Source organism: Spermophilus citellus, assembly GCF_964194105.1.
Source record: "Spermophilus citellus genome assembly, chromosome: 16".
Classification (NCBI taxonomy): Eukaryota; Metazoa; Chordata; class Mammalia; order Rodentia; family Sciuridae; genus Spermophilus; species Spermophilus citellus.
The window spans coordinates 53,161,930-53,306,108 of record NC_138196.1 but is presented as its reverse complement, the minus strand read 5'-3'; the positions used below and the strand labels follow the sequence as shown (position 1 = coordinate 53,306,108).

The following is a 144,179-nucleotide window of genomic DNA, read 5'->3' as shown; positions in this document are numbered from 1 at the left end:
CTTGAGTAGCTATGGTTACAGGTGTGCACCACCAGGCCCGGCTCCAATTCTTCCCATCCCTGGGGACTCCAGAAATCTGGAGAATTGAGTGGGATTTTGTTTTCTTTTTGCATACATCACTGAGAACAGCCCCTTTTTTCTTTCAAGCAGATAAACAAGTCAGTTTTTCCATAGACCTGAGTCTTATATCAGGCTGGAGAGCAAAGCCTTGTTTTCTGTATCAAGAGTTATTTTTCTGTTGTGCTAAATTCATTGATGGTGCTAAATTCACAGCATGCATTATAAATTATGTACTAATTATATGGCAGGCTTCATTATCCCCCTTCTGAAAATATGCAGTCTTTCCCAAACAATGAGCGCTTCATTATGTTTCCTAATTGTTCCATGTGTTGGTTTTTACTCTCTATCCAGACTATATATGCCTTTGGAAGGCAGAGACTGGACTTAAAATTTCTTTGAACTCCCAATGCAGTAACAGTTACTTGTCCTAATTAACACTGTTACTGGCAGTGTTTAAGAAAGAGATGATAGCACAAGTGTCAATTAACTCTCATTCTTTGGGCAAAGCTGAAATAAGTTTAAGAAGAATGGTGAAAGATATTTAGTAAATTCATTCACTATTGAAATCCCCAGAGGGCAGAGATTCTATCTCTCTTTCACTGTGATACTCCAGCACCTAGCTCACGATTTGCTAGCAGCAAACACTAAATGACTCCTTACTTGACAAGTTAACAAATGATTTCTTGAACATTGGCTATGATTACGTCTTCTGCTAAGAAATGAAGATATAAAGACAGTCTTCTCCCTTCAGAAGCTTATAATCTGGGGAAGAAGAGAAATGGCCAAATTGGAACCAAATACTTTCTCCCCACCTTCCCCCAGTACTGGGGTTAGAACCCAAGTTCTTGCATATGCTAGGGCAAATGCTCTACCATTGATCCACACCACCCCCAGCCCAAAAGAAGACATTAGAATTCCTTTCTGTGTGATTTGGGATCAAAGAAGGAAGCTTCTAACTATCCAGGGGAGGTAGGGAAACTTTACATTTAAAAGCACACAAAAGCACTTGATGGTTTTTGAAGGAACACAGAATTTGTGAGAAAGAAGCATGCAGGCATTCTGGGCAGAGGAACAATTGGGACACATTCTGAGAGCTGTGAAAGTCTGTTTTCTGGGGACCTATGCTGTTCTGGACAGTGGGTTCCAGGGATTTTTCTTTTCTTTTCCTTTCTTTTTAAAAAACTTTATTTTAATTAGTTGTACATGACAGCAAAATGGGTTTTGATTCATTGTACACAATTGTAGCACAGACTCATTTCTCTGGCTGTACACAATGTAGCGCCGCGCCTCACCCTGTGTGCAGTCTTACATGTATCTAGAGTAATAATGTTCATCTTATTCCACCATCTTTCCTGCCCCCATGCACCCTCCTCACCGTACCTCCCCTTTGCCCAAAGTTCTTTTATTTTTCCCATGCCTCCCCCTCCTCGTTTTGGATCAGCATCCACTTATCAGAGAGAACATTCAGCCTTTGGGTTTGGGGCATTGGCTCACTTCACTTAGCATGATATTCTCAACTCCATCCATTTACCTGCAAATGCCATGTTTTTATTCTCTTTTAATGTTGAGTAATATTCCATTGTGTGTATATACCAAGATTTCTTTGTTCATTCATCTATTGAAAGGCATCTAGGTTGCTTCCACAGTTTAGCTATTGTGAATTGAGCACCTATAAACATTGATGTGGCTGCATTACTATAGTATGCTGATTTTAAGTCCTTTGGGTATAGACTGAGGAGTAGGATAGCTGGGTCAAATGGTGGTAACATTCCAAGTTTCCTAAGGAATCTCCATACTGCTTTCCAGATTGGTGCACAATTTTGCAGTCCTACCAGCAGTGTATGAGTGTGCCTTTACCCCTACCCCCATCCTCTCCAACATTTATTGCTGTATGTATTCTTGATAACTGTCTTTCTGACTGGCATGAGATGAAATCTTAGTTTTGATTTGCATTTCTCTAATTACTAGAGATATTGAACATTTTTTATATATTTGTTGATCAAATATATATCTTCTTCTGAGAAGTGTCTGTTCAGCTCCTTAGCCCATTTATTGATTGGGTTGTTTGTTTTTCTGGTGTTTAGATTTTTGAGTTCTTTATATATCCTGGAGATTAGTGCTCCATCTGACGTGTTTGGCAAAAATTTGCTCTCAAAATGTAGGTTCTCTGTTCATCTCATTGATTGTTTCTTTTGCTGAGAGGAGCTTTTTACTTTGAGACCATCCCATTTATTAATTCTTGATTTTATTTCTTGCTACTAAGAGTCTTGTTAAGGAAGTTAGGACCTAATCTGATATGATGAAGATTTGGGTCTACTCTTTCCTATGTTAGGCTTAGGGTCTCTGGACTAGTTCCTAGGTCCTTGATCCACTTTGAGTTGAGTTTTATGCATGGTGAGAAATAGGGTTTATTTTCATTTTGCTGCAAATGGATTTCCAGTTCTCCCAGCACCATTTATTGAAGAGGCTATCTTTTCTCCAATGTATGTTTTTGGTACCTTTGTCTAGTATGAGATAAACTGTATTTATGTGGGTCTGTCTCTGTGTCTTCATTCTGTACCATTGGTCTACATGTCTATTTTGGTACCAATATTATGCTGTTTTTGTTATTATAGCTTTGTAGTGTAGTTTAAGGTCTGGAATTGTGATGCCTCCTGTCTACTCTTCTTGTTAAAGATTGCTTTGGCTATTTTTGGTCTCTTATTTTTCCAAATAAATTTCATGATTACTTTTTCTATTTCTGTAAGGAATGACATTGGGATTTTAATTGGAATCACATTGAATCTGTATAGCACTTTGGTTAGTATGGCCATTTTGACAATATTAATTTTGCCTATCCAAGAGCATCGGAGATTTTTCCATCTTTAGAAGATCTTCTTCAATTTCTTTCTTTAGTGTTCTGTAGTTTTCATTGTAGAGGTTTTTTTCCTTTTTTTTGTTAAGTTGATTCCCAGGTATTTTTTTTTTAAAGACCATTGTGAATGGATAGTTTTCCTAATTTCTCTTTCAGAGGATTCATCACTGATGTATTGAAATGCATTTGATTTATGGGTATTTATTTTATATCCTGTTACTTTTCTGAATTCATTAATTAATTCTAGAAGTTTTCTAGTGGAGTTTTTTTTTTATTTTCTAAGTATAGAATCAGTCGTTAGCAAGTAATGATAGTTTGAGTTATTTTTTCCTAGTTATATCCCTTTCTTTCATCTGTTTAATTGCTCTGGCTAGAGTTTCAAGGACTATGTTGAATAGAAGTAGTACAAGAGGGCATCCCTGTCTTGTTCCAGTTTTTAGAGGGAATGCTTCCAATCTTTTGCCATTTAGAATAATGTTGGACTTGGGTTTAGCATAGATAGCATTTACAATGTTGAGGCAAGTTCCTACTGTTCCTAGTTTTTCTAGTGTTTTGAACATGAAATGGTGTTGTATTTTGTCAAATGCTTTTTCCGCATCAATTGATATAATCATGATTCTTCTCTTTAAGTCTATTGATGTGATTAATTATATTTATTGTTTTTTGTATGTTGAACCAACCTTGCATCCCTGGAAAGAACCCCACTTGATCATGGTGCACTATTTTTTTAATATGTTTTTGTATACAATTTGCCAGAATTTTATTGAGAATTTTTGCATCAACGTTCATCATTTTTTTGGTACCAATATTGAACCCAGGGGCTGTTAACCACAGAGCTACAACCTCAGCTCTTTTTATTTTTATTTTTTATTTATTTTATTTTATTTTTTGAGACAAGGTCTCACTAAGTTGCTTTCTGCTGAGGCTGGCCTTGAATTTTCGATCTTCCTGCATCAGCCTCCTTAGCTGCTGGGATTACAAGCATGCACCACCATGTCCTGCTCCAGGAAACATTTTTGACTGGGGGATTGATGTGAATAGATTTGAATTTGGGGATCTCACTGTGGATGGCATTGCTGGTGGACTGGAAGGAGATACTGGAGACTGAAAGACTACCTTGACAGCTGCTGTTATACTTTGGCTTAGAGGTTATAAAGGAAGGAAATGAGGTAGTGGAATTGTGGAGGGAGAGAAATGGACTAACTTGAGAACTATTCAGAAAGTTGAGTCACAGAAGAACTAGTGACTATTGGGATGTGGGGAGATGGAGAGACAGGAATCCAGAGTGTTTTTTAGTTTCTAACTTAAGCAAATGGAGAACTCAGGAAAAGCAGCAGGGAGAGGTCTTCATTTTGAATTGGAACAAAATGACCTCTTTTCAGGTTCCTTGTGTTGACCTGGGATTTGCTTCTCCTGCTCTGGGTGACAGAGGATTCTGTCCTTTGTGGGGAGGATGTAACCACCGAATTTGACTAATCTGTCTACTTCACATAAGTAGAATAGCATAGTATCTGTCCTTTTGTGATTTTATTTCACTTAGCATAACATTCTGAAGGTTCTTCCACATTGTAGCCTGTGCCAGAATCTCTTTTCAAGGCAGAATCATATTCTGGTGTGTGTATAAATCACATTTTGCTTATCTACTAATTTGGTAATGGACACTTGTGTCGCTTCAACCTTTTTTTCTATTATGAATAATGCTATGAGCAGAGTGTGTATCTATATATTTTTTCATGTTTACTTTTTTCCATAGAGTATTTCCATAGAGAATTTCCTTCCCATCTAGAAAGAAAACTTTCTGGGGTCAGAAAACATTATGTTGTTCCTGACAGTATCCTCAAAATTCCTGAGCAGAGTTGGCCTGTGGTAGACACTCAATACACACTTTGCTGAATGGAGGGATAAATGGAGTTCGGCTCTCTTTTATTCTGCTGCAAGATCCAAGAAGGCATTTGAACAATGTTTTTCAGTTAGATTGTACTTTCTTTTTATTTTTTTTTAAATTTTGAATAATTTATTTACAGCACTTTAAAAATTTTTATTCATTGTAGACATTCCAGTTTTCAGAAATAGATAAGCATTTCTTTCTAGCGCATACAGACTTCAGCTGCATAAATGCCTCTTTCAAACCCATGTGAGTTGAGTGGTTAATATGTGGGTTGCACAAAGACTTTGCATCTTCTATTTTCCCCTGTGGGTGAATTTGGTTTATTATAAAATTTGGTAAAATCTCAACAGGAACAATAAAGAGATCTAATCCAGGGGGCTGGGGTAGTGACTCAGGGGTGGAGCGCTTACCTAGCACGTGCGAGGCCCTAGGTTCAATTCTCAGCATCACATAAAAATAAATAAATAAAGGTGTTGTGTCCAGCTACAACTAAAAATAAGTAAATATTTTTTTTAAAAAAAGAGAGATCTAAATCCAATAAAATTTGCAGCCTTTCTTCACAAAATGGCTTAGTAGGTTTGGAAAGTTGAAAGAATTGACCAATTACAGATTTTTTCAACCTATCTGACTTACTAATGCAATCTCTACTTGCTAAAATAAAATAGAATATATCAAGTCTTGCTTGCTCATAACAAAGGAAGAAAGACCAAGGATACTAGAATAAATAGCTCCATTGTATAATATGCACTCCATGGTTGGCAGGAAAATCGACACATCACAATTCCAATCTAAGTTAATCATTTGGATTGTTAATTAGCAATATAAATTTGGGAAATATCCTTGACCTTCCTGAGCCTTCCACTATAGATTATTAAATGGAATGCTGGAAGCATTAGAGGGTAATAAAGGGCTCATAATTAGAGATGCAACAAATAGTATTTATTGTTAACATTTCTGTATAAAAGTTGAAACAATCATAATGATCTCTGGTCAAGAAAGCTTTCAAAAAGAATATGGCTCTTGGGGGCTAAACAATTTCCAACAGAGTTTGTTAATTCCAAGGGAAGGAGATATTTTATTGTTTTTCAAGGCTTATGCATTCCTTTTTTTTCATTACCCCCAATTTTAAGAGCTCTTTAAATCCAGACATGGAAGAACACAATGATTTGCCAAGAACTCTCTCTCACCTATTAGTTAGCTTTTCTTTCACATACAGATATGAGCAGAACACGAAGTCTATGTCCTAGATGATAGAGGATAAACCTGGCAAGTGACTGGGACACCTCACTTTTCTTATCTGTAAAATGAGTATCAGTCTTTTGTTCTCTTTTAAAAAATTAATTCATTCTTAACTGACAAATGAAAAGTAAATACATTTAAAGTACACAATGAGATGTTTTGATGTAGGTAAGCATTGTGAAATGGATAAAATCAAGCTAACTAACACGTATGTCACCTCATGTACTTATTGTTTTGTGGGTAACCTACTCTTTTGACAATTTTCAGGTATGCAATACATTATTATTGACTATAACTGCCCTGTTGTACAACAGATCTCTAAAACTTATTCATCTTAACTAATTTTATACTTTTCAATCAGCTTCTCTCCATATTCTCACCTCATTCCAGGTAACCATCATTCTATACTTTGGTCAGCTCAATATTTATTTATTTGGTACTGGGGGATTGAACCCAGGGCCTCATGCATGCTAGGCAAGTGTCTTACTGCTGAGACATATCCACAGCCCTTTTTATTATTTTTTAGAAAATTTTTGAACAGGGTCACAGTAAGTTGTCCAAGCTGGCCTTGAACTTGTGATCCTCCTGCCGCAGACTCCTGAATTGCTGGAATTAACACCATATGCCACCACTCCTGGCTAGTTCAACTTTTTAAATCTCCATATAGTAGTGAGATCATACAGAATTTGTTTTTCTGTGCCTGACTTATTTCACTGAACACAATGACCTTCATTTTCACCCACGTTGTCACAAATCATAGACTTTCTTTTCACATATGTACCACATTTTCTTCACCAATTCATCCATCCACAGACACTTAGGTTGATTCCATACCTTGGTCATTGTGAATAATGCTGTGATGAACATGGATGTGTAGATATTTCTTCAACAAAGTGATTTCCTTTCCTTTGGGTATACAGTCATGTGTCACTTAGTAACAGGCATATGTTCTGGGAGAGGCATCATTAGGTGATTATGCACACATCACAGAGTGCACTCACACAGAGTGCAAGTGTTTGATTTGCACTTGCTTGATGATCAGTGAATATACCCACTGGTCATTTATAGATTTTCTTCAGAGAAATATCTGTTCAGCTCCTTTGCCCTGCTATAATTGGTATTTATTTTCTTGCTACTGAGTTGAGTTTCTCGTGTATATTCTATATTTACTCCTTATCAGATGGATGTTTGCCACTCCTTGAGTGTAGCCTTTAAGGATTTTTATAAGTATACTTGTGCTAAAGAGGGACAAATTTGTTTCTTGGGTTACACTACACTACTTTTAAATCAGAAAATTTAAGCTATCAATCAACAATAAAGACATTTTCTCAATTTATTATCTTAAATCATAATTAAATAACACTATAATTACACCAAACTTGAGTTTATCAGTTACCACATTTAAGCATTATTTATGTGTAAACATCCAATGAAACAGTGTGTTTCTCCAGTCAGAATGGCAGCTATTATGAAGACAAACAACAATAAGTGTTGGCAAATATGTGGGGGAAAAGGTACACTCATACACTGCTGGTGGGACTGCAAATTGGTGCAGCCAATATGGAAAGCAGTACGGAGATTCCTTAGAAATCTGGGAATGGAACCACCATTTGACCCAGCTATCCTTCTCCTTGGTCTATACCCAAAGGACTTAAAAACCACATACAACAGGGACACAGCCACATCAATGTTTATAGCAACACAATTCACAATAGCTAAACTGTGGAACCAACCTAGATGCCCTTCAACAGATGAATGGATAAAAAAAATGTGGCATATATACACAATGGAATATTACTCAGCATTAAAAGAGAATGAAATCATGGCATTTGCTGGTAAATGGATGGAATTAGAGAAGATAATGCTGAGTGAAGTTAGCCAATCCCAAAAAAACAAACACCAAATGTTTTATCTTATATACGGAGGCTGATTCATAGTGGGATAGGGAGAGGGAGCATGGGAGGAATAGACAACTCTAGATATGGCAGAGGAGGGGAAGGGAGGAGGCATCGGGTAGTAAATGATGGTGGAATATGATGATCATTATTATCCAAAGTACATGTATGAAGACATGAATTGGTGTGAACATACTTTGTATACTACCAGAGATATGAAAAATTTTGCTCTATATGTGTAATAAGAATTGTAATGCATTCCATTCTCATATATAAATTTTAAAAACCCAGTGTGTTAGTCATTTTTTTGTCAGTGTGGCCAAAATACCATACAAGAACAACTTAGAGGAGGAAAAGTTTATCTTGGCTCATGGGTTTCAGAGATTGTTCTATGGTTGGTCTACTCCATTGCTCTAGGCCCTAGGTGAGGCAGACATTATGGCAGAAGTACTTGGTAGAGGGAAGCTGCTCTGTTCATGGTGGCCAGGAAGCAGGGAGAGCGAAGGGGTAGCAGAAAAAATGAACTCTTCAAGACATGCCCTTAGGGACCCCCTTTTTCAGCCACATCCTACCTAATTATGGTTACCACCCAGGCAGCCCATTCAAGTTAGGTTACAGCTCTCCTAAGCTAATCATTTCACTTTGGGGAACACCTCATATCCAAACCATAACAATAGTCATATAAGTTTTACTCAAAACCATGAATCACTTTATTCAATTTGAATGTTATTTTTGTGAATTTTATGAGATTATTATGATGGGTCATTTTCAGAAAGCTTGAAAATGGACACAAATGGATTATGGCTTATTTAATTTGCTTTGTTGTTAGTAATATCATATTTGTCTCATGGAATAAACAGGCTTATCAGAACTAGTCTCCAGAGCTAGATCTTCTCATCAAAATTCATAAGCAAAGAGAAGTGAAGAGAGGGGATTCCCTAGTAGGAAATTTTGCCTTTGTTAACTGTCTTGATTAGAGGGCTCAGAGCTGAAATGTCTTCCTGTTTTCTGATGGAAAGGCTTCCAATTACCTTATATTTGTGTTCTGGGTGAATATATCATAAAGGTGAAGTCTTCATCACATATTTCTTTTCATAAGGTCATAAGTTGGTAATTTCTGAAAATTATAAAAAGCAATTTATACTTTATTATATATTGAAGTAATGGTGTTAGTGATTTGGTGATGGGTGGACTGGAAAAGAAAGGTGTTGTGCACCATCCCACCCTGATCTCTTCATCCTTTAGTCCCAAGTCAAAGGCCTCCTCAAGGTGACACTCTTCATATAGCCCACTCCTTTCGGTTCTGGAAAATGCTCTTCTCCTTGACTAATAAGTCCCAAAATTATGCTGCAGTGTCCCTTTTCTTACATCTTAGCCATACTTTGTAAACATCTTCTTCATGTAACCCTCAATTTACCCTAACTTGAGTGCATCTTCTTTTCTCCTACTGGGTCCCTGCTTGACCCATAATGTTGAAGACCTCATAAATAAGAAAAGATTCAATTAAAAAGTGCAAAATATCAGGCAACACAGTAACAGGAGAAAGAGAGGAGGGAGAGAGTTGGAGGAGGAGATTAAAAATGAAAACCAGAAGTGCTGGCTACTTCAGAGTTGGAGGCACTCAAGAGGAATGGATGGAGGTGAAACCTGAAATATAAAGAAGAAATAACATTGAAATTACCAAATGCTTACTGTATACTAGATACCTGTTTTAGCTTAGGTATTAATGTATTAGTATATCAGGAGCACAAGCCAGTATTAGTGTATCAGGAGCACAATCCTAGGGAGCAGAGAGATTAGAGAGTGGTTCAGAGAAGTGGGGGGTGGGGGGACAATCATTATTAAGGTGAGTTACCACCTGGTTACTGTGTAGTGACCACAGAAAGGACCAACTTCTGAGATGCCAAGCAAAGAATAGCTTCTTGGGACACCATTAAAGGAGGGGGCTATTTACCTACTGAGTTTATGCTGGTGGGAAGTTGGCAGGAACCCATGCAGAGCTCATGCCACCATAAGCCAAACCTGAGACCCTGAAGACAAGGGAGCCAAGAGACCTGAAGGCAGTAAGAGGTATCTGACATAGTACCTTAGTCAGTGCTTTGTATAAATTAACTGTAACCCTTATAATAATCCTCCAGTATGCACACTTATCCCCCTTTAAGAGATGAGAGAACTGAACTGAATATATTAGTTAGGACTCTGGTGCCAAGTACCGTAGGCCCCCCGCCCCCCACACTTCTCTGTAGTTTCATTTTCCTCAGTTTCAGTTACCTGTGGTCAACCACAATCCAAAAGAAGAAGGACGAGTATAGTACAGTATGGTATTTCAATAGAGACGAAGACCACATTCACATATCTTTTATTACAGTTTATTTTTATAATTGTTCTATTTTATTATTAGTTATTGTTGTTGAATTCTTAAATTTTTTTTTTTTTTTTAGTTTTAGGTGGATACAATATCTTTATTTTATTTTTTATGTACTGTTGAGGATTGAACCCAGTGCCCTGCGCGTGGCAGGCGAGCACACTACCGCTTGAGCCACATCTCCAGCCCCTATTGTTGAATTCTTACTGGGCCTAATTTATAAATTAAAATTTATCATAAGTATGTAGGCACAGGAAAAAAACAGAATACACGAGGCTTAGTACTATCTGAGGTTTCAGGCATCCGCTGGGGGTCTTGTATCCTTCATGGGTAAGGGGAAACACTGTGATACAAACTTGCTTGGGAGGAAAAAGGTCATTTCTTGACTCAAAAGCCAGTCTTTAGCAAGGATAAGAGTGAAACAGGCCTTGAGGCCTACTGGAATCAGAGACTTGAACAACACAAAGACTCTGTGGCTTTCTTCCTTCTCTGAATGTTTTACCCTTGACTTAGGAACCATTATCCTGGCAGCTCTGATCCCACCCCTTTTCAGCTCTGGCACCAGCAACCAGAAAGGAAAGGGATCCTGTTTCCAGTTTGAAAACATCACAGGGAAGAGCTCAGCTTGCTTTTGGTCATGTGACTACTCCTTGGACCAATCACATAGCTGGGCAGAGAAGCCCGCACTCCGATTGGCTGCTCTTGAGTCAGGAGCCCAGCCTGCTCCAGCGCTGAGGATCAGGGCTTGTTATAGAAGAAAGAATTCTTAGTCCATTAGACCAAGTTGCCCAGCTGGCGTCTGAGTTGTTCAACTTCACCTAAGTAGGTAGAGTTAGAGGTGGGTCTTTCAGTGAATCCTCACTTCTGTAAGTAAGAGACACTGCACACAGAGATGGAGAGCTTCAGATCTCTTATTTGCATATGTATTAAATGTCAGCTCTTTCTACCTTGCCCAGAGGATATTCCAGGGAATGATTTCACCTTCATTCCTCACATATAAATAATTGCCAAGTTTTAAAAATTTCTGTTTTCAAGTAGCCTTCTTCTTCCTGCTCTTACTGCCACATCCTGGACCAGGCCCCTACCCTGTTACTTGGATGCTTACAACTATTAGCTGATTTTCTAACCCTCCCATCTTGTCCATTCTGCTGTCACCAAAGTTATCATTGTAAAAACAAATGGAACTAAATTATTCTTATTTAGAGAGACCTTTGATGACCCACTATTTTCTTCTGTATTTAATATATGACTTTTCCTCCTGAAAATGACTTGCTAGAGTTTTGTAGTATACAGCCTTCTATTTTTATAAACATTCTTATAATATACTCACATTTGATTGTGTATGAGTGTGTGTGTGCTCATATTAGTTTCTTCCACCACATAGATGCTTATTCATAGATGCTTATAATAACTTATTCTCTTAGTTATTATATCCACAGTGCTTTCCATGCACTGATAATAGCCATTCAATAACTGCTAAATAAATAATGTTTAGCTTTTTGTCTTTTCCCCTAGTCACTGGAAAGTTGACAAGAAAGAAAAAGGAGAAGAACAAGAGAAAGAAAAATGACAAGGGAGAGAGGGAAATTTAAAAATTACATAGAGTGCACAGTTCTTGTATCAAATCAATTTTGCAAAAAACATGAGAAGAAAAACAAATAACTCAACAAAATAACCACATTTCATATTAAGAATGTATGTTCTTCAGAAGATAATCCAACCTGGTATTTGTTGTTTGTCTCTTGGTCCTAGGACATAATATTATTGAAATTGAGGCTGTGCATGATACTCAGGTTGGAAATAGTTTGAAAATCTATGTAATACATAGACAGAAGTAGTGTATTAAGTCATGCCAGCAGTCTTTCAAATTGCTGACAAAATTCAGTAGAAAACCACTGAAAATTTTTATGGTAGAGTCTTATTGTTTGCAATTGTTTACCAGTCCTTTCACTAAAAGAGAATTAGGGGCTGGGGTTGTAGCTCAGTGGCAGAGTGCTTGCCTTGCACATGTGACACCATTAAAGGAGGGCGCTATTTACTTACTGAGTTTATGCTGGTGGGAAGTTGGCAGGAACCCATGCAGAGCTCATGCCACCATAAGCCAAACAAAATAAAGATATTATGTCCATCTGTAATTCAAAAATATTTTAAAAAAAAAGCAAAGAGAATAAGGCATCCTCATTCATCGCAGAGGACTTCATGGCAACTCCCCATAAGCAGGGGCAAAGTGTACTTCCATACCTGTGATCCGGTTGGGCCAGTGGAATGTGGGCAGGTGTGACTTATCTCCTGATCAAGCAGAAGCTCTGAATGTGATTGCCTGTTGTAATGGTTAATTTTTTGTGTCAAATTTTAATTTTAGGTGTTAATTTGAGGTGACTGGATTAAGGAATGCCTAGATAGCTGGTAAACTATCTTTCTAGGTGTTTTTGTAAGGGTGTTTCCAGACGAGATAAGCAATTGAAGTAAAGAAGTAAAGATGTGCTCTCAGCTAATACAGTACAGGTAAGCATCATCTAATCTGTTGAGCGTGCTCACAGAACAAAAGGGAGGAAGACGTAGGAATTCATTCTGTCTGACTGAGCTGGGACATCCACCTTCTGCCCTTGTCCATTGAACAGGGAAGTCTAGATCTCAGACTTTCAGACTCAGCGACTTACACTATTGAACTCCTTCTCCTGCTCCCAATTCCCAGACCCTTCGAATCAGATGAAATTACATCACTGGATTTCTTGATTCTCCAGGTTGCAGATAGATGGCAGATCATGAACTTCTCAGCTTCTGTAACTGTTAGCCAATTCCTATAGTTAACCTTGCATATATCTTAATATATCCTATTAGTTCTGTTTCTCTGAAGAACCCTGATTAGTTCACCTGCTTCAGCATGGACTCTTGCTCTGCTCTTTTCCCTAGAATATCATGGATCAGGGTTGTTCCTTTAGCCAAGGTCCCAGATTGTGAAGATACCAGCTCATACTTGCCTCGAACCCACAGCCTGAAAACAGATCCATAACCTGAGAGCAGACTCTTAGTTTGATGCCTTCTGTAGACCTGCATATAACATGAGCAGGCATGAAAAATATTTCCAGCTGTGAACAACTGAGATATTTTGGAGGTTTGTGGGTTGTTTATTGTTGCAGTTATTGTTACTATAGCAAGGCAAACTACATACAGAAGTTAATCAAAGTTTTTACTTTGAAAAAAATATTCTTCAATATGAGACATTAAGCCAAATTCTGGTAAAAGTAACAGGGAATTTATTTAAGAGAGAAAAATATTCTCTTTGACTTTGGAAGAAATAGAATATTCAATTAAATAAGTAAGCAAATATACATCATGTAGAGATTGTACTCCCAATTATTTGCTGCCCCTCTATAAAAGAATTCTTGTACATCATTTATATCAAATATTGCATGTGACTTGCTTTGACAAGTAAAATGTAAATGGAATAGATAGATACATGCCACTTCTAGGCAGAATATATTATATATTTTGTTGTTGTTGTTGTAGGAGGACACAATACCTTTATTTTATTTTTATGTGGTGCTGAGGATCGAACCCAGTGCTTCACACATGCTAGGCGAGCGCTCTATCACTGAGCCACAGCCACAGCTCTTAGGCAGAATTTTAATAAGGATAATTTGAGCAAAAAGTGAACCTGGGGACACAGTGAGGGATCCTAAACTACTAAGTAATATGGACTTTGTTGAACTTTTTAAATAGTAGTGCCACCAGAAAGAGATTATCTGGCTAGCCGTCTCATGGGTTCATGGAAGTACTTTCTTTATGATAGTCTTGCTTTATTGTGCACATCCAGAAACTTTCTCTCCATAATGTGACAGATTGATTAGACATTTACATGGGGTAAATGTCTTACGTAAATACCATTCAAAAGGGGTCTGGTATAAATAATATCATCAGTATTTTAACTAATGAGGTACAATCTCCTTTCCAGTTCTTGTCTAGTATTGCAAGTATGTACTCCACTCTAACAAGGTCTCTGGGAAGCTGATGATCAACTCTCTGGGTAAATGAGGTAAGATAAGGAAACAGCATCTCAGTCTTGTAAAGCTGGGGCACCAAGTGTGATTAACGGAAGCTGCTTGACTGTGTGTCAGTCAGAGCCATTGATCTTTCTGCTGCCTGGATTAAATCCATGCCCATTTCTGCTTCCTAGAACTCCCTTTTTCTGTGATCCACTGTGGAACAGTCCTACTCCTCACTGACCTTTTCTTGGGGTATGTTTATAGCATTCATCAGTTTTCAATCATACATCTGCTCTTCAAGTTCCTGGCAGATCTCTTAACTCTCAATTTAGAGACAGAGTAGAAAAACAATGGACCTGTAGCCAGACAGCCAGGTCTGCCACTTATGAGCTGTGTTTCTTAGGCATTCTGGGCTTTATTTTTTGAAATATGAAAAATATGCATATTCGTATCTATAACTTGGGACTGTTGTGAAGAGAATAAATGTGATTTTAACCTAACTGGCACATAAAAAATGTAAGATTCCCTTATTTTCTATTTCTATTAAACTGTAATACCAAATAATTTTACAATAATGACAACAATAGCATTAACAACAATTCCTGTTAAGATCCACTATGTCACTAGTACTATGCTACAAATGTGTATTGTTATTCTCTATTGAACTCAAAATCATCATTTCTTGCTCATTTCATCTCTTCTCTGCTGTTATAAATAAACCTTGGTTTTGTATAGAAGCTAGAGATTTTCGGCAGCTCAGATAGCTCTCCACATTGATGAAAACCTTCATATCCTGCCCCCGTCTTATAATTATAAAGCCTCTTATCTGCACAACTGGATTCTTTCTGAAGCACCCTTTCCATTTTCCCACTGCTCTGATTATGGGTTTACCATGGCTCTTCAGAGAACATCAGATGGAGAGATTAACTCCCAATTCCCCAGGCCCTTGGTCAATCCTCCAGTCACTGTTTCATTAGAAGAATCCAGTTCTTTCTAACCATCCACCCAAGATCTCCATTCAGCATCTCTGCCCATGAACACACCCATACCTGCACCTGCAACTCACTACTGATTTTTTCCTAGAACAAGAATTCTTCCCTTGTTTGACTTCCTCTAGATCCTACACTACTTTTTTTTTTCTTTTTTCATTTTTTGAGGCAGGTATCAGGGATTGAATTCAGGGGCACTCAATCACTGAGCCACATCCCCAGCCCTATTTTGTATTTTATTTAGAGACAGAGTCTCACTGAATTGCTTAGCGCCTCATTTTTGCTGAGGCTGGCTTTGAACTCATGATCCTCCTGCCTCAGACTTCCAAGCAGCTAGGATTACAGGTGTGCACCACTGCACACAACTAGATTCTACACTACTTTTAAGGTCAAATTTAAAGTCTACATTCTGAAACTGACAAATCCTCAAACCCATATAATTAATATTTACTTTCCTTTGAAATCTGCCCCTACAGGTAAATGGGTCACATGTTCTCAGCCACTACAGATTAAACTCCCTCAAGTGTAAGAAAATTATATTCTATTACTTTTCGGTTTCTATCCCTCTGTATGCCTAAGTCTGCCTAGATGAAACAGTAGGTACTTAATAAGTGCTGAAATTAATTATTGTTATGAGCAGGCCATGCAACTGGCCACCACAAAAACTTCCTGGGCACCAAAAGATTTCAACTCAGTTTATGGAAAAAAACCTTTGCTTGATTGATACTATATGTAGGGTTAATTTTTGTTTAAAATTCACACACTTTTTAAAAACCCAGCCAACTCAAGGCTGGGGTTGTGGCTCAGTGAAAGAGCCTTGCAAGTTCGAGACCCTGGGTTTGATCCTCAGCACTACATAAAATATATGAATAAAATAAAGGTGTTGTGTCCAACTACAACTAAAAAATAAAATAAAATAAAGCCCAGCCAACTCAAGAAAAGTCCAGGAATTTTTGCAATTGAAACTACATAAAGAATGGTTGAAATGGAAACATAGGTAGTTTAACAAGTACCATGTAACAAAGGAAGAAGATGACTGTACAGTACAGTCTCCAGATGAGTTGATGGCTTACCTCCCTGAGTGTGAATTTTTCTGCCTTTAGTACTTTCATAATTGTGTGGGTGAGAACAACCTTGCACAAGTTGAGAGAATGGCATGCAACTAAGGTGTTTTTCAGTAACCACTACTATTCTTCTTCATATTTAAAAAAAGCATGTATTACTCTAAGTATAAATAAATTATGTGGTTTATTTTTTAATAGAAATATGAAGCACAGTATCACACAACAAACCTTCTCCTGTGTGCTGACTTAGAACGTGGACAGACAATTGTTAATGAACTTATATTAAAAAACTGATGAGGGGCTGGGGCTGTAGCTCAGTGGTAGAGCTCTTGCCTCAGAAATGTGAGGGACTGGGTTCAATCCTCAGCACCACATAAAAATACATAAATAAAGATATTGTGTCCATCTACAACTAAAAAAAAATATTTAAAAAAAAGAAAGCAACTGAGGAAACAAAGCAGTGGTGAATTGGACAAAACCACATTGCAAGAATAAAACCTTCACTATTCACATATTTCCATGATTTTGCATCACAGAAGCGACAGACATACAAGTATGTGTGACCTGAATACTTAACTGAGGTATTTGTATGACAGGCTCCAGAGTTGAAACCAACATTTAGCTCTGGCCTCCTGGCAGCTGAGAAGGGATGATGATTTTTGTGTCTCTTGTTATTGGACATTTTAAAAATCATCAGTTCTTTGGGAGATGGACTTCTTTCCATTGTCAAACTGAGAGGCACTGATTCTGGGATAATGAAGAGCTAAGACAGAGTGAGCCTGCAGCAGAGGAAATATCAAAAACATATGGCTTTTCTTGTCAAGTGCAAGAACATAATGTCCAAGATAATTCCATAAGCTATTTTAACAGGGAGCTAAAGTGATTTAATTTTTATAAACTTCTGATAACAGGGATATTAAGAGATCATGAAGGGCTGGGGATGTGGCTCAAGCGGTAGCACGCTCGCCTGGCATGCGTGCGGCCCGGGTTCGATCCTCAGCACCACATACCAGCAAAGATGTTGTGTCTGCTGAGAACTAAAAAAAAATAAATATTAAAAAATTCTCTCTCTCTCTCTCCCCTCTCTCACTCTCTCTTTAAAAAAAAAAAAAAGTTGGCGAGTGCTAAAGAAAGAAATGCTGTTTCTTGGTGTTGAGTTGTATATAAGAATAGGGTGTAGATGTTCAAAATTACATCGTATATATAATAATGAAAATGTTGTTTGCTGAACATGATTAAAAATATTAAAAAAAAAAGAGAGATCATGAAGAGGGATTAAGTGAGTTGTTATTTTTTTTTAAGCTGAACACAGGGCAAAATAACAATTTTAAACCAAGTTTCAAAGAGTCAAGTTAGCAAAGTCAATACCTACCTTATAACTTATCTAATCTTCTGTGTTTTGATTTTATTTTGGTTTAGTTGTGGATTAAAAAAGTAAATTATTTATGTTAACATTTTGTCACCATAAATAAGTTACCATTTTTCAAATACCAAATGCTCCCGTGGTGTTTGCTGCCTCGAGCAGATTGCTTGTCTCTTCCTACATAGCAGTTCCAGTGGCATTTGTAAGGGAGCCACGTCTCATGTTAACACAAAATCCAGGTTCTTCCAGGTTTCAGCAGAAGCCTGTTTCTGAACCCCCTGATTGCATCATCTCTTATCATCTCCAGTCAGGGCCACAGGAATGAAGTCTCAGGGCCATCTGAACTCTCACCCAAGTGTGGCCAGAACAATATTTCTTTGCTCTCCTCCCTGCCCAGCACTCATTGCCTTTACACATCTAAAGATAGCTGACTCAGCATCTTTGCATGCTGAATCCTCTTCTCAATCCTGAGTGGCAGGACTGAAGGAGGCCCACAAGATTCTTTCCCTCAAGAAGTTGTCATTTGCCAGGCACAGTGGTGCATGCCTATAATCCCAGCATCTTGGGAAGCTGAGGCTGGAGGATGGTGAGTTCAAAGCTAGGCCTCAGCAACAGTGAGACGCTAAGCAACTCAGTGAGACTCTGTCTCTAAATAAAATACAAAATAGGACTGGGGATGTGGCTCAGTGGTTGAGTGCCCCTAAATTCAATCCCGGCTACCCCACCCCCACAAAAATTGTCATTTTAGTGGGAGGGAACACAAGAAGCACATATATTGTTTCTGTTCCATACCATTAAGAGGCTGTTCAGTGTTTAAAAGAAGAATTTGCACACATTAAGGGAGAGTAAGAAGAAAATAGTTATCAAAGAAACAAATAATAAAGTATTGACACATGATGTTTTACAAAGTCCAGGTTTTTCATTTTGAAATGACTGTGCTCTAGTTCATAGACTTGGCACTTGTCCCCAGCCTCCCTTTCAGATTCAGCCACCTTGCAGGCTAGTGCTCAAAAGCTGTTCTAGCGCTTAACTTGTATCCGCCAGTCAACATTTCCTCTTTTCAAACATCACTGCCAGAAGCCTTCAATTTCTAACAAGTCAGTGACTCAGTATATTACCTACTGTGGTTGATAGCTCCACCAATCTCTGCTTTGGTGTCAGAATGAGTAAGGGGAAAATGTCACTTGGGGAGGTGACCCCCAGAGACTTGAAAATGAGGGAAATACGGTTACTCAAAGTTCCACCATAAAATCAAAATTCATAAGGGATCAGAATAGAGAGCCATTCTCCCAATGGCTCTCAGGCTGGATAAAGCCCCTAATAATCCAACAGAAGAGGTTTGCTTATCTATACAATGTGTCTCTGTAACAGGGGTCTTATTTGCAGAAAGGGCTAGAAGTAGCAGCCTGAAAGGCTGGAGTTGGCAGTAGCTTCTAGACAGGATGCAGGGGCTTCCCCTAGCAGATCTACCCACCCAGTATAAAAATGAATGAATCAGGCAATTAAAACCATATGTTATTAAACATTTGAATCATAATATCATTTTCTCTGAATTTATGCCCATCAAGGAACATTCTGCAATTTGGCTTCCCAAATTCACAGAGAAAATGAGGCCTACATGAATTCTGGGCCCAGAATAAATTGGAATTTGATTAGTATAATTCAACACCTTGTCAGCATTTTCCCCAAGTCTGAGCAAATCTCGACCACATCTAGTTTCTAAGTTCTAAAAAGCTGTGGGCTGCATTGGGAATTCATTTGGTCATTCCTCCATTCAATTCAATGTCTTGGGAAGCCTCTTATAGCCCAACCACTGCGCTTAGAAATATAGTATTGAGTAAAATAGATTGATCCTGTCAGCGAGCTTTCAAGCAAATAGTTATAATAAAATGTGAGGAGGCACTGATGTTTGAAGAAAGAAAAATTTTGAGTCTAAAAGAAATGTCTGTGTTTAGGACTGCTTTCTGGAATAAACACATCTGAACAGAGACCTGAATCAGGAGTTTGTCCAGTGACTGGGAAGAAGGAGGGACAGAACTAGAGAAGAGTAACTGAGGAACTCAGTTCTGTTGGCCATTTAAATGTTGGGGGAAAACAAGCAGGAGGGCAGATGGAGGGTCTGGTGGCCCAGGTTTAAGGAGTTACTAATTTATACTTAAGGCCACGGGAGGCACTACATAACTTAGCAGGGATCCTGTATTGTAGTGGCACCCCTCCTCCACAGAAAATCTTAATTAAGCTTCTCCAGAAACCCTCACTATAATTAATCTTAGGACTATCCGCAGAAGAGTCTCTACAAAAGAATTCAATGTTAAACTTCCTATTTCCTGTTGTTCGGTCTTACTGGGCCACTGGCCTGGAAGAGATCAGCACTTCAGGTGAACACCCCTTTACTATCTTTTCACAAACATTTATAGTATAAGTAATAACATATATAATAGTTTGTAGAAGTGTGTTTGCAAATGCAAAGTGTGATAAGAAAGACAGATCCTTTAACAAGGTCTCTAGCCTTGAGCCAGAGCTTCACAGAGATGTTTACATCTCAAAGAGAAGAGCGGAGGACAGGTAACAGCTGGTAGGGGAAGGGAAAAAGGGAAGAAGCTCTCCCCTTCTCAGGTTCTGTCCTTGAAGGGTTAATTTTGCCCAGAACAGTGAAAGAAAAAGCTGCTTTTGTGTGAACTTCTGCAGACTGTGAGCTTCTGAGTCCCTCCCCTTACACACTGGGTATGAAGTTCTGAAACTGCCTCAACTGGGGGTTCAGGGGAATTAATTGATTACAGCGAAAGCTTTGCCCTCTAAACCTGGCTGCAGCCAAATAAAACTGCTTCCTGCTGCCTCCTACAACACTATAATCAGATTTGCATCTTGAAAAATCTCTGGCTGTGGAACAATTGGATAAGGGAAGAGTGAGAGGAGGGACTGAGCTTAACTGGGATGGGGAGGCCAATGTAAAAGCCATTCTGATTCGTGTGAGATATGATGGTGGCCCAAGGGAGAAACAAGCGTTGAGAGAGGTGTGTTGGCTTGAAAGACATTTCAGAGGAAGAACTGAGAAGGCTTGTGAATGGATGAATGGTACAATTTTTACTTGGTTTAAGTGTACCTCCCCCCTGTAATTTTCATGTCTTGGAAGCATGGTCACAAGTGTGGCAATGTAAAGAGGTGGTGGGACCTTTAAGAGGTGGAGTCTAGTGGCCTCATGGCAGGAGCACGTGCAAGACAGGAAATGAGAGAGAAAGAGAGAAATCAGGGGTCGGGCTTGCTCCTTTCTGACAACTTCTCAAGAGAACTGTTATCCCACAAGAGCTCCTTCGTTTCTTCTGAGGACCATGGTCTCCAATGATCTTCTAGATTCCACCCCTTAAAGGTCCAACCACCTCTTCACATTGCCACGTTGGGGACCATGCTTCCAACCCATGAACCTTCGGGGGTACAGATTTAAACCAAATCAAACCCATAGCATACCCTCATAGACATATCCACAAAAAGATTTTTGTAATTTTTTTTAACCAGCTCCCTGGGATCCCCTAGGCCAGTCAGTTGATGGGATTGAAGCCAGGGCCTTCTGCATGTTAGGCCAGTGCTCTGACACTGCACTATAACCCCAGCCTTAATGTAGACCTTTTCCATGTGACATAGCTACTCTGCTTTTGGATGCTCAAGTTCTCAGTTTTATTTAATTTTCTGAGTTTGGTTTTGAATACTGTTCTTTAATTGCATCTTCATGGCGCCTTTATTCCTCATGAATTATTGAGTCCTGCACACTTTTCGCTAACCCTTCCCCCATTTCACCTTGCAAAGGCCACTGTTTTCATGCTGTGGTTTTATCTGTGAACTTTCATCAGAATTCCAAATACCAATACTGAAGTTGATATTTTTGGATGTCTTGAGGATTATTTAGCTTTTCAAAACTCTGGTGCATTTCTTTAAATTGCAAAAGAAAAAAATCCCTCAATTCCATTATCTTAACTTTTTCTCATCGATTTGAATTTTGTATTCCGTGGCAATGAAAGAAAAATATACACAATAAAACACACGTAGAAAAAAAAATGCTATGATGCCTGTTAGTCGGCCTTTTGTTGATGTGAAAAACATCTGAGAAAAACAACACAGAGGAGGAGAGATTTATTTTGGCTCTTGCTTTCAGAGGTTTTAGTCCACGGTTGCCTGACTCCATTAATTTGGGCCTGAGGTGAGGCAGAACATCATAGCAGAAGGGCATTATGGAGAAAAATCTCTTCTTACACAACAGCCATGAAGCAAAGAGAGAGAGAAAGAGGGAGAGAAGAGGGGACTGGGACACGAAATACCCTTCCAGGAATGCCCCCAGTGAACTGCTTTCTCCAACCAGTCCCCATGTACGGTTTCCACCACCTCCCAGTAGTCCATTCAGCTATCCATGGATTGATCCAGTAATGAGGTCAGAGCCCTCATGATCCAATCACTTCCCCCAAACCCCACTTCTGAACATGGCTGCCCTGGGGACCAAGCCTTCAACACTGAAGACTTTGGGGGACATTCCAGATCTAAACCATAACAACGTCTGGTTGTATTGAAAATAATTATCAAAAAAGATATAACATTATTTAGCAAACTTTTGGCAATTTTCTCATTAGGGCCACAGAAAAGGGGCCTTCTTAAATCAATTTCATCATCAACGAACCCTCAGCTCTGCCTGGAAATCCTGACTTATTTCTTTGGTTTGTGTGCTTTCTCTCTTTATTGGATGACCTCTTTTCCGCCAACCTCAAATTCTTTCCTATCTCTTCTCAAGTAAGCTTCTTAGAGTAAAATTGACTAGCCAAGAACTCTCTCAGTATCCTACAAATCCATCACCTGGCCCCTGCATCCAGCATCTCTGTGCTTTCTGTTATGTCAGGTGTCCTTTCCCCCTGACCTGCTGATATCCACTCCTGCCACTTGTGCAATGATCTCTTCAGTCATCTGTAGCTTCACTCTTATCATTTCATCCCAGATCTTCACATGTCCTGCTGTCTCTTTTACCTGAAAACAAAGAAAAGCTCAAGAAAAAAAACTATGCCCTGGTTTGCATTCCCTCCAACAACCACCATATTTTTTTCCTTACCTTTATAACCAAATCTACTGAATGATGTATTTTGACTTTTGATTTCTATTTCCTCACTTCTCATTGCTCAATTCATTCCCATCACTTTATGTCACTATCACCCACACCTTCAATATCATTCCACGTTCATTTTACCTGATTTCTAAACAGCACTTAGCAAAGTCGTTATTTACTTTCCTTCTGAAAACTCTCATCCTTGTGGCCATTAAATATCAGGATTCCTTGATTCCATGTCCTAAGCTCTATTCTTATTCTATAAGCTACAAACCTCAGCTCTGCCAATAGGTTCAATCACTATCTATTGACTTCTAAATTGATGTTGCCAGGGCTGGGGATGTGGCTCAAGCAGTAGCGCGCTCGCCTGGCATGCATGCGGCCCGGGTTCGATCCTCAGCACCACATACCAACAAAGATGTTGTGTCCACCGAGAACTAAAAAATAAATATTAAAAATTCTCTCTCTCTCTCTCCTCTCTCACTCTCTCTTTAAAAAATAAATAAATAAATAAATTGATGTTGCCAGCCCAAGCTTCTATTCTTGCCTACTTGGGTATCTTAAAAGTTTCTCAAGCGTAACATATCAAAGGCTGAATTTGTTCCTTTCCTGCGTAGAGCTGGTCCTTTCTCAGAGAATGGAACCACCACACAAACCCAGGTGTTGTTCCCAACTATTGCTTGCATTCCCCTTCCAAATTCAGTAGAGCACAATTCTGCTGCTTTAACCTTCTAAGTGGGTCTTGAATTTTCCTCCACAGTCACACAACTTCTAAGGATCTTCAGTGAAACCAGGTAGCACTCAGATTTTTTTAGATCCCTTCCTTTCTACTTTCATATTTAACTAGTACCACTGATCATGGATTTCCACAGAATCTCAAAATGAACCATGGGATAATAACAAAGTGATTGCCTAATGAATTTACAGTATGAGCAAAATGAACATTTATAAAACTGCAGTACTTAAATCCTCAGATTATCTATTGATTACTTTTTTCTTAAATTATATTCTAAATAAAGACTGATTTTTTTTTTAATTTTTAATATTTATTTTTTAGTTCTCGGCGGACACAACATCTTTGTTGGTATGTGGTGCTGAGGATCGAACCCGGGCCGCACGCATGCCAGGCGAGCGCGCTACCGCTTGAGCCACATCCCCAGCCCTAAAGACTGATTCTTAAAAATTTCAGTGCACAATTAACACAATTATTTAATGGTAAGTAAGCCGGGTGAAAGATTAAAATGATCTGAAAAGAGTATACAGAGCAGATTTTTAAAAAAGGGTATGCACTACTAAACAAAAATTGATTGCAAAATCCTATTTTACATAAACTCAATTTGAATCTTAAGGAAAAGTAAATACTAAATGAAAGCATTTCAGATGAAGCCCTAATACAGATGAGATTCAAATGAGAAATTGTATGTTTTCAAAGGTTCCTCATCAGGCGATATAATTACAATATGAAAAGCAGTGCATACAATTAAATAGTCGTTGCCTATCTCAGAGCTCTCTCTTGGAGAGAGGTTGCCCAGTGTGTAGGAGTAGTTTTAACACACACACACAAAACCCCCATTCTCTTTCAGCAGTACAGACCCGGCAGCCAAAACCTCTTCACTATCACAATCGGCAGCTGCCCCTGAGTAACCATGACAACAGCTTCTGTAATGTTTTGCAGTGTGCCTCTCAGAAAATGATATAGTTCAAGGTCAAGCTCTGTATTGGCAAAAAGGCCTCGCCTGTTCCTCTGCATAAATGCATCATTGAATGGCAGCCAAAATTTGAGGCTCCCTCAACCTTGAGGCTGTTGGCCAAATGGCCATGCTAGCTTCCCTCCGTAGGCCCTGCCAGCACTTCTTGTTTCTGTCCTTTCCACCATGCGCCACATGGGTTCCTTCACTTCCTGGAAAGCACTCTGCTGGGACCTGAGTTAGACTGGGTAGCTGTCTCCAGTGGTGCTGTTAATAGTTACTTGGAGGCAGATTACCTTTAAATGCAAGCGGATATTCGATCACACCAATCATCGAACATAAACAATGCAAAAAGTGTTGGGTGTGCTGGAGCACCACAACTAGCATTGTGGTGCTAATAATCAACACTAATCAACACTACAAGCAAATCACACAATCCTAGAGTCCCCAAATACCTCTGATGCCAAGCAACTTCTCTTAGTGGAAAAACAGACTTTTTTGTTGTCCTGTGGTTCTCTCCAGCCCACCACCATTGGATATCAGGGAATGGTGGAGTTGATCAGTCAGTCTCACTGATGTCCTCAGAGCAGCCTCCTTGATGTGGCAGTACAAGTGATTTAAACATAGTTCCAATTGGTGGTATACTTTGGTGATTGATCATACCCAGTAAAAGTCAATGACCATTGGTTATGTCCAGTGAGATGATGTAATTGTAACAGGACATGTTCTTTGCACATGTCCATGGAGCTGTGCTCCCTATCCATTGTAACCAGTCATTGTTACATGTACCTGTGGCTAGTGCCCCTTATAGCTCCTTATCAATTGCAACCAGACTTGACTCAGCATGCCTATGGCTGCTGTTCCTTATGACCAGCAATTCAGTGAGTCCCAGCATGTCCCAACATGTGTATGGCAGATGCTCCTTACAGTAGCCAAGAAATCCTTCCACTTTGTAGCCCTGTCATGGGTTCACAGTGCCTACCGCTTCCTTCCATAGTCCTCGGTTGTGAACTAGGCCTTGGGACTTGATGAGTATTTTTTTTCTTTTTTTTTTTATTATCTACACATGACATTACAATGATCTTGGCAATTCATACGATGAGTATTTTTTATGACTCCATTTTATCTCCTTTGGTTTAGTTTTACCTCTCTTTTTTTTTTATTGGTTGTTCACAACATTACAAAGCTCTTGACATATCATATTTCATACATTAGATTGAAGTGGGTTATGAACCCCCAATTTTACCCCAAATGCAGATTGCAGAATCATGTCGGTTACACATCCACAATTTTACATAATGCCCTATTAGTAATTGTTGTATTCTGCTACCTTTCCTATCCCCTACTATCCCCCCTTCCCTCCCCTCCCCTTTCTCGCGCCATGCACAAAATTTAACTCAAAATGGATCAAGGAGCTTGATATCAAATCAGAGACTCTGCGTCTGATAGAAGAAAAAGTTGGCTCCGATCTACATATTGTGGGGTCGGGCTCCAAATTCCTTAATAGGACACCCATAGCACAAGAGTTTTACCTCTCTTTACAAACTGATTGGTTTAGAGATTATGGTTTATACCAGGGATTAGCAAACAATAGCCCATGAGTCAAACGTGGCTTGCCACCTGTTTCTATAAATAAAGTTTATTGGAATACAGCCATACTCACTAGTATATTGTCGCTGCTTTTTCATTACAACAGTAGACTTAAGTAACTGTGGTAAACCATAAAGCCCAGAGAGCCTAAAATGTTTTCTTGCTAACACTTTATAGAAAAAGTTTGCCAAACCTTGAAAAGTATTTTAACTAATCAAAGTCAATCTTTAAGTAATGTTATATTACTTCACATGTACTTGCAACAGTAAACTCTCAATATTCTGGCTTGAAATTTGTGCTATTATTAAAAGTTTTACTCCGATTTATAAGTTCCACTATGCATTGTTATTATTTTTCCTTAACAAGATTATCTTTCAAAGAGACTTTTAAAATTTAAAAAAGTATATTATATTGAGGAGGTTTCGTGTGAGAGGTTTTGTAGGACTCAGGCCAAGAATTAAGTCTGCTCATCACTATTTATTTGCTCATCCATTCATTCCAGAAGTATTTACTAGGGGGAGGAGAAGAGGACAGGTGGTGATGAAAATGGATATGATCATAGTATGATTTTTCATATATGAATATGTCAAAATGAACCCATCATCCTGTATGATTAAAATGCACTAATAAAGAAGTAAAAAAAAGTATTATTCCCCACATGATTAACATTTCTGGTGTTCTTTATTCCTTGGTATAAATCCAGATTTTCCTATTATACCTTTGCCTGAGGGAGTTCCTTTAACATTTCTTGTGGCATAGACCTACTGGTGGTAAATTCTTTCAGTTTTTATGTGTCTGAAAAACGTTGTTTTTGTTTTGTTTTGTTTTAACCAGGGATTAAACCCAGGGGTGCTTAACCAGTAAGCTGCATCCCCAGCCCTTTTTATTTTTTATTTTGAGACAGGGTCTCGCAAAACTGCTGAGGCTGGTCTCAAACTTAGAATCCTCCTGCCTCAACTTCCCAAGTTGCCCAGCCACTTGCTTTTGCTTTTGAAGATGTTTCCACTAGGTATAGCATTCTAGGTTGAAAGATTTTTATCTTTTTGTTTGTAAGTTTTTCAGGTTTATGGGTTTTTTAAAATTTATTTTTCAGGTTTTGGTTTTTAGTACTTGGTATCGCTGCACTATCTTCTGGTTTACATTGTTTCCAACAAAAAGTTTGCTGTGGATCTCATTTTTTTTTCTTTTGTTCCTCTGTACATGTATCTTCTTTCTCTAATTGCTTTTAACCCCTTTATCATTGGATTTAACAATTTCATTTCCATGGACATTTTTGTAGCATCTTGTGCTTAGGCTTTGTTGATGTTTCTTAAACCCATGGATTTATAGTTTACAGTAAATTTGGACATTTTCAACTATCATTTCTTCAAATACTTTTTAGAGCCCTGGTTCTCCTTTCACTAGATTCCAGTCACACACACACACCCACACACATTCGTCTGAGTTGTCCCAAAGCTTAGTTATATTCTGTTCTTTTTTAAATCTTTCTCCGCCCCCTCCCCAATATTTTAGTAGGAATAATTCATATTGCTATGTCTTCACATTTAGTAGTCTTTTTCTCCTGTACTTTCTAATCTTACATTAATCTCATTTAGTGTATTTTTAAATTTTGGTTATTAATTTTTCGTCTCTAGAAATTTTGATTGAATCTCCTCTATTTCCCATGTCTTTTTAAACATGATCATACTTTCTTTTACTTTCTTGAACTTATGGACTATGGTTATAATTTGCATCCAAATATCCTTGCTGTTAATTCCATCATCTATCACATCACCAGGTCTGTTTATATAGATTGATTTATCTGTTTATTATGGGGTTTTTTTCATCCCCATTGCCATAACTAGTAATTCTTTATTGGAGTCTAGATATTATAAATTTTACTTGTCAAGTGAGACACACACACACACATATTTCTTGAAATATTCTGAGATGTGGTTAAGTTACTTAAAAATGGTTTGATCTTTTCAAGGCTTACTTTTGCACTTTTTGGGTAGAACTAATGCAACCTTAATGTAACCTAGATTGTCCCAGTTACTAAGTCCATACATACTATGAGCAGGCTGAGTGCTCTTCCCAGTGCCCTGTGTATTACAAGGTTTATCCACTCTAACTGGAGAACTCTTCTCTGCTTTGGGTGAGTTTTGGGGATTGTTCTTCCTTTTCCCTATCTGTGCTTTGTCTCCAGCTATAGTCTCTTTATATCCATAAGCTGTTCGCTACTCAGCTGAAGGTTTGAGTGAGTGTCCTTTGCAGATCTTGAGTTCTAGTTTTCTCTCTCTACAGCTTTTTTCTTTCCATGTAGCTCTCTCATCCCTGACATTGCAACCTCCAAATTCCAGCCATCTTGATCTTAAATCCTCAACTGTCTCTTCAACTGGAAAGGATGGCTAGGCTCTGTTTGAATCCCACCTCCCCATCTCCCCTATTCTGTAGCCAGGAAACTCTCTCCAAGTCACAAATTGGGGCAATCCTAGGATGAAAGTTTATTTTACTATTTAAATTTTTATTATTGACTCTGTAAAACATACACAACAGCAAAGAGAATAGTACAATGAGTTCCCATCTTCCCATCATGCAGTTTCAACAATTGTCAAAATTTCTCCAATTTCTTATATCATCTCTTTTCCAGTATAATGTCATTTTCTTTAGCATTTTGAGGCGAATCCCAGTTGATATATGTCTTATAAACACTTCAGTGTGCAGGTGTAATAGATGATTTGTGAGGACCTTTAAAAAATATAACTACTCTGCCATTTATTGCTTGAGAATATATTAATATAATCTAATATCCAGATCATATCTGAATTGTTCTACCTAATCTTCAAAATGCCTTTCTAAAAAAACCAGGTAATCTGGTTGAATCAAAATCCACATAAGTTACAAATTACATTTGGTTGCTACTTATTACATTTCTTTTATTCTTTTTCAGTCCTTTTTGTATATTCTATAGTATATAAAAGAATATGGGTTATTTGTCTATAGATATTTCCACAGTCTATATTGACTGATTATTTCCATGTATTATCTCTCATGTGTTATTGTCATTTGAGTTTTAAATTTATCCCCTGTAAGTTGATTGTTAGACACAGAGGTCTAAAGGTAGGCTCAGGTTCAATTTTATAGGAAGAATTTTTTTTTCCCCTGGTGCTGAGGATTGAATTTAGGGCCTCACATGCTAGACAAATGTTCTCTCACCGAGCTACACCCCAGCCCTAGGCCAGAGTCTTTCATGTGAGGTACTGTGCATTTCTTTTGGCATCACACTTTTGGTACATACTGGTTTATTGTCCCACTTAGTAATTACTGAGACCCAAATTGGTCAGTCTATACCAGATAAGTCAGACTGATCTTCCAATAAGATGCTTCCAACCAACATTTCATCTAACAGCTTCGCCTCCTTTAAAGAAGGACACTTTTATATTCAGATGATGATAGGCAGGGCTAATATTTTAAGAATGGAGTTGCTTGAAATATAGAGGTGGCTATAGAAAAATTCTTGGCTCAAGCTTACGTAATACACCTTTCTCTTTGCTTGTGTTCTTTACCCAACCGCATGCCTTTTAGGGTGTATACTTATCAGAGGAGTCCATTGACCTGTTGGAGTATCAATAACATTATTCCAATGTAAATTCTCACTGGAAGTTTTGTGGGAATTCAAAGTTTTAGGAAAGACCGAATCTTTTAGCTTGAAATAGTCTTTCACTTTTTTGAAAGTTAACCATCCTTTTCTTGGTGAAATCATGTTTATTGTAGTTGGAAAATGGCCAACTACAAATTTGGTAACTTTGTTTTACTGATCCGTGAAGTCAAAATGTCTCAGATTAAAATGTCTCAGGTTAAAATGATTCTCAAGGGGCTGGGGTTGTGGCTCAGCGGTAGAGCGCTCACCTCACAGGAGTGAGACCCTGGGTTCGATCCTCAGCACCATATAAAAATAAATAAACAAAATAAAGATATTGTTCCCATGTATAATTAAATAAAACAAAATACATTTTAAAAAATGATTCTCAACCTAGGAGTAAATGAGAACCTCAAGATGGCTTGAGCTTTTAATATTTTCCAGAGATAGCAAGGGGTAGGAAAAAAAAAAAAGATTCAGAAATACTGTTCTCAAAGACCATGGAATCAACTTAGGGAGCATAAGTTATTTTAGGTGACAAAGTAGCCATAATTGGTAGTTGTTTTTACTTTTTGCTTATAATGGTTTACTAACATTCAGTGCCCCTTACAAATAAATAGCCACAATGAGATACCTCTTCATATCCATGAGGATGGGTATAACGAAAAGGAGAAATAATAAGTTTTGGCAATGATGTAAAGAAATTGGAACCCTCATGCACTGCTGGAGGGACTGTAAAACGGTGCTGCTTCTTTGAGAGACAGTCTGGCAGTTCCTTAAATGTAAATAGGGGATTACCATATGGTCCAGAAATTCCATTCCTAGGCATATACTCAATAGAACTGAAACTTGTTCACACAAAAATATGCACATGAGGGGCTGCGGTTGTGGCTCAGTGGTAGTGCTCTTGCCTAGCACGTGTGAGGCCCTGGATTTGATCCTCAGCACCAAATAAAGATAAATAAATAAAATTAGCAGTATTGTATTAATCTACAACTACAAATTTTTTTTTTTAAAAAAAATATGCAATGAGTGTTTGTAGAAGCATCATAATGAGCTAAAAAGTTTTAGTAACCAAAATGTCCATCAACTGAAGAATGGATAAATAAAATGTGGCATCTTCATACAGTGAAATATTTTTCAGCAATAAGAAAAATCAGTGACTTACACATGCTACAACATGGATAACCTTCAAAATATACTCAGTGAAAGAAGCCAGTCACAAAGGAACACATATGATGTGATTTCATGTATATGAAATGTCCAGAATAAACAAATCCATAGAGACACAAAGTAGATGGGTGGTTATCTAGAGCTTGAGAGGCAGGGTAGCCAGGGGGTCACTGTTCATATGTATAGGGTTGTTGGAGAGGATGAAAGGTTCTAAAATTTATTTCATGATGGTTGTGCAACTCTATGCATATATTAAAAATCACTGAATTAAACAATTTAAATAGTTGAATTATATGGTTTGTGAAGTGTGTGTGTGTGTGTGTGTGTGTGTGTGTGTGTGTGTGTGGTGCTGGAATCAAACCCAGGGCCTTGAGTTAGGCAAGTGATCTACCACTGAGCCCCATTTCCAGCCCTGAAATATATCTTAATAAAATTGTTATAAGAAATAAATAGCCAGGCACATTGGTGGATGCCTATAATCCCAGAGGATAGGGAGGCTGAGGCAAGAGGATCACGAGTTCAAAGCCAGCCTCAGCAACTAAGGGAGGCCCTAAGTAAATTAGAGAGACCCTGTCTCTAAATAAAATACAAAAAAGGGCTGGAAATGTGGCTCAGTGGTTAAGTGCCCCTGGGTTCAATCCCCAGTTACAAAAAAATAAAATAAAATAAAATAAAACAGAATAAAAAGAAAAAAAAACAGAACAACCGGTTCTTAGAATAAATATTGCTTTAAGGATATACTATGTTTAGTGGTAGAACATTTGCTTAGCATAAATGAGGCCCTGGGTTTAATCCTTAACAATGCAGAATTAAATGAATAAAATGTTCTACTCATCTGCTATGTAGAACCTCAGGGACTAGAGAATTTCAAAGGTAGAATTGACTTTTTGATCATCTTGTCTTTTTATCTCCTTATTTTCATCTTCTTTCTCCATTTAAAAAATTTTAATTTAAGATTATCCATTTACTAACAATGAAAGCAAAAATCTACCATGGGATTGGCATCAATAAATCTACTGAGACATCAAATTAGGTTAACAGGTTGTTAGGATAAACTTTTAGAACAAATGATTGGATGGATCCATCATGAATTAAGAGTAGGGAACATAAAATCTCCTAGGGCATATGGAGAATAGTGAGTTATATGTTTAATTTTATGATGAGTTTTTTTTTTTTTAAAGTTTAAGAAGAAAACGGGAGCTGTGGACAGGGAGATAGGAACACAGAGTTGTTTGAATCTTGGGGCTTCCAGTATAAATTAGACCTGAAAAATATCCTCAGGATATAATCAATCAGAGTGGAAGGAACATGAGTCTGTGAAAAACAACCTCTTTAATTTCTTTCTCATTTTTTTTTTTTCTTTTCGAAGTGGTGGGGATTGAAGGCAGGTCCTTTCCCATGCTAGGCAAGTGCTATACCACCAAGCTACATCCCCAGCCCTACCCTTTCCAATTGCTAATGAGAGAATACACAAAAGTAAACTGCCCTACTGAATGGCTCAATCTAGCAATTGGTGGAATGAGAATATAAGCATTTTAAGATAGGTAAAAGTAGATTTGAAATGCAGAATATCAAATACTGTGTCTGAACTTGTAATGCTGAACAGCCATATAAACAAAAAATAGACCATAGATTATTATTTAAAAAACCAGAAGTTTCCTGGGGAAAACTAACTAGGTAAAAGGAATCTTTCTGATATAGGCAGAGCTGGTATGCATGTGGCTCATGATGGTTGCTATGCTTTGGTATGGTATGTCCACCAAAGGTTCAAGGGCTGGAAGCTTGGTCCCCAGTGAGGTAGTATTTGGGGGATGATGCCTTTAAAAAGAGATGATTAGATCATTAAGAGGGATACTGCTATTCTCTTAGAGAGTTCTTGCATTTGTGGGACTGCACTGGTACCCAGAGAGCAAGTTGTCATAATGTGAATATGACTTCTTTGACTGGTTCTTTCAATTCCTCTCTTATCAGGTGAACTTTTTCTCTTGTACATAATCCTGCCATGAGATGCCATCCACCATGCTGTGAGACAACCCAGGGTTCCTCACCAGACAACAGTGTGATACTCTTGGAACTCCAGAAGTGTGAGCTAAATAAATCTCTCTTCTTTATTTTCAAAATATCTTTCTCAGGTATTTTGTTATAGCAACAGAAAACATACTATGATAACATCCAGGGAGACTGAACAGGATGCTGAGATACAAAAATACTGAATAGAAAGAATAAAATCCCGGTTAAAAATGAGCCATGAAGGAAAAAAAGAACAAAAGATGTTGACTCTTAACTAATCTTGAATGGTGTATGATACAGAAATATCAGGCCCTATTGACCTATAAATTGAAGGCAAAACTTCCTCATAAAATGGAGATTCCTAAAAGACAGTTGGACCCCCAAGTATTTCAAGAAGCCATTTAAAACCACTACAATTTCCATTACAGATGCATAAGAAACAAACAAGGAGTGATAAAGACACTCTTGAAGCAATATTCTCAATTTGTGACCTTTTTAAAATCCTTCTCAAAAGATTTTAAAGCCAGCTTGCATTTTCATAAGTCAAGTCACGTTGTTTCTTTTTATTTGTTTTAAAGGATTAAGTGGACTTAAATTTAAGGGCAAAAATCCCATGGCTTTATTGTGGGCTCCATAATAATTAATATTTTAATAATCAGTTAAAATAATTATTTAGTAATTAACTTTTCCAAATATCTTTCACTGTCCTATACCTGAAAGCATGTGGGAGAACTTCTTTCATCTTTTTGGCAAGCTACTCACAAATTATTTTGTACTATCTTAGAAAGGTGTCTGTTACATGGCAGGAGACTCCGTTTAAATTTAACACATTTCAATTAATCTCCTCAAACAATGTCTGACAGTGTAAACAGTGCTCTGTAAAAATATGGAGTTCAATTTGGTTGTGTATCAATTTGCAGTTGTGTTATCATATTTTCACATGAGCAATAAATCTTACAGTTCCACCAACTTTCAGCTTGATTTGCAAGCTTCTGTTTCTAGAAGCATGTCACACTACACAAGTCTCACCTTCCTCTAGTGTTATAACAGCTTTCTTTAGATCCTTACTTCAGAATTTGACAAGATGTCAAGGAAGAACAGTAGTCATGTTACAGAGCAGTGGAGCATGAAATCCAGGTTATTTATAACTTTGCCCTTTTTAATTGTAGTGCTTGCTACTATTGGCCTTAACCTAGAGTTATTGACCTAAATGGCCCCATTCTGCACTGAGACACTTCTGATATTTAAATTATAATTTTAATAAGACATTGCTACTTTAAAACCCCAATATAAAATATTTATAGTTTTATTGATATGTAAATCCCATATCAGACAATCCACCCACTTAAAGTGTACAATTCATTGTTTTCATGTCATATGTTCACCAGTTGTAAACTCATCAATCACTTTCTATCTGTATAGATTTGCTTATTCTGGACAATTCACAGAAATGCATCACATAATATGTGGTCTGTTGTGATGAGCTCATTTCACTTAGCATAATGTTTTCAACATTTCTCTCTGTGGCAGTAGGCAATCAATACTCCATTACTTTTTATTGAGAAATAATATTCCAACATGTGTATATATACCACAATTTATTTATTTAACTATTCATCAGCTCATAGACACCCAAACTTTTTTTCCTAAGACAAAACAGTGACTCATAGATATTCTTGGAATTTATCTTGGCTGTCTGTTACATATGCTCTGCAATAATTTAAAAATTCTAATTGAAGTATAATTTACCTGGAAGTCTGGGTATGAATTATGATATAGAACGTGAATTATAGAGTATGTATGTTTTATTCAGACTTCTCTGGATTAGCGGAGACTTCCTCTGACATTTGCCACACATCACATATTTGACAATGTTATGGTGCTACCCTCACAGGGGAAGGAGTGTGTCCCGAAAAGTCTGTCAGTGATGCTTTAATTAAGTCAGTGCAGCATTTACCTGGTGATGCTTCCACAGAGGAGGATGTCCTAAATAGCTAGGACTTCCAGACTATCCCAAACTAAATCTACTCTCTGAATTCAAACCTTTCAAGTGGTTGCTTAGCTCTGACTATGGTGAGGAGATATTTACCCCAAGTCTAAGGACACAGAAAGATGGAGGGTCTAAAGGAGGCCCATCAGGAAGTGACAATCTGCTGTCTATAAAGGACTTCATTTGCAAACATAACTTCAGTGAATTTTTGCTGAGATGTGTAACTTACCTGCTGATAGTCATTTTCATAAATGGTGCTAATTTGCTGCCTAAAGGTTTACTTTATGCCAGGTGCTGTGGCGTACGCCTGTAATCCCAGCAGCTCTGGAGGCTGAGGCAGGAATGAGTTCAGCAATGGTGAGGCACTAAGCAACTCAATGAGACCCTGTCTCTAAATAAAATACAAAATAGGGCTGTGGATGTGGCTCAGTGCTGAGTGCCCCTGAGTTCAATCCCTAGTACTGAAAAAAAAAAAAAAAAAGAAATTAGTACTTACAACACTGGCTGTAGTGGCCACAGAAGCAGCTGAATAGCCTCCATTATAATCTGTAGATGCACAGCATCAATTATTGTATGAAAGAAAAAATGGCACCCTCAAAGCAATTTCAGGCTGTTTAGTCTAATGTGAAAGATTTATGAATAAAACATTGTAGCCCAGGATGTAGAAGCAGGCAGCAGTGGGGGTGGAGGGAACACAGCCACTCTCCGACTCAGGCAATGAATGTCCTAGAAATGCCAAGTTCTGGGTTTCCATGCTTGTTCGACAAATGTAACACCAAGCTATGGTGCTTGTTTACTCCACTGTAAATGCAGATGGTGTAATAATTGTCAGAACAATGAATTGAAACAGTGTAAGTAAGAGTGCCTAAAACATGGCAGGCATTTTATAAATCATCAACCAAAGCAGAGAAGAGCCAGATGATTCTGATTTGGCTTATGTCGAATACCAATGTAGAAATCCCTGGTTTACAAGGTGATTTCCATGTCCCAATTATTGCAACAGTTTTCAAACAATTTATTTATAACACAATCATTTAGAAAGGTCTATGGATTTCACTAGAAGTTGATACATATAAAATTAGCAGTTTGATCGAGTATGGTATTAAGAATTATTGTGTATAAAACAGTTATAAACTCCTGCCCTCAAGAAGTTGACAGTGTCAGTAGGGAGATCAGAGTTACCCCCACCATGTGCATATGTGAGTTCTGTCTATAAACAACTGGTGTAAGGGACCGGCGAACGACGGAGGAAGAGACCACCAAGAGACCGACTCATGCAACAGCAAAAGGGGGTTTATTGCAGATCCAGCGCGCTGGGGCTCCGTGCTCGCTCAAGAAGGGAGAGCGGCCAAGAGCCCTGAGCAGGGGTTAAGCAGTGCTTAAGTACACTTTTTGGGGAGGGCGGGGGCTTTGCATACATCAGAGCAAATTATCATGAGGCGCGGGAAAATCGAACAACAACTCTCAAACATGATTAGTACATTCATTAGCGGGAGCATGTCGGTCGGGGGTGATAGGTCAGTCCTAAAGCCGGGTATACATTCAAACTGATTGGTTTAGGCCCTGAGGTGCCTACGTGCTGAGCTGCACTGGGTCCAAGTTGTTAAGCAACTAAGTGGTCAGGGGGGATTCCTACACATATCTAATGGGCAGTCCCGGGAATTGTCTTAACAGCTACAGGAATTTCGAGCTTTGAGTGTAGCTTAGAAACTTTACAATACCTGGTCCTTTACATTTTAACTTCAGTTTCTTTTACTCTTTCACTGGAACAGAAACTTTTGGTGGATATCTCATATCCAAACCATAACTTCTGCTCCTGGCCCCCAAAAGCTCATGTCCATCTCACAGTGCAATATGCATTTAGTTCACTTCCAAGAGTTTCCATAGTGTTTTTTTTTTAATTGGTACTGGGGATTGAACTCAGGGGCACTCAGCCACTGACCCACATCCACAGCCCTATTTTGCATTTTATTTAGAAACAGGGTCTCACTGAGTTGCTTAGTGCCTCACCATTGCTGAGTCTGGCTTTGAACTCATGATCTTCCTGCCTCAGCCTCTGCAGCTGCTGGGATTATAGGTGTGCACCACCATGCCTGGCTCCACAGTCTTAACATTCCAGCATTGCACAAAAGTCCAAGTCCAAATGCTTGGATAGTTCCCCAGTTGCAGTGTGTGGGGGCTCTTTTAGCCTGACTCTTGTTATCTTGTTACAACCAGCAGTTTTTTTTCCAGCAGATAGTCCACATTACTGGCATCACTTAATTTCTTGGGTCTCTTTTACAGCTTTGGTTTCATCTTCACACCTTCATGCATCACAGGGGCAGCCTGCAGGGATTCTGACCCTGCTGCACTTTGCCTGGCCTCCCAGGCCTGTCCTTCAAATCTCCTTGGGAGCTTCCATGATCCCTTAACTCCAGCCTCCAGCATTCCTACAAATCCAGTACCTCATTGTTAGAAATATCAAGGTGCCACAAGAAATCAAACACATGCTTAGAAGTGGGTGGGCAAGGCTAATTTTACTTCTGTCCCAAGGGTATGCTACCAAACCTGACTACCAAGTGCATGTGGATGGCCAGTCTACCTGCTTTTATCCCTCAGTACTCCCCCTTGCCCTTTAGGAGGAGCTCAGGGTTAGAATGGATTAGTATGTGATTGGCTAATTTTAAAATTGGGGCGGGCAAAGGGAAGGGCTATAATTAAAATGGCTACAATTGGATCCAATTAAGGCTAAATACTATCTTCTCAAAATGGACCACTGAACTTTCTGTTTCTCACAATATTGAAGCCAGATTTAAAGACAGGTAGTTAGTGTAGTTAGGTAAATAGGGTCTAATATCGAGTAAAATCTAAAATGAAGGCCATGTTGAGAATGGAGTCCAGGAAAAGCAGAACAATACTTGGAATGTTAATATCCCCAAGGCCCAGAGCCTATCCCAAAGAAATGTTAATGAAGCAGCTCCCAGAGAACATGGAGATACTAATCCAAAAGTCCTTCCTGCCCAGATTACTCCTTTGGCCCACCTGTACCCCACCCTTTGGGCCTTCCTACCTATATTCCATCACTGAAAGATAACAGAACAAAGGACAGGAATGCGACAGGAATTTGGGAAAGCTGAATGAAGACCTTAGCTATAAAAAGGGGAAGACGTCGCTCTTCCACGGATTCTGCCTCTTGGGTCGCCTTCTTCCTCCGGGAGAAGTCTTTTCTGCTGTCCTTAATAAAGCTTCTACTTTCCACTCTAAAATTGCCTCGACTGCTTCTCTGGTGTTATACTTCAACACTGGGGAAGCAAGGACTCGTCAACGGTAAACAGTGGTAACAATGTGGATGAAGCCAAGTCTTTCACCATATTGAGAAGTAGCTGGGCTCCCTCGGATCATTCCTGCAGTAGCCTCTACCTGCCTGGTGAGTGAACACAGTGAAATGAATTCTTAGGCCTCCCTGTGCAAGCAGGGTGCCCCCATAATTTCTTTCTCTCTCTCTCCCTCTCTCTCCAGGGGATCAAATCCAGGGGCACTTGACCACTGAGCCACACCCCCAGCCCTTTTTAATTTCAATTTTGAGATGGGGTCATGCTAAGTTGCTGAGGCTAGCCTTTAACTCGAAATCCTCCTGCCTCAGCCTGCGGAGTCACTGGGATTACAGGTATGTGCAACTACGCCCAGCACATAATCTCTTCGTAAAGGAATTTTTTTCTTTTACATCCTTTCAACCTGAAATGGGGTGTCCTCTTGCAAATTCCTAAGATATCCTCAAGGCCTCTTTCTTATTGTCTCTGTTCAATGTACTTAGCATCTCTTGACTTACCACAATCTCCTTAACAACCACACTTTTTCAAACTTCAAGTTTTTGAAATTCATCAACTCTGCTTTCTGCTTCCAATTCTCATAGTAAACCTGGCTAAAAGCTTCCAGCAAAATCTTTGCCACCTCCTAAATGCTGCACTGCCTTAAATTTTCCTCCACCAGATTAATTAGTCCATCACTTTTAAATTTAGCCTCACAAAAGAAATCTCAGGACATGCAAAACTTAGATAAGCTCTTTGCCAGAATGCAACCTGAATGGCCTCTAGTCCAATTCCCTTCTGAAGCCTGCATTCTGGGCTTTTAAGAACTCCCACCAAAATTGCTGAGTAAGCTCTGCTTACAATATTCTAAAGCTTTTTCACTGCACCTCCCAATGTTTCTGAACTCTTCCTGCAAAACCACTCCAAAGGTTTCCGAACCATGGGGTCAGATTATTCACAGCCATGACCATACTCTGGATACCAATTTCTGTGTTAGTCAGATTTTTCATAACTATGACCAAGAATAATTTAGATGAGGAAAAGTTTATTTGGGTTCACAGTTCCAGAAGTTTTGTTCACGATCACCTGAGTCTATTGCTCTGAGCCCAGGTTGAAGCAAAATATCATGGCAGAAGAGTTTGATGGAAGGGTGCTGCTCCATTCATGGCAGGCAAGAAACAGAGAGAGGGAAGGGGAAAGGAGCCACAGGGAAGATGATCCCTTCCAGGGCATTCCTCCAATGAACCACTCTCTCCAGCCACAGCTCACTTGTCGGTAGTTACCACCCAGTCAGTTAATTCAAACTAGGTTGGACTGATTGGGTTACAGCTCCCAAAATCTAATCATCTCACTTCCAAACATTCTTGCCTTAACACAGGAGCTTTCTGGGACACTTCGTATCCAAACTACAATAGGGAAGTAGCTCAGTGGTAGAGCACTCCTGAGTCCAATCCCCAGTACTGAAAAAACAAAAGAGGTTTACCTAACCCGCAATCTCAGCAGTCCCCGAGCATGGTGCCAGCATCTGCTCTGTTCTGACGAGGGCCTCACAGCAGATGTTATCATGTTGACAGTGGTATGTACAGGAGAGATCACATGGTGGAACTGGATGCCAGAGCGACTCAGGGGTCAGGCTCACTTTTTTTTTTTTAACAACTAATTCTCATGGAAACTCACTCATGCCATCAGACCAGCATCAATTTGTTGTGAGGGTAATGAACCCATGACCTAATTACCTTGCACTAAGCTCCATCTCTTTAAAGTTTCCACCATCTCCCAACCCTATCACACTGGGAACCAAACTTTCAGCACATGAACCTTTGAAGGACAGACCCCACACAAATGATAGCCACCAGTACAAGTCTTACGCAGAATATTAAGGAAAATGGGAACCATGATTTGTTTTCTTGTCAGTTTAACTTTTTTGTTTGAAGTATTACAGTTTCAACACAACAACATATCGTCCAAACATGTCTTCTCTTGCACTCTTTAGACCGTAATCACTACGTTGCTAGAACATGATCTCTTTGATGTTGACGGCACCACTATCTTTTCACAATTGCTACCAGCAGAAAAGAGAGATGAGGGTCATGGGTAGGGAGACAAAGATAGTTCCATTCATTTAAGGATATCAGTTCTTTATCTGGCAAAAAAAAAAAAAAAAAAAAAAGCAGCCTATGATGGAAAGTCAGAGAGGATATTAATTGGAAGGGTCCCTTGGATTGGAAGGACCATTTACAAATGAGGAGCAATGGTCTAAAGAACCCGTGGAAGAGATGGCCATAATCTCCCTTAGAGGAATGTAGAGGAGCCTATAGACAGGTGGGGTGACTGCCCTGGTGACAGCGTGGGGGTACACAATGTAAAAGATGCCTGTTACCATCCCCTATGCCCTTCAGGTAGGCAGCACCACAGGTGGAAAATGGGCAAGTGAAAGCTGGGAATGGTTTCATAGCCAAGTGACTTGATCTCATCTATGTTGTTTTTGTGACTGGCTTCCTTCCCTTAGCATAATATTGGGTTTAATGCCCTGTTGGCTTCATCCTGAAATTGTTAATAATTTTATCTTTGAATTTGTTTTGTAAGTGAAATCTGATGGGACAATGGAATGTGCATATGAGCAGCAAAGATAGGCCAGGGGCTCAGGACCTGAGCTTGGCTAAGCATCTAAGTGTACCATGGAGTCCCAAAGTGGCTAGGCCAGGACTGAGGGTATGACAGTGTTGGCCACAGCTGAAGTGGATCCATGCGGAGGCAGCACCAGGACCTGCCAGGGGCAGCTTGCCCCTCTGTCACAAGAGCCCATCTCTGTAGGCTCCACAAATGTTAACTCTCTGGCTTGAATGCAGACAGGAATTGCAGATGATCAGGCAGTAAATGTTGTCGGCAAGTTTTTACATAAGGAAAGCACACATGGGCATTGCTGTGAAGCATAGCAGGAAGTTATTAGAATTTTCAAAGAGTGTGAAATCTTCTCTCTCTCTCTCTCTCTCTCTCTCTCTCTCTCTCTCTCTCTCTCTCTCTTTCTCAAATACTGGAACATTGCAAAGTAAATATCTACAAGCTTAGAAATTAAATTTAAAGGTCATTCATTACATCCAACAGGAAAGGACATTATTTTCATAGGAAGTGTTCAGTAAATTAATTAGTAAGAAGAAAGACAATTTTAAAATTAAATGTCCTTTGTAATTGAAGATACAATTACTGAATGCACAAACAAGTATTTTTAATTGTATAAACATCGTGAAACAAATTTCGAGTGACCTCTACAAGTTAGAGGAAATGTCACAGAAAATCTTGAAAGGTCAGTATGGAAATTTACACTTAAAATCAAATTCAGTTTTACACAAAACTGATTTGTATGAAGAGTTAAATTCTTTTTTAGAAAAATCATCCTGTGAGAATCTGTATTTCTAAATTGCTAATTTATTTTTAAAGAGAGAGAGAGAGGGGAGAGAATTTTAATATTTATTTTTTAGTTATTGGTGGACACAACATCTTTGTTTCTATGTGGTGCTGAGGATCGAACCCGGGCCGCACGCATGCCAGGCGAGCGAGCTACCGCTTGAGCCATATCCCCAGCCCTAAATTGCTAAAATTTATATTTCAAAATAATTTCAGAAATTTATCTCAGCATTGTTATAGCCTGTAAATACTCTTGCTTGGGCAAAAATATCTCTTCCCATTACTCCTACTTAACACTGTTCTGGAGATCTTAGCCAGTGTAACAAAAAACAACAACAACAACAAAAAAAAAAAAAACAAAGAAAGAAAAAGAAATAAAATATACAAACAGGAAAAGAAAAAATAAAACAACCTTAATTATAGAGTACATAATTTTCTACATGTATAATCCTTTAAAATCTACAAAAAATATACCAGAACTAACAAATAAATTTAGCAAGCCTACTAGGTATAAGATCAATATAGCAAATCAATCATATTTCAGAATATAGCAATGAACAAATAGAATTTAAAATTTTAAGAACATGTGATACACAATAGGATTAAAATCCCTGAAATGCTTAGAAACAAATTTAACATTTTTCCTAAGAAAAATCATTAGATATGTTCCCACAAAGAACTATATGTGGATGTTTATAGCAGCTTCATGTATAATATCTCCAAAGTGGAAAAAACAGAAATGACCATCAATTGGGGATGGTAGACATAGTGTCTATCCAAACAATAGCATGCAACTCGGTATTCAAAAGGAAAAAATTATTACTACATGCAACCAGGATACTAAGTGAAAGAAGCCAGACATAAAGCATTACGTATTGCAGGAGCTCTTTTCAATAACCCTCTGGCAAAATCATGGGGACAATAATCAGAATAAGCAGTTACCAGGGACTGGGGGTTGGAAGAAGGGGTTGAGTATAAAGGAGCACAGGGGATTTTGGAAGGTGACCAAAATGTCCTATATTTTGATGATAATGATGGTTATATAGCTGCATAATATTTATCAAAACTGTTGTTTTTACAAAATTGGTAAATTTTAGCTCAAAAAAATTATACTTTTTTTTTTTAAAAGTCTCTAATTTCAAAAACATAACAGGAGCAAATAGTGTTAAGGAAGAAAGTAACAATCATAACACAAACATTTCATATTTCACAGCAGGAAAGTATGAATAGTACAGAGTATCATGGAGAAAATGACACTCAAGGAAAAATTTTATGTTTGGAGTTTTTAAAAAGATGATCTGATGCATTACATTCCTTTTGGGTTTGGAATTTTGTTCTCCAAAGGGCATCCTAAAACTCTCAAATGTTTTAAAATAAGTATATATTTTACTAATGTAAAATACACTATTTTAGGAGACACAGGAATTTCTGTATGTTTGTATAGCCTCCAAAATCTCATGGATAAAATATAGGGTTGTAAAAGAAATCCCAGGGTTGTATATTAAAAAAAATTACCTTATCAGTAATTATATTAAATGTAAATGGCAAAGTCTAATGGCTTTTTCATTTTACTTATTTTAATTTTCAACTCAGGTTTCTATTTCATTCTTTTTTAAAAAGACATTTCTATCTCTTTTTTGATATTCTCTCTGTGGTGAGACGTCACACTTAAAGTCCTTTAGTCCTTTAGACAACGTTTCCCTTAGTCTTTGAACATATTTTAAAAGGCTGGCTTAAAGTCTTTCATTTTAGTAAGTTCAACATTTGGGCTTCAGAAGAGACTGTTTTCTATTGATTGCTTCTTGTCTGCATTTTGATCCATATGTCCTTGTTTCTTGGGCATGTCTCATAATTCTTTGTTGAGGATCTGAGGTTGTAGCTCAGTGGTAGATCTCTTGCCTAACATGTGCAAGGTCCTGGGTTCGAGCTCCAGCACTGAAAAAACCAAACCAAACAAACAAAAAGCCCCATTTTTTTTTAATTGAAAATATTATATTTACAATCATATGCAACTCTGGAAATCAAATTATTCTCCTCACTCCTTGGAGTTTGTTGTTTCTCCTGTTGTGTTTATTTTTATTATTGTTTGTTTAGTGACTTTTATGAAATAATTCTGTGAAGTCTGTACTCTTTCTTACGTGTGGACACTGAAATTTCTGCTCAATTATCTTAGTGGTTAGTCAATGATTAGAGAGAGAGTTCCTTAAACTCCTGGAACCAAGACCCTCCTAGTCTTTGACGGTGAACAATCTGTACAGGTTGTACACACCTTCAATACTCGGCAAAGTAGTTGAAAACCCGGTCTTAGTCTACACTATCTTCTTGTGGAGAGTCTCAAGGTTGCCAGAGGCAAGAACTTAGAACCTTCTCCATTTTTTCTTGATCATGCACATTCGGGCAGGCACACAGACTTAACTTGTGTATGTGGCTCGAAACTTCCAAGATTATGTGGCTGCTTTTTAAAATTTATAGACAACTGGGCATGGTGGCGCATGCCTGTGGTCCTTGGAAGGCTGAGACAGGGGAGGATTGCAAGTTCAAGATCAGCCTCAACTACCTAACAAGACCCCACCCTAAAATTAAAAAAAATAAAAAGGACTGGGATGTAGTTCTGTGGTAAAGTGCCTCTGGGTTCAATTTCTGGTACCCAAAACAAACAGTCTATGGACATTTCTTTTCTTTTTCTGTTTTTTTTTTCTTTATTTTATTATTATTATTATTTTTTAGTTAGCCTATTATTTGTCCCAAGAGTTATCTACTGCATTGGGCAGCTATGAAGTTAAACTCTTGCTTTTGAATGTTTTTGACAAATATCTCCACAGAAAGGCTTGGGGACCACATAAGTTCAGATTCAGGTTAAATAAAGACAGTCTTGAAAGAGAGGTCTCCCAGAATCACCTAATAGGGGAACTAATGCCAATTCTCTAGGAAAGAGGCTTTAAAGAACTACAGCCCATTGTGCCCCCTCTGCTGGTCACTGGGCTACTAGTTTTCACTGTGATTAGAAGATGCTTGGTTTTCAAGGTTACCACAGAGCTGGAGAGAGGGGGATGGGACCAGGAGAAATTAAAAATAATTTTTCTTCCCAAGATTCAGCCATTTTTCTCCAATAAGCACTCTCTGAATTGCTGTAAATCTTTAGTTAATTTCCAGAGTTTTGAAAATGTTGATTCTCGTGATTTTTATCATTTTCTCATTGATTTTGGTGAAAAAGAATTTTTGGAGGTGTATCCTGTTTTAAGCTTACATCAGCTCACAGCACGAAAATACTAGTCTACACTAATCATTCTATTCACCCCTATAATTCATGTGCATGTCAATACTTTTAACATTTCATAGTAGGATCACTGTTTTTCTGAAGGTCCTGATAAGACTTTAAGCCATGTGCCACTGGCAATATACCCAGACACATTTACCATACTCATTTATGAGCATGCTTTCCCGATATCCTTCTGAACAATAATCCGGTGTTGTAAAGCATCTTGGGACAGACTATACTTAATGGACCAAGGTAAATAAATGTAAAACAAAATTATTTCTCAGTAGCTTTAATTAATTTTGCTTCATTAATTTTGCCCTTCTCCTACTCCTGTCACATAATTATTCACAAATTATATTTATAACGGTATCTTAATTTGTAGTAATTTCATCACTCTGAGGATAATTGTTAATTATTTCCCCCTATGATTATCATGGAAGAAAACCAAGGCTTTTAAAAACTGTGAAATTAGATTGGAAGGGAATTTCAAGCCGTCACACTCGCCTTTGCCCTGACATCCCAGATGGTGCCATTGGATTGTGTTCATAGTTATGCAAAATGACAGATGTCGGGAAGCAAATATTTTCAGCATATTAACAAGAGCAAATGCACTGCCACTTTCTGTATTAGCAGCTATGGCACTGACAAAGAATGCTGATGAGAACTCTCTCCACTGGAGCAGGAAAAAAGGCTCATGTATTCTCTTCATTTGGTTTGGTGTCTGGATCAATACAGGAATAATCAGAAACCTGAGGTTCTCCCACCTGCTCCACTGGGTACTCGCTGTGTGACTTTGGCTTTGTTCCTATTGGAATAAGATAAACCTATGAGCTAATGAGTAGACTAATAACAGACAGTAACATCTCATTTGTTCATCACCCTAATCAGGGAATGAGGTATGCACACAGTTTTCCAGATACCTGAAGCTTATTTTAAACTCTGAAATACTAATATTTCAATTTTGAGGGAAATTCCTCTAAAATATGTCACATCATTAACTCCTTTGTTAATGTGAATGACACAGAACATAATCTAAACCTCATCTTTACATCTTAGTTTTATCAGTAGGAAAGCTAAGTAGGTGATTTTATTGTGTGACACAGCATTGGAGCCACAAGCTCTGTAACGAAGTGACCTGCGATTGGTGGCCAGTGCTGGGAATTTTGCAAATTAATAAAGACCTTGTTTTTTTTTTTTTTTTGATGACCAATATATCTATAGTAAGATAACAAAAAAAAAAAGAAAAGAAAAAATTATCCCAGACATCTTACAGTAAAAATGAAAAAAAAAACAAACAACAACAACAACAACAAAAACCCAACAATGTATGGGAATAATTTAGAGAAAATAAAACAGATCTCCTTAAAAGGAGAAGTTTAATTACCGGTATGGTTTGAATATGAGGTGCCCCCCACAATGCTCCAGTGTTAATGTAGGAATGTTCAGAGATGATTGGCTTATGAGAGCTATAACCTAATCACTCCATCCTAATTTGAATGGACGACTGGGTAGTAACTGTTAGCACAAAAGGACCCGGCTGGATGCAAACTCCACAGATTATCTCAGCCTTTTATTCAGGAATGAAATTTTCATGCAGTTATGGGGCAACACCGGTGGACCCACTTTCCTGGTGGAAAATGAGTCTCCGAACAAAGGAGACTGGGCTTATGTAGTTTATACTGAGAGGTGACTTAATTAATGAGAATGTCAGTTCGGGCACTCAGGAATTTGGGGTCTGTTTTACTGGGTGAAATGGGAGGGAGTCTGAGGTCAGCGGTCAGTCTCCAAGATTTATCTTACTGGACTGGATAGAGGGACTAGGGTCAGTGGTTGGTATCTGGAAAGGATTTGTTTAGAGAAGGATCAATGCTTTGGCCACTTCCTAGAGTCTGCCTTTCTAGATTCAATGGACTCCTCCTTCCCAGTGTTTGTTTTATCACCGGGAAAGAAAAATTAGGAAAGGATCAATGCATTCACGTATGACTTTCTTTCTCACTCCCCTTTTCCCCAGGCTTCACTATTTGGGGGTTTGTCATTTTCCACATCTAATAGTAACTGTGGGCAGGTGGGGTGTAACTGGAGGAGGTGGGTCCCTGGAGGCACTACGCTGGAAGGGTTCATCTACCCTGATCCCTTCCCCATTCCCTTGCTCTGCTTCCTGGCTGCCACAAAGTGAGAAGTTTCCCTCCACCAGGCCCTTCCACCATGATGTCTTGCCTCACCTTGAGCCCAGAACAATGGAGTCAGCCAGCCACGAACTAAATCTCTGAAACCCTGAGCCAAAATAAACTTTCCTTCCTCTAGGTGGTTCTTGACAGGTATTTTGGTCACAGCGATGAACAATTGGCTAACACAATTTACTCAGCAACAAAACCATAAGGTAGTGAAACGATACCTTCAATTTCCTGAAAGAAAATGGCCATCAACACAGAATTCTGTACCTGGTGACGGTAATTTTAAATAATTAGAGCAAATCAAAGAATCTTCAGAAGAATGAAACCAGAGAGCTCGCCATCAGCAGATCCACACTAAAGGATATTTAAAAGGATATATTTTCAGTCGAAGTGAAATTAGAGCTGATGAGTGGGCTGAGATGTGAGATGAAATGAAAAGCAAAGAAAACGGTAAAAATCAGTCCGCTTAGGCTATAATATGATATAGCGGTGCAGCATAACAAAGAACTCCAATATTCAGTGTCTTGAAAGAAGGAAGTTTTACTTCACTTCCACGACATATGCATTTGCATATTTGCTGGAGGCTCTGCCTCATGTGGCCTCCTTCCAGGGATACTGGCTATGGAGCCTCCACCCTCTGGAATGTTGCCTCCAGCTTTTGGAATTGTGCTGGTTGCCATAGAAGAGAGAAAAGGAAATGTGGCAAAATGCAGAGTGACCTTATGGCTTCCACTCAGAAGTGATACAGTGTAACAACATGCCCCTTTTATTCCTGGCTTCCACAAGGTGAGAAGTTTCCCTCCACCATGCCCTTCCACCATGATGTCTTGCCTTTCAAGTCACACAAGCCACATCTATCTTCAAGAGGAGTGTGGAAAGGCAATTTTGTCATGGACTAGGAAGAAGGAACATCAGAACTTCCACTGCTGTTGGAAAACCTAAAAGAACATTGGCTGCTTGGAACAGTAATAACAACTTGAGAAGTTGAAAAAACAAGAACAGTATAAATGTTTTTAAAAGCACAACAATAATGATATAAGTAGACAAGGGACAAATACAATTTTAACCACTAAAATGAATTGCCAGGGAGAGGATAAAGGTGATAAAGTTTAGCCTTCGACAAATATGAATTTTGTAATTTCTTGGACAATTACTAAAATAACAAACTTTTTCTAGGGCGGGGAAAGAGGGAATGGAAATGATAAATAATAAAAGGAGAATAGGGTTCCAGATAAAGAGAACCGATAGGACGTGCATGTATTGTAGAAAGAGACTTACAAGAAATTGGTTCGTGCAACTATGAAGACTAGGAATTCTAACAGTAGGCTCAAGACCCAGGAGAGCTAGCTGATGGTGCATTTCTATTCTGAAGGCTGGCAGCCTGGACACTCAGCAAGCTGATGGTGCAGATGAAGTCTGAAGGCAGTCTGATGGAGGATTCTCTCTTCTTGGGGATTTGTTGGGCTTTTGTTCCAGTCCGACCTTGGATGAGTCCCACCCACATCACGGAGAGCATTCTTCTTCACCCTACTGATTAAAATGTTGACCTTATCTAAAAACACTATCACAGATATAGCCATATCTGATTTTATGTCAATCTGAAGTGTTGGGTTGGCAGGCTTCCCTTCTCCTCCCTTTTCATGGCGCTGTAGGCAGGGATTTTCCACCAGCTGGGGAGACCCGAGTTGGCCCATCAGAAGCTGACATGGCAACAGACTCCAACCACCAGGGGTTCATGCCTGCTGAAGCAATCACCCTGTCATCAGCCCTGACCAACCCGCGATAGACACGATCCCCCTAAACCCTGCAGTAGGTAGCTGCCATTGAGATGGCCCAGGCCCTCCTACCTCCCGTTTCCCTTGTTAGCATTGCTCTTGCCTTTCCCACCTGCAACTTCCCCGGCCCTTACCCCTTTGTGGTGAGAAACTGATATGACTCCATTTTTAAAAATAAATAAATAACAGCAGCTTCTACCTCAAGGCCTGTCCTAAGGAAGGGGGCATGACCCTTGTCCTTGGGAAAACCCACAGAGCACTCCTAAGCACATACCCACCCTGCTGAGTTGTTTGTCTGTAAATAGCAGGGGAGGTCAGCAGCGCTGGGTATCCCTGACTCAGTTAGGCTAGGTGAGGACCCATAGCAACCCCCTAGCAACCTCCAATCAGCATGAAACAGGGAAAATACCTGGGATGCCAGATGACCCCCAAGTAGTTTATGGTGGTTGATAACATGTTGGGAAACCATGTAGTTCAGCACGTACACCCCTCGTGGCCTAAACCAATCAGTTTAAAGGAATCCCCATCTTGTACTAACCAATCACCCCTACCCAACTTGTTCCAGCCAGTGAATGTGCTATCAATGTTAAGAGTTGTTGTTTGATTTTTCCCACGGTATGGAATGGTTTGCTGTGTGATGTTGTGATGCATAGAGTATCCCCCCCAAACAGATAAAATCTCACTGAACAAAGGACCGGGACTCACTCCCTGGGACTGCTGCGTCGGAATGGTTGTGAGTCCAGGCTCGAGCTTGCAATACAGGCTCTTGTGTGATTGCATCAGATTTGGCTCCTGGAGGTCTATTGGGGTCCCACCGAGTCTGGCATAACAGTGGACCAGTGAACCTCCCCCAGGAGCACCTCCCAATAAGCCTTCTTTTGGTGCCTCATTCTTGTTCCATGGTTCCTGATCTCACATCCCTTTCTGCTTTACATTTGGTGCCGAAACCCAGGAGGAATTCAAGTCTTCCCCTTAGGTGCTGAGGCTGCTCCTCTCTGCCACAGGAAGGACCTGGGATCTCTAGACCACTCGCCCTCATCCGATCCAGCAGACGTGGAGTAAGTCCCTTTTTCTTTGATCTTTCTACTCCCTCCTAATTGCAGGGACTCTGTGAATCTCGGTGTGTCAGAGACTCCCCTCCCGACCCCTCCAGGCCCCCAGTGGACTGTAGAGACGCCTCAGTCTCTTCCAGGTCACTCTGTTCTCCAGTGAGCAGAGTAGATAATCGGGACACCTTTTCCTTCCTGCTCACCTGGGTGTCTAAACATCACGGGAAATACACAGAATCCACTCTGGATCCCAATCCTCCCTTGGGGTATTTATACATGAATTTTTCCAAATTGGGACTCTCTTGGGACTTCTGCTGTAAACAGCTCCTTTTCTATTCCACCGTGGGCTGGCCACAATACACTTTAGATAATGGCTGAAAATGGCCTCCTGAGGGGACTTTTGATATTAAAATCCTCACTGATTTCGACGATTTCTGCGAATGGAGGGAAAAGTGGTTAGAGGTTCCATATGTTCAGGTCTTTGGGGACTTCTGCTCCTGCCCCTTTCTGCTTTATATTAAGTGTCAATTGTACTCTGATACATGAAATTAACTATTGTGAAAATATATGAAACAGATGGAACCTATAGAAAGGTCAATTTAAACCCAAGTATATGAGTAATCATTATATGCAAAAGGATTATATGTTGCTATTAACAGAGATCTGCTGTGGTCTCTCTCCAACTTGACCACTTCCAAGGAGGCCTGTACACATTGGAGGTGACACATCACTCCATAGAGGCCTCTGGGTCTAACTTCTCTCCCAGAGGAGTGATAACTGGGATTTGGATTTGTCCACATTATTAGATTGGCTCTAGGGACTGACTTGATCTGTGGGTAGCAGATCATGGCAGTCCTCTGGAATGTGCTCTTGGATAAGTGAGACTTTCTCAACATGTAAAAGCCATGTTTCAGTTCTATCACCCAATTTTAACCACTGACTATTACATTCCCAAGTGTATTCCCTGTTCAAACCGTGTTTCTAGCAAAATGCAAAACAGACATGACTGGTTTCCAAATATTTGTTCTTTAGAAGCATTGATGATGATGACAGCAACCTCAGTTCATTAATTTTAGCTCCCTCTGCTGTTTCAGCAACACAGATTATTAAAAAAAAATAAAGACATAAATAACTTTTTAAAAAGACAGAAAAAAAAAAGAAAACAGCTCGATGTGGTGGCACATGCCCATCATCAAGCTACTCAGAAGCCTGAGGCTAGAGGATGGAAAATTTGAGGCCAGCCTGGGCAACTTAGCCAGGCCCAGTCTCAAAGAGATAAAATGGGCTGGGGACATGGGCAGTAGTAGAATGTTCCTGGGTTCAATATCTGGTACCAAAAACAGCCCCACCCCCCAAAAAAAATCCCAAGAACTGTTAAGAAGAAGAACAGAAACTGATTTAGGCAATGTCACTTAGATTAGAAAGAAGCAATCTTCATATGAAAAATGAAACAAGAACATATGGAATACTTTCTTTATTTTTGGTACCAGGAATTGAACCCAGGGGCACTTAACAACCAAGCCTCATCCAACCCTTATTTAAAATATATTTTATTTTGAGACAGGGTCTTACTAAGTTGCTTAGGGCCTTCCTAAGTTGCTGAGGCTGGCTTTGAACTTGAGATCCTCCTGCCTCAGCCTCCTGAGCCACTGGGATTATAGGCATGTGCTACCATACCCAACTAGAATACACTACTACTCTTTTCTTTACTAAAATCTTCCTTTTTATCATTATTATTATAAAACATCAATAAATATTGCCAATCTAATCATAATTATTAATGAACTAATAAATATTTATGGCACAAATATTTGTGGAATGTCCATCGTGCACAGTGCATAGTGCTGGGTACTAAGTAGACAGTTAGGAAGAGCTGTTTTGACAATGTTCTTTTATCTTCTACATCTGCATGGCTTTCTTTCTCACTCTTTCATGGTCATTCCCATTCCATGGATATTAGATAAAATCATTAATGAACATTAATATGACTTGCCATTCATTTAAAAAAGATAAAACCCTCTAAATGTCTTGGCTCTGGTCTTTAAATCTATTGATATTGAAGGCTGATCCAATAACATGGAAAAGGCTTTTAGAAAAAGAAATTTTATTGGCAGCAGACCCAAGTCACAGAGGCTGTCATTCTGACTGCCAGGGAGGACAGAGGACTTAAATAAGGGATACAAGAGTTGTTTTTCAGAGATTATCAATAGATATAATTAATGTTCAACTTCATCCTTAAGAGAGCTGTTTTCCCATTTCTAGGCTCAGAGTCTGTTAGTACAGGTGTGCAGTAAACAGAGATAACTCGGCTTAGGACAGGAAGAATGTCCATCTTGCCTTCTCCACCCCCCACAGTTATGGAGTGCAAGAGGCAGAAGAGGAAAGAAAAAAAAAACACACATCAGTTTTATAATAAGCCTCCAGTGGTCAAGCAGCAAGGTTTACATTCAAAACATAAAGTAGACTCCTTGTTACATGAAAGGGATCCCCAATATACTATCATTACACAGTAGGAGCTTAAGAACCCAGACTTGGGCAAGTGACTTAAACTTTCTATGTCTCAGGTTCCTCATATGTATAAATGGAATGACGTTAATATTAACACTACTTCAAGTAGGACTGTTAGAAATAAACAAGTTAATAGATGGAAGTGCTCACACAAGTAAGTATACCTACCACATAGAAAGGACAAAATAAATGTTATTTATTATTTTTGTTCATTTGTGAATTTACTGAGCACCTATTAAGTCTTTCCTGTCCTTAAAAGCAAAAACATACAGGCTGGGGGTGTAGCTCAGTGGTAAGAACACTTGCCTAGCATGTGTGGAACTGTGGGATCAATCCTTAGCACCACATAAAAAATAAAATAAATAAAATAAAGGTATTGTGTCCATATACAACTAAATTTTTTTTAAAATAAAGAAATACACACACACACAAAGCAAACACAAAGATTTTTATGTTTTGTGAATTGTTTCCATACCCCTTTCTCATCCCTTTCAACATTGAAACTTCTGAAAAACAAATCTTTCCATAATTGCATCTCTGCCTCCTCACTGTTGACTCATACTTAAATCCTTTGCACTGTGGACCCTGACTCTGGTCCCCTTCAGGACCTGCACTTCTGAAAGTCACTAACAATCCCCAAGGTCCAGTAAGACATTTCTGTGACCTTTCTCCTTCTCAAAGTCTGGAAGGCATTTGCTCCCTGGCACGTATTGTTCTTGGGGTTTTTCCTATCTCTGACTCTTTTCTGTTTCCTTTGCCCCCTCTTCTGTCCCAAGAATAAAGCTTCTCTCAATATTCTGCATTCAGTATCTTACTCCTTCCCTAGCCACTTTCTTAGACAATGTCATCCATTTTCACAAGTTCAGCCATTACTATTGGGAGAGGGTCATGGCATAGAAACCAAGAGCATAGTCCCCAACGCTAAAAAGTCATTCTCCAATTCTCTAGACACCAACCGAGTACCCTGTAACTCAGTTCAACTCTGACACTGGCAGATTGCACAGGGTTTGATTCTGTAAAACTGTCCCCACTTCAGCTACCAGTTGAAAGTCCTGGTCGCTTCTACTTTTTAAAAAAAATTTTTTAGATGTCGATGGACTTTTATTTTATTCATTTATTTATAGGCGGTGCTAAGAATTGAACCCAATGCTTCACACTTGCTAAGCAAGTGCTCTACCACTGAGCCACAACCCCAGCCCATGGCCACTTCTACTTCTAACCAACTAGCTATATCTCAGGGGTTCCTATGACTCCCTTGTCAGTTTCAAGAATTTAACAAGATAGTTCACAGAACCTAGCAAAACTCCGCTTTACTTCCTGGTTTATTATACAACCCGGAAACAGCCAAGAGATGCATTAGGGCAAGGTAGAGGGTGAGGGGTGCATGGAGCTTCCATGCCCTTTCTTGGTACCCATCCCCAAACATGTTCATCAATCTGGAAGCTCATCAACACTCACGGTTCAAGAGTTTATAGAACTCAGCCTTCAGCACTTCTCATTCCAGGAGGTCAGTAGGTGGGCTACATTTCTGGTACCAGCCCCATCCTGAAGCTGTTTAGGGGACCCACCATAAGCCACCTCATTAACATAAATTTAGGTATTATAGACCCATTAAGGATAACAAAGACACTCTAACCATTCAGGAAATTCCAAGGGTTTTAGAAGCTCTGGTCCACAGACTTAAGACAAAGACCAAATTTTTGAATGCAGGCACCATGACTTTTTGAACTGAGGTGTGGAGAGCCACTATGCCTGGCTCTGTTGCTACCATTTATAAAGCAACAGTTGGCCATGAGCAGCTCCATTCTGATTACAAGCGCTAAGGATAAATATCTTGGTAATTTGTCTGGGTAATTAGATAGCCATCAGATGTTGGACATACAGAATTTATCAAAAAGAATAAGCCTGTGGAGAGCAGGCTATGCTCTGCTGAGTTACTCCATGATGTACAGAACAACTGTGCATAAGGCTGTGCCTAAACCCGAGTTACTCCATTTTGTAAAGAGGTAGTTTGCCATGAGCTACTCCATTATGAGTACAAGTACCAAGGCAGAATGACTCCCCACCTTGTTTGTGGGGAGTTGTTTAAATAAACATCCACCATTGGCCTGGCACCACCTTAAGGTACGTGGTGCCTGATAGATTCTAGTTATCAAATTAAATTGGGGAGTACCGGACACATGGACATCCCAAATCACATTGGGAACTTATCCAATTAATCAGAAGCATGCGGATGCATGGGAGTGTCAAACTCATATGAGAGAAACCAGGCCCACAAGCTTACCCGTCATACAAGACCCTCACTCAAGACCCATAAAAAGAGATGCACCCAAGAGTGGACACTGCGGCACCCTGACCCCATCACCCGGTCACTCATCACAAGACTTGCCCAGGAAAATTGCCACAGCAATGAACCTCAATCTCTGTCCTTGGACTTCAGCAGAGTGTGGTTTCCCTTGTCTATGACAATCATGCTCGTCCCACTCCAAGCTGACTCTCCACGCTGACACTAGGAAACTGCTGCCATCAGGACCTTGGCCTAGAATAAGTTCTGGGCTTTGATACCTCTGTGCCCTAAATAAGTTCTTTGGCTGGTCCAGTAATCTTATCTGACTACCTACAGAGAATCTTCAAATTCATATCTACTCTCTGCCTTCTGAACTCCTGTGGCTGCCTTAACCCTTTCTTAGCTTTTCTTTCACACACACACACACAACACACACACACACACGCACATATTTGTGTAAAGTATGATGTGTGACTTGAGTGCTAGATATTAGAAATCAAGACTGGAATAAAAGAACCTGTGATTGCCTGGCTTGTAACTACCAGGTGACCTACAAGTATTTAGTGAACTGTCTACTGATGAAAGTGGTGTAGCTTGTGAATTTATTATTATTCAATAAATTCTGATGTTGTGGAAAGACCAAATGTGTTTCATCTATGTTAATGACAACACACTCAGGACAAACCCCAACCGCACCCCACAAAAAGATAAAATTTTAACTCCCCTGTGGTCTACAGGTGGAATTCCGAAGGGCTCTCTATTTTTCAAAAGTTTGATTCCAGCTGTGGCTGTGGCTCAGTGGTAGAGCACTTGCCTAGCATGCGTGAGGCCCTGGGTTCGAGTCTCAGCACCACATAAAGATAAATCAATAAATAAAGGTCCATCGATAAGTAATAAAAATATTTTTTTTTAAAAAAGTTTGATTCCACACTATTCACAACATGTTGTTTCATAAGTGTTTAATAGAGGTGAGATTGGTCAGGGGTGCCCTTTGTTCTATGTGGGGATCCTGGGGAGCAGTGTATGGGTGTGGTGTGTTTCTGAGAGACCAGAAGTGAGGTTGAGAGAACTTCTAAAATACAAATATTTAGAAGGAATATACGTGGGCTTTCAGGATACCTATCAGCAGAGTGAGACGTACAGATAAGTTCCTGTCAGTCCATTTATGCTGCTATAACAAAATACTAGACTGGGTGATTTATAATGAAGAGAAATGTATTTGGCTCTTGGTGGAGGATCAAGGAACCATGTCTGATGAGGGCCTTCCTGCTATCATAACATGGCAGGAGATATCACATGGGTGAGAGGGAATAAGAGAAGGTCAAACTCGATTTTATAACAAGCCCGCTCTCAAGATAAGGAACCTACTCCAGCAATGACCCATTTGTCCACCTGTGAGGGCTCTGTCCTATGACCTCACCTCCCCTTTGGCCCAGCTCCCAGCACAGATGCACCAGGATGGAATTTCTCAGATCTGGCTTTGGTGGTGCACATTCAGACCAAACCAGTTCCAAACTTTTGCTTTCAATAAGAATGAAAGAAAAAAAAAATCTTCACAAATAAGTCAGAAACCAATGAGTGATTTTTGGCCAAGATATTGAAATAGATTGTGTTCCTGGTTGCTGGCAGAATGTCAGTATTCCCATTATAAAATGTTGATTCAAATCCAGATGCTAGAGGGCACAGCCCATTGTGTTCCATTAATGTCTTTGAATTAAAGAGTATGTGTGCCCTGATTACTACTCTCAGGTTGTCACATGGCTCTCTTTGAAACAGGGATAAAATCAACTGATTCATTAATCTGACCATGACAGTGTAGCAAGCAATAAATTCAAAGACAAACCCATACAAGAAAATCGGGTTGCAAAAATGAATCATCCTTACACACTTACTTACCTTCATGGCTATTTTTGGGTGCATAATACAGTTTAATTTAGGGCGACTCATAGAATCTTTCTAAGGATCCGCTTGGAATTTGTTCCTTTGTGTCAGCAAAGTCTTCTGCTTCCTCCAAGGCCCAGTTTGAGTCACACCTGTCACAAATCTTCTCCAGCAGCCTCATTTAGTTCCTTGCTATGGATTGATTGTTATGTTCCCCCAAATTTATATGTTGAAATATTAACCCCTTTTGTGATGGTATCGGGAACTTTGGGAAGTAGAGTTAGATCATCAAAGCAGAGTTCTCATGAATGGGGATTCTGTAGAAGAGACCCCAGAAAGCTCCCTTGGTCTTTCTCTGCCATGAGAAGATACATACACTGAGAAGTCAGCAATCTGAAACCAGGAAGAGGGATCTTACCTGCATTCAGCCAAGCTTATACCTCCTCTTAGACTTCCAGCCTCCATAATAATGAAAAATATATTTCTGTTGCTTTTAAGCTACTCAGCCTCTAGTACTTTGTTATAGCAACCTGAACTAAGACATCCCTGGTTTACTATTCCTGCTGTTTCATCACCACAATCACCTAAGAGTTTTGGAAACAAAACAAAACAAACAAAACAGGCAAGATGTCTAGCAATTACCTTTATTTATTTATTTTCAAGGGAATATCATACTTCAAACATTCTTTATATTATTTATTTGTTTTTATGGGGTGCTGAGGATCAAACCCAGTGCTGGGGTTGTAGCTCTACCACTGAGCTACAACCCTAGCCCTAGAGATTTCCTTTAGGGAAGTCTTGGGTAGGCCCGGTAATCTACATTTGTGAAAGTATCTTTGGCAATTGCAATTACCACACAGAGTAAGAAGTCACTGGTCCATCTTAATTATCTAATACCTAAGAAAAGTGCTAGTATTTACACTTTACAAACAAGCCTTCCCAAGACCCACTTTTCTGTTTTCCTATCCACAGGGGAGGGTCCTAATAAGTGTGGTTTTAGCACACAACTTTCCCTTAGGCCCTGATGACTTGACCAAGGGAAGATATTTGACATGAACTAGACCAATTTTTTTCTTGAGTTTTGTTGAAATTGAGAGCAATTGAGACAGAAGAAGTTGGGAATTGTATCAAGCAAGAAGGCATCAGATCCAAGGCAACAATTTCTGCTACTGGGGCTTCCCTGCTTTCTACTTTCCTGATGCACATTGTATTCAGCTTTTCCTTTAATTATGTAAAATACTCTATATTAGTTTCCTAGGGCTGCTGTAACAACAACCCACCCCCACCCCTGCTTAAAAAAAGGGCATTTACTTATTTATATTCTGTCATTACTCAGGGGGCTGAAGGTTTGAAACAGGTCTGTTAGTTCCTTCCAGAGGCTCTGAGGGAGAAATTGCCCCAAATCTCCTACCTTCGGTAGTTGCCAGCAATTCCTGGGGTTCTTTGACTTGCAGACAGATTATTCTAATCCCAGCCTCCACCTTTACATTGCCTTCTTTCATGTGTCTCAGTGTTCTCTGCTCTTCTTTTTAGGATGCTAGTCATTGGATTTCGGGGTACCCAAAGGATGTCAAGATCCTTAACTAATTATGTCTGAAAAAGGCTGTTTCCAAATAAGGTCACACTCTGAAGTTCTAGGAAAATTGAAATGAATCCAGGACATGATTCAACCTGTTACATACTCATTCACCAAAGTTAGCAGCCAAAGACAATACACTTGAAATTCCAAAGAGAGAACTTTCTTCCTTAACGTTGATAACAATTCCATAAAGATCTGGCAGTAGTGGGGGTGCAGTCAGCTTAAGTCATATGATTGCCCCTGGACCAATCACTGTATCAATGGAGGTGGACATTCTGATTGGCCAGCCTGAGTCACATGCTTATAGCTGAGACTGATTGACAACCTCATGGGACAAAGTAGAAAAAAGTTCCAGAAGGGAGAAAAGGCTGAGTAGATCATGTAACTGGTGTGGAAGTTCAGCATCTCAACATCACTACAATTCATTCTGGTCCCAGATTGGAAGGAAAAATAAAAATTCCAAACAACTTTTACGTATACTCTGTCCTTCCAGGAAGGAGTGTAGCAAGTTTTAGGTAAAGAGTTCCTAAGGCTTATTAATAAAAGATGAAATTATGATTTAAAAGACCTAAATCTTAGTTTCCCTGTCTCAAAAATTGTTTTATCCATAAAAGCAACTCTCTGTTCAAAGACATGATAGTTATTCACATTGACAGAGCTCTTCACACTTCCATAGCTATTCTCAGAATGGATAAGCACAATAATTCTGGAAGGAGGTATATGCTATTATTGCCCTTCTGAAGATTTAGGAAACTGAGGATCAGAGCATGTAAGTAATTTGCCTGAGATGAATCCAGCATCAGAATCCAGACTCATCTGATTTCAGCTAAGAAAGGACAATTATCCCTCAGTGTCCAATGGGGTTCAGTTTCGGGACTCACTGCAGATATCAAAATCTATGGATGCTCAAGTCCCTTATTTAAAATGTCAAAGTATTTTCATATAGTATTTTCATACAACCTATGTACACTTTCCTGTATACTTTAAGTCTTCTGTACATTATTTAAAATACCTAATAAAATGTAGATGCAATGTAAGTAGTAGTTATACTATATTTTTAAGGGCTGATAACAAGAAAAAATGTGTATGTCAATATGGATGCAATCACTATAGACCTAACCACATTTTCTTTTCTTTCTTTTTTTTTTTTTTTTAATCCACAGTTGCTTGAATCCACACTTACAGAATCCATGAAAGTGGGGGTCACTTTACTCTGACAAACAGCTCCTTCATGACAGAGAATCACTCTTCTGCTGGGAGCCTCTATTACCACTTTAATCTCACAAACACATTTTGTCTTCCCCATAGGCACATACTTTCATCCAGAAGAAATGTGAAACTCAAAGTTTCCAGAAATCAATCTTTGTTCTCCCCTGGGGAAAGGGGTGAAAAGGGGAACTTTATTAGATTCTTCTTTCATTATGTAAACAAAGAAACAAACAAAAACACTCCAAAGTATGGCTCCTTTCTTCTTTGGTACTTTGAGTACAGAGGCTTGGGATGGTGGGCTTCAATTGTGACAGGAAGAACTTGCAAGAACTCAGGAAGATGTCTGTGTGCAGATTTACTGGACATATTCATGTTGCATGGGCTAATGTTAATTTTTCTCCAACATGACTAGTTCCTGGGCAATAACAACAGAAAACAAATGGCATTTTGTCATTGCCTGTGAAATTGTAGAAAATCCAGCCCTCTGTGTCATCCAGACCTCCCGAGCAATTAAGGAAGAACCAGGAAGAAGGGTGAGCCTGACAGCTAATTTTGTCTGCTAATTTGGCTGGGTTCCTGACAGCAGAGGGTTCTCTAACTTGAACGACAGCATGTCCTTCCCTGGGTCTCAGCCTACTGCCTCACTCTGCAGATTTTTGAGGTTGTAATTAGAGTACCAAACATTTTGACCTTCATGATTGGGTGAACCACAACATAAATGTCTCTTGAAATATACCTCTAGACACATCCAATTGATTCTGTTTTTCTGGAGAACCCTGACTAATCTAGCAAGGCTTGCATGGCTTCTCTTTCCTGTAGCTCATGCCTGCACATATTTCTTCTGCGCCTTTCCCCTGCCCATGTGGTTACTGATGTTTCCATGGCTACCTCTGTTTCCCTGCCTGCAGCACGCCCCCTCCCCTCCATGCATGAGGTCTGTTGTATCTTCTCCATTCCAGTGCAGGTGGTTTAACTGGACACATGGGTTATTCTCACACATGCCCTTGTTCTTCTGTGTTTTTCTGTCCCCTGCTTAAATATGTTCTCTGTCCCTCAGTCAATAGCCTTGCACTGAAGACCAAAAAGCGGAGCTGCCTTCTGCTCAGTCTCTTAGGAACTTCAGTGTCACAGCTCTCCCAGGCTACTCTCTCCTCTTTCCAGGCTTTGGAACACATTTCTAGGGTAAACTATTGTTTCTAATCACCTTCAAGGATATCCTCAACATCTCTTTTCCAAGAAAAATTAGCATATTTATATATTTAAAGGATTATCCTTCTGAGGCACAGATATAAAGACCTTACAGCAAATTCTCTCCGAAATTCTCATAGGTTTTATGAGCCTTAGTTTGAATTTTTGATATTCTAATTCTGATGTTCAGTTCACCATCATTTGGAAACTTAAACACTGGATCCTATAATGGCATTCCAAGGATGCTCACATTATAAATAAATGAGAAGACATTTCTTTAATAATTGATAGTCTTAGAATCATTCAAGCATAGAGTAGCTCTAAACTTTAGGAGTAGATGACTTTTACCTTTTATGTAAAATCCAGTCATTTCCATTAGCTCCTCTTGGTATTTGTGCTACTTTTCTATTGAGAATGACAATCCATTCCTTTACTGTATTACTTGAAAATTTGATGTCTAAAATGACCCAGAAACCAGTACAAATTGCAGAGTGGTCTTTCTCTTAGAGGATGACCCAGTGGGTGTCTGAACTTTCCTTCTTTAGCTACCCAAACCTGATGAGGGTGATACACAATATAAATGGTTCTTCCAACCTTTCTCCACCATGAGGCTGGGGATTGAGTTCAGGGCTCCATTCATGCTAATCAGGTACTCTGTCACTGAGGGACACCTCCAGTCCCGTGACATAGTTCTTAAAAGAGTAAATCCATAATAGAACTGGAAACGAAGAAAGGGCACAGTCAGTAAATCTGATATTGATGAATGTGTGTGTGTGGAGGGGATTTCTGGAATCTGAAAGTTATCCCACTCCTTGGTATATATCCAAAGGAGTTAAAATCAGAATACTACGGTGATTCAGCCACATCAATGTTTATAGCAGCTCAATTCACAATCATTAAGCTATGGAACCAAACTAGGTGCCCCTCAAGAGATGGATGGATAAGAAAATGTGGTATGTACACCCATGGAATATTACTCAACTATAAGGAAAAATGTCTTCATGACATCTGGCAGAAAATAAAGGGATCTGGAGACCATGATGCTAAATGAAGTAAGATAGTCTCAAAAAAAAAAAAAAAGGTAGAATGTTTTCTCTGATTGGTGGAAGCTACCCACAATAAGAGGTCGAGGGAGTGGGGGGGGGGAGAATAGAAGTGCAGTAGATTTGACAATGGGGAATGGAGGGAAGGGAAGGGGTATAAGCAAAGGAAAGACAATGAGGAGACAATGGAATGAACCTGACATAGTTTTTCATGTACATTTATGAAAGCAACACAATGAATCCTCCCACTAAGTGCATCCATAAGAATGAGACTCTAACTAGAATAAGATATATTCCATGTTTGTATAATTATATCAAAATGGATTCTGCTGTCATATATAACTAAAAAGAACCAATAAAAAAAATTTTAAAAAGCAATGTCATCAGATCATTTAGAGACCAAGGCAGAGCCCATTTCCCCTAAATGGGGCCTCAAGGACCCTCCAAAGCTTTGGATCAATAATAACAAATATAGCCATCAGTTCAAAACTACTTGCAGAATAGAAAGACTGCAGCTTGTCATGCTTACCTGGTATGTTGGGTATAAAAAGCCTGCTTATCAATAGGAAAACAAAAGTGGAAACATGTATAAAGGATACTAATAGTCAAAAAAAATACAATTGGCCTTTAAATACATGTAAATTTGCTCAAATACTCTAGTAGGTAAAAACAAAAGAATGACAACAACACACCATATTTTTTTTATTCATTTAAAAGCTGATACTATTCTGTTTAAGCATTTGAATGAATAGGCTCTGACTCTATGGTAGGAGTTTAAAGGTACAGTCTTTCAGGATAGAAATTTATGGGCATCTAACAAAATGTCACGTGTATATAGAGTTTCATTCTGCAATTCTAGGGATTTCCTACAGAAATATTGATACATGTTAGATATAAATATAAGGCTATAAGGTGCATGACTGTTTGCAATGAATAAAAATTAGAAACTATAAGGAAATGGATAAGTAAATGATGGTTTGTTCATACTATGGAATACTATAGGATGCAATATTTAAAATGACTGGCACAGAATGATTATCAAGATCTACTCTTATTTTTATTAAAATAAAAAGCAGGGCTAGGAATGTAGCTCAGTGATAGAGCACTTGGCTAGAATGCAAAGGCTCTGAGTTTGACTCCCAATGCCACAAAAAAATAAAATTAAATAATGATAGTGAAACAAAATAAATAAAAAGTTGTAAAAAGCAATGTGCCCCCTGGATTGTCTGCATGGACTGAATGCAATCATAAGTGTCCTTAAAAAAAGAGAGATAGAATGACAATTATGAGGAATACAAGCAATAATAAGTGTTAGTGAGGATGTGGGGGGAAAGGTACACTCATATGTTGTTGGTGGGACTGCAAATTGATGCAACCACTATGGAAAGCAGTATGGAGATACCCCAGAAAATTTGGAATGGAACCACCATTTGACCCAGCTATACCACTTCTAAGTTTATATCCAAAGGGCTGAAAATCTGTATATTACAGTGATGCGCCACATCAATGTTTATAGCAGCTCAATTTGCAATAGCTAAACTATGGAACCAACCTAGATGCCCTTCTGCAGATGAATGAATAAAGAAAATGTGGTACATATACACAATAGAATATTACTAAGCCTTAAAGAAGAATGAAATTATGGTGTTTTCAGGTAAATGAATGGAACTAAAGAATATCAAGCTAAGTGAAATAAGCCAATCCCAATAAACCAAAGGCTGAATGTTTTCTCTGATAAGTGGAAGCTGATCCATTGTGGCGAGTAGGGTAGGGAAGAATGAAGGAACTTTGGATTGTGCAGAGGGAGTGAGGAGAGGGATGGGGCTGTGAGGATGGGAAAGACAGTAAAATGAGACAGACATTACACTACTGGTGTGACTCAGCATGTACAGCCAGAGGAATGAGAAATTGTGTTCTATTTGTGTACAAAGTATCAAAATGCATCCTACTGTCATGTAGAACTAATTAGAATAAATTGTTTTCTTTTTCCAGATACCAGGGGTTGAACTCAGGAGTACTCAACTACTGAGCCACATCCCCAGCCTTATTTTGTATTTTATTTAGAGACAGGGTCTCACTGAGTTGCTTAGCGCCTTGCTTTTTGCTGAGGCTGGCTTTGAACTTGTGATCCTCCTGCCTCAGCCTCCTGATAGAACAAATTTTAAAAATAAAAAAAAAAAGAAGAAGAAGAAAAGGGAGACATTAAAATTAGGGTCAGGGAGAAATGATTTAAGGACGAGGGAGAAGGACGGGAGCAGAGCTCAGAGAAGAGCACAGATGCTGGGCTGCTGTTTTGAAGATTGAGGGGGAGGGAGCCCCTGAGCAAGGAAATGCAGTCTGGAGAAGGCAAAGAAACAGTCTTTCCTGGAGTGGGTACTCTTTTGCTGTTATTGATTTTAAAATGATTTCATACATACTGACAAATTTCAAGGATAGTAGAAATTATTTTTTTCTGAGCCCTTTGAGAACAATTGCTGATAAATGACCTATCACCCCTGAATTGTTTGGTTTGTAATTCCTGCCAGTAAGAACATTCTTCTACACAAGCAAAAACACATCAGATCAAGAAATAAACAATGAAGTCTTCCTACCGCCTAATCCACGTATCTCATTCCAGTTTTTCCAGTGACCCTAATAATGGCCTCTATACAATGCAAAAGGTCCTATACAGTTTTTCTCCCTGAGTTCACCTATCATGTCTCAGTACTTTCCTTCGAGGTAGATGTTGTCTTTTTTAAAAAGTCTTTTTTTTTTAAGTGGTTGATGGACCTTTATTTTATTTATTTATATGTGGTGCTGAGAATCTAACCCAGTGCCTCACCTATGCTAGGCAAGCGCTCTACCACTGAGCTACAACCCCAGCCCCAAGATGTTGTCTTAATGCATTCTGTCAAGTGATACATGTTTTTGTTTTCTGTTACTGAAGAGATTAATTATATTGCCAACCCTTTGTAATAAGAAAGGAAAAGACTTTAAATGTCCCATTTCTTTTTGAACATTGACCCACTGGTTTTAACATCCATTGATATTTCTTGAATTATTACTGTATTAATTACTAAAAGTGATTTTCTGATTGCATGATTTTTTTCTACATTTACTTGTTAGCATTTATATTAGTTTCTATTGTGCATATTTTATTAGTGGTGCCGTAATAAGCTACCATAAACTTGATAGCTTCATATAACATGTTTTTATTATTTTATCATTCTGGAGGGCAGATGAAATTAGTTTCATGAAGTTAAAGGCAAAGAGTCACAGGCCTGTGTTCTTTTTGAAAACTCTAGAGAAAAAGCTGTGTCTGGCCCCTTCTGGCTTCTGGAAGCCTCCTGCATTCCTTGGCTTATGGCCCCTTCCTCCATCTTCAAGCCAGCAGGATGGCATCCTCTTTCCTTTCTGACTTCTGCTTCCATCTTTCTATCTTCTCTATGATTCTAATCATTGTGCTTTCCTTTTTCTCAGGATCCTGTGACTATGTTCTGTCCACATGGATAACCTAGTATAATTTTTTTTAATCTAAAGCTCCTAGTTTAATCACGAATGCAAAGTTCTTTTTCTATGGTGAGATAACATATTTACTAGTTCTGGGGATTTGGATATGGACTCCTTCTCCTCCTCCCCCTTCTTCTCCTCCTCCCCCTTCTTCTCCTCCTCCCCCTTCTTCTCCTCCTCCCCCTCCTTCTCCTCCTTCCTAAGGATTGAACCCAGGGGCACTCTACCACTGAACTACATTCCCAGCCTCCCACCCCCTTTTATTTTTTGAGATAGGGTCTTGCTAAATTGCAGAGGCTGGTCTAGAACTTGCAATCCTTCTGCTTCAGCCTCCCAAGTCACTGGGATGCTAAATGTGCACCACCATGCCCAGCATGACATCGACATCTTTGGGACCATTACTCTGCTTCCATAGCCTATTAGAAAAAAAATCTCTCTCTCCCTCTTTCCCCCCCCCCTCGGATTCACATTTGATTCAGTGGATTTTGACTTGTTATGGTCCATTAGAAGCCCCTTTAAACTGGTTGTGTCATTTAATCTTGCTTCCATTGTTCTTTGAGGGTTTTCTTATATTCTGCCATAAGACATTCCAACTTATCCTGCACTTTTCCTGCCCCAGCCCTGGAATCAGTAATTTTTTAAAAAGAAATTCTGATTTCTTTTACTGGAGAATAATGTTTACAAACTACAAATGGGCACCTGCTGTGTTCACTGTTATTAGGGTGTTGCTGCTCCTAGAATCTCTCATGTAATAGAGACAATGAATACACACACACACACATATATATATTCACACACATATGTACACATACATGCATCCATACATACATATACACATACACTCAAACATAACATGTAATATATATTACACATAATGTATTATATATGTTACATATGTAATCTAGATATATTTAATCCATATCTATTTAAAGCTAGTATTTTTAACTCTTATTTAACCAGTTAGTTTTTTGGTCTTTCATAGTTGCAGTTCTTTTCTAAAAGAGGCAATCTGACTCTCACCATTCTCAAGGTAATGAACTACTGTACCAGTTCCTCTTGTATGTATTCGTCTTCCATCCCTGCCATAGAGCTTCAGGCACACACACCCTTCAGCCCAGTTGGCTTCCAATGGCCCGTGGGCTGCATGGACACCTTCCTCATTCTGGGTGGCCTCTGAAGCCCTACTCCAGGCCTCCTGCCATCCCTCCACGTGGATGCCCTCTTGCTCTGTAGGCTCTAACATCCAAGCTATGCCCTGTGGATGTCCTCCTTCTCCGCTAGGGGCTGATGCTCTATAGGGGTGGCTGCTACTGCTCCTCCCTCCTCTCCCCCATCTTCTTACTCAGCCCATTGGGCTCCAGCAACCCATGTTGGGCCCTCACTACTTCCACACCTGCTTGGATACTCTCCCTGGCCTTCTTGTCTCTGATGTGAGGAGCTGGGTCACTGCTGTTGCTGTCCCCACACAGTCCCCTTCCTCACCTTGCTTGGTCATCAACACCCTACACTGCACAGCTACCCAGGGAGCAGGGTGCTGGAGCTGGCCCACAATGGCTCTTTACTTTCCAACTCTGTATTCAGGTCACATTGGTAACTGGAAATTGGCCACTGTGGAAATATTTATACCACAGCAATTGATAAACATTACAAATTGGACCCTCTCCAACCCCAGCTGGTTTTAAACAGTTACCCACACACCTCTAGCCTAACCCCATACAGATATCTACCTTATCCAGCCTCTTCTAATGGCATTTGGATTTTTAAAGGGAAGAATGGAGGAAGGGAAGAAGGAAGGAAGGGAAGAGAGAAGGAGAGAAGGAGAAAGAGAGGGAAGGAATGAAGGAAGACTTCACTGTTAGATTTTTTAAAATTAATTTAATCAATTTCTTTATTTATTGCCATGTTGGGGCGGGAATCTGGGTATTTACACATGCTAGGCAAAAGTTTTCCGACTGAGCTACATCTTCAGCCCCTAGGTTTGTTTTTTGATTTTTTTTTTTAAAAAGGGACAACAGTTACTTTTATATTTGGAAAAAAACACAGTGACTGTTACCAAGTTATATTTTTTCTTAAATAATACTACTTATTTAGAAGTTAGTGAAGAATAAAAACATTCAAATTTTCCATCATCCCAAATCAGATTAAGATAGTTACCGTTGAGCAGAAAAGAAATGATTAAGTATGGCTTAATTCTTTTATTTTCAAGTACCCAGAGACTGAGATTTTAATCTTCACACTGAATAGATAAAAGAATATGTTTAGATGACAACAAAAGAAGGTCTGATTGGACTTCCAGACAAAATTACAGTCAATATATTTTGACATTGAAACAAGTGACCACATATAGTTAAGAAATTTCCCAGACTCAAGACTTTAAAAGATTAAACAAAGACAAGCTGAGCTGTTAAACATTTCTTACCCAAATCATTTTCTGCAAGATCCTTAACTTCATAATATAGCTGTGTTAGAGTTCTACAAAGAAACAGAACCAATAGGAGATATATATTCATATATATATTTATGTGTATGTATATGTATGTGGTGTGTGTGTGTGTGTGTGTGTATGTGTGTGTGGAGAGAGAGAGAGAGAGAGAGAGAGAGAGAGAGAGAGAGAGAGAGAGAGAGAGAGAGAGAGAGATTCTTTTTAAAATTGCTATTCGATTACACAGTTTGACAAGTCTGAAGTCTGTAGGCCTGTAAGTCTAGAAACTCAGGGAGGAATTGATGTTGCATTCTTGAGTCTTAAATTTGCAGGGCAGACCAGGCAGTCTAGACACTCTGGTTAGGGTAGAATTCTTTCTTTTTCAGGAAACCTCAGCCTTTGCTCTTCAGCCCTCCATTAACTGGAAGAGGTGTACCCACATTAAGGAGGGTAAATACGCTTTATGTAAAGTCAACTGATTGTAAAGGTTAACCACATCTACAAATGACCTTCACAGCAACATCTGGGTTCAAGTTGGCCAAATAACTGAGCATGATGGCCTAGCTGAGTTGACACATAAAATGAACCATCCCAATTATTATCTGCTTTTAAAGGAATATTGATTTTCTTTGGTAGTCAGTTCTAAAACTTTGACTTAATTTTTTCTTAGCACTGGTTAAGTAACAACTAATTAACTGTTAGCTGACTGTAAAAACTTGCATACAAATCTTATTAGAAAATTGACTTGCATGTGTTAGAGAATATTTACTGTGTTATTTTGGATCAATTTTAATGTTTGCATTCTTTTCTCTGTGATCATATATTGGATTTTCACTGAAAATTTTCCTTGATGTCAACTTTTTGGGGGAAATTTTTATTGAATGTGTGTTATTGGAAGGGCTTGGGCAAACAACAGGGAGTCTTATGATGTGGACTGGAGCACATGAGCAGGGGTGTGACAGATGCAGTGTCTATCTCAGCACTTTGTAGAGGAATCTGGGTCCAGCAAGTTGGACTCATGTGGATTAGGCCTCCAAGAGAAGGATTTATGTCCCCTGCCCCCACTTGGTTGCTTTCCCTTTTTATAGAACAAGCATGAGGATAGTCTTGCCAGCTGGGACAAAGTGTCTGCTTGGGCATCCGGCAGGCTGAGGAGATGCGACAGCTGCTCAGGGAATGAGCTGTCCAGAGTGCCTGCTGCCAGCACCTGTTGACCTTGCAGCCAATCACACTTGGGCACAGTCCCTCCTGCTAAGAACAAGGAGGAGGCTCTGGCCTTGTTGAGATTTGTGCCAAGCAACGTTAAGTTTTCAGGGTCAGAGAATCCTGTTTATCTTTCCACAAAGTATATAGAGAATTCATAAATGAAACAAATCTTAAGTAAAATTTGGGTTGTTGAGGGAACAAAGTTTTGTTCTTTTTTTTTCTTTTAGCCTCCCTCTTTCTCATTGCCGATAGATGTTACCAATTTTGAAACAAATTTGAGATAATCTGCATGCACAGTCTCTGCAAGAAAAAACATAAGGATCGCTATCATATAAACTGATACCGTGATGGTACTGCCACAAATGAGAAGTAACCTCGATGGAGCATTGGTGATTTTATAATCTACTGTTTAAATAATGCAATAAATACAAACTATATATGGGCTTAGAGTTTAACAATTTTAATTGTTCAAGTACCGAGGGCTACATTTTATTATTTCATCTCTGGTATATTTTAATCCATCCTCTGTCAGTTCCATAGAAAACCTTACTTGTAGATTCATTTGTTCAATAAGACAGCACTAGCCACATGTGGTTATATACATTTAAATTGCAATTAATTAACTTTAAATTAACAATTAAGTTTCTCAGTCACTCTAGCCACATTTCAAGTGTTCAATACCCACATGTGGCTAATGGCTACCTTATTGGATAACACAGCTATAGACTATTTCCACCATGACAAATAGTTATATTGGATAGTGCATTGGCATGAAACAAAATCTTGGCTGGTCTTCTGTACAAGTCTCATCAAAAGAAGCAATATTTACAGAAGGTTGGTGGAAAGTGCCCATTCCTGTGATTTATTTGAGTTTTAACCTTAGTCAAGCAAGATTCCCCATCATCAGCATTTCTGGATTACAGTCTTGGCTTTAGAATTGCTTTCATTGAGTCACATTTTAGGATTTTGTCTAAGAATGTATTAAGGAATAACCTCATGAATATTGCTGTGCCTGCAAGTAAAGAATTACTCAGCTCTGAAGGGGACCTGCCAAGAAGATATTGAGGCCATTGTGATTGGGCATTCACTGGTCACTTCTGGGAGAAATTGGGCAGTCAAATAAATAATAAGTTATATGACTGGGTGAATCCAGGACAGAACTGAGTCCATACTGATACAAATAAATGTGTAGAGGAGAATGGAAAGTTCTTCCTAATCATCAAATGCCAACAAATGAAAGCAGAGGTTAATAGAATATCCCCATTTGGCTATTGCCATAATCATAACTGTTTCAAGCAAGAATCAGCAATAGAGACAGGGGAATAAAATTGGATAGAATAAGATCCTTACATGATATCGAAGTATTTTCTTATAAAATATTCTTAGTTATAAAGGTAGACAAATAGTAACTTTAAAGTGGAGAAACTTGGCAGATGCTATCTTAACCAAGGGTTAAGTTAACATCACTAGTATATGGGGCTGGGGATGTGGTTCAGTGGTAGAGTGCTTGCCTACCATGTGTGAGGCACTGGGTTTGATTCTCAGCACCACATAAAAAATAAATAAATAAAGTAAAGGTATTGTGTCCATCTATAACTAATTTTTTAAAAAATCACTAGTAAAATCATGGCATTTGCAGGTAAATGGATGGAGTTGGAGAATATAATGCTAAGTGAAGTTAGCCAATCCTATAAAACCAAATGCCAAATGTTTTCTCTGATATAAGGAGGCTGATTCATAGTGGGGTTGGGAGGGGGAGCATGGGAAGATCAGACAAACTCTAGGTAGGGCAAAGGGGAGGTAGGAGGAAGGAGGGGACAAGGGGGTAAATAAAAAAGACGGTGGAATGAGATGGACATGACTACCCTAATTACATGTATGAAGAAGACACGAATGGTGTGAATATACTTTGTTTATAAGCAGAGATATGAAAAATTGTACTCTGTATGTGTAATATGAATTGTAATGCATTCTGCTGTCATATTTAACAAATTAGAATAAAAAATTAAAAATTAAAAAAATCACCAGTAAAGAGAAGAGACAAGGCCAGGTGCCTCCTGATGGAATACACTGAAGACAGAGTATCACTTCTAAGATACCCTGCCAAAAAGGTAGGGGATCATCAATTGTAAGGAAACATTTGGACAAGGCAAAATCGAGGGACCTCCTACAAAATATCTGGCTTGTTCCGTTCTCAAATGTCAAGGTCTTGCCAGACAAAGAAACACTGAAGAAGTGTTCCAGATAAAAGATCAAAGAGACGCCATAATAAAGTACAAGTCTGATGCCAGGATAAGATACCAGAGCAGAATTTTTTTCATCTATCATAAAAGGCATTTGATAAAAATGGTAAAATCTGAAAAGGTTGATTTATTAGGAAATGGTACTTTATCAATGCTAATTTCCTGATTTTGATCATTGTACTATGGTTATATAAGAGAATGCTCTTGCTTTTAGGAAATATACACTGAACTATTTAGGAATAAAGGAACATTGATGCCTCCAATTATGGTTCATAAATATGTATATATGCATGGAGAGAGAACAGAGATTGGGAGAGAGGGGCCAGAGACAAAGACAGAGGAGGATGATAAAGTAAATATATGGTAAAAACAGACAGAACAAACATAACATTTGGGGAATCTAAGTGAAGAGTATGGGGGACTTCTTTGTACCATTTTTTTTGCAGTATTTCTATAGGTTTGAAATGATTTCCAAGTAAAGATTAATAACAGAAATAATCTTATGAAATTCATTCCTGTTGTGAGAGGTTTAAACTTCTTATGTCCCCATTATGAAATTTAATATGAGCAAATACTCTCAGAGTTAAAAGCTATAAAAGCTTTGATTTTACCCCCATAGACTGTACAGTTTCTCTTTTGGTCTATTAAGATATGTAACTATTTCCCTTTTTAATATGATCTCCAGGAAGCTCAGAGTTAACTTTTCAGCTCTTATAACTCTATAGGACTCTATAGAAAATTCTCTGTTTTCTATGTACCCATTGGTTCTATGAGTCCTGTATTTCCCTAATCCAGGTACTTCTGTTGTTTATCTTCCTCTGCTACAAATCTTCTGTGGGCACAGGTAGCAGCATCTTTATATTCAGCATCTCTGTAGCCTAGGCCCTGTTCTCTGTACCTTTCACCTTCTAACTTGTTTGATGGACAGAAAACCCCACCAGGGGGATAGCCAGGCTACTACCTGCATTTTACAGTTGGGGAAACTGGAGCACAGAGATGTTCAGAACACATACATTTGCCAGTTTACAAAGTGGCAGAGTGAAGAGTGGAATCTAGACAGTGTCTCTATAGCCAGAGCTGTCCACAGGAGCCCCTTGAAAGGGGAAAATCAGAAAGGGGAGGAGCTCATTTCAGTTCTGCACAGAGATCTCCTTGTAAAGAGTTAACAACTCTCAAGGTGAGAGTTACACAGTCTTGAAAAGAAATTCGAGTCCACATTACATTGTCATAATTTCTAATTGTCTTGTGGAAATATATGATAAAAAGGAAGATTTTTAACCAAAAATATTTTTCTTGAAATTATTATTTTTTTGAACTCATTACATTTGTTGATAAGTTCTCATGTATGATATCAGAGAAGAACCAGGTCAGGTAAGGGAGGATTTCTAGCCTAGGGAAAAAAAAATTATTAGGAAGTCACATGGCAACAGATGTTAAAGTGGTAGGACAATTGATTATCTGCCCCCGCCACACCTTATTGTTGCTTAGAGAAAAAAAATCTATCTAGCTATCTATCAATCAATATATATGTGTGTACCTATTGTAAAAAGTTGTGAAAGTTATTAAAATAAAAATGGAGTTGCTTGTGTCAACCCTAACCTAAGGAAGTAAATAAGGCTGGAAGTTATGAAGGAGGGGTTCTTATGCATGATTGCCTAGTAGTAACCACAACAAAAGACAGTCAGAACTATAAGCTTGCATGGAGGCTTCTGCAACCTTATACAAAAAATACTTCAATGTGGTCATCTGTCCAGCAACTGTCTGGTACCAATCTGGTTATCAATCATTGTGGCCAAAGATTATTGTTTCAAAATATGTGATATAATCATTTCCATTTTTTGCCTTTAAAAATGTCCCTTGCCTCAACCTCTTTGAATATGCCCAATAGTTTAGAATGTATTCCCATTGCAATATGCTGCTATTCTAAAATAAATATCATTATTTTTTGAAGACTCTCTTTATGATTATTTTTTTAGATTGAATACACAGAACACACACATATACACATAGACGCTTGCAGGGCAAATCTGAAACTATTTGTAAGGCAAGAGACTCAAGTAGATAAGGTGGTCTTGGGCCAATCACTAGTATCTACTCATGATAATCAAGACAGTTGGTGTATTTTTTTTTTTAAAGAGAGAGAGAGTGTGTGTGTGTGAGATAGATAGATAGATAGATAGAGAGAGAGAGAGAGAGAGAGAGAGAGAGAGAATTTTTTAATATTTATTTCTCAGTTCTCGGCAGACACAACATCTTTGTTGGTATGTGGTGCTGAGGATCGAACCCGGGCCGCACGCATGCCAGACGAGCGCGCTACCGCCTGAGCCACATTCCCAGCCCCCAGTTGGTGTATTTACCAGCTCTGGGTGTCTCCCCTCACCCCTATATGGCACAGGGACCTACAAAGGGGACTTCCTGAAGCAGCGTGTGGCTAAGGGCCACAAAGTTGCCTCTTCTTGGATTGTTCCCTTTGCTGGCTACTGCCAAACAAGAGTGGGTTCCTCCTGTCAATCTATCTCATCAAACCCATTCATAAATTTTCCTGTAAGTTGTAACTATAAGCCAAAGTACTTTTACTTGGTTTTCAACCATAAAAGCTTGTATAGATACAAAGCTATGCTCAGAACCAAAGAAAATAATATCATGTTCACATTTAGGATGACCTTTACTATCACAGGCTTTGTCTTTTCTGCAGGTAAGTCGCTGGTACATATGGGCATCTTTGTGCCAATTATAAAAAGGGGACTCATCCTTTTGGCAGACCAAATTGGAAAAAGTTTTTCTTCTTCTTCCAGTCTCAGGCCTGGGCACACAACTTGGACACTCATTGTGCCATGCATTTTAGTCCCCGCCTCCCCCTGCCCCTGTGCAAGATACAACCACACACTTGCTTTGCTGGGCCATGGTGTGCCACAAACTCATGAATCTAGCCCATGGCCATATTTTATTTGACCTATTTAAAAAATAAGTGTCAATGTGTAAAATTTAGGTCAGTCTACATAAAAACACAGACTTCTGACTTCTCTTCAAAAGATCCAGTAAGCATGCTCTTTACTTCTTCCATGGCGACCACAGAGTGGAGTCAAATAGCAGCTGCTGACTTTGAACTGTGCAGTTCTCCGTGCTTCGCATCACTCCCATCCTCTCTGACTGGGAGGCCCAGTAGGAGGTAGTCCTTGCTCTTAGCTGGTGGTGCTTTTGCTAGCTCCACCCTATTTCCTTTACTTTTGTGACTGCCTGGGCACCTGTGGGGCTTCTAGGCATTCAGTGCCTGCTACAATCTGGTCCTCCCTCTATCACAAGGTGACAGTAACAAATTCAGACTTTACAGCCTCTAGGCTTTAAGCTAAAAAGTCAGAGTATCTGTTTCAGAGTCCTGTCAAATTGCATCGCATACTATTGGCTCTCAGAAGAGCTGCCCAAACCGTACAGCAGCATATGATGCTGCACTGCTGCATTTCCATTTACTGGCAAACTCACATTTTTATGTCTTTAGAGTTAGAGTGGCTTGGTGGAATAGGATGATATATTTATCATGTTTTTGTTTGATTTGAGGGTAAATGAGGCTTCTAGGAGGATATTGCTCTTGAGCCATTTTGGTGGGGGGACAGATGCTAGGGATTGAACCCTTGCGCAAGAGAGGCAAGTGCTCTACTGCTGAACCACATCCCCAATCCTTGAGCCTTATTTTGAGGAAGATGAAGAAACCCAGGAACTGGATAAATATTTCCAGTTGAGAGTGGGACAAAGAAGGATAGACTGTGTTCAGGATTAGGAAGGAGAATGATCTGCTCTGGTATTCCTTAGGACTTCTCTGGCTATGTTTCTCTCCCAGTTTCTATGTTGCCCCATGCTATCTGTGATGCTCACGGTTTGTAAACTGTCAGCCAGAAAGCTTTACTGAAATAAAGGCCACCTGTTCTGACTGCTGATGCAAAGTTGGACTAGGAAACTCACTTCTACCCCTGGAGGTTTTACTTGGGTATTCTATGAGAGTGTTCCATATTTCAGGTTAATGACTGTTCACCAGAATATTGGCTTAAGTGCCCACAGATTTCCTGTTCCTGATCTAAATAGTAAATTCTTGAAGAAACCAAATTCTGTTGAGTCAATCAATGAAGATCTGAACATTATAGTTCCCCGCAGGGAGAGGAGCTAAGAAAATTGCTAGGGAAATTGCCTTGGTCCAGTGGCCTGAGGAGGAGGGAAAGGAGTCTGGAGCCAGGCGTGGGTACAACTTCAAGTATTTATTTCAGTCAGATCTGGCTTGCTAAGTGGAGACACCTAACAGGTCTTTCCTATTGACTGTCCTGTTGACTGACACTCTTTTAATAATAAGAAAACGCCACTGAATGTGGAAAAAGGAAATGAGTTGAGGGTACAATTTAGAAAGATGAGAAAAATTTTAACTGATTATCAACTGTTTCTGAATGATGTTTCTCCTTTTGCTTAAAGAATCACAACGTGGATGCAGAAATTGAGGATATTTTTGTTTTTAATCAGTGACTCAACACAGTAGTAAAGTAGGTTTCCTGCCATGAAGCATGACGTGGTTAGAATGACTCAGAGGCACAGCTCGAGTGGGAAACAGGGTACAATAAGTTCTGCACTTATGAAAGAAATGGAAGCCTTCAACAAAAATGCATTTTACTTCATATTAAAAAATAAAATTTGGAAGAATCCATTTGTTGCCAATGACATTTTTTTGTTTGTTTGTTTCTTTGAATCTCAGACTGAATTCTCCAGAACTCCAACACTGATAGATGGATTAGTCCATGGATAAAGCTCTCTGGAGACACTCTGCCTGGCTGATTTGTAAAGATTCACTCTTACTGACTTTCTGCCACCTTTGATCCAATTTAAGTACTGTTCTGGTTAAAGGCAAGATCATCTGATTTGATTCCTTTGAAATCCTCACACACATTCAAGTCAAGCAGCAACTTCGGATGTAGAAAAGTGGTTTTCAATTTGCTTTTAATAGAACCCACAGTAGATTCTACATCACAACCAAGTACTTCAAACAAACACACACTCACTCTAAAACAAGTTGAAAACATTTCACTAACAGTAGCTACTCTTAGAACGTGTATTGCAATCTGATCTATTGTATTGTATTCTATTGTAAAAAGATGCAGCTGAAAACCTATGAAATTGAATTTATACCCACTAAAGGCTGTGAACCAGTTTTAAAAAAAACACAGGTTTAGAAAATGTATTTTTCTCTATTTTAGATATCTATGTTGTGAAATGATAGCCAAGAATTTATAAACTGGGAAACAACTGATAGTGATATTCAAGAACATCTGAGTTAAAGAACAAAGGTGACAAAGACATATATTTTAAAAATAGTAACTACTTGTGCCTACTCTGTAATCATTACAGTGTTAGCTTCTTTACAGTTTCTCTAATCTTCATAATGACCTGAAACTTAGGGTACTATTATTCCTGTCACAGGAAGAATCCAGCCTCACAGAGGATAGCAAGAAATCACAAGACTCCAATGGAGATGACAGGGCACACAAGCAAATTGACCTGCCACAATGCCATAGCTGCTCACAGGAATGAGATTAAGTGGACAGAGTAAGACAGTCTATTACTCTCAGCACAGCAAACGACAGCAGCCTAGTATGATAGAGCCAGTCCCCGGAGCCCCATGGGATGGTGCAGATGACAGTGCTGTACATACAGGAACCCAGGGTAAAGGACTCAACACTTTTTTTTTTAAGTACTGGGGATTGAACCCAGAGAAACTCCACCACTGAGCTACATCCCCAGCCCTTTCTATTTTTTATTTTGTGACAGAATCTTGCTAAATTGCTCAGGCTGGCCTTGAATTTATGATCCTCCTGCTTCAGCTTACTACATTGCTGGGATTACAGGCCTGTGTCAGCATGCCTGGCGAGGCTCAGAACCTTTTATACCAAGCAGTAACAGGCTAGTCTCTCTCCTTTTGGGTGAGCAAAGGCTGAGTGATATTGTTTTCTTAAATTCACACAAGCAAATGTGGCAGGGCATACCTTGTAATATGTTCTGGCTTACTCTGCTGCAGATGTTCTTTAAACTCTACCACACAGCCTTGCTTTGATCCTGGAGCTAATCTGGGCCCTTTCACCTGAAATATACCTAAAACTACTGATAATTATGGCCAAGTTGGGAAACAAGACACTAACTCTGTACATGGATTGTTTTACACACAGACAACCATAGAAGTGGGAACAATTCATAGAGATGGGATTTCTAAACCAAAAGCCTTTATGATTTTGGCATATATTGCTAAATTTGCCTTCATAAAGGTTGCATCAATTTACACTATGAACAGCTCTGTAAGGGAGAACCTGTTTGCTGTCTTCAAAAATGATGCCACCAAACTATTCAGTCTTGGCCATTCTCATGCGAACAAAGTGGAATTTTGATGCAATTTTAATTTCTCATATGATGTGATGCCTATCTTTTCATTTAAGTCATTTGTATGCAACTGACACTTTGCTTAGTTTTCTTAATATCTATGAGCTTTTTACATATGTGTACATTGAAAGTACTTTTTCCTAGTTTGCTGTTTATGCACACTTTCCCATGTACATTTTTTTTTTTTACTTTTTTGTTTTAAATGTCATCGAATCTAGTTGGTATTTAAGGCTTCCCCGTTTTGTGTCACTATTAAACCATACATTTAAGAAATCTCCAACATGTTCTATTCAGTTTTTTTCATCCCTCTGGAAATTACTGACATCAAGTGTGAGACAGGAGTATCTTTCATTTTTTCTTTTTCACCTTGGTGGCTATCCAGTAAGCCTACAGCACTTCTTTAATAAGTATTTCCTACAGAGATATCTATTAAATTCCCATACATATTTAGGTCTATTTCTGAGTTCTAGTCTATTTCATTGATCTGAGCAGGCGCCAGCACCATATCACTTTAATTCTCGCTGCTAGAAATATGCTTTATAAAAAGGAAGAGATACCTCATAACCCTTCTTTTTCAGTACTTTTCCTGGCTATTGTGGTATACTTCATTTTGCTTAAGAACTCTGGAATCAGGTCTTCCTTCTCTTAAAAATCCAGTTGCAATTTTACTGAGGTTACCTTAAACTTATGGGATAATTTAAGGAGAATTAATGTCTTTATCAGTTGTTTTTTTCAGTTGCTTTGGCTAAAAACACTGGAGTCATCCTTGAGGCCTTCAGTCTGATCCATAAGCAAATCCTGTGGCCGTCTCTTCAGTTTATGTCCAGAAAATGACTTCTCTCCCACTCCACCTCTCACTCTTGTCAAGCTAACATCATCTTTCACCCACTTCCTTTATAACTGACCTCCCTGCCTTTCCTCTTGCTTCAGTCTACTCCCAACATGGAAGGCAGAATAAACCATGCAGACGTAAGTCAGATGGCCTCACTGCTCTGCTCAAAACTCTGCAAGGTTTTCTACCTTGTAGTGAAAAACAAAGACCAAGATCTGGAGGTGTTAACCACGTGATTATCAGGAGCAATATTTCATAAATAGAAAACAGCCAGAACAAAGGCTACCAGACAGGAACACTGGCAGATGAGGTCACACCCAGCAGTAGGCGACCTTCCAGGGTCTGATGGATAAGTCTAAGCAAAAATCAGCTGAAAGTAGTTACTTACCTGGGTGCAAATTGGGATAAGAGGGGTGTGGCAGGGAAGAGAATATTTTTACACTAAAAACCCTTGTGGAACTACTTGACCTCTAAAACTATGACTTTAATAAAAACTTAAGGAAACTCACAGACAAATTGAACAGATGGCACTTGTCAGCATGTTGTGGGAATAAGGCATTTTCTTTTTAGCAGATAGACATTTTTTTTTTTTAAAAGAGAGAGAGAGAGAGATTTTTTTTTTTTTAGTTTTCGGCGGACACAACATCTTTGTATGTGGTGCTGAGGATCGAACCCGGGCCGCATGCATGCCAGGCGAGCGCGCTACCCCTTGAGCCACATCCCCAGCCCCCAGATGGACATTCTTATAACCCCCAAACTCCATGGTGTCTCAGTTTCATGGGGATTTTAAACAAAAGAACTAACATCTATCAATTCAAAATTCAACTTTTGAGCTGCCCCTGGAAGGTAAGGAGTATTTGGCTTTTGAGTGAATGGCAACTGAAAAATTTTAGATTTAGTAATCTTCAAAAAACAGAAATGGTGTGTGTGGGGTTGTTCAAGTTTTTAATTTCACTTTAATGTTAAAAAAATCATACTACTGGGTAGACATTTGGAAAAACATCATTTTTAAGAATACAAAATAGTGAAAAGAATGCAGTATTTAAAGTGCGTGCTTTCACTGAAGGAGCTTCAGAGATGAAAATCTCCGCAGGCTACAGGGGTCCAAGTTTAATTGTCTTCCTTCACAAAAGAGATTGATCACAAGGGACTCAGAATGCCTATTGTCCTCTGTAAAAACAAATACGTGGGACTGGGGTTGTGGCTCAGTGGTAAAACACTCACCTAGCAGGTCCGAGGCCCTGGGTTCGATCCTTAGCACCACATATAAATAAATAAAATAAAGGTATTATGTCCATCTACAACTAAAAAATAAATATTTAAAAAACAAAACAAAAAACCCCACAAACACATGCCATTCAGTTTCACCATACAGGAGCAGAATTAAGTACTAGAGTACTTAAAATCTTCAGTCTAGGTACAGTTAAGGCTCACCAACCTCCTTCTCCTCCTTGTCTCCTGTACTCTACAAACTCATATTACAACTTTCAATGTTAACTTTTTCCTTCTGAATTTTTGTTTTTGGGTGCAGGGATTGAACCTGGGACTTCACTGAGTTACATCATCAGCCCCAAGGTAAATTTCTCATCACCTAATATGAAGCTAAATGTTGTTTATTTGCATCTCCCCTGCCCCGTGGACAGTGTCCTCCTTTTCTAAGTTGCAATCCCTTTTATTAATGAAAGGAGAAAGAAAAGAGTTTAGCTATAATTTGTTGCTTAAAATATCAGTAGTTTCCTAGTAGGCCCAACCTTCGAGAAAGGTATTGAAAAGGACATATAGCCCAAGAAGGCTGCAGAAAAACATGTAAGATAACTTTCAACCTCCCAGAGGCCAGCAGTAACAAAAGGAAAATGGGCAGAGGTGGAAAGGTTTCCTGTCTATTTTATCACCATCATCAGCCTATTAAACAATTTATTTTAGAAGTTAGATTTACACAGAAAGCTCAGCAAGGAAATGATTCCTCTAGAAATGGTGGGAACATGAAATCAATTTCATTTTTGGTTCTTATCAGTAAGAAATTAAAACTATTATTTATTTATTCTGGCATTGCCTCTTAGGTTGGTCTCTTCAGCTCTTCATATATGCAAAATTCATGTAAGCAGTACTTGTCTTCACCTGTAACTTAAATTTCAATTATCCTATTTTTCATTTTGCTAAGTCCTGTTCTTTTTCTAATATGCTTAGTGACTTTTAATAGTTTCTTGTTCCTTACTTAAAATGTTTAAGGATCTGATAATATTACTATATACTTTAGGCTCTGATTCATCTGTAGTTTGTTTTTATGTTGCTCCCCAGGCTCTCATGCTGCCTTGCTTGTGAATTATATGATTTTGAGTGAGTGCCTGTATGGTACTTCTTGGGGTTGAAGGTGGGTTCTTTTTCAAGAGAAGATACGTGTTTTTTTTTTTTTTTTTTTTTTTTTTTTTTTTTGTGCCCGTTGATATTACTTTAAAGTAAAATCTTGGCTTAAAGTTTTTTTTTTGTTGTTGTTGTTGTTGTTGTTGTTAGTGCTTTGACCCACATGGGGAAGAATTTGGTCTGAAATCCATGTATGAAGTAACTTTTGAGTACAAATTTTCAGAGGAGTATATATATATATGTGTACTTATATTTTACCTCTCCATGTAGAACTAGAGTTCCAGGTAGGAATTCCTTCTTTGACCTTCACAGGGAGATGGGACTCAGCCACAGCACAGTCAGTGTTTGTGAATATACATGTGCCATTTTATGTGGGACTCCTTACCTTGGGCTGATCCTGGACTTCATCTCTTCATTTGGGACCCTGAAGCTGTGAAAATTAAAGTTGTCCTTAACCTGCAGTTTGCAACTCCCCCCCCCCTTTTTTTTTTTTTTACTATGGGTAAAACTTTCTTCCAAGTTCATTTGAAAACCTTTTTTGTAGTAATGGGATTAAACTTAGTGCCTTGTGCGTGCTAGGTAAGTGCTTTACTAGTAAGCTGCAACCTCAGCCTGAAAAATATTTTTTAATTCAACAATTTGCACAATTTCCAATAAACGGTTTATCTCGTACCATAATGCTACAGAGATTTATAAAACCAACAATTCTCTCTGAAGTGATGTGAAATAAAACATGTAGGAAAGTCATTGTAACTCAGACTTTATTGCTTATTGGTTATGTCATTCCACACATTTTTAAGTAAACAGGCTTTGAGAAAATATACTGGGAGTGTTACACAGATGATGGCAATATTGATGAAAATGTTCAAGTGTTTTACATAAGGTAATAAGAGGCACCACTGCCACCATCACCCCCAGAAATATAAAAAGAGTAAAAATAGTTCATTGGCATTTAACTAGCATTATTCTTTGTAATCTATGAACCACAATAAGCATGAAAAATTTCAGAACCTTCAAAACAAAACATTTTTTCCACTACCAAATTTTTTTAAATGAGCAAACAAATCTACTCAACAACAAAAACTACACATACACAACCCTAAAAACAAAAGTTGTCAAATTCTAGTGGTCCTCAATTTTGATATTAATTCAAGAAACAAAATGTGATTCCACTTTTAAAATGAGATTAAATTCTTTCACTATAATTATACTTACTATATAATTCAAATGATTTAATTGATGGCAAATTTAACAGTAAAAACCACAGAAACATCTCAAACTGCTCTTATGCTAAGGTAATTTCTTTAGAAGTTAATTATTCTTTAAACCTGCAGAATAACTTCACATACTAACAAACTACCCTTTCAGATATACGGCAGTAGTCCTAAGTGTTCCTAATGCTGGGGAGCATATAGGAAATCACTATAAATCACACATAAACATCAATAACTTTCCTTAGTAAAACTATACCAATAGTTTCCTCTATTAATGATTTTAAAAAATCAAGGATGTGTAACAGTTCAGCATTTGAAAGACTTCTAAGTATATTATTAAAAAGATGCAGAGGTTGAGAAGTACATTTGGATATTCAAAGACACTATAAAAATAACAAAACCTGAAATGTGGTTTTATGTTGAACCCACTTAGACATCAGTTATCTAACAACGAAAACACCACAACAGCAGATAAATAGGAATTTATTAAAATCATTGTCTCCAACAATACAAAAATTAAATATTAAGGCATCTTTTATTCCCATCCTAGTATATGCAGCAAATGTTTTAAATAAGAGCCAACATTTATTCAAATGCTTTCTAATGTATTTGGCAGGTTTGTTTTTATATTCTCCTATTACACATGTCATTGAAAGTTTTCATGATCAAACACCTGACCCAAATCAAAAGAAAAGTATAAATAGATACCAATTTATTAAAGGGAAACAGTTCATCATTGAAAAATAAAAAGGAACTACAAAGAGTTTCATAAAAAGTTTAAATACTGGTATTTAAATTTCTCTGAAGCAATTTATGCTTCAGTGATTAAGCAAAAGAAGAGATGAAGACTTTAAGATGGGAAACCTATAATTAATAACTATGGAATAACTGTATATGTAAAATTCTGCTGTATTGGGAAGACATTTGAAAAGGGCTCATAGCCACTACAATCAGATCATACAAATTAACACTGATTATTATTTCCCATATTTGTCCATTAATAAAGCTTAATAGGCTTCATAAAGTATACTAAACAGTAACATTTCACCTTTTATTAAGGCAAGTTTGTGAAAATAATGTAATACAACCAGATCTTTTCATGAACTTTCCACTGACAACATTTTTTAATGTAAGAAACATACAAAAAAACCTGCATTTTATAAAGTCACCTCAATACCAGAAAATAGTTAATGAAAGATGTTGAACATAGTTTACTTTTTAAAGGATGCTCTTTCCTTGTCTCAAATTCCAAGTGTTATTCATCATCTTTAGAGCCAGTTTTGCTTAACTATTAAAAAAAAAGATAAAAGAAATATGCAACAAGTTTAAGCAATCATAGTATTTGAGTCATTATTTCCATTCAATATCAAACAAAAAGAATCTATTACTTTTAAGGTTCAAGTAACTTGAATTTTAAAATATCTATGGCTTTTATCATAGGCTTAGCTACTTCAGACAGGTTTAAAAACATATCCTCAACAAAAATATATAACCTCAACAGAACAAGAGGAAAAATATTCCTTGGAGCTTGCCAAGAAAAAAATAAATTAGAACAAAGATTATACAAATAGAAGGTGTCATTTATAAAAGAAATGACATTCTGTTTTTGTTTTCTATCAAGACAATAAATTCTTTTTTTAGTCAGTTCTGGGGATTGAACCCAAGGCTCTGTCCTTGCTCTTCCACTGAGCTACATCCTCAGCCCAAAAGACATTTTAACTAAATAATTCTTAAAGTGTAATTTTGAAAACATCATTAAAATATCTTAAATTACAATTCAATTCTAATAAATCTCTGGTAGGAGTTGGTAAATTTGGGGGTGAGTCAGAGAAAATTCTCAAGTAATACAAAAATAATTCTGATTAGAATAGCTACCCAGTCACTGAGAAACCCCAGTGTACCCAATAACTCTCACAAATATGGGAAGCTGTGAAAAGGAGAAACTACTAAGGGTAGTGATTCTCAACACTTCAAAACTCTTCACATAATCACTGAGGCCCCTAAAAGCTCTTCTTCTTCTTCTTCTTCTTTTTTTTTTTTTAAGTGTGGGTTTTTACTTACTGCATTTGAAATTAAAACCAAGAAGTTTCACTCACATAAAAATAAAATAAACCCATTATATAACCCAATAACATTTTTTAAGGAAATATAACTAGTTTCTGAAACAAACCAAACTTAATATTTAAGAGTGGGGCTGGTTTTACATTTTTACAAATCTCTTTATTATCTAGCTCAATAGAAGCTGGTTGGAGAGTCTCACAAATTTCTTTCTACAGTAAAGAAGATATCATGAAAGACAATACACAAAAGTATCAAGAACAGCCCAATTAATAACATACACTGTTAGATTCCAAACTTACTACCTGAGAAATTTTTGGAAAACGTAAGAATATAAAAAGCACACATTCTGTTAGTGATTTAATAGAGCATTAGTGATGACATCATCACAGTTCACACAGCTGCTCCAAATGCTACTGAACTCTCAGGAGAAAATGAATAAAACAATCAAACAACATCATAAAATTGTGATGTAAATAGTTTTGACCTTGCATACCACCTGATATGATCTCAGGAATTACACTTGTAAACTACTGGCTAAAAGTAATAGATTCTGGGAACAAACTATCTAGTAGGTAATTGGCTTAAAAATATCTTTTCCTAGGAAGAATACTATGGAACAAAGCTATCAAATTATGTTATGTGCATTTACAAATATGCTGCAATGAATCCCACCATTAAATCATAATGCACCAATTTAAACAATGTTTTCCATCTCCCAAGATTATTGGGTTATTTGAATTTTATTATTATTTTTTTAAAACTTGGAATTTTATTTACATTATCAGGGACTCTCTCAAAAACAGCTTTTGGAGCTAGGGAAGGAGGAGCACTATCATGCCCTTTTAGATAAATCAGATTATTTTTCTTCTCACTTTCACCTGAGATCTGCTGTGCTAGGGAATCAGCATCTGACTGAGAAAACAGATCATTCTAGAGCACAGAGCATGTTGGGGAGAAAATGTGTTCAGATGGAGAGCTACATACAGGACAACATGAAGTATTTCTCAAGCATCAAAGGAAAGATAATGAGCCAATGTCAGTGTAGCCTTTTCTTAATGGAATTATCTATGGGATCAGCCTCTAGCCCAGGAAGGGAGGAAGATATATTGTGTATCTTTATTCTTTTTGCACCTCACGGCTCCCTACTCTTAGAAAAAAAACTTTCCCCTATATCTAGACATACAAAGATTAAACAGTTTCTATAGAACACACATTTCATGGACCAAATAGTTGCTTTTAAAATAAACTTCAAGAATAAGCTGCTTGGGTTAGGGATGTGGCTCAAGCGGTAGCGCGCTCGCCTGGCATGCGTGCGGCCCGGGTTCAATCCTCAGCACCACATACAAACAAAGATGTTGTGTCCGCCGAAAACTAAAAAATAAATATTAAAAAATTTTCTCTCTCTCTCACTCTCTCTTTAAAAAAAAATAAATAAAAATTTTAAAAAAGAATAAGCTGCTTGGGGCTGGGGTTGTGGTAGAGCAGTGGTAGAGCCCTTGCCTAGCATGTGTGAGACACTGGGTTTGATCCTCAACACCACATAAAAATAATAAAGATATTTTTAAAAAGAGAGTAGTCACTATTGATTGATGAACATATATTCTGTTCTATTAAAAAAAAAAAGAATAAGCTGCTTGTAAATTATTCATATCTGTGGGTCCTCACTAAAACCCTAATCTTTACTTTTAAATACTTACAGCAGTTGTGGACTAATTGCCATGCAAAACTTATTTCATGAAGTCCTACAAAGAGAACTAGCTTACTGTGTTAAATGTAAGTTAATATATTTGAAACTAGAAAGTGCAAGACAAATTTGAGAAATTTAAAAATAGAATCTAAACAATTTTAAGCAACAAATCCAGAAAATCTTTTTTGCTAATGATGGGCAACTACATTTATAGTCTGTCTTTAAAAATAAAACTGAAGCATTCCTTTACATGACTGGTTTTTTCTTCAGTTTCCATATTATCCATAATTTAAAGTCATTTATAAGCATGTCCATTCTTGATATAAACTTATGTTAACAGTCATGCTTTTTGTAGCAATAACTTACTTCTGTAGACTTTGCAATACTTAAGAAAAGAACATCTAAAACTCAGGATATTAGGAAGCCAAGAACGAAGGATATTTCAAAAATACTTACATGCTGAATGTAAACAGACATCCCAGGTAATTCCAAAGATTGCAGAGAGGGTAGGAATTGAAAACATAAATTTCATTAATTGATGGCAATAACTGTAACAGTTTTGAAGACGAGAATATAAATATCATATACCTTCACAACATCAACCCAGTTCCAGCCTCGAGGAAGTTCCCCTTTGTGATCTGAAGAATAAAATAGAGTAATTGTATTTCTAAGACTCAGCTAGTTCCAAATTTTCTAACAAATATGATTTTGTACATTATATATAGCAAATAGATTCAAGGTTTAAATCCCATATTTCTAAGTCATAAAAATAGTTTATCATCTTTGTGAGTTGAAAGCACCATTCTCCTGGGAATTTTTGCAAAGTAGTTGATGTGTATCCCCTTTTTACATTTACTTTGTTTCCATTCAAGACAAAACCTATTATTAAGGAAAAATATGCAGGTGGGTTGGAATCAATTTATTAGTTTCATGGATTGCAGAATTCTTCTTTATATAAAGTCCCTGCTTATTAAGTAAGAAGTTGTGCTAGTTCACTGTTTCATGAATGAGCATTTCACACCAGGAAGTTAGGCCAACACAGGAGGTCTCACAAACATATGGGTGGCTTCAATACTAAGAAGAGGCCTGGTTAATTTATGTAAAATTGGTTATGCTCTGATAAAGTATTATTTAAATAATTCTTCTATTGAGAATACTTGTAAGTTCATAAGAACTTACAGAAGAATTCATAGTTTATAAGGTGTTTTCATTCTTTTGATACACAAGTTCAAAACAATCAATACTATTTAAAAATTATTTAATTCAAATGGCTTGATTTCCTTTATGCTTCAAGTATGTTCTATATATATCTCATTTTATGAAGCCATCAAAATCTATATTAAAAATAATACTGACTGAGCATACATAACCAAAAATCTGAAATTCAAAATGCTCCAACATTTGAAACTGTTTGAGTAGTTTTAGATTTTGGAGCATTTCAGATTGTGGATTTTTAGAATAGGGTTGCTCAATTGATAACTACACAAATATTCCAAAATTTGAATGCTTCTGGTCTTAAATATTTTAGATGAAGGATACTCAACCTGTATTAATTTTACAGCAAGTGAAAAAGCAAACAACCCCAGGACCCAGGATTCCTTTTTTTTTTTTTTAGTTGTTGTTGTAGATGGACACAATACCTTTATTTTATTTATTTATTTTTGCGTGGTGCTAAGGATTGAACCCAGTGCGTTACATGTACTAGGCAAGTGCTCTTCCACTGAGTATGACCCTATCCTCCTAACCCCATGATTCTTATAGGAAAGAGGCAATATTATTGGAGCTCAATTTTAGATGCTAATGGTTCTTTTCTCTTTCATGCCAATAAGAATCTTATCCTACTGGTTGTTAGTTATGAGGTACACAGTGGAAGGTCACTAATTTTGGTTAATTATACCTTACTCACAGTGCTGTGTCCTATTAAAATTTTATTAGGAATGAAAGCTTCAAGTCACTAACTGCTACATTGCCATTATACGGAGAAAACAACTAATTTAGGTGGATATCATCAAAGAGAATGAAGTTTGGGAGATATTAGTGAAAAAAAGTGATCATAGGTCATTCTTCTTGAAAGTAACAGGTAATTGACACAAATGCGAAAACACTGCAAAAAAATAGTAATCAAAATTCTAGAAAACAGACCATAACATGTTAACAATGTATTGTTTCCATTGTTCATATTTTAATGCTGCTTTGACATGAGGTATAACAGATGCCTAGATTTTTATTTCACAAACCATTACAATTTCAAAAATGTAGTTTTAAGGACTAACACAGGGTTGCTTTATTTATACTCTGCCATAGACAGACATTAAATAAAACATAAACCACCAATCCTACTACAAGAGAATTTTAAACCCCCTCACCAAAATAAAAGGATCAGTTTTTAGTAAAGAGCATTTTATAACCTTACACCAGTAGTGCACAGATTTTTAAGTATAAATGTGTATGCATGATAGTGTTCACATTTTTCCCAACCAGGAAAAATTTATAGACTGATATCAATTTGCAAATTTCCAAGTTAAGTAAAGGTATCAAGTATATTGTAGAAGTTTATAATCCTTTTCTAAAGGACTCTGGTTTAGGACACATGGGATTTCTGTTCTTAAATCTTATTGTTGTTGTACAAATAAGTTAACTATATACAAAATTATTAAATTATTTATTTACAATGCTAAGATTTAATGGTATTATCAGACTTCATTTCAAGAGAAAGGTTTATTCTATACAGTTTTTAATATTATGTACATGTGCCATAAAGGTAAATTAGAAAACCCCAAACATGCTAGAGTGTACAAGTGGGACATACATTTTTCCATACTATTCTAATGTTGCTCATCTTCAGACTCATTTATAGTTACTTTGGCACTCAGTGATCTTATTTTCAAATGATTATCTCTTGTGATAAAGTAGCATTAAATATCTATAATATTCCTGTGACCCAAGAAGTCTCTGATCTAAATGTTCCAAGAATAAAGAATAGAGAATTAATATTCTAAATCTAAATATATTAAGCATCCATATCATGCCAAAAAGCAACCCATTTATCTGTGTTATAAAAAGACAAAAAATAACACAAACCTGTTTTGTCTGCCAGTTTACGTTTCTGGGCTTTAGAAAGTTGTTCTTTTTTGTCTTTTTTCTTATTTGATGGAGCTGTATTAGGAGTTTCAACAGAGATGATATTGCTTATAGATGTCTGAAAAAAAATTTAAAAGAAGAAACAGTTCTCAGACTCCAACCTTATTACTGGGTTACATTAAATATAGCTATATCCAAAAAAGGTTTAAAATTTCTAGACCTATGAAATGAAAGAATCCCATTTATTAAATCGGGTACCCTTAACACATTATTGGTTTCACTCAGTAGTTCACATCAAAGAACATAATACTAAGTGCAAGAGTTAAAACCAAAACCCTAAGAAGGAAGATTTGATTATATGTATTATGTTAAAGATACAAGGTTCCATGACCGATTTACAGTTTGGTTAACTTTTACTATTTGGAAAGTTAAACATGTACCTACTTAAAACATCCTGGTTCCCTGAAGAAAATCTTTAAAACATTTGGGTTCATATGGTCAGTATTTATGATAGCTAAAATTTACAATGCTTACTAGGAGTTAACCACGGCTATAAATGATTTACATGCCACTCATTTGATCTTTACTATAATTTTATAAGGTAGATACTATTATAATCCTCATTTTGCTGGTGAGAAACTAAGCATAGATATATTAAAACACTTGCCTAAAGTCAGAGTTAATAAGTGGTTAAGTGAGGATCTGAACTCAGGCAGGCTGGCCCTAGGCCCATGTGCTCAGTTACTAATGTCTCCTGCTCCTCCATTTGTCTTTGAGTTTTCTTCTATGTGTTTTGTTGAGAATGTGGAAGCCACAACCATTCAAGTAGAAAACATGGCCTTTGCTGCCAAAAAACTTATAGTATTGTTCACAGGATACAACTCAATTAATGGTGACAACTGAAAGTCTTTCAGTGCAAGCAAGACTTGATGCAAAAAGGATTTACATTTGATGTTTCAGGTCATAAAGATGATTATTTCCTAAAATTATTCTAGAAATAAATTCATTATTTTTTCTATTCATTAAGGTCTCCTAAAGCTGTAACACCTTCAAATTGAACTATGACAAAGCTATTTACAAAATAAGTCTCATGGAGAAATCAATTTCATACATATTTTAGTGCCACATAAGAAAAAACTTAGCTAATCTAAGTTCTATAAAGAGATTAAGTAAATTTTAAAAATACTAGATTCTTGGACTGGGGATGTGGCTTATTAGTAGATAGCTCGTCTAGTATGCACTAAGGACCAGGGTTTAATCCCCAGTACTCCAAAAATCAAAATCAAAAACAAACCAAAAAACCTAACAACAACAACAAAACTAGGTTCCACAATATTCCAGTTTTATGAAAATAAGTACTCTAGTTTTGATGAAGTCTGCTTCCAATTAAAAAAAAATATTAAGGATCTAAAATTAATCAATAGCAGACTAAAACTAAAACAACAAAAGAATCTTGCAAAAAAAATCATCACATACTCACTGTAGAATTAATGGGATGATGATTCTCCATGAACTGCTCTTTATTGTCTTTGGCATATTCAAACAATGTATAGGTCATAGCAGTTCCAAGATTCACTTCCACAGCTTCCTGTAACTTGGCTAATATACTCTGCTTTACAGCTGATGATCTACAATGCAGAACAAACATATTAAGAGGAGAGTAAAATAGAGAGTGAAATGAAAAAACAATGAAAACAAAACTACTCACATGGTGTTGTTAAAAAAAGCGTTCATAGATATAATTGGAGGTGTTTGGGGATATGTTTCTGTCCAGGAAATCTCTATTAAGAAGGCTTTGGGATCACCATTTTCACCTATCTGAAGAAAAGGGAAATCTTAGGCTTGTGAAAAGTGATAAAAAGAGTGCTAAATCATGATCTTTAAAATAATTAATTCTTTCCAATACTCATGCTCAGATCAGAAAAGTAATATTTTGAAAAGTTCATGGGTGTAGGCTAAGACTGAGCGGGGCAAAGGAGAATATAAAGGGAGTCTAACTTTTAATTTAGTCCCAGTCTACATTAACAGGTGTAGTTTATGACCATGGCCTCTCTATCAGTCTATCAGCTTTTCTAGTACCAAGGCCACATCTTATGTAAATTTTTGGTTTCCACCAAATTTGCTGGGAATGAAAATAAGACATCAACTGGGGGAATAAGAAGATAACGGGGAGTCATGGTGGAATAAGCCTGTAATCCCAAAGCTCAGGAGGCTGAGGAAGGAGGATCCTTGGTTCAAAGCCAGCCCCAGCAGAGCAATTTAGCAAGGCCCTAAGCAACTTAGTGAGATCCTGTCGCAAAAACAAAACAAAACAAAACAAAAAAAAAACAAACAAAAAAAAAAAAACCAAACTCTGGGGATGTGGCTCAGTGGGTAAGCACTCCTGGGTTCAATCCCTGACACACCCCCGCCAAAAAAAAGGACAAAAATAACAATCCACAAACTGAAATTCATCTTTGTCTCAAGTTTTCTGACTATGACATCACGACAGTCATGAAGAACAAATAATTAAAATACAATTATTTGTATATCATTCACACAATTCCAAGAAATAAGAAAATGAAATATAAAATTGAGAGAGAAAGAAAACGGGTAAGGAAAAATAATACCTTAGGCTGGACAGTAATTCCTGAATAATTTAAGCATGTCTTTTGTTTCTTTTGCTTCCCCAACATTTGTTTTTCTTTAAATTATAATCTTAAAACTGAAATAGTACAATGAATGTTCACCGAAATTTATTTACTAAGTACTTTTTGTTCCATTTACTTTATTTCTCCCTTTTTATCAAAGAATCAACTTCCACTCTCCCAACATATGTGATATTTTTCCTTTTTTTTTTTTTTTTTTGTTGAACAGTTTGAAAGTAATGTCTTCAAATATACATGGGTAAAGTATCCTAAGAACATTCTCTTTTAAAACCACAGGACCATTATCACACCTAAGAAAGTCAACATTGATACAAAAATATTACCTAATTTATAATTCATGTTAAAAATTCTCCAATCATATCTAAAATAGCCTTTAATAGACATCACCCTAACCCACAAATATATAATTCATTAAAGGATCATTTAGAAGAGTTTCCAGCACTCTCCCCGGCTTTTTAAATGTCTTTTATAAGACTCTAGGCTAGTTTTCTAGCTAGATATGAACTGTTTCCTCTATACAGATTCAAATTCAACATTTTTGATAAGGATACTATATAGATGATGTGACATACTCTCTTAGCATCATCTAGGGAGGCTCATAAGATCTTCTGGAATCATCACTACTGATCCTAAATTTGATCACTTGGTTAAGGTGATATTCTCCAGATCAGTGTTAAGGCACCTTTTCATTTTGTAACCAAGCAATCTTGTGAATAATACTTCAAAACTGTGTGAATACCTTGTTTCTCAAAAACCTTTTACCTCAAGGTTTTAGCATCCATTAATAATCTTGCCTGAATCAATTATTGCACTGGTGGTTTTCTAACAATACCATGGGATAGTTCATGAATCAGCACCTTCTCTGTAGCTTTTCTAAAAAATATGTTCTATTTGTTTCTAAAAATATTAATTTTTAAAAAATATTTATTTTTTTAGGTGTAGATGGACAACACAATGCCTTTATTTTTATGTAGTGCTGAGGATGGAACCTGGGTCCCACTCATGCCAGGCGAGCGCTCCACCGCTGAGCCACAATCCCAGCCCCTAAAAATATTGATTTTAAATAGCAATAAGATTAAATTTTTTTTCAACTGAGTTATTACTTGATTCACCTTTATTTTCTTTACATTAGTTTTTCATCCTCACCCCCTTTAGTCTTAATCATATTCCATACCAATCTAAGGTGGGCCTCAGAAATCATATCAAATAAATGTAGGAATCTATTGATATACCTGTATAAGTTGATTATGTGCACAATAATGCCATCAGTTTATGCTTGTTTTGAATACAAAGATAATTAAAATGTGATAAAAGTTACTTGCTTTCTGCCATCACTAAGTCCCTACTCCAGGTATCCTTAGGAATAAATTGCCACGTGTCTCATATTATGCTAAATAGATACTGAAGATAAAAAAAAAAAAAAAGACAACACCACTCATGTCTTTAAAGAAGATAGCTCATTTAGATGACTCACTAAATTATAGTACACTAGTTTAAAAGAAATAGAGCAAGGTAGAAAGAGCATGGTTACTTTTGCTTCAAAGTCAGGGCAGAAATAGGAGACATGGGTCAAATATATCAGAAGCAGCTTGAGTTAGGCCTTAAAGGAAAAGCCAGATGAATAATGGATAAGAGGTGAGGGAAAGAGCAAAGAATGTATCAAAAAACATAATTAAAAAAAAAAAAAACAACTTCAGGAAAATATTTAATAATCTATTATGTTTAACACATGTTATTAGCTGGGAAGGTCTAGAGAGGCATTTCAAATCAGTCTTTTGAGTGTCAAGCTAAGGAATTTAGCTCTCATTTTTTATATAGGTGAAGGATCCATGGAGAATCCTTTTCAAAAAAGGGAATGAGATGACTATCTGTTGGAGGACCACTGAAAGTAGGAAAGTCAGTCATTTAGGAGCCTTCTAAATCATTCTATATAAGAACTGAGGGGCTTGACTCGGGCACTGGCAGAACTCTAATAACTTATCTCCTTTGATTGTCAACATCCATTCTATAGTACAAAGGAATGGATTGAAGAGGAATGACACATGAGATTGGAGATAGTAGATTGAGATTTTAGAGCATTCTGCATATGGTGCTGAGTGCTCAATAAATAACTGATACTAATGGAGACATTTAGGAAAGTACAGGGAAATTTTCAATCTCCCATTCACTAAGAGGAGGATGACAATAGTTAATAAAGTTTGAGGAGGCAGCTGGACTCAACAGAAGCACCTAGGATGTGACTCCACTTTTAATTTTGGCTATTAAAAGAATCCCCCGGTTGAAGCTAGCTATATATTTTTTATTTAGAAGTGTCATACTTTTCCAAGTTTTCTTTGTAGTGTTAAGTTTATTTTAAAGATTTCTCCATGATTCTGTCTGGTATTTAGAACTGTAGTGTCTTCATCATTAATTGAAAAAAATACTCTCTCATTAAAAAAAAAAAAAAAAAGTCTCCTGGCTGCTATGTGCATGAAAATGGTATTAAAATGTTAAACTTGAAAGGGAAATGAGAACTGTTGAGCAGAGAAAAGAGCATCCAAAGGAAGTAACTATAAGGAAATTACTTCCTGTGATCGTCTACAATAAAATCATATATAAAGATCATTTCTTACGTAATTTATTTTAAATGGTGGCAATGTGCATAATAGCCATAAATCTTTTATTACTTGTAATCTCTTGAATAACTTGTTTATATTTATTTACCACATAAAACAATGACATTCTTTTATGTTGATAAGTTACAAGCAACTCCCATTTCAAAGAAAAATGTTTCATATGTGTCCATTACATATATTAAATATCCATACATATTCAGAATGCAGAATTAAGAAAATATCACCCTTTCTTGACTGTATCATAGGGTAGTAAAAAGCACACTAGACCTGGAATATAATCTTGGATTTTCATCCTAATATTTATCAATATCAGCTATAGGAGCTTTAGAAGTTAAATGGAGAGAAGTCATCTTTAAGAAGGCAAGACCATATAATTTCCAAGGTTTCTCCATGTCTAACGTTTTATGATTCTGGCACAATAAAAAAAAAAATAAGTTATCTTGGTTTTAAAATAGATTCTGAATTAAATTTTAAATGTTAAGAATGGTTAATGTCACTGTGATGAATCTTCTATTTAACTGCTTCGGAAAACACAAAGATGTAATAAATTTAAAACATGAAATTTAAAAAAATAATCAGCAATTTTAGCAATCTTTGTTTTTTTCCTAGCAAAGCAATAAGTATACCTATTCATGCCATGTCTTACCCTATATTGAAATGAAACTGGACTTAATTCCCGGAAACTTTCATCTCCTTCATAAATAGAACGTAATGCTTCTAGTTCCATCTGAAAGAAAATCAATGAGTTAAGATTAGTGGTATAAATGGATTAAATGTAGGGTATTTAGCTTCTGATTCAGGCCCACTCAACTACATAAAATTGGTTAACTTATAAGAACTTAGATGATGATGATATATGTGTACATACCAACAAATCACAATCACACTGAAAATACTTACTTTGAAACTATGTATTAGACAACGTTAAGCATTTTACATTGTGTCTTCTCAATTAATTCACAAATCAATCTTGTGAAGAAGATCCTATCACCAGATTTCCTCCTCCTACAGAGGAATGTAAGATTTGGTTTAAAGCAACTCCAGAGAAGGTGCCCTCTATCATTCTATCGAAAAGCAGCCTGGGATAGAGAAAGTATTAAACTTGAAGATGAAAAATAAGAAGCATAAACAAATTCTCATTCTTTACATATATTATTTATGTTTGTAATTCTTTCCATAGAATGATACAAAGCTATATAAAAAAAAAAAAAAAACAGGTAAGGCACAAGAACTTTTAAGAAAAACATTGACAGGATCTACTCAAGATAAGAGGATAGGACTACAAGAAACTAGTAATTCTTGCCTGAAAATATTTCTTAGAATACCATGGCTTTATAAAGAAGTCTCAATCACTTTTAGAGAGCACCGGGTGACTTCCTGAGAAGAGATGCAAGAAAGAATGCATTTGGGTATATGTTTGAGTTTTCCAAAAAAGATTTCATGTCATGAATTTTATAAAATAAAGATGATGACCTTAATCTACATGGACAAAATTTTAGAATAAATTGTTAAAGAAATAGTATATGACAGCCCAAGAGAGTAGGAAGAAATACTTAAAACCTAGCAAGTACATGTAAAACAAGATGTATCTAATCCTTCTTAACGAAATTCAATTGGTTCATTAGCGGAAAAACACCACTCCTGCAGTCTATCTGGATTTCGGAAAGGCTCCACAAGTTTCTCTTGCTACCAATTCACTGTTTCTTCAGGGGTGAGACCACTTGAAATCCCTTCTTGTAGCTATTTTAAAATATGCATCACACTATTGTTAACTATGGCCACTCTACAGTGTAACCGAACATAACTTATTCTTCCTATTTACTTGTAACTCTGTATCCATTGATTAAACATCTCCTCCTCCAGTTCTTCCTAGGAACATACCCCCCCCCCCAATCCGCCAGGAGTCAGGATTATTAATGCTTTAGAAACTCACCTGGAAAGAATATTTTAGAAGGGTATTCAGATATCATGTAAAATGCTGACTTTCAAGTAATACACTTCATTCTAAATAGACAGGGAAATACTACTAATCTACTACCCAGGGAGACTTGGGTCCTAATCCTAATTCTACCATATATTCAATGTGCAGCCTGGGACACTCACTTTATCACTATAGACATCTTTCCTCATTTATACACATTACAGTTAGAAGAGTCCCCTCCAGACGACCTTTGGCATCCCTTCCAACTCTATTAAATGATTCAATGTCAAACATTTCACAATAAAATAAGCATAAACCCTACAATTCAGATGGTATCTATATACTCAAAATTAATTTTGTAGTCACTGAACAACTAACAGATGGATAAATGAGTTCACTAGACAGTATGAAGAGAAACTGGAGACACTAGTGTCATTATTTTCCCCGACCAGAAATTTAACTAACTCAATTAACCCTCTCTTTACCAGCCAACGCATTTTAAAATTTAAAGGTGGTCAGATTCCAAGTCAGCATAACTCAGTACCCAAGCGCTAAGCAACTTGGGATATAAAGACAGCCAAGCACACCAGGGTCGGGTACCAAGGGCACTCATCTTTGGTAATAAGGAACCTAGGTAGATTGTCAGGTTTGCAAAAATACAAATGCGGGTAGGGTGAGGTCAAGGCGGACCCTCCCCCAGTCACACATACTTGACCCCTCCTGGAAGGGCATCTCAGCCGGGCTCTAAGACGAAGGACACACGTGCGGGGCCTCGGGCTGCTAGGATGCCCTACCTACGGGCTAGCGCGGAAAAAGAGTGTCCAGCCCAAGAACTCACCTCCTGGTCCTCGTTGGCGCTCATCGCGCCGGGCGCCTCCCAGGCGGACAGTGTTCGCGACAACTAAGAAAAAGCAAGAGCAGCGGCCCCGAGGCCAGGGCGTTCCCCTTCGGTGCCGCGTAGGCAGGGTGGGGAGTAAGCTCCTTCGGAGCCGTAAACGCGAGTTCACGCGCACACTCAGCGGTCTGCAGTACCCAGCAGGACTAGGTGGGCAGTGGGCGGAAGGCCGAGGCCGTGGCAGATGGGGCGCTCAGGCGTCCAGTAGGAGGCTGCAGGGCGGCAACGGCAGAGGCTCCGCCTCTTCCCACTTACCGCTTCTCCTATTGGCTCCTATTGGCTCCGCCCCCATACCTTTCTCCTCTGGGAAGTGGAGCGCCTTCCTGACGTTTTGAGGAGCAACGTAAAGATTGGTGTAGAGTGCTGTCACGCAGGTCCAAAAAGTGCTTCCTGTGCCAGTGTGTGTGGAAAAGGAAGTCTCGCCTACTGGAGCCGGCTCACGGGCTTCGAGCGTAGGGACGGTTCTGGGCAGTCTGTGACACCCCTGCCTGCCTCCCCTCGTCCTTTCCTTGCAGGCGGCGACCGGCCACAGCTACTGCGGGCCCAGGGCGTGCGTCCTGGGTGAGTGTGGGCCCGGAGATATGCGGGGCCTGGCGAGACGGCCAAGAAAAACGACTAGCTCTTATCAGTACTGATTTGAGGGCCTGCGTTTTCCTAAGGCGTAAAGGAGTGCCAATCCTGGAACTTCCCTGTTAGCCCCGAAATGAAACGCGCTTATTTCTAGGAACTTTCAGGTGTGGTGGGTGGTCGTAGGAGAGAAAGATTTCGTCTGCCTTTGGGCTTACAAAGATATTTCTCTTCCAGTCCTTATTGGAGCTACCAGGGCACAATCTTTTCCTGAGTTTTTTTAGGAATAGTATTGCTTCACATCCCCAAATCAGCTTTTCACATTCCACCCCCATTTCGGCTCCAAACTGTCATTCTTATTTTGATCATTTTGTAGATGGACATTTCTGAATTCCATTTCTAATAGCATATGTCCTGCATCCTGAACTTACAGTTAATTTAAAAATAACCATCACATTCTTTTTTTTTTTTTTTTTTTTTTTTACCACTTTGATTGGATCACCTTCCTTACATCTTCCATGCTAGCTGCCAGATTACTTCCCTTGCATTACATGGCCTCCATCCAGAACGTTCATTTACTGCTTCTGCATGCCTTTCAATGTCAGTTTGGTTAGTTGTCCCATTGGCTACTTCCAGGATATCTGGAAATTTCTCTTCCCCTGGCTGTCATTAACATCCATTAGGTCTGCACTTGTCCTTGACCTGTGTTCTTCCCATTCTTCCATCCCTATGTTTCAGAATAAGCATGATTATTTTAAGTGTCTAACTTTTAAGGTAGAATATGGGAGGAATTTATGATACAGTTTTCATATAGTAATTTTGGAGTATTTACCATAATTTAGAGCTACATTGTCCATTATGGTTACCAATAGCCGCGTGTGGCTATTGAGCACTTGAAATAGGCTAGTTTGAATGGATATGTGCTGTGCATATAAAATATTAGATTTTCAAGACTTAGTGAAGAAAAAAATGCAAAATATCATTAATAGCATTAATGTTTGCATGATGTTTTTAGATTTACCAGATTAAACAAAATATTATTAAAATGAGTTCCATTTTTCTTTTTACTTTTAATATGACTGCTAGAAATTTTTAAATTATTTATGTGGCTGATATTATATTTCTCTTGGGTCAGCATTGATTTAAAGTTTTATAAGTCATTTGTAGTTCCCTTTATTTTTACTCCATATTCAAAGATGACAGCTATTTCTTTTGAGTGTTTGGGATTATTAAGAAAAATTAACCTTTAGAGCTCTAGTCTGGCTTCTTTGGTATTAAGCAAAGGTACATATCTTGTATTTGGACTACCTCTTTTTAGTGTTCATTCCCCCTAGTTATAGCATATTTTATCTTTGCCCTTATAGCTTAATCCTGTCTTAAAAATATCTATCTGAAGAATTTCACAATTTATATTGTAGACAGTTATCATTTCTGGCAAACTTTCCAAATCATTTATTCAATGTTCATTGTTCTTAGTACATGAACATAAGATGCTTAGTAGTCTTTCCTAAATTAACTTTTCAGTTACAAATATTCCATGTTTTAGGGATCAAGTAGTGGCATAAGTGCACCTCATTTTTCACACTATTATGCTAAGTTCTGTATGATATATTGGTGAACATCACCTTCTTTCTTTTTTAATTGCTAATGGGTCTTTATTCTATTTATTTATATATGGAGCTAAGAGTTGAACCCAGTGCCTCACATGTGCTTAGGCAAGCGCTCCACCGTTGAACTACAACCCCAGCTCCCAAACATCACGTTTTTAAGGAGCTCATGATACCTCTTTTTTAAAATGAGGTTATTTTAAAAAATCACAGTTTTGTTTGGAAAAAGCACATTTTCATGTAAGTGTTTTTCCACAGTCAGCACATACTTGGATTTATTATAGTCTTAGCTAAATGGCATAATAGAGACAAATATTCCCTTAAATAGTACATTTTATATTAAATTTTGAAAATGAGAAAATAATTGTTACTTTAATAAGCATATTATATTAATAATATTCTAGACATTGAAAAATTTGGTGTTATCTATTACAGAGAAATTAGAGGAAGTTATACTTTATTATATAAGTCAATAATTATTTTTCTTTTATTACTTATATATGAAATAGTTCATGTAGACCTATTGTTTTGATTTCCTTCTTTTTTGATTTGCTAACTCCAAAGTTTGGTGTATGTTTTGAAAAATTACTGAAAATACTGATATATCTGAAAGTTAATTACAATTATTTTAATGTGAAATTTTTAAAAACAAATCTAACATAATAATTTTAATAGATCCAACTCACCTTTTGCTTACCTCCATTATATGGGCTTGATGGTTTTCAGACATTCAGAGCATTTCAGTTTTTTGTAATGATTTTTGAATGACAGATATTCATGTATTATATAGATGTTGTTTTTTAAAAATTAATTATGGATGTATTAACATTTGTATTTCAGATTTTTTTGTGGCACCATAACTATGAGCCCCACACAGTGGGACTTTCCTGTGGAATTATGTTGTCGGCCTATGGCTTTTGTTACACTTACTGGACTAGATGTAGTTTATAATGCTGTCCATCGAGCTGTCTGGGATGCTTTCTGTGCCAATCGAAGAGCTGATCGGGTACCAATTTCTTTCAAGGTGCTCCCAGGAGACCATGAATATCCCAAATGTAGACCCAAGGTAATGACATTAGGATGGTATGCATTCTCTCCCTCTCTGTGTGTATGTGTATATGTCATTTTTTGTTCTCGTGTGTGTGGGAAAATCCCTAAGTTTATCATGGCAGTGGTTACAGTGGTGTATAAAGAAAACCTTAGGCATCTTCATGTACCATGTAGTATACTATATATATGTTTATTAATGGTTAATTTTTAAACCCAGAGGAATAATTACATTTAAAAGCTTTGTAACCTATAAGCCTACATTTGCCATTTTTATTTGTAGAAAAAGAACCTCATGTCTCCACAAATTTCACGAAGTCTTAAAAGGAAAGTCTTATCTTTCTCATCATTATAGAATATCTTTATTCTATAACATCATTGTTATAGAATCCATGGTCTTTTCAGTTTTGTTCAATTTCAGATACACTTTTTGGGTGCTTGCTTTGGGTTAGGTAACTGGAACCATGCCACAAGCTGGTGATATAAAACAAGCTTGTGAATGATGTTTCATCCACAAGTAAAGTGAATTGTTTTCCTGACAATATATCTTTGAAATAAGTGAAGCCATATTAAATTTCAGCCAATATTTTAATTTTAGCAGCTTTTTCAAAAACAGAAACTGGAATGGTGACGAATAGGAGTAGAATTTGCATAGAAAGTGACTGGATACTTCTTTACAGGGTACTTGAGATCCTAGACATCATTAGGAGCTCTTTGACTTTGGTCATTCTTCCTTAAATGGGAAATGTAATGTTTCTAGGGTTGAGATTCTACTTCTAACGCTTGCTAACTTTATTTAATTTTTGTAAACCTGAATTTTCTCATCTTCAAAATGGGTAGTGTGCATATTGAATGAGATAAATGTACAAACATTGCTTGGCACCCAATAGGTGGTTTCTGCTGCTATTATTATAAAAAATTAAACAAAAACCACTTCCTTAACTTTTACCACTATTTGTAGAGAACTTCGTATGAATGGTACATTCCTAAAGGGATCTTAAAGACTGGCTGGATGAATAAACATCTGAATCTGGTGCCAGCCCTGGTGGTTGTGTTCTATGAACTAGACTGGGATGAGCCTCAGTGGAAAGAAAAGCAGTCCGAATGCGCTACCAGGGTGGAAATTGTCAGGTATGACCTCCATTTATCAGGCTGCCCATAGTAATTTGCAAATGTCTGTGTTACTAACATTTATTGAAGGCAATAGAGTGCTCTTTGGACTGTAGTGGTCACTTTGGGGATTGTTGACCTCCAGTGAAATTTGTTTAGTTCCTTAAGTATTAACTGCATTTTATGCCAAATCTGTAACAAAATTTAGAAGCAAATTGAAAGACATTTGCAAATGTTTTTTCTTGCATTTATGATCTGTTTTGGAGACATTATAATTTACTGTTTGGTCCCTTTCACTTTATCACTATTCACTTTTAAGATAATTATTTTGCACAACTACTGTAATGTATTACTGTAAAGAAGTAAATTTTAAGTAAATTGTATTACAGTTTTCACAAAAAAACATACGTTAAACTTTTAAAGGGAATGACTAATGTATCACTCAAAAGAAATAAGTTGTATTGTAATTTTTACATAAAAGCACATATTAGGGCTGGGGATGTGGCTCAAGTGGTAGCGCGCTCGCCTGGCATGCGTGCGGCCCGGGTTCGATCCTCAGTACCACATACCAACAAAGATGTTGTGTCCACCGAGAACTAAGAAAAAATAAATAAATATTAAAAAAAAATTCTCTCTCTCTCTCTCTCTCTCTCTGTCCCCCACTCTCTCTTTAAAAAAAAAAAAAAAAAAAAAAAGCACATATTAATCTTTCACTTTTAAAGGGAATGACTAATATATCACTATAAAGAAGTTGTGTTGTAATTTCTACATCAATAAAATACCCATATAAATATATATTAAACTTTTGCAAAAGCAGATTTTTGTAAGGTTAAGAAGCTTGATGTAAGATTATACTTTTAAAATTGAAATGATTATTCCAAATAGGTTCTTTATGTGCAGGAAAAGATTCACTATAATCTTGATATTTTTAGTCAATCTTAAATTTAATCATCAAACTTGTGTTTTTTGTGAAGCTTGAATACATTTAGTTAAAATGATTTATTTAATTAATTTTATTGTTTTTCTGTTGCAGGCAAAGTTTACAAGGAAGAAACACAAAAGTTGCAGTGGTTCTGATTCAGAAGAAAACCCCTTTGCCCCCAGGTAACAAAAGATCAATTAATTAACACTATTTATACTAACAAAAATAAATGTGATATAATACATATTGACCTTCCACTTACCATACTAACACCTTTTCACATGTACATCTAGGTCAACCTCATTTCTAAAAAAGTATTGAGTTGGACACCCTGGCAAGTGTCGAATGTTGCAGCTACTCCTGCTTTATACCTCCAGTTCTCATTACCAGAATGTAGATTCTTTACTGTTTAAATCTTTCATGCATTCAATTTTTGGGTTGATCATGTGTTAATTTTTTAAAAAGTACCAAAAATGCATGAATAAACGTTTGTTATAAAAAAATAAAGAATTATAATAAAGATTACAAATCTAAGTCCTACTCCTCCAGCTCCACTTACTTCCCAATGTAGTCATGTATCCGTTAACAAAACAGTTAATTCATTTGCTTTGTAAACATGTCATTTACTAGTTTGAGGTTTATTTAAAATTTTATTCCTTATACAAATGCAAAGAAAAATGCTATAGGATTTGTAATTTCCTCTAAGAACATGTTATTTTATATAACTTTTTTTTTGTGTGTATGTGTGTGACTTGAACCCAGGGCTTTGCCCGTGCCAGGAAAGCATTCTAACATTAAGGTATACCCCAGGCCCATCATTTTAAATACTTGTTTTTTCTGCTTTCCCAGATTTTCTTAGACGCATAATATTTTTTTTGTTTTGTTTTTATGTTAAGACTTATACCATCCTAAGTGGTTTTGGAAACTTCTCTCATGAACTGTTGCTTCCATTTTGAGTTATGTTTTTAAAAATAGCTATATGTTGTATCTGTTGGCATTACTTGGCCTTCCTGTCCTGGCTTAGAAAATTCCACAATTTTTTTCCTAAAAGGTTTGTGTTAATAACCCCAGGCTCTCAAAGGAACCTAGGAGTTGTATTGACATGGTGAAAAGTGCTTTAGGTTTTTATTCCAAATTCCAGATTTGGGGAAATATTCATATAAAAAATACACTACTTATTTTGTTTTTCTCTTTCTGGGGCTTATCAACAGGGGAAGATGTCATTGCTTCAGAAAGGGCTGCAGCTTTGTGCAATGCATGTGAACTCTCAGGAAAGTCTTTGTTTGTGCTTCCCCACACTGACCACCTTGTGGGTTATATTATAAGGTAAATAAAGGTCTTTAAAATAAAGGTCTTTTATTTTTTAGATTATTCCTTAGGAATTAAGAAATTGGTATATTAGACCCATTTGTTTTTAAAAAAATAAAACATGTTCAGTAGAAAAAATATAAATGGTACAGAGGATATAAAAGTAAAATAAAAGTTCCTTTTGTCAATTTTTTAACTTTATAACCATTATCAACAATTCCTTAAGCACACTTTCAAAAAATGTCTTCTGTGAAGGAAGAAATATACGCATATCTTTTTAACACTATTTAAACTAACAAAAATAAATGTAATATAATACATATTGATCTTCCACTTACTATACTGACATCTTTTCACGTGTACATCTAGGTCAACCTCACTTCTAAAAAATATGAGTTGGACACTCTGTCAATAGTTGCAGCTACTCCTGAGGCTGAGGCAGAAAGGTAGAAGGATTGCTTGATTGCTTGAGTTCACTAGTTCTGGGCCAGCGTGGGCAACACAATGAGACCCATCTCAAAAAGAAAAAGAAATATAAATGGTTTATCCCCTTGTACTTTTCAGTAATTACCATGTGTGATCTTTTATATGACGGTGGTGTCTCTATTTCTTGACTCTTATTGTTGCATTCCTTTTTTTTTTTTTTTTTTTTTTTAGTTGTAGATGGACACAATACCTTTATTTTTTTTTTTATGTGGTGCTGAGGATCAAACCCAGTGCCTAACACGTGCTAGGTGAGTGCTTTACCACTGAGCCACAGCCCCAGTGCCCATTCTTTTTTTTAACATTTATTTTTTAGTTTTAAGTGGACGCAATACTTTTATTTTTATGTGGTGCTGAGGATCAAACCCAGTGTCTTATGCATGCCAGGCGAGTACTTTTCCTCTGAGCTATAACCCCAGCCCTGCTTTATTCTTTATATGTCTGTCACTGTATTTAAAAATGTTTTAAGAAGGCTCAGAGTCCCATTAAATGTTAAGCCTTTATAAAGAGCAAATTACCTGTGGACACAATATTTTTATGTGACTATTATGCATTATTTTCTAATATTTAGTGTTGCAAAGAAATTTTATAGTGTTACATTTTTCATGAATATATATTTAGATAGGAATATTTTCAGTGATTCTGGCTATAAGATGACTTTTTTCTTTTCATTGTGCAAAAGTATTAGGAACACAAGAATAGCTTAGTTTATCTTTTTTTTTTTAAGAGAATTTTTTAATATTTATTTTTTTTAGTTGTTGGCGGACACAACATCTTTGTTTGTATGTGGTGCTGAGGATCGAACCTGGGCTGCACGCGTGCCAGGCGAGCGCGCTACCGTTTGAGCCACATCCCCAGCCCCTATCTTTGATTATTATTTATCGCACATTTGATTCTCTGTCTCAGAAGCAGACATCTGAAAATTATCTGTCAGAGTAGGCTATCTGGTATTCTCATTAGTATTAAATGACATGGCTTCTAAGAAAGTGAAGCATAAGTTTAGAAGGAGACAGCATGCAAAGGCAACAGGATCAAATGAAAAAATGAATTGCAAGAAAATTTAAATGCAATTAAGAAAATCTCCATGTTGGAAATAATAAACAATAGGATGGACACTGCAGAAAGTCAGATTAGTAGTGCCAAATGAAGCATTGAGTTGATTGATCAGAATTCAGAGAAAAAGAATAACGAGTTTTGTATTTTAATACAACTATATTACCAATGGGGAAACACAAAGAAGAAAGGACAATGTATAGATAATTAATGTATAGATAACACACAAGTTGCTTTTCTTTTCTTTCCACTGAGGCTCATCCCAGCCTCACAGCTGGCTCTTGACTCCCTCTCTAGGCTTTGATGGTTCATCCTTGCACTTCATATTTCAGTACTTCTGTCGTTCCAATGCTGTTTCTTGTCAGTGTGCTATCATACTAGCTCTATCTTCCAGTTCCCTTTTTCCTCTTAAGAACTCGGCTTTCAAGTTTCCACATGGCTTGCTAAGAAAGCCGAAGTTCGCTATCCTTTACTTTAGTCCAGTGATTCTTAAACAGAGTAATTTTACCCACCAGGGAACATTTGGGCATGATTGCCACAACCGAGGGGGTTGCTATATTGTCTCTAGCGGCTAGAGGCCAGGGATGCTGCTGCATATCCTGCAACGCACAGGACAACCCTACACAGCCTCAGTGGTACTGAAGTTGAGAAACCATACCTTAACCACTAGTGAGCCTGTTTTCCTCTGCTTTCAAATGTAGCTGTCATGGATGTGAGAGAAGCAGAAGGTATAGTTTCAGCTATTACTCATAAATCTTGTTGGGGGATAAGGAAACATTTAAATAAAAGAGTATAGTATTCCAATAACTGATGTAAAAAGCAAGTGCTCTGAGTCCATGACCTCTAGCATGTGGATCTGAGAACAAGGAGTGCTTGAGACAGCTCATTAAAGATCAGGGAAGACATTAAACCCTTTCTTCATATTTATATTTTATCTTCAGAGAGAGAATAAAGTCAACTACTAGGAAATCTTCACATTCATTAATCTGGGAGGAAGGTGGCAGAGTTACTCAATCATGTGTTTTCAGAGCAGTTTGAGGTATTAAGGACAAATACTATAGGAAGTCAATGATTTGGTTAATTTTCTTTAAATGTCTCAATGCTTATAACACTAATTTATTGGAGGATGACTGTGAAACTCCTTTGTATTGCATAGGTTCACTATCATTTTAAGGCAAAATTCTTTGAAGAGTTGTCAAACTTAGTGATGAGTTAAGTGTTTTTCTTTTATGAAAAGATAAATGTTCCAAATTTTCAGATCTTTTATCTTAGGATAATACAGACTGTCAGTATCATGCTAACTAACAAATGTTTAAAACACACAGATACATACACACACACACACACACACACACACACACACACACACACACACCCTGCTTTTGAAAACAAAGGTGACATTTTAATAATGAGGAAAAAAGCAGATGCTTATCAGAGGAAAGTTGTGTTGCAGAGATATAGAGAGTACATGCCAAAAATGGCCATTTGTAAATCTTTATCATTATGATTTTTTTTCTGAGATCAATTTAAATGTATGGTCCATATAAGTATTTGCTATCATCATAATTATCATTGTCATTATTATCATTTACATTTTAAAAAATACTGGAAATAATTTTTGACTAGTTTAAAAATAAAAGATTAGACAATGGCAATATTAAAAAAAATAAAGAATTTTAAGGGTCTGAATTCATTAAAAATCTAAAAACTTATACAGATAATGTACATCCAGGCAATTAGATTTGGGATCTGGTCTTTACCTTTCTATAACATTCAGAATTGGGATTGCTCTAAGCATTTTTGTGGGTGGACCACTAGAAGCAATATTCAACTCTCTCTCCTGTTGCCCTTTTTTGAAAAGGCTGTAGGGGAAAAGGAGGATGTAAGTAGTGCTAGGCACTTGCTACTCTTGCTTCTTCTCTGCTTCTTCCCTCTGTTTTCAACCTTTAGCCCAGGATCTACCTTCAATAATAATTTCCTTTTAAGTATAGAGTGGTTTCTCCTTTTATCCCCTAAACTTGATTTTTGCCCATTATGTAGTTTATAAAATTTGGGAAGGCCCTTTTCTTTTAGACTTAAATCTATATGTATAGTTGGGAAGCTTGAATGTTCTTCATCTGAAAACTGATGCAGCGATGATAAAAAAATGGACTCCAGGTGATCTTCATGTGAATTTTGCTGAGTATATACCACTTATTTTCTGATAAATGGCTAGAGTAAGAAGCTGCTTAAAATTAACGTTTTAATCTAAATTATTTGGTAGGATACATTTTGTTTTGAGACAAAAGATAGATGCATGTGTGTTTTTTACATCTATGTATGTGTGTGTATTTAGTACAAAACTAATCAATTGGGTTCCCTTTAAGAAGGAGTTACTTGGGATGGGGCTGTAGCTCAGTGGTAGAGCACCCACCTCGCACATGTGAGGCATTAGGTTTGATCTTCAGCACCACATAAAAATAAATAAAGGTATTGTGTCCATCTACAGATAAAAAATTAAAAATAAAAAAAAGGAGTTACTTTATTGAGACCAAAAATATTTATGTAAAATACCACAGAGCATTGCAAGTGTAAATTCTGCATAATTTGCAATCTTATATCATTTCAGAGAACAAATAGATAGATGTGTCTGGGGAAGGCTTTAGGGAAGAGAGGAAGACCTATAACTGTATTTGAAAGTTTAGATGAGGGAAAGAAAGTAATGTTTATGTGGGGGGCAAATGAACATCATAGAAAAGCATAGACAGTGAGAATTCAACTAGTTGAAATCACTAAATGATAATACAATTGATTAGATTTTCTGTTTTAGAGCAAAGAAGTTCAGTGTCTGTTTTTCCCCAAAATTATTCTTAGTTGTTTGATATTACCTTAAGAGCATAAGTTTTAAATACTTACTAAAAGAATTGGTCTTTTCACTAATACGTCACTTCTTGACTAGATCTATCATTTACTTATTTGCGGTTTTGAAACTGGTTACGTATTTTTTTCCTCAAATAATGTAGAAATATGTGACTTAAAAGGTGAAAGCTTTACAGCATTTACCCATTCCAGTCAAAGCTCTATAACTGTTTAATCAGTTATATTTAAAGGGAGGGAAGATTTGATTCTGCAAAACAAACTTTATAGGAAATCATAGGTTCTGTCAGGCCTACTTGCTCTCGGTTCTCTGTACTAACATTTGGATGTTTATCTGTGAGTACACAGCCAAGTTAAAAACTAAAATAAGCTTGATATTTATGAGACATTCTAATAATACTAATTGGTTTTGTTGTTTTAATCATTGAGGATGACCTAAAGACATATTTCTGGCTGTCATAAAGTTAGATGATCTAAATGTCAGTGCCTTATCATTTTCATTTATAAAACTTTGACAGGTTAAGTTAATTTATTCCTTCAAACATTATTTGGTTCAAGTTAGAATCTAATTTTAATTGTTTAAAATTAGATTTAACTCAGATTTAAAGGTTAATTTTAACTTAACCTTTTTATGTTATACCTTGTATTATAAATAATTGTAAATGACTTTTGTGAATTTTGCTCAGTGTATACCATTTAATTTTAACATTTTTGTCTAAGAATTTAGTTTTTACTTAGCTTCACCCTTTTTTTTTTTTTTTTTTTAATCTCAGTCGTGATGTAAAATAGACATCTCTGTCAGGATTTTATTTTCAGGTCTTACAAATATGATTCTTGAAAAGAGTTTGGTTTAAAATAACTTTAATATTTGTATATTCTTTTTATAACAGATTAGAAAATGCCTTTTATGAACATGCACAGACTTATTACTATACTGAGATTAGAAGAGTGAAATCTCATAAAGAATTTTTGAATAAAACAACACACCAGGTATATATTTTTTCAATAACAGAGGCATTCTAGAGTACATTTTTCATTATTGATTTTTTTAAGTCCATTATTACTTGTCTTTAATATGTTTATATCTTAAATGGCTTCAGTACTTCTCAAGTTTTTTAAAAAATCTTTTAAAATCTAACTTGTTTTTAAATTAAACTCTTTGCCCTTAAAATTTGTTTTTAAATTCCTTGCCCTTAAAAAAGTTTTTAAAGATAGACTTTAATAGACCTTTAAACTATATTTATGTTTGTTGGAATAATAGTTTAATGTTAGTTTTGAATTTTCCTTTATACTTAATGTTTTCTTGTAATAAACATTATTAGAATTTTCACATTTTAAATATGTATTTAATAGTGCTTCTTTCATCCTTTTTTTTTTCCAGCTTTTATTTGTTAGACATCAGTTCAAAATAGCTTTCTTCAGTGAGTTGAAACAAGATACACAAAATGCTTTGAAGTAAGTTTCTGAGCTTTCAAACTGAATTTTTCTTATCTTTATGTTAATGCTAACATATTAATGGTACTTTCTGAGTCTAAGCCAAACTGAAATTAATTTTAAAATGTTTATGTTGATTAGATTCAAGAATTTAATATTTAGTTTGTCCAAAAATTAATGGAATATAATTTGAGATTTTAAAACATTTTTTCCATTACAATATTGTAAGTAAATTTCAGAGTGTCATAAAAATTTTGGGTCTAATTTAATTAAATTTCATGATCTAAAGAGATAAAGTGTAAAATTTTCCCCATCTTCCTGACTTTTTTTGCTTGTTCAGTGGAATTTTTGTCTTAAAGACTGATTTCCAAAGTAAATAAAAACTAAATATTATTTAAATCAGATTATGGGTTTTTTAAGGTTTATGGTACTTTTATTCCAATCATCTATGATTTTCTTTTTAATTTTTAATTTTATTTTTTTGTTTATAAATTTATAATGCCCATTGGTAACATCATTTTCCATTTGAAGGATCTGCCTAGTAGGTTCTTGGAGATTAGTGTCAGCGTATTGATAGTGGCCAAGCAGATATCCTTTATTTTTACCAGTCACAACTTAATGAAAAAAAAACACTCTTTTTAAACTTTAACTCAGTTTTTTTATTTACAATGACAGTATAAAAGGGATGAAAACTAATTATTTATTCTATAATTGAGATGGAAAAAAATAGAAGTATATTTTAAAGCTCTTAGTCATAAGAATATTGTAAAACATATTTTTATTTATTGTTGAGGTGCTAAACACCAAGTTGTGTTCTCTGAATCTTAATGACTTCATATAATTATAATTGGCTTTCATGTAGTTTATTTTTATGGATTGCGTTAAAACCATTAAATTTTAACACCAATTAATATTGATTTTAAAAAACCTTCAAGTTCAGGTCTATTAAAAAATAATCCCCAAAAGAAAAAAATTTAAAAAAAAAGAAATTCAGAGTTTAGTTTTTACTATGGAGCAGCCTGTTTTGAGATTTTCTCGTTTCCTCCCATCTTAGGGTAGGCCCCATTCCAACAGGGCTCTTCTTTCTCACCTCCATTCTTCTGCATCAGCCACCCTAGTAAGGATGTTTCTTCTCCAGCCACTGCCTGAGATCAGTGCTATCCTTCACTGGTGCATGTACTTAGGTTTTAAAAGTTGTTGATCTCTGTTCTGTCTTGGTATCACCTTTGCTAATTCAATGTTTGAGGAGCTTGTAAAGGATATTTTTTAAAAAATGTATTTTTTAAACAGAATGCTCATTTTTCATTGTAATTCTAAGTAACTTTCATTTGTCAACTTGTCTTCCATTGGTTAATGATGGATATTAATGACAATGTACAGGAAATGGTTCTGCTCTTTATGAAAAGTCAGTAATTCCTTCCAAATATATTATTAATCAATAGATCATTTTTAAAAACATTGGGGATGAATATATGCTGTTATTGAGCTTTTGAGTGTTAAATGTTGAGTAAATATTATCTCTTCTTTATAATAATTTTGTTCTTAGGAAACTTTTTAAATTAATTTATATCATAATTAACCACCTTCCTTGAATTTATATTAGGAATTATAGGACTGCCTATAATCTTGTACATGAATTGAGAGCTCATGAAACCAATATTCTGGAAATCAAGACCATGGCAGGATTTATAAATTACAAGGTAATGCTTCTACTTCCAAATACAGGAAATTTATCTTAAGTATTATTGTCTTTTTTTTAAATTGGAAAATCAAAATTAGTTCTTGCTCTGAAAAGTTGATGTTTGATTAATGATGCTCTCCTTTTTTGTATTCTTTTATTCAAAAGGGCCTTGATTCTTAGCAGCCTAATAGCAGTGGTTTTGCTTTTGAGTTCATAGGTACTGGTTGGAAGTTTTTTGGTGTTTAGTTTTGAACAGGAGTAGTAAGAAGAAAACTACCTAAATTACTGAATTTTAAATGATACAACATATTAGAACTACATAAGCCTTTTTTGGTTTATTGGCACAAGTGTAAGGAAGGTGTATCTATTCACCCTATAGAAAACTTTTATAACCATTGTTTGAGCATTTTTTTTTTAAAGAGAGAGAGAGAGAGAGAGAGAATTTTTAATATTTATTTTCTAGTTCTCGGTGGACACAACATCTTTGTTGGTATGTGGTGCTGAGGATCGAACCCGGGCCGCACGCATGCCAGGCGAGCGCGCTACCGCTTGAGCCACATCCCCAGCCCATTGTTTGAGCATTTTAAGATTGTATGTGGTAGTGATAGCTCCCTCTCCACCTCAGCAGGCAATTAAGGGGTGTTTGTTTGCTTTTAATTTTCCAAACTCTTATTTGAAAGGAGTCTGGTATTAAGTTGGTAATGTGCAAGCAAATACTTCAATTCATTATTAGTGTAAGTGTAATTTGTACAGCTTCTGTAGAAAATATTTTTGCAGTGACTGTGTAGATTTAAAGTGAACATTTTTTTTGACATAGCAATTCCCTTTCAGGAAATTTATTTGACATATGTGCTAACACTGGCAAATCATATCTATGAATACTTATTATATCTTCTAATAGGAAACAATTGGGAACAAACTAGCAGTAAGTGATTAGTTATATAAATTGTAACTCTAAATAGTAGAACTTTATACACCTATTAAGAATGAGACAGGGTTGGGGTTGTGGCTCAGTGGTAGAGCACTTGCCAGGCATGTGTGAGGCCCTGGGTTCGATCCTCAGCATCACATAATAAATAAATAAATAAATAAAGGTATTGTTTCTAACTACAACTAAAAGAAAAATAAAAAAAAAAAAAGAAAGAATGAGACAGTTCTGATATATAGATATCAAATGATACCTAAGATACTGTTGGGTGAGAAAACTGAGACATAATTCAGTGTGTCTCATGCAAGCTGCTAGCATATTAGTTCATGTATATAAACGTACATATACTTGTCTGTGTGTAGAATATATCAGGAAGCATATGCCAGAAACTGGTTGCCTATGGAAAGAAAAATTAGGTGTCTAAAAGACAGGAATGGATGAGACACTTTTCGTGTATTCCTTTATTTCTAAAAAATAAAATTGAAAATTATAATAAGCATATGGAAATTAATTGAGGCTTTAATTATTCTGTTTTTTCTCTTACCCCAAATACACATAGATTATATTGTTTTGAAATAATATCCCAGGGAAAAGTTTTTGAAAATTTCTGTAATCTGTGTTTTCTATGGAAGTAACTGTACTTTGTGCTACAGAAAATCTTCAGTATTCTGACAATTCTAAAACCGAAAGTCAATCTGTTCTTTCTCAATTGCCTGTTGAAAATACTTTACCCGAGCCCATCTTTAGGTTCTTTATTGGGAATAACTGGGTATAATTATTTGGTATAAGTTTTAACATTCTGTATTTTTAAAAAGCTTTTCTAAGATATAGAATAAATTCAGTGTAAGTGCTGTATTATTTTATTTCATTCCTCAAAGATGTTTATCCTTGTGTTTTAGCTTAACTATTCTTATGAAGAAAATAATTTATGTTGCAAAGAACTTCAGAGAATAAAGTTCTGTCGTCTTTTTAAAGTTATTCTCAAACTTTACATGTTTTTAAATGAATTTGTCTTTTGACTTTTTTTCCCCCTTATTTTGGGGCTGATTTTTACATTTTGCAGATTTGTAGACTGTGTTTTCAACACAATACCCCATTGGATGCAATTGCTCAGTTCCGAAAACACATTGACTTGTGTAAGAAAAAAATTGGAAGTGCGGAATTGTCTTTTGAGCATGCTGCATGGATGTCTAAACAGTATGTTTTAAATTGTATTTTTAGAATGTTAAAAAAAAATAACACATGGGGCTTGAAGAAATGGAATTAGCATGGACTTTGGTTCTAAACTGAGTTAGGTTTTTTTTTTTCAATAAGATTTTTAATGATATGATGCACATATATTTCTGGTAATAGTATCTGTTGATTGGCTCAGTTTTTTAATGGAAGTCATTTAATTCATATTGCTATCTTTTTCATTCAACATACATTCATTTGGTTTCTGCTGTGTATCTATATCCATAGAATACATCAGCAAGCAAACAAAACTCCTACTGTCACAGAGCTTTCTGTTTGAGACTTATGTTTAAAAATTGCTAGAAGGAAAATTTTGTCAGAAACTTGGATGTATTTTGAGCAGTGAAAACTATGTTGAGATCTAGTTTGATGGTATATCTGTAGACTTGTTAGTGAAGAAGAGATGAATTTATCTGTAAATCTCACTGAGTTGTTTAGAATTTATCTATAACCTTAAAATTGGTGTGTATTAGTCTTACACTCTAGAAATTATTTCAAGTCTTAACTGTTAATCAATAGCATTTTAATATAAGTTGCTGAGATCATAGTTCCCAGTCTGAATAATTACTGGAAATAAACTGCCTTTTCATTCTTTTTTATTTCTTGATTTTTTATTTTTATTTTTTTTAAGATTCCAGGCCTTTGGAGATTTATTTGATGAAGCTATTAAGTTAGGGTTAACAGCCATTCAAACTCAGAATCCTGGTTTCTATTATCAGCAGGCAGCCTATTATGCTCAGGAGCGGAAACAGCATGCAAAAACTCTTTGTAGTCATGAAGTAAGTTACCAATTCCTGTGTTATCTGGCATTTAGGAAATTTATTAATCTTCTCTTGAAAGAACTTAAGACTGATTGGTATTATAATTTGTTTCCAAATCGTTGAATATAATATTTTTTATTGTTTTAGGAATTATGACTATTTTGGGTTTAGGCTAAAGTACTTCACTTTTATCTGTGAATTAACTGGAAGTTTTTCTATTATATGTGATTTCCAACTGTATTTATTAAATGTATTATATTTTTAAGCTGTCATGTTGTAATCCAAACACAGTATTTTAAAAGATGATTAAAATTAAGTATGTTAAGAATATGAAGGACTGGGCATTGCAGAATGTAAAAAATGACAATTCTGCCAAAAAATTTGGAAAGCTTTAAAACTAAACATATCTTTTGACCCAGAATTTTATTTTCAGAAATCCAAAGTAGATAATAGATTCTAAGAGATCAGTAGCAAGACTTATTTAAATTCTCATAAATGTATTAATGATAATATAAATTAAAAGAAGATGAACAACTATAGGAAATATGTTAAAGTATGTTATTCTAATTAAAATGTTTATTCTCAGCAAGATCTGTTGTTTTGAAGAATAACTAACGATATGGTGAAATGCACAGATTATATTTAATTGAAAAATTATTCCAATTAATAATAAATTTTTGTATAAAAATCTATAAGAATAATGTTTACTTCTTAACAAGTGATAGAAGGTTTAGATGTAATTTAAGAATTTGGGGGGAAGGGTACCAGGGATTGAACTCAGGGGCAGTTGGCCACTGAGCCACCTCCCCAGCCCTATCTTGTATTTTGTTTAGAGATAGGATCTCACTGAGTTGCTTAGTACCTCACTTTTTGCTGAGGCTGGCTTTGAACTCACCATCCTCTTGCCTCATCTGGGATTACAGGCATGCACTACCGCACCTGAATGTAATTTAAATTTTTATCCTTTTGCTTTTGGGTGTTTTTACACATTCTTCAGGAATGCACTTATATTGCGTTTTGGGTTCCAAGGGAAAAGTTAAAAAGAAGAAAAAGAAAGCAATGTAAATCTGTTGGATTTTGCTATCAAAAATACCCACTTTCTGGCTGGGGATGTGGCTCAAGCGGTAGCGCGCTCACCTGGCATGCGCAGGTGCTGGGTTTGATCTTCGCTCACCTGGCATGCGTGGGTGCTGGGTTTGATCCTCAGCACCACATTAAAAAAAAAAAAATAGAGATGTTGTGTCCACCGAAAACTAAAAAATAAATATTAAAAAAAAATTCTCTCTCTCTTTCTCTCTCTGTCTCTCTCTCTTTAAAAAAAAATACCCACTTTCCCCAATATCAGAATTAATAACAACAGAAAGGATAAGAAAATTGTGTCTTTGAAACTCCTTGTAATAATGTTTTTGTTTACAAAGAATATTTATACATAGGGAATAAATATCAAACATACTTTGCAATTTTTTTACTGGTTTATTATAGCCAAGATAAAAAGAAAATATAAAGACTTTAGTTGCTGTGAAACCATTTGTTAAAATTAGATTGATTTGTTCAGTTTTTATAAGATTTTCTAAATGTTAGATGAAACATTTTTAATTTAAATTTTATTAAAATTTAATTCATGTTAAAAATATTCACAACTGTGTTATTTGAATGTATGTTTGATGTCTGTATTTGTGAAAACTTATTTATTCAGTCATAGATTGTGCAAGAGTCCATTTGTGATGGGATAGATAAACTCATATTTAAGTTTGATTTTTAATTCGCAGGCTTCTGTAATGTATCCCAATCCTGATCCCTTAGAAACACAAACAGGCGTCCTTGACTTTTATGGACAAAGACCGTGGCGACAAGGAATACTAAGTAAATATTTTTCTTTCCATCACTTCTTTTTCAATTTCAAAAGGCCAAGATAGCTATCACTATTTTTTATGCTTAATGTGGCCAGTAGAAAAATTTTGTTGAAATAAAAATATATGCTTTTGAAACATTTTTTTCAGATATGTAGTTTTTTAGATTTTAGATTTGTTTGTATCACTATATCATAGGTCATTTTTAATTAAAGATATTGATGTGATTAAAATATTTAGACATGTGTCTTAAATAAGCCACTGTTACTACTGAAACTTTTTAATTCCAGTTAACTTTAATGATTAATGTGACCTTTTAAAACAACATTAACTTGTATCACTTTAAAAACAATTTATAAAATGGGTACAGTTGTGCACCCCTATAATCCCAGCCACTTGGGAGGCTGAAGCAGGAGGATCACTAGTTCAAAGCCAGACTCAGCAACTTATTGAGACCCTGTCTCTAAATAAAAAATAAAATAAGCTGGGGATGTGGTTCAGTGGGTAAGCCCCTCTGAGTTCAATCCCTGTACCCCCCAAAAAATCCCCCAAAATTATCTACATCCTTTTTGTGTTTTATACATATTTTAATTCAAGCAACATCAGTGACAGTGGAATCTATCTCAATTGTTAAGAGGTTATGTACTTTGATCTTTATAGAGAATTTTGTAGAGAATGATATGAATACTACTCTTAAGATGATTCCACTAGATAAAAGAACACTGAGCTCAGTAATGTTCTCTGCAAAACAGAGATCACAATGAAGTTTTTGTTAATAAAGCTGCCTTAGAATCTTGAAGAGTCTAGAATAGCTGATAATCTTAAATACATTATATTACAGTAAAGGACTCCAGGAGTGTACACATACTATATTTATGTGAAGATTTAAGTTAAATGAGCTGTTTAAAATGGGTTGCATCTCATCTTTCACAGGTTTTGATCTTTCTGATCCTGAAAAAGAGAAGGTGGGAATTCTTGCCCTTCAGCTGAAGGAGAGAAATGTTGTTCACTCTGTAAGTTGTTTTTTCCCCCTCAATATAAACTAGTTTTTACAGAATTCAAGAAAATGAGATTATTTAAATGTTTCATACTTTCTATCTTTTCACAGGAAATAATAATAACTCTCCTGAGTAATGCTGTTGCACAATTCAAAAAGTATAAGTGTCCAAGAATGAAAAGTCATCTAAGTATGTATCCATAACATGCTAAAATTCATGCAACTTTGAGTAATTTTAAATTATGTACATAAGTCTTTTTTTCCTTTCATAGTGGTTCAGATGGGAGAGGAATATTATTATGCAAAGGATTATACCAAAGCTTTGAAGTGAGTCTTATTTACTATTTATTTTTAATAAGTATTCTGTTTACCTTACAGTGAAATAGAAGTAGAACTTTATATTGAATTTATTATTTCCATATTTCTATTATATTCCATTCTGTGATATTTTTCAAGTGCCTTCTGTTGGCACTATCTTTTTCAGAGTTTTAGGAAATCTCAGGTTTAACTAAGTATGAAAAATACCTGTATCTCAGTAAGATTTTCTTACATTAATATAAAATGAGATGAGCACTTTGTTATCTCTAAGAACTCTTCAAACCCTTCTTGTGAAGCTCTTCATTATGCCTTCTCCTTGTCATCCCTTAGATTGCTGGATTATGTGATGTGTGATTATCGGAGTGAAGGATGGTGGACTCTGCTTACATCTATATTGACTACAGCTCTGAAGTGTTCCTACCTTATGGCCCAATTAAAGGATTACATTACTTATTCCCTAGAACTCCTTGGAAGAGGTAGTGTGATGTTCTTTCAGTAAAAATCCAATCTACAGAACTATTTCACATCATTAAACCTTTTAATTGGAAAAATAATTCAGTCTCAGCTATTTAGTAGTACTTGGATTATGTGCAAGTCATTGTGCTTAGTCATTTTAGAAGAGGTATTTACTCTAAATTATTATAGAAACATTAAGCAGGATAGTGAATTTAGTTCTAATTTTATTTCTTCATTTTAGCTTCAACTCTGAAAGATGATCAGAAATCTCGTATAGAAAAGAACCTCATAAATGTTTTAATGGTAGGTTGGAATTCTTTGTGTAAGATATGTTTCAGGAACATGTATACCTAGATATTTTTTCCAACTGATTGAACAAATGTTTACCTCTGTGTTGATGCAGAACGAAATTCCAGATCCTGAACCTGACTGTGATGTCTTAGCTGTGAAAACTGCTCAGAAGCTGTGGGCAGACCGAGTTTCTCTGGCCGGCAGCAATGTTTTCACAATCGGAGTACAGGACTTTGTACCATTCGGTAGGTTGCTAGCATCTAAAATATTATTTTAGGGAAATCATACTTCTTACTATAAAATAAATATATGTAGAATAATAAATATAAAAGTCAAGAAAGAATTTTCAAAGTATAATCATTTTATGGCTAAATTGTGATTTAAAAAAAAATTTCTCCTAAATGTCTTAGGTCAAGATATTAAATGTTTGATTTATGTCTTAAAACATACTTTGTTCATTTATGTACTTCAGGCATAATTTGAAAAGGCAGTTACTTAAAAGGTTTATGCTTTGATTTCTAGTCAGGTCTTTTGACACAAGTTAATCTTAAAATGGTTCTTTTCACTTTAAAATTTTGTCACTGACATTTTAGAGGCAATACTGATTTTAAAATTAAAGACGGCTTTGAAACTTATTTAACTTTTGTTCATTTTTAAAAAGTGAGCTACATTTATGTCTGTTGAACTGTCTTAGTTTAGCAGCCTATAAGAATACCTTAAGTAAGAAATCAGTAAGAATGCCAGTGGGTCTCTTCTGAGTAAATATAATTCATAGAATAAAGTGTTTGGGTTGTGAGTATCTGGTAGTGTATAACTCAGCTCTTTTTGTTTGACTTCTAGTACAATGCAAAGCCAAATTTCATGCCCCAAGTTTTCATGTTGATGTTCCTGTTCAGTTTGACATTTATCTGAAGGCTGATTGTCCACATCCCATTAGGTTTTCCAAACTCTGTGTCAGCTTTAATAATCAGGTAATAGTACTTTTTAATGTATTTTTATTGTGTTTATTATTATAGCTTGCATTTTCTAACTACATAAAATGAACTTAGTGAATTTTAGGTCTTAATGGTTTCATAGTAACAAATAACTTCAGTAAGGTCTGTAACATAAATATATAAATATAAATTATCTATTTATATTTCTGAACTCTATCAAGTCAAGTATTACACTTTCCCTACTCTTGAGTTTTATTTATTTTTACTTCTTGTTTATGAAATATTAAGAATTCCATGTGTATATATTTATAATGTCTAACTTAATTTCAAATAAGATTCAGAATTGAATATAATCCAATTTTCAAAATCATTTGTTTCCATTTTCATTTTAATGTTATTTGTATATTATAGAACAAATACATGTTTAATATTTAAAAATTTAAGATGGAATAGATGGCTATAAAGTGATAAGTAAATGATTAAATGTATAATCCTCCAATTTTATTCTCTTGAGGTTCTTTCTGTTAACTTCTTGAGTAATATAGATATTTTTCATTTATGAATATATAAGCCACTTTTTTCTTGAAGAAATGGGAACATACCATATTTCATGCACTTGAACATTTTCAAAGTATGGTATAATAAAGTGAAATTATGGATCACATTTCAGCTATTTCATTTACAAGCTCACTTGACGGATAATTTTCTTTTGTTCTCCCAGAAAGTATATTGAGCCTTTAACCAACAAGCATCTATTGAGAGTAGTATTCTGAACTTGAAAGATTATAGCATATCATCCCATCACAATGTAAGCATTGGGAGCAGGGACCAATGACTCACATATTGTTCAAGTAGATAGTGAAGACTGAATTGTGTAGTATAACCTAGAAATCTATTTGCCAAGAAAAGAGAGGACGTTCCAAGAATGAATATGGTACTAAGATAGGTATAAAAGGATGGAAAGGGGAGAACATGTTTGACAGTGAGAAAACAGTGCAGTGAAATAGGAGTACACATTCTATGTTTATGCATAAGTCAAGACAATGACCTCAAGAGACCAGAGAATTTTTAAGCATAGGTGGTGAGAAATAAGTCCTGATGGTTTACAGGAGCCTTGAAGAGTTAAGCAGAGATAGACTAAATAATAAATGGAAGTCATTTAAGATTTATTTATTTATTTGTTCTTTTATCCATGTTCTAGTTATTGGATGGTAATAAGGAAAGGACATTATCTGTTTTAATATGATTTAATTCATACAAACTGAGAAATGTCTTTAATAGAATGGTTAAATGGACCTAGATTGCCCGAAAATCAGCATATTTTATTTAACTTCAAACCCTTACCCAGGGATTTCTTTGAATTAGTTTGAGAATATTAAAGCAAGAGCATGGAATTTATGTCTAACAAATTTCATTGTAGTAGCAAAATAGAGGGAAAGAAATGATGTTATGGAAACTAATTAAAGGCTGTTTGTATTAACCCAGCTTCAAGATATGAGGATTTGAATCAGGATGCTAGTGGCAGGAATGGAGATGTAAGGTGCAAGAGGCATTTGAAAATAGATAAATCTGAATTCTTGACCGAACAGAGAGAGTAAGGAATGGGGATGGGATGAATAAAGGTCACGAGGTGAACCTAGCAAGTCTTTCATAACCCTTTATAGTAAGAGTGACAGCCATGGTTTCAGCTTGTATGTGTAATCATTTGGTAAATTATTATTATTATTTTTTTTTACTAGAATCATAGTTTCACAAGGATAGGTCTTTTTTATTTATTTTTTTTCCCAACATGAAATACTCTTAAGTCTGAAATTAGAAGGTTACTCTAGGGACTCTTATTTTACTTTTTCCTTAATATCTTAGTATTCCACTTATTTTTCTTACTTTATTTTAAATAAGAAACAAACTACTTCCATAATTTAAGTGCTACATAACGTTTTAAACATTAAAGTATATTCTGAATATAGTTTATTTGAAATTCAAGATGCTGATTATAAGGAAAAAAGTAGAATGCCTAAGTTTTATAAGCATACACTAGAAATGAAACTCATAGGAAATGTATAAAAATTGAACTATGTAAGAAATTCTTATGAAGGTAATTCATCTTGGGAAGCTCTTGATGTTTAATGAACAGGTGTGAATGTGGCAGTTATGCAGATCCATACATGAATGATGTCTCTGTTTATCTATTTGTGAGACGTATGTTCTTCTGGGAAGAAAGATACACATTCAGTTTGGGATCTGCTGACTTAGATGGGAGGGGATTTTGTTCTCTAGACAATCATGGCTGTAAGCCTGTAGTTAAGGAAATAGGAACAGACTACCATAATTTTTATGTGGGAGATTTTAGCACAAAGGTACAGAATATGTATAAATGCACAAACTTGCTAATGAAGTAAACATAAAGAGAAAACAATAGAACTGAAAGAAAGCCAAGGACCAAAACTTGTGGGACCCCTGAATTCAAGGGACCTAGTAAAGAATAAAGGCTTTTGAGGGAAAACCAGAAAGTAACCAAAGAGGATGAGAAGCGGGAGACAGTGCAGTATCTCAGAAGCCATGTGAACAGTAAGCTCTTCAAGAAGCTCTCCTTTGTTGCACAGCATTGGTGCAATAAACAACTTATTTCTCTCTCTACAAAAAGGATATCTAAGCATTTTCAGAAATCAGGTTGTGTTTAGTGAACTGTTTATTCTTATGGCAACAGTGAGTAGATAAGTGCCTAAATTTGGCATTAAAATATTTCCTTTTATTAATAACCCATTATAATGCTTCAATAGCATGGAGTTAAAACTAAACTAGCTCCAAAGCACTTGGCTTTTAATGTTAGCAAAACAGGTGACATTTAGCCTTTGTAAATGGTGACCGTTGCTAACCTCTTTTTCAGGAATACAACCAGTTCTGTGTAATAGAAGAGGCATCTAAAGCAAGTGAAGTTTTGGAAAATTTGACCCAAGGGAGGATGTGTTTAGTTCCTGGTAAAACAAGAAAACTGTTATTTAAATTTGTTGCAAAAACTGAAGATGTGGGAAAGAAAATTGAGGTTAGTTGCAGAACTTGTTTTAAAATATATTTAATTACAAAAGCAATGTGTTTAGGTCAAACAATTAAAAAATACATAATTTTTTAAATTAAAAAAAAAAGAAAAGAAAATCTCCCACCTGGATTTCCCAAGGAAAACCAATCAGGGTAATTTGATAGGTTTCCTTATAGACATTTTTCTATTTGTAGTTAAAAAATTTTTTCCCAAAAAATTGCTAGTTAGAATAAGATATACTTCATATTTGTAAAATATCTCAAAATTGACTATTGTCATGTATAACTAAAATGAACTAATAAAAAATTGGTAATATATACATAATACTCATGCTTTTTTCACTTAATACTTTATATTATATATCATTTCATGTTAGTACGTAAGACTGATCTCATTTTTTAATGACTACATAATATAATCATTTAAGGAATTCCGAACAATATATATTGTATAATATGGCAAGTATATTTTGCATAATTTATACTAAGTATGTTTTTAGTGTTTAAACATTACTGATTGCATATAGTTAAAAGAAAAAGTAGTGATGAATATTTTAAAAGATTGATTTAATATAGTTAAAAAGTTTCAGAAAATATATTATGAAAGTAATATTTTATAATATTTTATTTGAACATACGCTCTGGAACCAAACTGTGTGGCCTTAAATTCTAACTCATCAGATGGCTAGCTTCTGAACCTGGGCAGTTACGTAACCTCTCTGTTTCTGTATTCATCTTTAAAATGGGGATCACAGGGGTACCTACACCTTAGGGTTTCATGAGGTTTAGATCAGAAATATAAATTGCTTAGAAAGTGATAAGCACATTAAGTGCTTGTTTGCCATGACTTGAATGAGAATGATTAGTTATTTTAAACTTGCTAAAATAGATGGTACCTAGGTGTTGTACCAATATTTCCATAACAATTTCTGTGAGGCTGTTGATTTTATCATTAACCAGTATTGGGAGTGTTTTCTTTGTTTTATGGTCATGGGGATTGAACCCAGGGCCTTGTGTGTGCTAGGGAAGTGCTCTACCCTTGAGCTATATTCCCAGTCCCAGAGATTTTTGCTTATTTGTTTTACAAAAAGTTCTTCATGATTTGACTAAATCCCTAATGATGTATTTTGTTTTTTACATAATTGAAGAACTCTACTATATATAAATCATAATCAGTAATCCTATTTTGAGTCATTTTGTTAATGGATTTAATTGAAAGGAACATTTATTCAAACTATAAAAAATTTTATTGCTAATACTACAAATATTCTAAGGAAAAATGTTTGTGAAATTAGAAACTAGGTTGTAGATGTGTAAGTGGTCATTTAAATATTTATTTCTTCATCATTTACTAATTGAGCATCTGTAATATCAAGTACTGTGCCTAGGTATTGACATCATAACTGCACTGTACAGTCTCCTGGCTTGAAATTCAGGTTATGATCTCAATTTCAAAGATGAAGAAGTTGAGATTCAGAGTACAGTAAGTTTGTGTCCCAGCCAGACTAAGACAAAACATTAAGCATTCCAAAACAATAAGTGTTCTGCTTCTTGCTACTCTGTGGGTCTCTGGGTGAATTTTTATAGTAGCCATTCTTAGGGTGATTTTGTTGAGGAGGATGGTGACAAACACATATGAGATGACATTTCTTTTTTTTTTTTTTTTTAATTGGTTGTTCAAAACATTACATAGTTCTTGATATATCATATTTCACACTTTGATTCAAGTGGGTTATGAACTCCCATTTTTACCCCGTATACAGATTGCAGAGTCACATCAGTTACACTTACATTGATTTACATGTTGACATACTCATGTCTGTTGTATTCAGCTGCCTTTTCTATCCTCTACTATCCCCCCTCCCCTCCCCTCCCCTCCCCTCTTCTCTCTCTACCCCCTCTACTGTAATTCATTTCTCCCCCTTGTATTATTTTTCCCTTTCCCCTCACTTCCTCTTGTATGTAATTTTGTATAACCCTAAGGGTCTCCTTCCATTTCCAAGCAATTTCCCTTCTCTCTCCCTGTCCCTCCCACCTCTCATCCCTGTTTAATGTTATTCATCTTCTCATGCTCTTCTTCCCTACTCTGTTCTTAGTTACTCTCCTTATATCAAAGAAGACATTTGGCATTTGTTTTTTAGGGATTGGCTAGCTTCACTTAGCATAATCTGCTCTAATGCCATCCATTTCCCTCCAAATTCTATAATTTTGTCATTTCTTAATGCAGAGTAATACTCCATTGTGTATAAATGCCACATTTTTTTTATCCATTCGTCTATTGAAGGGCAATGAGATGACATTTCTAACACACCTTTCCTCTTTCAGATTACTTCTGTGGACCTGGTTCTGGGCAATGAGACAGGCAGGTGTGTGGTTTTGAGTTGGCAGGGAGGAGGAGGAGATGCTGCTTCCTCCCAGGAAGCCCTGCAGGCTGCTCGTTCTTTCAAAAGACGACCTAAACTTCCTGACAATGAGGTTCACTGGGACAGCATAATCATCCAAGCAAGCACAATGTAAGTCTGCTTTGCAAGGCAGATTGTTAAAGATCACCTTCTTTTTATTTGTATTGGAGAATGAACCCAGGAGTGCTTTACTACTAAGCTACCTCCCCAGTCCTTTTTAGTTTTTAGTGAGACAGGGTGTCACTAAATTCCTGAGGCTGGCCTTGAACCTGTGATCCTCCTGTCTCAGCCTTCCAAGTCACTGGGATTGTAGGTGTGCGCCCACCATGCCCAGCTCTTGTTTCTTTTAAATATCTTATTTAAATACTTCAAAAGAAAACAAAACAAAACCAACAGTTGCTTAGCTAAGGTTTCTTTTCAAAGGATTATTTCCAGAGTTCCAAACATTTCTGTGCATTTGCAACATGAGCCTCCTGCTCTGACAAATGAAATGTATTGTTTGGTTGTGACTGTTCAATCTCATGAGAAGACCCAGATCAGAGACGTGAAGCTCACTGCTGGTTTAAAACCAGGTAAGCATTCATTTTTTAAAGTTTGATATTATTAATCCATCATAAAATAAGTGCCATAGTGTCAAGGGTAGGACATTTGTTTAGAAGATAATATAATATAGGGCTCTTCATCAAGCATTGATTGTTATGATAACATTTAAATTCTCTGTGTCTTAAAACCCCAATATATTAACACTCTTAGGACAGGATGCGAACTTAACTCAGAAAACTCATGTGACTCTTCATGGAACAGAACTATGCGATGACTCCTACCCGGCTTTACTCACTGACATTCCTATTGGAGACTTACATCCAGGAGAACAGGTGAATTTGGCCTGTGGGGATTGGAGAGGAAATCAACTGGTTTGTAACTTTAAATATGTAGCAAGTTTTAGATAGTTCTGGGTTGTTTTAACAACATATCCTAGTACTAAAAAAGTGATTTAATTAATGAACATTTTATATATTTAAATATCTAGAGTATCTTTGGCAGTTTTTATACAAGAGATTTTAGAACAGATGGTCCTAATATGGAGAATTAGTTGTATAAAATAAGTGTTGTCTGTAACTTAGTGCATTAGCACATCAACTTCTGTTTCCAAACCAAATACAAAAATTTATTGGGAAATTGAGGGCAATTTAAAGAGAGAGAGAGTGGTAATGATCCTACTTTTATACCTTGGCAGTATACTAAAGGTTCTCCATGGTGGGAACTTGAATTAGTTAGATTAGTTATACTGTAACAACCTATAAAGAGAAAGAATTTGGCCAGTTGGTCTAGTAAACTCTAAAAGTTGGAAATATTATCCTAGAATGTATCAGGAGAAAGTCTCTGTAATATTAAATTATAACACTTCGTTACAGCTGGAAAAAACATTGTATGTTCGCTGTGGAACAGTGGGATCAAGAATGTTTCTTGTGTATGTTTCTTACCTGATCAATACAACTGTTGAAGAAAAGGAAATTGTTTGCAAGTGCCACAAGGTATTTCTTTTTCATAACTTTATGGAGCACCATACATGGAACAATCCTGTCTTATATTATTTTAGTTAATATCTTCTATGTGACAGCCTCATCTTAAAGTGGCAATCATAATAGCACCTTTTTCCTTGAATGATTGCATAAACATGGATAGTGATTATAAGTGTCTGTCGCATTGCTTCTTGTTGCTATATTTATTATTATTATTATTTTAGTCATTTTGAATCAAGGTGAGGTAAAGAATATGCACAAGAGGAAGACCCAGATTCTAGGCTTGGCACCACTAGCTTTGTGGCCTTAGGCAAGTCACTATATCTTTCTTAATAGCTGGTTCTATAAAATCCTACTTCACTGTACCTGGAGATAAAATCATATAGAAGAAAGTACTTTGCAGAGTGAATTATCCATAGATAACTTAACTAAAAATAGTTCTCCGGTTTCTTTATGTATATTTTTAAAAACTTCATCTAAGAAAAAGAACGTTGCTTCTTAAAGTTTAGCTTGGGATTATTTATTGATCAATTAAAAATTGTGTTTTGTATGCCTTCTATTTTAAGATTTTTATTTATATAAAATATGTTAGAAAAGCCACTGAATGTACCCTTCGAATTTTCTTGCAGGATGAAACCGTAACAATAGAAACAGTCTTTCCATTTGATGTTGCAGTTAAATTTGTTTCTACGAAGGTATATTCCTGTGATACATACTGGAAATCATTTGGGTTATAGAAATTGGGCTGGGGATTTGGCTCAAGCGGTAACGCGCTTGCCTGGCATGCGCGGGGCGCTGGGTTCGATCCTTAGCACCACATAAAATAGAATAAAGATGTTGTGTCTGCCAAAAACTGAAAAATAAATATTAAAAAAAAATTCTCTCTCTCTCCTCTCTCTCTCTCTCTTTAAAAAAAGAAAAGAAAAGAAATTGATGGGAAGAAATAAAATGATTAGTATAATTGCTTACAGACCTTTTATCTTTGTTTTTGACAGTTTGAGCACCTGGAAAGGGTCTATGCTGACATCCCTTTTCTGTTAATGACGGACCTTTTAAGTGCCTCCCCGTGGGCCCTCACTATTGTATCCAGTGAACTACAGCTTGCTCCTTCTATGACTGCAGTGGATCAGCTGGAGTCCCAAGTGGACAAAGGTGAAACTTCAGATTATTCCCATTTAAATGGCAGAGAGTTGTGTGTGTGTAGGCCTGTGTGTCCGTGTCCGTGTGTGTGTGTGTGTGTGTGTGTGTGTGTTTGAGCAAGCTAGCAATGTAAGAGTTGTTTTTTTGTTTTTTTTGTTTTTTTTTGCCAAATGAGGGAACTTGAAGCTTAACACTTAGAATTAAGGTAGTATTAGTATCATTTACCTTTTGCTTGAATATTCCTTATTTTAAAAGATCAAATTTTTACTCTGAGGAAGTTAAATTCTGAAAAACATACTTAAAAGTAAAATAGAAATTCTTTTGGTATTTGAATTTTTTAAATGTTGTTTTTTCTTATTAATTTTTAATTGTTTATTGTTTCGTGTAATTTTAAATGGGACAAGATGTTTAGGAAAGTGGAACATAAATTTCCTAAATCACCCAACTAAATAACTTTATAGAACAGATTCAAATCCAGGATGACACCTCTGGTTTAGCGTACCTTAGGCTTTTATGCTTCTTGAGCTGTTTGAGGTAATAAAATTAATTTGAATATTAACCTAAGCAAAAGAGTGTACTCAGCTGTTTTACAAGGATAAATATTATGAGAAAAAAGTCATGAAATATTCATAAAGTCAAATATAGAGTTGTCTATTTGGTAATTCAGTCATGAGCACTAACTGCTTATAGGATTCAGTCATTTGAAATACAGATTAAAATTAAAAATTAGATGAACAGTTATCAGATTTCCCACACACACACATAAACACACAAACATACATAAACGCATACATGTGCATTTGATCTGTAAATACATTTCAGTATCTTTAAATAAATAATCTACAAATGTTTATTGAGTGCTTCACTGTAAGACTCCAGGCCAGGTTCTTAAGACATCAGAAAGATTAGACAGTCTCCATATTTACCATTTCTGTTTAGAAAACTCATCAGAAAGGAGGTACTAATTTCCCTTGGAGTGATAAAATAACTAGATTTTTGTCAAGATCTTGGCATCAAATCTTTATGTGATGACAATAGATAGAGGTCAAACATGTCTCTAGACCTCTCTATTTAAATGCTAAAAATAATTTCCATGTTCTCTAATGTAATTATCATTAAAAACATTTTGCTTTTAGAGTGCCTTTATTGTCAGCATCATTTAATGTGTATTTTTAAATGGTTTGAACCTCCTCTGATTTAGGATCCTGTTGCTGCTGTAACAAATGACCATGAAATTAATGGCTCAAAATAACACAAAACTATTGTCTTAAAATTCTGGAGGTTAGAAATCCTAAAAACAAGGGGTTGGTTTCAGTGAATTCTTTCTTAAGGCTCTTGAGAAGAATGTGTTTCTTGGTCGTTTCCAGCTCCTCTGGGCCACTTGCATTCCTTGGCTCATGGCTCTTTCCTTTGTCTTCAAAACGAATAGTGTTAGCACTTCTGTGTCACAAATTGCCATATGTTCATTCTTAATAAATTTTGTGATCATTTTGGTTAACTTAGAATTTATGGAGGGTTTTGGTAGAGCTTAGGTTTTTAAAAAAGCTATTTCCAGAGATTTGAATTGATGCATTTTCAAATTTACTAAACTACAATATCATTTGTTAGTCCTTAAAATTACTTTAAAGAACTTAATTGAAGTAAAAATTAACCCAGTTTTTTCCTTTTCACTATGGATTGTTATTTATCTACAGTCAGATCTCCATTAATCTATCACAGCCTTTTTCATTAAAAAATTACAAAAATGCTGGGCATGATGGTACATTATTATAATCCCAGTAGCTTGGGAGGCTGAAGCAGAAGGATAGCAAGTTCAAAGATGGTCTCAGCAACTTAGCAAGGCCCTAAGCAACTTAGTGAGAATGTGTCTCAAAATGAAAAATTAAATGGGCTGGGGATGTGGCTACGTTGTTAAGCACCCCTGGGTTCAATTCCTAGCACCAAAAAAGAAAAAATAGTCATAAAACAATAACAACCTAATGTTTGGGAGTGTTGTTATTATTGCAGAGTTTTACTCACAAATGTCCTAAAATTGACATCAGAAAGGCAACATTGCCTGGTTGTATTTAAGGGAGTGATATTGAAGGAAGTGATATTGCAGGCTGTGAAGTGCTAAAAGGTTGAGAAGACTTGGTTTAGATGAGCACTAAAGGAATTTACTATAAAATTAACAAAAGGAAACAAACAGGTGATTGGTCACACTAGAACATAATGAAGTAATATGTGATACATTTCCACTTGAGTGGTACTGATAATGAATATTCACTCAGAAAAAAACCCAGAATTTTTTAGATTCACATTTTGTGTACTTTAAGGGTGACTTATGTTTTCTCTTTTTCTCTAAATTTTTTTTTAAGACATGAAATGATTTGGAAAAAGAATAATAATTACTGTGGTGATCATTCTACCTCCAAGCTCCTCCTGTTCATTAGTTTTGGTATGACACACAGATTTCTCACTGGTTTTTATCATAATGAAATATTGGTACATTAGCACAAACACTGGACCTTGTGGTCTTGAAAAAGTCATTTGATGTCTGTGAACACTACTATCTAAGTCTCTATAAATATTATTTAATTCATAATGTAAACCTTTTTTATATTGCTTAAATATGAAACTCTCATAGATGAAACCACTGTGTAAGATTATAAAGTTGTCTTATAGTTGTCTTACAGACTGGAGAGAGTGCTAGTGAATGCTTTTGTCTTCGATGCCCATCTGTTGGAAATGAAGGTGGAGTAGCAACTGGACATTATATTATCTCCTGGAAGAGGTAAATATAATATCTACTCTATCTCTTCTTCGTGTCTTTGTTAGTCTAATACTTTATTTGTGATTGTCATTTATCATTCTGAAAAGCAGAATAGAAATCATATGAATATAATCAGTCATGTGCTAAAAACAGACTAAAACAGAAAATTAAACTTTAATTTATGTTTGCCTCAGTTTTGTGCTATATAAAATTTCATTGTATCTTAATGAAATTCAGCCATACTAAATCTGAAGATAGGATTATGAGAACACATAAGGTGGAAACTATCTTCTTTGATAGTCAATATAATTGTCTATATAGAAAACCCAAGGGAATTAAGAGTTTGGGCAATGTTCTGAATATAATATCAATATACAAATATCAATTATATTTCTATATGTCAAAAATAAGCCTCTAGGCAATGTACTTTAAAGAGAGGGAGTGGGGATATAGCTCAGTGGTAGGGTGCCTGCCTAGCATGTATGAGGCCCTGGGCCTAATCCCAATCTCCCCCCCACCCTGAAAAAAAATAAATAAGAGTAAAACAAAAATATTGTTTTCATGATAACCACGTTTCTAATATATGTAGGATTATACTTAATAGAAGATTTGCCTTGCCTTTATGGAGATAACTTAAAAACATCAGGAAAACCTAAGTAGATGGGAGAGATACACAGTGATCTTGTGTAAGATTTAATCTCTTTAAGTTTTTCTATAGATTCAGTACAGGTCTTTAATATTTCAACAGGTATTTTTGTGTAACTGGACGCTTGATTCTAAAATTCATATGAGCTGGATGTGGTGGCATACACCTGTAATCTCAGGGACTTGGGGACCTAGGGCAGGAGGATTGCAAGTCAGCCTTGACAACTTAATGAGACTTTATCTCAATATAAAAAATAAAAAGGACTGGGGTTGTAGCTCAGTGGTGGAGTGCTCAGTACTGAAAATAAAAATTATATGGAAAGGAAAAAAGTCAGAAATACTCAAAATACTCCAGAAAAAAAGAACTAGGCGGTGGTTCTTGCCCTTCTAGATTCCAAGACTTATTATAAAACTATAGTTGTCAGCACTCTTGGCTCAGGAACGTGTAAATTAGCCAATAGATTGGAAGAGAGAGTCTAGAAATAGACTTGTAGATCCATACCTGTATGGAACTGATATTTTACAGAGAGAACATTGCAGATCAATGGAGAAAGGATGAACTGTTTTATCACTGGTGGTGAATAATCAGCTGTTCATTTGGGAAAAATTTGGAATTAAACTGTATACTAAATATAAAAATTCATTCTAGGTATATTAAAGATCTTATTGTAAATGATAAAACTTTATTACTTTGAACAGAAAGCATAAGAGAATTGCTTTATGACATGGATTAGGTCTTAAAGATCTCTAAAATTGATTAATTAATTTGATTGATTAAAATTAAATTTTCAGAGAAGACATTCGGCATTTGTTTTTTTAGGGATTGGCTGACTTCACTTAGCATAATCTGCTCTAATGCCATCCATTTGCCTGCAAATGCCATGATTTTGTTATTTTTTAGTGCTGAGTAATATTCCATAGTATATAAATGCCACATTTTTTTAATCCATTTATCTATTGAAGGGCATCTAGGTTGGTTCCACAATCTAGCTATTGTGAATTGTGCTGCTATAAACATTGATGTGGCTGTGTCCCTGTAGTATGCTCTTTTTAGGTCTTTTGGGTATAGTCCGAGAAGGGGAATAGCTGGGTCAAATGGTGGTTCCATTCCCAGCTTTCCAAGGAATCTCTATACTGCTTTCCAAATTGGCTGCACCAATTTGTAGTCCCACCAGCAATGTATGGGTGTACCTTTTTCCCCACATCCTTGCCAGCACTTATTGTTGTTTGACTTCATAATGGCTGCCATTCTTATTGGAGTGAGATGGTATCTTAGAGTAGTTTTAATTTGCATTTCTCTGATTGCTAGAGATGGTGAGCATTTTTTCATGTATTTGTTGATTGATTGTATATCCTCTTCTGAGAAGTTTCTGTTCAAGTCCTTGGCCCATTTGTTGATTGGGTTATTTGTTTTTTTGTTGTTTAACTTTTTGAGTTCTTTGTATACTCTAGAGATTAGAGCTCCATCTGATGTTTGAGGGGTAAAAATTTGTTCCCAGAATGTAGGCTCCCTATTCACCTCACATATTATTTCTCTTGCTGAGAAAAAACTTTTTAGTTTGAATTCATCCCATTTGTTGATTCTTGGTTTTAACTCTTGTGCTATAGGTGTCTCAAAATGGGATAGGGAGGAAGAGCATGAGAAGAAGACTACCACTAAATAGGGAAGAGAGGTGGGAGGGAAAAAGAAGGAGAAGGGGAGTTGCACGGAAGATGGAAGGAGAACCTCATTGTTATACAGAATACGTATATGATGTTGTGATGAGAAAAAGAAAATAAAAAGTGTGTCATATTAGATTGGATAGAGAGAGAGGATGGGAGAGTAGGGGGGATAGGTAGGGCAACAGAATAGAATAGACAATATGATTGATGTATGTACATTCCATGTATGTATTATATGTCAAAATACATTCTGCTGTCATGTATGACTAAAAAAAATAAAAATAAATCATATGGTAAAAAAAAAATTTAAATTTTTATTTCTGTAAAAATACCATGAGTGAATAGACAAAGTACAAACTGGGAAAACATGTTTGCAACAAGTTTAACTGACAAGGATTAGAGTTCATATCAAGAACTTCCATAAGTCATATTTAAAAAGATAGGTAATCTGTCAGGAAGGTGAACAAAATACTTGAGTAGGCAGTTTAAGTAGAGGAAACCACATAGCCAATAAACATACATATGGAGAGAAGCTCAACCTTCCTAGTAATTGGGGAATGACAAATTCAAAGCATGCGTTTGAGATTCATATCCCACTAGCTTGAAAAAAAGGAAAAGGGTTAACAATACCAAGTTTACTAAAGATGTGGAATATACTAGAACAATTGATTTAGAATTCTAATAGGCACTGCTAGATCAAGTTGAAGATATCTGTAATGATGCAGACATAGGAAAGAGCTGTACCCAGAGGACATATGGAGAAGAATGTTCATAGCAGCACTGATTATAATAGTTAAAAAGTTTGAAAAACTAAATGCTCATCAACAGGGAAGTGGACAAATTGGGGTACATTTTTGCAGTGAAATACTACTTACAAGTGAAAGTGAATGAACCAGAGGTGCACCTGTCAATATCATAATGTAAAATGAACGTAGCAAGCTGCAGATGAGAATATGAACAAATTGTATTTATATAACATTGAAAAGCATGAAACATACTACATGTTTCTTAGGACTTTGTATATAATTGGAAAGAATATAAAGAAATACATGGGAATGATGGATACCAAAATACCAAATTTAGGATAGTGGTTTTTTGCTTTTGTTTTGTTTTCTTTGGTATTGGGGACTGAACCCAGGGCCTCACAAATGCTGAGTTACGTCCCAGCCCTAAATTCAGAATAGTGGTTTTCTCTAGAGGGGAAGATGGACAAGTAGGAAGAGCCATGGAGGTACATTTTATTATCTTTCTTAGTCTGGGAGACAGCTAAATGATATTTCATGTGTTATTCTCTTAGTATGCCTTAATTATTTTCATATTTTTTAAAATGTAATATAATTTATTATTTAAAAGTGAGAAAAATCATTTTAAAGGGAATATTTTATACAATTCAGAGTAATGAGTAGGAAGATCTGAATGGTATGGCGATCACAAAAAGGTTATTATGAGTTATCAAAATTAACTGAGAAGAAATTTTTACCCCTAAAAACTCAGTGTTATGAAGAAAATTTAAAAAGTGACCTTCAAGCCTTCAAAAAATACATTTATTAGATGTGATCCCATGGTTTTATTATTTATTATTCTCATGCTACAAGTTATAAGCAGAGAACAAGAAATTCTCCAATGGTTCTTCTCATGAAGAGCTCTGATACCAAAGCCTGACAAAGGCAGAAGATATAAAGAAAACTATAGGCTAATAGTTGTCAAGCTCTGTGGTGTCAGGACACTTTTACACTTTGAAAAATCATTGAGAATTCTAAAGAATTTTTATTTATGTGTTATATGTGTCAGTATTTACCATATTAAAACTTAAAGCTGAACTTTTTAAAAAATAAGAATGGAAAAATGTGGTTTTACTAAGAAATAAAAAACAAATCCAACTTGTCTTTTCTTTCTTCTAATTCTGAATTTATCATATTAATATTCAATTTACATGTTGATAGGAATTAAAACATCATTTTAGAAGTACTGTTTAAGCAAGGCATGGTGGCACATGACTGTGACTATAATCCCAGCAGCTTAGGAGGCTAAGGCAGGAAGATTGCAAGTTGAAGGCCAGCCTCAGCAATTTAGTGAGGCCCTAAGCAACTTAGTGAGACCTTGTCTTGAAATAAAAAATAAAAGGGTTGAGATGGTGGCTCAGTTGTTAAGCACCACTGGGTTCAATCCCCAGTACCAAAAACAAAACAAATGAAGCACTGCTTAATTATTTTGTCATGCTACCATCATACCACAGATATATTTATTATTGACGAAGGATTAGATGCTTTACGTCTTGCTTTTTGCTATGTAGTAGTGTAGTGTGAACTGCTCCATCTCTAAATAACTCTTCATATTTCTTTGGCATTCACATAGCTGCCAGCCACCCCTGTAGTTTATCATTCTTAACCATAACATGGGGGAAATATTGAACATTTTTATAATGTTACTATATACTTATATACTTTATACATATGTACTCCTATGTAAATGTTAGAACACCAATTTTTTTGACTGGTAGTAAAATACGTTTTAATTTTTCAGTTTCCACTATGTACTTTTAGTGAGTTATAACAGTGCCCTTTAAGTGGTCTGAGGCCCATCAGTGAACCATCCATCCTTAATGAAATAAGGAGTTGGTGTCATAATGTAAATCACCATTCTACTTCCTGCATTAAGAAAGTCCTACTCCCAAAATCACTGAATCAAATGATGTGCTTCACGATTGCCAATCTGATACAACTCCTGGGTTGTCTTCTATTAGCAGCAGCAGCACCCATGGATTATATCCTTTATTCATCAGAAATATCCAAAATAAAATGAGATTCTGAAAGCTCTTACTTTACAAAACTGCTTCCATTAGTCAAGTTTTGGGAATGGATAAATATATTTCCTTTGATACTAGTTGGTGAATACACTTGTTCCCTGCATTTGATTTATTAACATCCTACATAAAATGTGAGTTTAAAAGATGGCCTTTTCTGCCGTAGGACTTCAGCCATGGAGAACATCCCTGTCATCAGTACAGTCATCACACTGCCACATGTGATTGTAGAACATATCCCTCTCCATGTGAATGCAGGTAGCAGGAATTCAAATTTTGCTTGATAAAAAGGATTCAGTAATAATATGTATTTTTAGCTTCTAAGGTTTTTAAACTTTGTATTATGAAAAGTTTCTGATGTTTATAAGTGGATTATGGCCAATCTTGTTTCATTTCTGCACTGCATGCTCTTCCCATCCCTATTATTTTGGAAAAAAAAGAAAAAGAAAAACCCTTGATGTCATTTCTTATGCAAATATTTTAGTTTACCTCTTTAAAAGTAATGGCTATTTTCCTCAACATAATCATAATACCAATATTATGACTTTAAAAATCAGGAATAAATTCTGAATATATGAATATTCTGAAATTCCATTGTTGAAATGTTCTTAATTAACCTTGAATGTTTTCTAGTTTAAGTTTAGTGTACTTCAAATTATGAATAAGTTTCATCCTATCCATCTCAGTCTTTAGGTATGCTGACTCCCTCTTTCCTGCGCTACTCCTCCCTGCCACTGTTAACCCCTCCATTATCTCTCTTTCAGTGCTGCTTTCTCCACTACCACCATGCTCTTTCACTTTCTCTCCCTCTTCCTTGCTACTTATTTGTCAAAGAAACCATATCATTTATTCTTTTCTCCATAGCCTGGATTTTGCTGCTTGCATGGTACCATTTTTAATATTTCTCTCTCCCTATAAATTGATCATCCATAGGCTTGGTCAGACTCAGGTTCAAGTTTTGGCAAGACTGTGTCATAGTTAATGGTTTGTGCTCTATCGGGAGGCATTTGGTATCTGTCTAGTATGCCTTTCTTCTTTATTGGAATACATTTATCAAGTGAAGCTTCCCTTTATCAACTACCTGATTACCCTGATTGATGTCTATAATAACTTTGAAAAAACATCATATAGTATTTGCTTCAACAGTACAGACAGTAATATTGGGATGATACCGAGAAAATTAGCATGGCCTCTGTGCAAGGATAACATATGATTTCAGAAAGCATTTCATGTTTTTGTATCCCAGATAAAATAAAATGGCAGAACTATAAAACACACTCAATTCTCTATGTTTGTGTGTGTGTGTGTGTGTGTGTGTGTGTGTGTGTGTACACAGATGAATGGAAGTTTGCTTAATAGTTTCACTAAAACAGAACTTTTGCTTATTCTGGTTTAGGAATCATGGGAATGATTTTTGGGAAATCATTTGTAGATTTTTTAAATTAGTCATAAATTGTAATTGAGTTCCTGATGGCCAAAATCTTTCTAAGTTGATCATTTTTAGAAGACTCATATTCTTAGCCTATTTCATCCTATAGCTATTATCCAGTCAAGGAATTTTCTTCCCTTGCATGAACACAGTAATATCATTCATTTAAATAATACTGTCTCTTCAGGATGAGATTCATTTACAAAAGAACTCATTAATGATGAGCCCTCTTTTTTTTAACCAAGAGAAACATGTCATCTTTCTTTATAGATTTGCCATCATTTGGACGTGTCAGAGAATCTTTACCCGTCAAGTATCACCTGCAAAATAAGACTAATTTAGTTCAAGATGTGGAAATTTCTGTGGAGCCCAGTGATGCCTTCATGTTCTCAGGTCTCAAACAGGTATAGATCATCTTTCATGGTATTGCTTATGTAGGCACAAAAGTATGGTCAGGAAATGGAGAACTGGACATTTAATTTTTTAAAAAAATATTTATTCTTTAGTTATAGGTGGACACAGTGTCTTTGTTTTATGGGTGCTGAGGATCGAACTCAGTGCCCCACACATGCAAGGCGAGCGCTCTACCACTGAGCTACAACCCCAGCCCCTGGACATTTAATTTTTATAAATGAACCAATTTAGACTATTGTTTTGACAGTAGTGACTTTTTAAGCACTATTAAAGTTTAAGTTTAACTTCTTACAAAGATATGTTACCTTTTTACATCATTAAGATCAAGATCTTACTTCTTAGGAACAAAAATTCATAGATCCTTGGAATATATTATGTTAGAATTTCTGAAAAATTTAAATCTCTTACTTACTGATGAGTGTGTGTGTTTGTGTGTGTGTGTTAAAAAGAGAGAGAAACTTAAATTGAGGCCTGGAAGAATGACTATATTAAAAGCCGGCTTATCTTAACTATCAGTGAATTTTTGTAGAAATTTTGATCTTGCATAGAATTTACTTACCTTTAGTATGTGTAGATACAATTTTGTATCTATACTTAGAAATAAATTATTTAAGCTATTTGATTTGTTTAGGCAAGTCATTGGGAAAAGTTTATTAGGTTTTAAAATGACACTTAGGCAAAATTATACTCCAGTGAAAATGCTATCCTTCGCTGTCTGAGGGAAAACACAAATACTCCTCAGGTGTCAATTAATACTTTTTATTAATAAGGGCATAATTGGAAGGACAAACATATTTTAACACCTAGAAGCATCTGCCGTAACTAATCAGCTTTGCTCAGCTTATTCTGGGTGCTATGTTTGTTGTCCAGTGAGAAATAGATTTATGTATGAAATATGATATGTATCCATGTACTATTTAAAATTTTTGATATGTAATACTAAATATACCAGCTATATTACTTTGGAATACCTATGCATATATTATCCCTGACATATAGATGTACTCATTTCTCATTTACAAATGAATAAACTTTTCTTGATTATTCTGATCTTTCCAGGTATTTACTTATAAGTGGTTAGGAAATATAAAGATAGCAATAAGTTTGTATTTTTTTCTAAAGTATTGTTAAAGTTTTTCAAACACTGTTTTTTCCCCTGAAAGTATTTACTCTAATACAATGGTAAAATCCCTTAAAGAAAATCCGAGAAGTAGCTGTTTATGTTATGTTAATGTAGTATTTACAAATAGACACTTTCTAACATTATTCTATAACAAAATCTATATGATCTAAGACATAAAATAGTAACCTACTACTATTCTTATTCTTGAGCAGGTATAAGTTACCTTTAAATCTTAGTAGGAACTGAGAAGTCATGCACATGATTTCCTATCCACCTTGTTCTAACTGCATATTAATTCATCCTATATTTGGGAATCTATCTGGAAGATAGAATAGAAGAGGGAGTAAATGTTTTACCCAGAAGGATTTAAGTGTTCAACTTTTGTAAATAATCGAAGAGTAACAATGTAAATATATTGCAAGTATGTGTTCTTGATTATTTTTTTGTAACTTTTTGTGATTAGATTCGATTACGTATTCTACCTGGAACTGAACAGGAAATGTTATATAATTTCTACCCTCTAATGGCGGGATACCAGCAATTGCCATCTCTCAACATCAACTTGCTTAGATTTCCTAATTTCACAAATCAGCTGCTCAGGCGTTTTATACCTACCAGTATTTTTGTAAAGGTAAGGCTTATAAATTTTCTATCTTTTATATTCACTCTTAAAAGCAGACAAAAAGACATTTTTCATGTAACTTCACTGAATCTTTTGAGACTAGCAGTGACAGTTTTGACTTTTATTACATGAATTTGGCAACATTGCTATTTATTTTTGTAAAAAGTTATTATTTTTAGAGAATCTGATTTCAAAGGTTTTTATATCATTAGATGATTTATCTTTATGGTATCCTTGAACATGCTTTTAAAGTTGTAGTTCATAACTAGTTTTTAATCAAATGATTAACTTTCTAAATTTTCCTAAACTTACCTGATTCTAAGTCTTTAATATTGTATTGGAGTCTCTTCTGAAAATCATCATCTGTCAGAAACTATACCCTGGTTTAATATTTTGATTTTTAAAAATTAACACAATTTCCAGGCTCCTGCAATAAAAGAATACTCAGGATGGTCATAGCGTGGGAGAGTGAATTGGGCAGGACAGGTGTTTATTTAGCGCAGCATCCCATCTCTGATTAAGTTGTTCCCAGATACCTAAATTAGATTCCCAGATGCATCTGAGGGAATCTCTGTATCTCCATTTATACGAATATATATGAATCTTGTGTGTCTTTTAAATCTATACCACTATTGGAATGATGAGTTACATTGCTCATTACTTCCTTTTCAGTCTCTCTTGTTCAAGTTTTATGTCTGTTTAAGTTTTGTTAATGTGTACTGCATACTTTCCCTTGCTTCTGTCTTTCCACACTTACACAATGTTTTTGTATCTATAAAAAAACCTGATTTTATTAATCCTTCCAATCTCCTATCCACACTATACTTTTCAATAGTAAAAGAAAAATCTCAGTTTCAGATCTCCTTGTGTTTAAACAGTAGTGGTTCAAACATTCTCTCCTGATCACATTCTGAAGACACTTCCATTGCCATTGCTCACTTTCACATCTAGTATCTTTCTAAAGGAGAAAAGTCTTATTACTAGATAGGGAAGTGTTATGGGAATGAATTGTCTCTGAAAGGCCTTTTAGTTGTTTTACTTTTTGAACTTTGCTGTTTCTAAACTCAGAAGTAGTAGTGTAATGACTGTGGAAATATGTGTCAGTACACAGACTTGATCATATTCTAGCTGTACAGAAATAATTTGTTTAAGGTGCTAGAGTCATTCATACTGATAAGTAGAGATTCTGGTTCCATCAATTAATCTGTGTTTCTTTCTCTATAGTGCCCAGTGCACCCAAACCTAATCCAAATTAATGCTAGTTCAGTCTTTTGGTTTTCTCTCATGATGAACCTCTTCTGGCTAGTGTTTAAATTCATTTTTAGAAGTTTCCAGAAAATAACATTTCTAAGTTTTAACATAACAAACATGCCCCTGTTTTCCTTCCTTCTTTCATTCTTGTGGTACTAGACATTGAATCCATAGTCTCAAACACTCTACAACTAACTACCTCTCCCCAGTTCCTTTGGGTTTTGTTGTTGTTGTTGTTGTTGTTGTTGTTGTTGTTTTTACTTTGAGACAAGGTCTAGATAAATTCCTAGGCTGGCCTTGAACTTGGTTTCCTCCTGTCTCAGCCTCCCAAGTAGCTGGGATTTTAGGAGTGTGCCACCACACCCACCAAACATCCCCTTTTCTAATTGCTGTGATTTCTTCTCTAAATACAAGTAATACATTCTAGTAACTTTACTGCTGCTGCAAGTGTAGACTTGAATCCTCAGAGCCAACTCCTTTATCAGTTGGGGGAACTTAAAATTTTTTTGCCATTCCACAATGTATGTGTATTTCAAAACATTTTGTACACCATAAATTCAAAACATTTTGTACACCATAAATATCTATAATTTTTGTTAATTAAAACATATTTTTGACCTGTCACACTAGAGTCAGTGACTGACTTCACTTTTAAATAATCAGTAACTAAAATTTTACATCCCACACTTTTATGTAACTTTAGAGCTGTTCTGTGCAATATAGTAGCCTCTAGCCACTGTTGAAATTTAAATAAAATTAGTTGAAAGTAAGTTAAATTTTAAAATGATTTGGTTGCATTAGCCACACTTCAGTGTTCAATAGCTAAATGTGATTAGTGGCTACCTTATTGGCTAGTGGTCTTTAGAGCAAGATGGGATCATTATCTTTCTTCCTTTAAAAAATTCAGTTTCTGATTGCAAAATATTCTCATCTTTAGTCCCATAGCTACATTTGGCAAGGATTTAACCAGGTGAAGTAGTATTTTGTCTTTAAAATTGAGCATCCTTCATCAAGACCAAAAAATTAAGTGAAGAATAAGACTAAGGACCTATTCTTTTACTCATTCCATTCCTGCCTTGAGTGTTGAAGACCTATACTTACATGTACTCGTGTATGTACACACACAGACATGTACGTACATGTACACACAAAGAAGTATATACATACGTTCACCGCCTCAGGGAATCTCTCGGTAATCATTCTGTTTGTGAAGTTGTGATATTATTGTCTTTCATTTTTTGATCACTGTCTCTCAGAGTTTCTCCTATAAAGTCTACTACTTATAAATGATAAAAGTATTCACAAGACTTATTTTAGATACTAGATTTTACAACTTCAAATTTTACAACTTCAGTTATATTGATCCTAGCATCATGAAACAAAACAAAAAGTTATGATATTTTTTATTAATTCTTAGTCTTGACTTTTCTGGTGTAATGTTTTTAAATTTTGTTCAATCAGCAGCCTTAGAGAAAAGGAAATTTTTGGTTTTAATCTGCATCTTCTGTCTTTGTAGTTTATATTGTTAGGTTACTCTAGAGTTCATTGCAAATTCCTTTTTTTTCTCAAAGAGGAGATTTGAAGATCTTGAATCCCCAAAAGAAAGTTGTCTATCATCTTAGATTCTTGGCTGACTTTTAAAGCTTGAGACATAGGAGGGCCTTGAGCAAGAGAGAAAATAAAACTTTATCAATTAGACCAGGAATGGTAACTAGGTTCTGTTTCATAGAGCTGTTAGATCACGAGGCTGAAAGAGAAGGACTGACTGAAGTAGACCCAGCAGGTCAAAATACTTGGTCAGCTGGTGATGTTGCCATTGGTGACAGAGGGGCAGCACCTGGCTATGCAGTTGCCACCTTAGGCTCAAGTGAAGAAAGATGTGGGGATAAAAGAAGAGTAACAATTTTTACTTATGCACATTTATTCTGTCTTTGAAAAACGGTTCCTAGAATTTCAAAATCCTTTTAATCGTTAGTTTCTGTTGTCATTATTACTTTGTAATTCCGTTTTGTGTATCCCACTTTAAAGCCACAGGGTCGACTCATGGATGATACTTCTATTGCTGCTGCGTGATGCTCAAGGCCAGCCCTTGGCTGTTCTTACACAGAGGAGTCAGGCAGAGTGTTTCATTGTAACCTGTAGCTTTGATCAGTTAATCTGTTCTATTTTTTAACGGATGGTATACCAACTATTCAGAGGAACTCATGCTCAAAATATTAGGAAAATCATCCTCTTATAGTTTCATTAATAAATGTTTGAAATCTGTCAGTGTGATATGAAAGGACGTCAGACCCTTGATATGGTTGAAAATCATTTTATGAATGGTGAGTTTTTCCAAAATAAGTGATTTTCCTGGACAGTATCAGAGGAAAATTAAGCATCTCAAATATGACCATCCCCAGAGAGGAAAATGCACCAATATCTGCATCAGTAAAGGTCTCAATCTCTTATGAGTCTCAGGGTTGGCCACATTGGAGATCGTCCCTCTTCATAATTCCAAGGTGTGTGCAGAACATACACACAGTGGTACACACAGTTATAGAAAAGCTCCAGAAAGTTTTAATCAAAGCAATTTAAAAACATCAAAATATTTTCACTTGCCATGAAAAAGTGTCAGATAGGTTCATCCTGCAACCAAAATGTGGATCACTTATGAAGCTGGTTCATATTTCTGAAGGACCTGAACTGCCAAGGATATGATAAAAACATAATTTCCTAAACCGAAAGTTTTTGAGAATGATGCAAAGTTTGAATAAGAGGTCTCAATTATGTTATGCAGTTCCAAAACTCTATAGACAATTTTAAATAAAAATCATAGGGAAAAAATTTCTTTGTTAAAATATCTCAATAATTTAGAACTGATTTCTTGCAAAAATTTGCTATTTAAAAAGTGGGAGCATTGTAAAAAGAAAATAGTGATGTAAATAAATATCTTCTCTTTCAAATATATTTGTATATATCTTTTATTTTGAATTTGTTTCACTTGACTGTTCGTGAGGTATAATGGAGAACATAGGACTGGGAAATGGTATCTGTAGCCTAGAACTGGCTCTGCTAACCTTCATTTTGACTTGGACAATGGGATAGGCTTTGTTGTGAGGGTACATATAGAAGCCAGGAGAGGTACTCCTGGAGTCCACTGGAATGAAATCCACCTTTGTTCTTGCTGGCAGGTGACTCTGTTCATGTTACTCAGCCTCTATCTCAGTTTTGTCATGTATAGGATGTAAATGATAATAGACCTGTCTCAGACTTGGTATAAGGATGCTATAGATTACTATATATGGGAAGAGTTGGGACATTCACCCAAAGCACACACTCAGCCAGTGTCATTTATATCATTACTTTTGATGGAAAGTGAAGAGGATATCCATGCATCACCTGGAGAGGTCCACATTATCAGAATTTGTTAAGCATTTTACATAATGAAGTACATATATAGTATACACATGTATGCATAGAAGTGTGTGTGTATGTAAATATATAAAACTGTAAACAAAAGTTTCATGAATAAATACTTCCATCTTTATCTTTTATATTTTATATATTATTGTGTTTTGTTTAAAAATAATTTTTATTATAACTTGCTAAATTGATTTCATAACCTACTAATGGGATATAACCTGCAGTTTGAAAAATACCAGACAAAGATTTTTAAGGTCCCTTTGAATGCTAATGTGGTTTGGTATATACATAATGTCTCATGTTAACATCACATTGTCAAACATAAAGTATTGTATTTATACCCTTGAGTCACTGATCTATATTTTTAAATTAACATTGATGTCAGTATGACTTGTTTAACTATGTCTGCTACTATAAATATCCCAAATAAACAAATGCATTTTTTTATACCTTTATTTTATTTATTATTTTTATGTGGTGCTCTAAGGATCGAACCCAGGGCCTTGAATGTGCTAGAAGAGTGCTTTACCACTGAGCCACAACCCCAGCCCTCTAATGTTTTTTTCTTGATTTGAGAGTTGGTGATAAGAGTAATAATTCTACTGTGAATATATTTTATTTACCTGTTTTGAATCTGAAATTTTTAAATTCAGGAATATATGAAATCATCATCTGCCTTGAATTTAAAAAGCCAGAACTGATGGACTGGGGATATGGCTCAGTGGTAGAGCTCTTACCTACTATGCTTGAAGCTTTTGATTTGATCATCAGCACTGCAGAAGATAAATAAGAGTAAAAAATAAAATTTAAAAAGAACTTACCATTAAAAAAAAAAAAAAACATTAGAACTGTCACAGCTTTGCAGGAGCTGTTGTTCACTGTGGTGTGCGTCAAGAAGGATCTCAGACTTTCTCCACCTCTGTCCCTTCAGCTACAATCATCTTTCTGTCCCTTGTGAGAATATCTACCTGCTATCATTCTACTATGTTACTGTTTGGGTCTCAGCATTACTCTTTACCAACATATATACCATTCAGGGATGCATGTTTGTTGGTTTGGGTTTTGAGTCCGTCCGTCCATCCGTCCGTCCTTCCTTCCTTCCTCCCTCCCTCCCTCCCTCCCTCTTCCCTTCCTCCCTCCCTCCCTCCCTCCCTCCCTCTTCCCTTCCTCCCTCCCTTCCTCCCTTCCTTTATAACTGAGCCATATCCCAGCTCTTTTTTGAGACAGGGAGGATCTCATTAAGTTGCTTAGGGCTTTGAGGCTGGTCTGGAACTTGTAGTCTTTCTGCCTCAGCTTCTGGAGTCACTGAGATTACAGGCATGTGTCATTGGGCCTTGCTAGATGTACAGATTTTTAAATAAGGTATGATTGCAGCAGAAAGTATATATAGAAGTTTGACTCCTGTATAGAAGGAGGCCTCAGCCTCATAAGTCACTGAGTTGTATATTTAATGGTAGGATGAATAAATAGTAGTCATTATAATTTTCAAGAATTACAGTTACATCCTTGAATTCTAGGAATTAAGGGGTTTTAAGGAGAATGACTATTTCATTAAGGA

At 36.4% G+C, this 144,179-nt stretch overlaps 2 protein-coding genes across 5 annotated transcripts; one reads left to right on the top strand and one right to left on the bottom strand.

Annotated features, from left to right (window-relative positions):
• Positions 1 to 81,199: 81,199 nt before the first annotated feature.
• On the bottom strand, positions 81,200 to 96,826 carry RWDD4 (RWD domain containing 4). 3 transcript variants are annotated; one of them, XM_081268965.1, is made up of 7 exons: positions 96,521 to 96,819; positions 94,408 to 94,488; positions 90,207 to 90,316; positions 89,979 to 90,126; positions 88,499 to 88,616; positions 86,006 to 86,055; positions 81,200 to 82,957 (listed from the first exon to the last, which is right to left on the bottom strand). In XM_081268965.1, exons 1-7 carry the CDS (start codon positions 96,542 to 96,544, stop codon positions 82,925 to 82,927), a joined length of 564 nt encoding a protein of 187 aa, XP_081125091.1. In that variant the 5' UTR covers positions 96,545 to 96,819; the 3' UTR covers positions 81,200 to 82,924. The 3 variants fall into 3 exon arrangements, with proteins under 3 accessions (XP_081125091.1, XP_081125092.1, XP_081125090.1); XM_081268966.1 differs by lacking the exon at positions 81,200 to 82,957 and adding an exon at positions 82,972 to 85,876 and having other exon boundaries at positions 90,207 to 90,312; positions 96,521 to 96,826; XM_081268964.1 differs by lacking the exon at positions 81,200 to 82,957 and adding an exon at positions 82,972 to 85,876.
• A 145-nt stretch (positions 96,827 to 96,971) lies between these two features.
• Positions 96,972 to 143,047, top strand: TRAPPC11 (trafficking protein particle complex subunit 11). Of its 2 annotated transcripts, XM_081268963.1 has the most exons (30): positions 96,973 to 97,138; positions 99,592 to 99,817; positions 100,760 to 100,929; positions 101,942 to 102,012; positions 103,042 to 103,156; positions 108,421 to 108,520; positions 108,912 to 108,985; positions 110,568 to 110,664; positions 112,637 to 112,770; positions 113,438 to 113,585; positions 115,337 to 115,430; positions 116,351 to 116,430; positions 116,526 to 116,604; positions 116,687 to 116,741; positions 117,063 to 117,208; positions 117,430 to 117,491; positions 117,592 to 117,724; positions 118,320 to 118,450; positions 121,302 to 121,457; positions 123,776 to 123,963; positions 124,276 to 124,424; positions 124,606 to 124,727; positions 125,268 to 125,387; positions 126,005 to 126,070; positions 126,371 to 126,527; positions 129,180 to 129,288; positions 134,544 to 134,635; positions 136,077 to 136,210; positions 137,807 to 137,974; positions 141,245 to 143,047. In XM_081268963.1, the coding sequence occupies exons 2-30, from the start codon at positions 99,614 to 99,616 to the stop codon at positions 141,287 to 141,289; spliced, it is 3,399 nt and encodes a 1,132-aa protein (XP_081125089.1). In that variant the 5' UTR covers positions 96,973 to 97,138; positions 99,592 to 99,613; the 3' UTR covers positions 141,290 to 143,047. The 2 variants fall into 2 exon arrangements, 1 of the variants encoding a protein (XP_081125089.1); XR_014019095.1 differs by lacking the exons at positions 134,544 to 134,635; positions 141,245 to 143,047 and having other exon boundaries at positions 96,972 to 97,138; positions 137,807 to 137,944.
• Positions 143,048 to 144,179: the final 1,132 nt, after the last annotated feature.

Excerpts from the sequence above, each read along its gene's own strand:
- TRAPPC11 (XM_081268963.1), top strand. The coding sequence starts at position 99,614 with ATGAGCCCCACACAGTGGGACTTTCCTGTGGAATTATGTTGTCGGCCT. Across the intron at positions 108,986-110,567 it reads GATACACAAAATGCTTTGAA|GAATTATAGGACTGCCTATA; the intron begins GTAAGTTTCTGA and ends AATTTATATTAG. Across the intron at positions 134,636-136,076 it reads CCCTCTCCATGTGAATGCAG|ATTTGCCATCATTTGGACGT; the intron begins GTAGCAGGAATT and ends CTTTCTTTATAG.
- RWDD4 (XM_081268964.1), bottom strand. The coding sequence starts at position 96,544 with ATGAGCGCCAACGAGGACCAGGAG. Across the intron at positions 90,127-90,206 it reads GCTTTTTTTAACAACACCAT|ATCATCAGCTGTAAAGCAGA; the intron begins GTGAGTAGTTTT and ends TCTGCATTGTAG. Across the intron at positions 88,617-89,978 it reads ATCATCCCATTAATTCTACA|ACATCTATAAGCAATATCAT; the intron begins GTGAGTATGTGA and ends ATTTTTTTTCAG.